A 144,179-nucleotide genomic window follows, 5' to 3' on the forward strand; every position below is an offset into this window, starting at 1 on the left:
CTAAGAAGATGTGGAAGAAATTATAGGACCAGACTCATTTTCAGATACTCAAAACAAACGATCAGTTGCCAACTAATCAAGTACCTTTTTTACATTCTCTTACCTCACCCATTCTTTATACATTTAATTATGTGTGTATGTGCTTTTTAGATCCCATACCTGTATAATTATCTTTAATTTTTAGTTTAATTTGCATAGGAAATGAAGAACTGGATACATTAAAATTTTTTTGTTTTGAATATGAATTTATACTGCTGTGTTAACAAAGACTGCAGCCGTGACTGGGTGTGGTGGCTCACGCCTGTAATCCCAGCACTTTGGGAGGCCGAGGCGGGCAGATCACGAGGTCAGAAGATCGAGACCATCCTGGCTAACACGGTGAAACCTCGTCACTACTAAAAAATTCAAAAAATTAGCCTGGCATGGTGGCGGTTGCCTGTAGTCCCAGCTACTTGGGAGGCTGAGGCAGGAGAATGGCATGAACCCGGGAGACAGAGCTTGCAGTGAGCCTATATAGCACCACTGCACTCCAGCCTGGGCAAAAGAGAGAAACTCCATCTCAAAAAAAAAAAAAAAAAAAAAAAGAGAAAAGATTTAAACCAAAACAGTTGTCCCCTGACTTCAGCCCAGAGCCAATCAACTTCCACTCTTTTAATGGTTTCTTCTTTCTGCTTTGTTTTCTGCTACCTCTAGATAATTTAATATGTTGCTTTTTAACTCTTTGGATAAAATATTTAGCCAACTTTTGACAGCTCTGTAAAGCTTCTCTCAACACTTTTCCATCGTTAAACCTGTCAGATAACCCAATTGTCACTTTTCGAGTCACCTTCCTGGGGCCTGCCATTCTCCCCAGTTCACCAGAATGGTTTGCTCTCTGGGTCTGATAAACTTTCCCTTCACCATTAATCTGAGATTTCTACTTGTCTCTCCTCTTCATTGTTGATTACCTATTTCCTCGATATCAGGTCTTCCTCTCAATCTATTTCTTCGTTTAGTGGAGTACATTCTCCAGCAGCCTCTAAGAAAGGGTATATGGTAGGTTTATTAGAGACTTTGTTTATTTGAAAATGCCTTTATTCTATCTTTATACCGAATAGAGAGCTCTGTGGCCGGGAGCAGTGGCTGACGCCTGTAATCCTCGAACTTCGGGAGGCTGAGGTGGGTGGAGTTCGAGACCAGCCTGGCCAACATGGCGAAACCCTGTCTTTACTAAAAATATACAAAAAATTAGCCGGGTGTGGTGGTGGGCACCTGTAATTCCAGCTACTTGGGAGGCTGAGGCAGGAGAATTGCTTGAACCCAGGAGGCGGAGGTTGCAGTAAGCCGAGGTCGCGCCACTACACTCCATCCAGCCTGAAGACAGAGTGAGGCTCTGTCTCAAAAAAAGAAAAAAAGAAATCCTACTGCACGTTAAATTGTGCCTCAAAGTCTACTAAAAAGGAGAAAGGTATATTATCTCCAAATCTTTCTTTCACCTTTTCATATGAAGGTGAAGGGATTGGAAATTCCCTTAATTTTTTCAGTCTTTTAAAAGGGTATTATGGATATGTGCTATCTCAAATGCCTTTTGTTTTAAAAGGAGTATATTTATCAGATTTTATCTTTTAGGGGCTCCAAATACATCCTAAGTTGAGCACCACAGCTAAAGTACATTGTAAGTATTTTGAAAAATACTTGCAGTATAAATTCATAATCAAAACAGAAAATTTTTAATGTATCCAGTTATTCATTTCCTATGCAAATTAAACTAAAAATTAAAGATAATTATACAGGCATGGGATCTAAAAAGCACATACACACATAATTAAATGTATAAAGAATGGATGAGGTGAAAGAATGTAAAAAAGGTACTTGATTACTTGGCAATTGATCGTTTGTTTTGAGTATCTGAAAATGAGTCTGGCCCTATAATTTCTTCCACATCTTCTTAGTCTGAGCCATTTAATTTTTATTTTCTAACAGACCATGTAGCTGGAAAAACTTTTGTTTTCTTCACAGAAGTTACAAATAATTAAAACTAGTGAACTCTAGGGCACCCAAAGACATCTCAAAATCTTTTTAAGCTGTACTAAATATTTGAGATTTTAATAGTAAGCAACTTACAAACATCTCCCTCTCACTATCAATTAATGAAAAGCCTCCCATTCCTAATAAACAAAATTTAAGGCTTTTAAGTTTGTATAGCAAATGTTTTCCACTCTTTTCCAGTTACCAACCCTTGCTATGCAACAGAAAATATTTCTAGACTATCGAGCCTGTGCATATCTTCCCTTCTCTTTCGCCTCAAAATACCTACTTTAGCACGCATCCGAATCACCTGGAGGGCTTGTTAAAACAGATTGCCGGGCACCCCTTCCTGTTTCCAATTCAGTAGAGGCAAAGCCCATGAATTTGTATTATCACATGTTCCCAGTGATGTTGATGTTGCTACTCTAGGAATCAATAAAATTATCCTCAATTTCTTTCCCTCAGTTTAAGAAAATTAAGTAGCACTTCTTTCCTTTCCAACAAGTTTAAATTTGTACTCTTGGTTTTATCTTCCTTCTCATTCTACCGTTATTTCTGTATTTCCAGCATCTGAGTCTCTTTCTATATGCATTGCCTCCTCTCTGCCTTCTAGATGCACAGACCTCCTTTTTTAAAAATATATATAAAACAAATACACTGTCTATTTAAAAGTTACCATCTATATCTCTCATAAGTCTGTTCACTGCCAAATTTCTAGGTAAAATATCCTCGAACCAAAACCTCTACATTCGGCCAGGCGCGGTGGCTCACCCTGTAATCCCAGCGCTTTGGGAGGCTGAGGCAGGCGGATCACTTGAGGCCAGGAGTTCGAGACCAGCCTGGTCAACACGGTGAAACCCCGTCTCTACTGAAAAAAAAAAAAAAAAACACACAAAAAATTAACCAGGTGTGCTGGCACATGCTTGTAATCCCAGCTACTTGGGAGGCTGAGGCAGGAGAATCCTTGAACCCAGGAGGCAAAGGTTGCAGTGAGCTGACATCGCGCCACTGCACTCCAGCCTGGGCGACAAGAGCGAAACTCCATCTCAAAAAACAAGCAAAATCTCTACATTCTATTACTTCTCTCCATTACTTAGATCATCTTTCAGAGTCCAAGCAGGAAACAGACAGCACTCTCAACTTGGGAGAATTATTATTAAATTATTTATAAAAGTCTGGGTAGGATGTAGGAAAACCACAATGGATACTGCAGTTAGTTGGGCTAGATACAACACAAGATCCTTTGCCATTCTTAGGCCTGAGGGTGTGGGAAAGCAACATCCCCAGAAGCTGGAGAGATTGTCATATGGAGAAAGCTGCCTGACAGGAGCTGTGACCTTCCCCTGATTGTGGCTCATAACAACATCATGAGAGAGGGCAGAAAAAAAAGCTTCATTCTCTTTCTCCTGCCAACACGCCAATATTCTGCTGGTGCTCCAAATGGTTATCAAGCCTATGCATATCTTTCTCTTACAGCTCAAAATACCTACTTTAGTACACATCAGAATCACTTGGAGGGTGATAACTGGATGTCAGAGGGAAAATAAGCTGGTTGGTAAAGTCCTAGAGATTAATTTCACAAGATACAGTAGAGAACAAAGGATGGATCTGCAAACAAGCAATATCCCTTACCATATGGTCCATCTCTTTTGTTCCTCAGATTCTTATCCTTTATTTAGGCAGACACATTTATGTCCTCAACACAGGAAACATACAAACATACAAAGTCCTACAAGCTACTATTTCATAAGATTGATGTCAATTTAGTCATATTCTTCTCCTGTACACATGGAACATTCTCCAAGACAGAACATATACTAGACTATAAAAGATATTTCAACAAACTTAAAAGGACTGAAACAATACAAAATAAGTTCTCCAAACTTAACAAAATTAAATTAGCAATCAATAACAAACACATATTTGGTAAGAATTCCCAAATACTTGAAAATTAAACAATATACTTTTAAGTAATCCATAGTTCAAAGAAGAAATCAAGATGAAATTTAAAAATATTTTGAACTGAATGAAAATAAAAACATGACATATACAAATTTATGAGATGCAGCTAAAGCAGTGGTTAGAGGGAAATCTATAGGTCTACATGCCTGTATTTGAGAAAAAGAGAACTCTCTAAGCCTGAATATATAGAAAAGAACAGCAAATTAAAGCTAAAGGAAGCAGAAAATAATAATAAAGAGAACAGAAACAAAGAAAAAGAAAAGAGAACAGAGAAAAATCAATGAACCCCAAGTTGGTTCTTCGACTTCAGTAACTTCTTTGACAACTTCAATGTTGACTGATATGATTAAAGAAAAAAAAAAAGAGAGAGAGAAAATAAAGATTACCAAAATTACAAAAGTAGGGAGGAACTTGACCACCAAACCTTATGAAATTAAAAGGACTGTAAGGCACTACTATGAACAAACTAGACAACTAAGATGAACCAGATAAATTCCTAGAAAGACACAAATTATTGAAACTGAATAAAGAACATATAGAAAATCTCAACAGGCCTGTAATATGTAAAGAAATAGAAAAAATAATAATAATTTAAAATCTTCCCACAAAGAAAATCCCACACCTGGATGATTCCACTGGTTAATTCTATCAAATATTTAAATAAGAAATAATGCCAATCATTTATGAACACTTCCATAAAAGTGAATCCTTCCCAATTCACTCTATAAGGCTGCTATTACAGTGATACCAGAGTAAAAGATAGGGGAAAAAAAGGAAAAGAAAAAGAAAACCACAGACCGATATCTCTCATGAATACAGATGCAAAAGTCTTCATTGAAATGTTAGCAAATCAAATCCAGGACCTCTTTCTGAAGTGCTGTCATGGTCCACTTCTTGACTTACTGGTAAATTACTTAGCTAAATATTTTTGTCTTGTGCACTTACCTCTTTATGTTATGGTTCAAGATTTTAAAAGATTTAAACATACACATATACAAGAAAGAAAAGAATGCCTAGTCTATGTTCTCAAAGTACAAGTAATTTAGTAAAAGACTAGATTAATAGAAAAACAAAAGTAATGGCAGAATATGACAAGTACCCTAAAAGGTATAGGGTTACAAGGAAATGAGAACATAGCTGATCCATGTATGCTACTGTTTTTATGTTACTTTATGTTTGAGGGTGTATGGAGGGAAACCAGAAAAACTATAAAGGAAAGAGAATTTTGATTGCCTTAATTATGGATAGGTAGAATTTTATCTGAAGAAAAAGAAAAGTTTAGGTAGAGATCAGCATGAGCAAAGCTTGAACCATATTTGGGAGAAACATCAGGTCAAGTTTGGCTCCACCACTATATGTACAATTTTTTTTTGAGATGGGGTCTCACTCTGTCACCCAGGCTGGAGCACAGTGGCATGATGTTGGTTCACTGCAACCTCCGCCTCCCTGACTCACGTGATCCTCCCACCTCAGCCTCCTAAGTAGCTGGGATTACAGGTGCCCACTACCACATTTGGCTAATTTTTGTATTTTTAGTAAAGACGGGGTTTCACCATGTTGGTCAGCCTGGTCTTGAACTCCTGGCCTCAAGTGATCCACCAGCATCGCCCTCCCAGAGTACTGGAATTATAGCATGAGCACCACGCCCGGCCAGCTTTCTTCAATTTATAAAATGAAGAGAATATACATTAAAATTAATCAATAAGGCTTCAGATCTAAAATTTCATGAAAGAGCTATTTACACCTTATCATGAACAAATATATACACCCTGGCCTCCAAAACAGTTAAAGGGAATCAACCCACACATAACTAGCAATGCTTTCTCAAATGACTGGATATTGCTCCTATATAAAGCTAGGTTTTCTTAAATTTATTTTAAAAACCATCTCTTTAGGACTTGAAGAAGAGTCCTGAATCCCAATATTTTGTCAACAAATTTGACTTTACCTGATTAGCAGTCTTCTTGATTTTGCAAGTTTTAAGCATATTCTGCCTCTGACATACCCTTATCCCAATGTCCTACCCAACCATCACTTTTTCAGGCTGAAGAGTTCTGCCAGGAGGCAAAGGTTGCAGGCAGCCAAGATCCTGCCACTGCACTCCAGTCTGAGTGATGGAGTGAGATTGTGCCTCAAGAAAAAAAAAAAAAAAAAGTTCTGTAATTGTTTTCATAAATCTTAAAGATCTCTCTATCCCACTGATATTTTAAATTTGTCATTTCCAGTATTTCTTCAATTCTATCAGGTCTTTTTGAGGTTATGGAATTAGAGATGAATACTGTAGCAGAATAATGTTATTTTGTTGGGGAGAAAGAAAACCCTTATCACTTTCCTTGGCTTTTTGACAGCAATGTGTCAGATAGCTATCTTCGTGGAATTATTTATGAAGAAATACAGTTTATGACAGTGTTTCTCTTTAACTTTACTAGCAAAAGAACTCCTTTTTTCCCAATAAAATTATATATAACACCTCACTACATAAAACAGACCATAAAGTGCAACTGCTCTGGTTGTAGTTTGTAACTGCCTAAAGCCTCACAGATGCAGTTCAGCTCTTGCCCCTCTTTCACACCCCATCCAACAAAGACCCCCAAGAGTGCTTCCCAGGCAGCACGGAGGACAGCAAGAAAATCATCACTTTACAGCATCTGTAAATATTAAAGATGTCAACATATACAGAAGAATCAAAGCTTCAAATGAAATCAATTACTTCAAAAGGCTTCTTCACTGCAACATCAATAAAACATTTATAAAATTCATTTCTCAATTTACTCAAACACACATACAAAAATTCACAAGTTCATATTTAGAAAACTGCCTTTTTAAATCCGTCTTAGAATAAATACAGCATCAACTTAACCATATACTGGCTACTAGTGTAGCACATCAGAAAAAATAATTATTAACTCTTTCCATAATAAATGTCAATATAGTAAAAAATGTCAAGCACACATTAGTGAAATGGATCAAGATCATTTTTTATTGCACATCTGCTTACATGTCTGCTGCTTTTGGGCAGAGTTAAACCTGACATATTGAGTCAGTTTCCGTCATTTTACATCAACTAAATTATAGCAGTGAATTGCTTATGTGTCTCCCAGGCTTACCTTCCAGAAACTAGAACATTAACCTTTCCAATTTATCTAGGTACTGAAGCACAAATTTAACATTTGTTTTTGAAAAATTTAAACACTCAGAAACAAACCAAACAACATCCTATACAGAAAACAATTTTTATGTCTAGATGTACAATTGAGGTTCAGAGAACTTCTGATTATACAGTATTGTAAAGGTAATGATAATCCAACCCTCTTCCAAACTATTTAATTCCTGTATATGTAATTAAACATTTATTTTCAGAAATTTTAACACTTTCAGCAATTGATTCTCTCACAATTAGGCATTTTTAAGATCCTCCATCCCACCAAAAATAACCCACAATGACTCCAAATCTTGTTTTCTTTTCTTTTTTTTTTTTTAAAAAGCTATTCTCTTGGGACTAAACTGTTCAGAATAATCAGTATTCTTATTCCCTTTCTACTGTACTCTACTGCTCAATGCAAAATGGAGAATATGTGGTCCAAATAGAAATATGGCATTTGTGCAGGTCAAGCTTTGAAGAGACATGGACCACATGCCTAGCCTGATTTTTAAAAAGCAACAAGAATGGTGACACAACTATTACACCAAACACAAAATTCTGGCCATTAATGAATCAGAAGTAATAACTGATGCTCCTACTTTAAATTCATCAATGCCATATTTAAGAAGTCAAGCAACAACACATACTTGGCAAAATCTTCTAAATTCTCAAGTTATCAAACAAAAAAGTTATTTTTAATACTTCACCCCCCTTATATCTTATGATTCAATCACTTATATTTTCCTTTGTTAGATTATTCAGAAGAAACAATTCTATTTAACCTTAATAAGTTTTTGTCTCACACATTTTATATAAAGTTACTAAAATCACAATTCTGAGAAATTTATTTTTAATCATACAAACATTATATGATTTAACTGCAGTAAAGAAATTATATCTTTTCTTAATCTATTTAGAATGATATTACAAAATCTCTAAGACTCTTTTCCACAGCTTTTCTTTATATGAACAAACTCATAATTATGAAAAATGCATCTCAACTCCACAGTGAACTAGCATCCATGCTTATTCCACATAGGTACTGCCAGTGGTCCCTGCGGTGTCCTTTCAACAATGACAAACTCTTCAGGGTTGCCAAATGCCTCATAGAAAACCAATAAATCTTGTATGGCATGCTCCTCAATCTGAAAGGAGGAAGGGAAAGAAGACTCTTTACTCTTTTAATTATAAACTAAGCAGGATGTATTTGCCTTCCAATTTCCTTTTGAGGAACTATCACTTTCCATGGATACAATACAGTGAAATTAAATCAGGTATCCTGCATTTTAAATCAGGTATCCTGCTATCTCTGTGGCAAGGAGAAAGCTTGAGGCGTGAGGTAGAATCATGAGATACCCATGCGCTCTTGAATTTGAATCTTGAGCAGAAGGAAAAAGAAACTGAAAATGATTGCTAAAATTCATTCATTCCAATAGCTTTATTCTGTGAGATACTTTCTGTTGTTGTACAAGTCTTCTAAATCTTGCTTCTGAGCTTTCCAGTGCTACTATGCGTCTTTTCTGTTTCCAAGCCTGGCTGTCTGGTCTTTCAGCTAAGTCTATGGAATCTTAATATCCCTCAAATAAATTATCTTTTCCTTAAGTTAGCCAGAGTGGGCTTCTGTTGCTTACAATCTTAGAATTCTTACTGATACAGAAGCCAAGTGTAGCACTAGAGAATACTGCCAAATTCTCTACTGGTCATTTTAAAAAACTAAAATAATCCAAAGTATCACCAAAGCAAAAATATAAGCTTTATCATAATTTATTAGTCATAAATTAATTGCCCTGAACATTGACAACTAATACATACACTGCTAGATGCCTCAGTTTAATTTTACCTGGCATTTACATTTTAATTTCATAGATACAAGCACCTGTCCAAAACAAACAAACATGATTTTCTTAAAACCTAAGTAGGAAATGTAGTTCTTCTCTAAATTAAACCCTACTAAGTATGTTATTTACCTGAATCAGAGCCAACGGTTTTTCTCGACTTCTAATAAGAGCTGCTTCTTGTTGTAGTTCTTCTTCTACAATAGATGCAAAAGTGACTGGGGCTACCATGGATGGAGCAGTCACTGAAGAAGATAGCCAGGGACTGAAAGAATAATAATAATGAGTTTCATTCATCTTCCTAAATTTTTGCATGCAAAATTTTCTCTGAAATACTTTCTAGCAATGCTACAATTCTTTCCAGTGACCTACAATGAACGAACCTGGAAGCTTTCACAGAGATTACAGAACGATGAGTTTCACTCATCTTCCTAAATTTTTGCATGCAAAATTTTCTCTGAAATACTCTTTAGCAATGCTACAATTTTTTCCAGTGACCTACGATGAGCAAACCTGGAAGCTTTCGCAGAGATTACAGAATGATGAGGTGAGAAACAGAAAAACAGAAGAACTAATGTTTTATTTGGACCAGTACTAGAGAGAAAATTTTGGAAAGTACCAGGAAATGGTGAGGGAGCAGAAACAACATAACTGAACAGAAAGGTAACTCAAACTACAGTACAGAGAGGATACAAGTAATACATTCTACTCAACACCATACTATTCCCAATTTCTTAACATTCTCTTATTCTCTTTTTTTTTTTTTTTTTTTTTTTGAGACAGAGTCTCACTGTGTCGCCCAGGCTGGAGTACAGTGGCATGATCGCGGCTCACTGCAATCTCTGCCTCCCAGGTTCAAACGATTCTCCTGCCCTAGCTTCATGAGTAGCTGGCATTACAGGCATGCACCACCATGCCCAGCTAAGTTTTGTATTTTTAGTAAAGACAGGGTTTTGCCATGTTGGCCAGGCTGGTCTTGAACTCCTGACCTCAGATGATCCACCCGCCTCAGTTTCCCAAAGTGCTGGGATTATAGGCATGAGCCACTGCACTCAGCCTTAATGTTTTCAATGCTAAGCAGCAACTTAGCTTTGGAGGCCCATAACTTATCAATTAACCTTACTTGGGACTGTCTAGAAGTGGTAAATCTGAAATATGGTTGCCTTCTGGTCCTGGGGTACCATCGGTAGAGCATCTGCAAAACAAATGCCAAAATTAAAGATTAAAGCTTCTAGTAATATTAGTCAAACTGCTTATTAATAGATACAGAGGAAGAATTGTAAACCCCTGACTCCAGAGGCAAATTAAATGAGTGCAGTCAAGCTTACCTTTAAAATTATAAGTAAACAAAATAATCTATAGATATTTATAAAACCTTCTGTACAAAATATCATAGAGAAAGATATTGCAAGAAATAGCCTATTTCTAATAATATTTTATATATACATATATATATACCAGATAAACCAATAATCTCTAAATCAGATAATTAACAGTCGAATTTTGTGAGGAACTAATATACTCTATGAGCAAAGGATTACAGATAGGACAGAAATATAAAATATGATCTTTACCTTCTAAGAATTCACAAGCTAGTTGAGGAAACAACATACAAAATGACATATAAAATAACAGAACAGAATTTAAGACAGTATAACAAATTGAGTCACACTGGCTATAACAACTATAAAAATCACAATATTTAATCATTTGAGAGGGCCTCATGGATGGAATGAACTTGAGAAGATAATAAAAAAGAGGTATATGATGAAAGCAGTAAGAAGCATTCCAGTAAGGAGAAAAACTTAAAAAGGTACAATACAGATGGACCTAATTATGGAATTTTACAGCTAGAAAGGTCCCTAGAGATTATCTAGATTGCTCCAATGCTCTCTTTCAGCAATGAGCAAACTGAGGACTAGACAGGTTTAACAACACAAAGTCAAACAGAGAGTAAATTAACAGGACCTAAAATATTGACTTCGTGATTCATTTATACACATTTATTGAGCATGTCAGGATTATTGTAGGTGCTAAAAATCAGGCTGATTAAAACCCAATCTTCTCCCCTCAAAAAATTCTGATGGGGAAGATTTAAAAATATACTTAAGCAATGATAAAACAATGTATAAAGTACTATGGATGCACAGAAGAAAAAATACAATATGGAAGATGGTATATACTGATGGCTTCACTGAGGAAATGACATTAAAGCTGAGGAGACGTACAATTAGAAAGAATTTTGGTTGTACAAATACATGGACCTAAAAAAGATTTCAGTTATTTAAGTAAAGGCAGGCTGTTCTCTTCAATAAGCAAAGAATGCCTGAATTCAGGGAAAGGAAGAAACTTAAAGAGAAATAAAGTTTAAAAGAAACAACAGAGCCAGAGTACAAAATACACTGAAAGCTAAAATGTTTAGCCCTAATGTGTGGGCAAACAAATTTACTAAAAGCCTAAGTACTTCATGTGTATTATCCCATTTAATCTTTGCAATACCCTGTGAAGAAAGCATATATTAACTATTATAGAGATTAAAAAACAAACTCAAAGAATATTATATAATTTGTCTGATTCACAAGTTAGATAAGTAGCAGAGAGATAACAAAAATCTGGTCTTTTTGATTTAGAGTACAGTGTTTTTTCCATGATCACACAGCTACCTTTATTTTTACTATTCCCCTTATTCTGGAATATATTCCACTTCAAATGTCTTCTCATTCTTTTACAGTTGGCTCAAATGTCACCTTCTCTCTCCTCCTATAAAACTTCAATCATTATGATAAAGCATCACACCCTGTTATTATTGTTTACATGTCAATCTTAACTGCTGGACTAGTCTCTTGGGGAACAGGACTGTGTTTCATTCATCTTTGTATCTCAGTGTCCACCAGAATACTTGGAAATAGTCGTTTATGAAAAATTAATTAGAAAATTAACGACTGAAACAGAAACTCAAAGGGTTATTTTTTTAGTATACGATAATGAAAAGCAGAGGTTTTTAGGTTCTTTATTGCTTTAAATTACTGATAACTTTTCTTAGAGATATAGGTACTGAGTTACAAACTGATACAAGCCTTGTAGTAAACCTGCATGATAGGTATTACTACTCTCATTTCCATATGATGAAACTGAGGTACAGAAAGACTCAGAAAGAGCTGTATAATGTTATACTGAATCTCAAATATGTTTCCTAAGACTACAATTCCATAACTTTTTCCACTCATGATGTTTCAACGGATAATTTCATTAATTACAAATTTATCCAATGTGGAGTCTGTCAAAATTTCTTCTTAAAATGAACCAAATTTGTCAAATAAAATAGAGCTATGATTAAACAAATATCAAAAACATTCTAAACTTTCAAATAATAAATATAGCATTATTGAGTTTTCAACATTAGCAACATAGAAGTAGATATCGCAAGAGACAATCTGTAGAAAATTTAGCCTTCTGAAAATAAACAGCAACATAAAAAGGTTAACTGAAATTTTCCTTAAAAGATTTTTGTTCTGGCCAGGCGCGGTGGCTCACGCCTGTAATCCCAGCACTTTGGGAGGCCGAGGCAGGCGGATCACCTGAGGTCAGGAGTTCGAGACCAGCCTGACCAACATGGAGAAATCCCATCTCTACTAAAAATACAAAATTAGCCAGGCTTGGTGGCACATACCTGTAATCCCAGCTACTAGGGAGGCGGAGGCAGGAGAATCGCTTGAACCCAGGAGGCAGAGGTTGCGGTGAGCTGAGATCAAGCCATTGCACTCCAGCCTGGGCAACAAGAACGAAACTCCATCTCAAAAAAAAAAAAGATTTTTGTTCAAACCAAAAAACATTAATATTGTCACATTTACACTTTGAAGGAACTAAATTATTCTTTGCTCAGTTGGCCTTAAAAAAATTGTACTGGCTTAATTAGAAAGATTTTTATATCAGATTGGAGCTGATATAATCACAGAATAATTTTTTTCTCACAAGTAGTTTTTTCCACTAATTAGAAACACAAGCTCAGCTGGGCACAGTGGCTTACACCTGGAATCCCAGCACTTTGGGAGGCTGTGGGCAGATCACCTGAGGTCAGGAGTTCGAGACTAGCCTGGCCAACATGGCAAAACCCTGTCTGTATTAAAAATATAAAAATCAGCCAGGGATGGTGGCAGGCGCCTGTAGTCCCAGCTACTGGGGAGGCTGAGGCTAGAGAATCACTTGAACCTGGGAGGCAGAGGTTGCAGTGAGCAGAGATCACGCCATTGCACTCCATCCTGGGTGACAAGAGCGAGAGTCCGTCTTAAAAAAAAAAAAAAAAAGAAACACAAGCTTACATTTTCTTTCCAGAATTACATAGGGGACATTTCAGTGAAAGGAAAATGGGAAATAAAAGCACATGAAATAAAAAAGAATACCTAAGTAACAATAAACAAATAAAAATTGTACAAATTGCTCACTTTTAGATGTTAACACCCTCAAACAACATTGTCATTCTTGCCCTAACCTTGGAAAAAACTCACATTTTCTACAACTAAAACAAGAATGTATAATTTGTGGAATTTCCTGAGATGAGTCCCCCACCCCTGGCACCCTAACTCCCCAAAGGACCATAAGCATTCCTATCTTCTTAACTCCCACGATTTCCTCTGTTTATATTGCCCCATCTTCTCTTATTTCTTCTTTTAAAAATCCCATCCTGTATTCAAAAGCTTATGACAATGAAAGGAATCAAGAATTAAGTGATCTCTTTTTTTCTAATGTTTTTCACATGCTTATAAATATAATAATAAAATATTTGGAAATGAATATAGAAAGTGCTTATGAACTGACCCAGCTCAAGCCCTTCTTCTGCAATGAAGTCTTCCTGACAACACCAGCCCATGCTCAGTTTTTCTTCTCAGAACCACTCATTTGGTACTTCATCATATTGTAATCTCTTTAATACTTCCATATTGTATCGTAATTTCTTTTTGTTTTGTTGTTGTTGTTGTTGTTTTTGGAGACAGAGTCTCACTCTGTCGCTCAGGCTGGAGTGCAGTGACGTGATCCTGGCTCACTGCAACTTCCACCTCCTGGGTTCAAGCAATTCTCCTGCCTCAGCCTCCCTAGTAGCTAAATTACAGACATGCACCACTATGCCTGGCTAGCTTATTTATTTATTTACTTATTTATTTATCTTTTTATTTATTTATTTATTTTTTGAGATGGAGTTTCGCTCTTGTTGCCCAGGCTGGAGTGCAATGGCGCAATCTCGGCTCACCACAACCTCCGCCTCCTGGGTTCAAGCAATTTTCCTTCCTTAGCCTCCCAAGCAGCTGGGATTACAGGCATGTGCCACCCCAGACCCGGCTAATTTTATATTTTTAGCAGAGATAGGGTTTCTCCATGTTGGTCAGGCTGGTCTCGAAGTCCCGACCTCAGGTGATCTGCCTGCCTCGGCCTCCCAAAGTGCTGAGATTACAGGCATGAGCCACCACGCCCGGCCTAATTTTTGTATTTTTAGTAGAGATAACGTTTCCCCATGTTGGCCAGGCTTGTCTCAAACTCCTGGCCTCATGTGATCCACCAACATCAGCCCCGCAAAGTGCTGGGATTACACGCATGAGCCACAGCGCCTGGTCCTTGTATCGTAATTTCATTCTTATTCTGTCATTTAACTTCCATGTATGTATATTAATATTTATCAACTAGATTTCAGACACATTAAAGGCTGCACCTATACATTCTACTTTTATATATACCCAACACAGGCCAGTACCAGGTAGCCCATAATTTGCAAATTAATGAATATTTTAGTTTGTCTGTAATGTTTAATATTTCCTTTTTAAAAAAGCATACTTATTATGTTTTCTATAATGGAAAAAAACCCTGAAACTCAAAGCTATCTGTCTTCTTTCTCAGAATCACTAGCAGTGATAGCCAAAGCTATTTAAAACATTAACTCCCATACCAAAAATACTGAAGCTATGGATATGTCATACTGTCATAAACTCCACTGAGTCAAACTTCCAAAGCAGTATAACAGGGCACACTTATAATTAAGAGCCCTGATGTTATAGCACACTCTAGTGATCAACTATGAAACCACAGATCCATATTTTAAGTTCCATGACAAGTCGTTATATATCTAAAGACTTTTTTTAAGTTTCAATGAATATTAATATTTAAAATATAAAAATACAAAACTTATCTTAATTTTCATACCTTTAAATTGATATATCTAAGACATGCAATATAACTCACTACATTAGAAACAAATGTTACTTGAAACAGGGTTGCAATTTTAATTAATTTATTCATTCATTCACCAGATTCAGTGAGCACCTAATACATGCCAGAAGCCATTCTGAACACTGGTAGTAAAATGATGAGCAAAGACAAACATCCTCCTTGCTCTCATTGAACATATAATTAAACATACAAACATGAAAATACTTAGAGTAGACAAATATTAAAGAATCACACTAATAAATATGGAACGTACAATAAAAAAGAAGTACTATGAGAACATACAACAGCAAACTGCCCCAGTAAGTCAGACTTCTCCAAAGAATATAACTGAATAGATATTGAAAGAAGAGTCAGAGTCGGTCTGTCAAAGAGTAAGGAGGTGGAAAGAAGGAAAGTGCATTTGAGAACTAAGAGAAGGCCAAGATGACTAGAATACAGAGATCAGGTTATAAAATCAAGTTAAAGACAGTTGGCAGGAGCCAGACCATGTAGGCCTTGAAGGCCATATTAAGAATGCTATAGCTTTTCTCTTAAAAGCAGTAAACTCCAAATTTTAAAAAAGAACATACTGGCTTAATATATTTGGAGGAAAGAAAGGCAAGACCAGTCAGGAGGGTAACTCTCGTGGCCCAGGTGAAGTATCACACCAGACTGAATCAGAGGTGATAGCACCGGAGATAAAATTTAGTATATGGATTTGAGAAATATTTAAGAGATAAAAGTGGAATGCTCTAACAGTAGACTGAATATTTGTGAAGAAAATGGAAGTGCCAAAGACACAAATTCTTCCTATTTACTGAGGAAAAAGATTCCGAAAAAACAGGCTGTTCTATGTTTTGTCTATATTTTTGTTTGATTTTGGTTTTATGAGATGGGTATGAGGAAAACATTAAGTTTAGTTTTGGACATGAAGTTTGTGGTCTTTCTGAACATCCAGATAGAATGGTAGGGTCAATAAGAGATAATTAAGTCTAAAGCTCAGATGATAGATATGGGCAGGAGATATAAATTTTGAGTCTTTAGTACATGTCTGACGACTGAACATACGCTCATTAAATGGATAGTGTAGAAAGAATATAAAGTGAAATAAGACGACGACCAGTAATTGAACTTCAAGTATGATGAGTCACATAAAAAGTGGATGGTGTTGGCAATATAAAGGTCACTGTTGAACTTAGCCTGTACTGGTACTGTTTCAGTTTAGTAATGGGGCTGGGAGATAGAATGAATTGCGGACTGAGTGGGAGGTGACAACTCTTTTGAGAAATCTGGCTGTGAAGTGGATGGAGAATTGGTAATGATAGGACAACTGATAGAAGAAAGTGTGCCCAGACCACATGAGAGACCTGAGTACATTCAAAACCAGAGGGGAAGAATCTAGTTAAAAGGAAAATGTTGAATCTTACACAAGAAAGGAAAGGGGTAATTAATAGTTTTCAGGCTTCTGAAATGGGAAGCATTAAGATAAAAGCACAGGTATTGGCCTAAGATAGGAGAGATAACTTTTCTATGACAAAACAAGAAAGGAAGATAGTTCTATATAGGCAGGGGCTAATTTGTTCACCACTGCAACTCTAGTACTTAGCATAATGTTTGACACAAAGCTCATAATCAATAAATGTTTGATAGACAATTTTAAGACTATGTACCTAGTTTTATATTTATAAGCCTATCATAATTATAACTGTAACTTATAAATATGCAAAAAGGCTTAATCTATTTCATATGTTAGTATTCCATTTAAGGTTTTTTTATTTTGTTTTGTTTTGTTTTTTGAGACGGGGTCTCCCTCTGTCATTCAGGCTGGAGTGCAGTGGCACAATCATGGCTAACTGCAGCCTTTACCTCCCAGGCTCAAGCAATCCTCCCACCCAGCCTCCTGAATAGCTGGGACTACGTGCACATGCCACCAAGCCGAGCTAATTTATTTTTCTTGCTTTTTTTTGTAGAGACAGGTTTTCATCATGTTGCCAGGCTGGTCTTGAACCCCCGGACTCAAGTGATCTGCCCACCTCGGCCTCCCAAAGTGCTGGGATTACAGGCATTAAGCCACTGAACTCAGCCTAAGATTTTTATTTTAAAATAGTATTTTAATGCTAGAAGTATTAGACAAGTTAGGGAGATGACTTCAGATATTTTTTGCTCTTTGATTTTCTGTATTGCAAGAAAACGGCTCAAGAACTTTCCTCCTAAATCTAAGTATCTGTAAAAAAGAAGACAGTCACAATAGTAACAATAAAAATATGCCTAAACATTTAATCTAAATCAGGAGTTTCCAAACATTGTTGTCAGAAGACTTTGATAGTTCCTCAGGGCAGGTAAAGTGACATTAAACTAGTATAGCTCCCAGTCTCTGTTCCTTGCCTCAGTCAGAAAAGTTTATATTATCTGTTTGATGCACTTGAATTGGACATAACATATCTTACTTATTTTGTTTTGTTTTGTCTGAGACCAGGTCTCACTCTGTCACCCATGCTGGAGTGCAGTGGTTTGATCACGGCTCACTGAAAATACTGCTTTTAAATTATAGATAGATTTTGATGTTTCACGTAGGCATTTAAAACATGAAACTTTTTTTTAAATACATTGGACTTTCTAAAGCAGTATCAAAAATAGCTAGGCCAGGTGTGGCGGCTCATGCCTGTAATCCTAGCACTTTGGGAGGCTGAGGTAGAAGAACTGCTTGAGGCCAGGGGTTTGAGACCAGCCTGCGCAACATAATGAGACCCCCATCTCTACTTTCATGAAAATTAAAATTAAAAAATAGCTAGAGAAAAAAACTGCAAATACCTAAAGGTCCATCAACAGATGCACAGATAAATACATTGTTTGTGGTATACCCATACAATGAAATACTATTCAGTAATGAAACAGAATCAATGGATACCCATAACAGCATGAATAAATCTCAAAATAATTATGCTGAGTAAAAGAAGACAGATTTTACAATGGGTACATACTGCATGACCCTGCTGATATAAAACTCTAAAATGTACAAGCTAGTCTTTATTGGTAGATTAGTAGCTGCTTGGGAGGGGGAAACAGAAGGAAGAGAGGAAGGGATTACAAAGGGACATGACAAAACATCTGAAAATGATGCTTATGTTCACTATTTTGAATGTTGCGTTGGTGTGATAGGTGTATATATACGCTGAAACTACAGAATGTATACTTTAAATATACGCAATTGATTTTAAATCAATTATATCTCAGTAACTGTTTCAATTTTTTTTAAGTGGGGAAGGAATTTAAACATGCTAATTTTAATTCTGAATGTAAAAGAGTGTACAAAAAATCTGCCTCATAAAGTTTTAAAGATTATTTCAGAACATAAAACCACCACAGAATATTTTAAGGTAGAAAATGTATTAGTTTTAAGTTTGTTTTATTACCTGACAATTTTTGGTGCCTGAGAATTTTCAATTCCTTTAAAAGAAACTTTTTTGACATGATCGCCTGAACTATGGCTAGTAACAGACTTTTTTTCTTCTAGTAAGAAATCCCGGAATGACTTGGATGAAACTGAATGCAGAGAAGATGCCCTGCAAAAGAAAGCAAATATCATGTTAAAATATCCATTTTGTAAAAGGGCATTGCTGGAAGTTATAAGAGAACAATAAGAGAACGTATACCAAAAATTTTACAATATACAATTGCAGTTTTCAATGTGATGTTGGATTCTTGCTGCCAATTGTGAAATATCCAAAACTATTCCATAAGAAAAACCAATCAATGAAGACCAAGTCTAGAGATAACTCAGACGTTAAAATTAGCAATATTAAAATAGCTATTACAATTATGCATCAGATAACAACAACAAAAGCTCATTAAAAATAGGTAAGTTCGGCAAAAGAAAAGAAACTATTAAAAAAAGAGCAAAATGAAAATTCAAGAATTTTTAATATATTTTTAAAAATTCACTGTATAGATGGAAGAGTTGGTAAACTTGAAGATAAACCAGAAGAAATTTTTGAATCTGAAAAACAAAAAAGAGAAGTTGAAGAAAATTATCCCATAGTGAGTTATAAGATAAAATCAAAAGGTCTGCCATATGTGTTAACTGAAGTCCCAGAAATAAAGAAGAGATATATGGCAGAGAAAAAGAAACAATGGCCAAAATTTTCCCAAATTTGGTGGAAGATATAAATTTAAAGACTCCAGAATTTTGGCAAACCCCAAAAAAGATAAAACAAAGAAAACCATACTTAGGTTAAACAGCTGAAAACCAAAGCTAAACAGAAAATCTTGAAAGCAGCCATAGAAACACAACACAGAATGAAAATGAGTAGCTTGTTATTTGAAACAATGAAGCCCAAAAGACGATGGAAAGGAATCTTTAATATGATGAAAGAGGTAGAGAATGTCAATCCAGAATTCTATATCTGAGTAATCTTGAAAGTAGGTCCTCTTCAAGTCATGCCTTGAAATGACTGTAGCCCTGGCCAAACCTTGACTGTAGCACTGTGGAAGATCCTGAGTCAGAGGCATTCAGCTGAGATTCCTGACCCAAAGGAATTATGATAATAAATGTTGGTTGTTTTAAGCTGTTGTTCAAGTATAATCTGTTATGAAGCAATAAATAACTAATACAAGATATTACAGAAATTAAAAGGGTAATAAAGAAATCTTATAGAGCCAGGTACAGTGGCTCATGCCTGTAATCCCAACACTTTGGGAGGCCAAGGCAGGTGGATCGCTCGAGCCCAGGAGTTTGAGACCAGCCTGGCCAACACGATGAAACTCCGTCTCTACTAAAAATACAAAAATTAGCTGGGCATGGTGGCACACACCTGTAATCCCAGCTACTCAGGAGGCTGAGGCATGAGAATTGCTTGAACCTAGGAGTCAAGAGGTTGCAGTGAGCCGAGACTGGGCCACTGCATTCCAGGCTGGGTGACAGAGCAGGACTCTGACTCAAAAAATGAAACAAAACAGAGAAAAAAAAAGATAGAAATGTTATAAACAACTTAACACAAATAAATTTGACAATTTACATGGAATAGACAAATATCTTTTTAAAAAAACTAAATTACTGAAAATAACAGAAAATCTATATAGACTATATCTATTTTAAAAATTGAATTAATCTCACCAGGTTTTTTAACTGCAAAAATTGACAAACTGATTCTAAAATTTACATGAGAATAAAAAATCCCAGATTAGCCAAAGCATTCTTTTAAAAAAAAAATAGAAAGTTGGAAGAAGACAAAACCAATTATGGTAATCAGGATAGTATAAGCTAGGTCTGAATGTATTTCCTCCAAAACTCATGTTGAAATGTAAATGTCACTGTGATTGTATTGTGAGATGAGACCTTTAAGAGGTGTTTAAGTTATGAGGGTGCCTCACAAACTGACTAATGCCATTATCACTGAGAATGGTAAACCCTTTTTGCTGTCTCTCACCCTGCTGGCATATGCCTTCCACTATGCTATGAAGCAGGAACAAGGCTCCTGCCAGATGCCAGCACCTTGATATTGGACATCCCAGCCTCTAGAACTGTGAGCCAATAAATATCTGTTCATTATAAATTACCCAGTCTGTGGGACTCTGTTACAGCAGCACAAAATGAACTAAGACTGTGTGATACTGGCATAAGGATTGACAAACAGATTTCTTCAAATATGTTTTACTGTTCTTTCCACTGACTATGCCATAATTGGAAACAGTACCTGATTTCCCACAATTTTATTTTCCTAACTCACAAGCTCCAGCTATTTTCTACCTTAACAGCCACAGAAAATTTATGGAGAAGTATTTTAGACATTTGTACCTGCATAAAAATTAACCAGAATTTTGCTCCTCAGCAAAAGAAGCCCTGTAATTTTACTCTAAATAATATTTTAGCTTTAAAATGTTAAATAATTGAAATTGTTTTATATTGTATGGGTTAGCTCTAAATGGAATTTGAAAGAATTTACATTCAAACATCAAGCCAGGCCACAAAGACCATGTATTCTTCCACTGAAGATGACTGATGAGAAAGGTTCTATTATTTCTCCAAGTAAAACATTTAATTTTGAGAAGTAGCCAAATCCCATACATACTTAGTGTTTTCACATTAAATTTAAAATTTGCCTGGTTGGAACTTCAATCTAATGCAAAAACCCAGTTATCTCTAATACTTTCCATTGCCACACCTAACTGCCAGCAGCAGGAGTACAACTATAAACACTGGGAATTCTACAGACTAGGCGAATGAATGTGTGAACAAACTAGTGAAAATCCTACCACAACCTCAAGTATATTTAGAGTGCTAATTTGTGTTTTGCTAATGAATTGCACATTAACCTTAATATTAATGTAAACATTTTTAAAAATCTTTTGAAGAAGTAAAATCTTATTAGATGATACTTCAGGTAATGATGTACCTTTAAGAAGGATTTTAAAAAACAGTTACATCGGCTGGGTGTGGTGGCTCACACCTGTAATCCCAGCACTTTGGGAGGCCGAGGTGGATGGATCACGACGAGGTCAGGAGTTCGAAACCAGCCTGGCCAACATGATGAAACCCCATCTCTACTAAAAATACAAAAATTAGCCGGGCATGGTGGTGTGCACCTGTAATCCCAGATACTCGGGAGGCTGAGGCAGGAGAAGTGCTTGAACCCAGGAGGCAGAGGCTGCAGTGAGCCGAGATTGCGCCACGGCACTGCAGCCCGGGCGACAGAGCAAAACTCTGTCTCAGGAAAAAAAAAAAAAAAAAAAAACAGATAAATCACCACAGTCATGAATACGTTCTATAAATAACAATCTGTAAATCTTATTAAAATGTTAACTTCAGCCAGGAACAGTGGCTCACGCCTGTAATCCCAACACTTTCGGAGGTGGAGACAAGAGGACTGCTGAGCCTAGGAGTTCAAGACCAGCTGGGGATATACAGGAAGACCCATCTCTACAACAAATAAAAAATTAGCTGAGCATGCTGATGCACACCTGTGATCCCAGCTACTCAGGAGGCTGAGGTGGAAGGATTGCTTCAGCCCAGGAGGTCAAGGATGCAGTGAGCCAAGATTGCACCACTGCACTCGAGCTTGGGCAACAGAGTGAGACTCTGTCTCAAAAACAAAAGTAAAGTTCCAATTTTTTTTTAAAACCAATGCATACGAGATATGTTCTCAGGAAAACAATCTATTCCATTTTTACTTCAAGCATATATTACAAGTATTTACATTATATGTGTATCTGATTAAAAATCAAGTGATATACTGAATTATGTGGCTATCTCATAATTTTATAATCACATGAAAAATTATATCACATTATATTCACTCAATAATTAATGTTTTATCCAGAGTTCAGATTAAAATACTTTGCAGCCTTGTAAGAATTCAAGAAAGAAAATTATTCAACAATTTAGTAACAGTAATTTCAATTTATACTGAAGTGCTTCGCTTTGCTGTGCTTCATAGTTACTGTGTTTTTAAACAGGTTGAAGGTTTGTGGCAACCTTGCATGGAGCAAGTATATCGTGCCATTTTTCTAACAATACATGCTCACTTTGTGTCTCTGTGTCATATTGTGGTATTTCTCCTGGTATTTCAAACTTTTTCATCATTATCGTATCTGTTATGGTGATCTTGATCTTTGATGTTACTATTATAATTGTTTTGGAGCACCATGAACCACATCCATACAAGTTGGCAATCTTAATTGATAAATGTTTGTTTTCTGACTGTTACACCAATTGGCAGGTCTCCCATCTCTCTCCCTCTCCTCCTTAGGCCTCCCTATTTCCTAAGAAACAACAATATTGAAATTAGACCAACTAATAACCCTACAGTGGCCTCTAAGTGTTCAAGTGAAAGAAAAAGTCACATGTCTCTCACTTTAAATCAAAAGCTAGAAATAATTAAGCTTAGTGACGAAAGCACCACCCTGATCAGTCAGCAGTCATCAACATCAAGGCAAGATACTCCACCATAAAAAGATGATTCACTGAAGGTTCAGATGACCATTAGCATTTTTTAGCAATAAAACAGTTTTACATTAAGGTTTTTTTTTGTAGATATTATGCTATTGCACACTTAGCAAACTACGTATAGTATAAACATTATTTTTATAGGCACCAGGAAACCAAAAATTTCTTGTGACTTGCTTTATTGCGATGTTTGCTTTACTAAGGTAGTCTGGAACCGAACCTGCAGTATCTCCAAAGTATGCCTGTATAGTCTTAAAAAGAGCATAAATTACTAATTGTAGACAATTCAGATACCTCTCACCTTGATGATAATAATTCAGAATATCTACAATTCTCAAAAATTCAGAATACCCATAACATCTATAATTATCTAAATTATCTATAATTGGTCAGTTAGATAAATTTTCTTAGTGTACTAAGATACATAAAACTCATTACTCATGTTTGTACTTAAGTTTTCCAATCAAGTTTTCATAAAATAAATGTATAACAAATATCACTTGTATTTGATAATTATCAAATTCTTTTTTTTTTTTTTTTTTTTTTTTGAGAAGGAGTTTTGCTCTGTTGCCCAGGCTGGAGTGTGGTGGCATGATCTCAACTCACTGCAACCTCTGCCTCCCAGGTTCAAGTGATTCTCCTGCCTCAGCCTCCCAAGTAGCTGGGATTACAGGCATGCAACACCATGTTCAGCTAATTTTTGTATTTTTAGTAGAGACGGGGTTTTTCCATGTTGGCCAGGCTGGTCTCAAACTCCTGACCTCAGGTGATCTGCCTGCCTTGGCCTCCCAAAGTGCTTGAATTACAGGCGTGAGCCATCATGCCCAGCCAGATAATTATCAAATTCTTTTCAAAGAAAAATAACCTATGTTTTTGGTCAAAATTTATGGCATCTTTCTTCCCATCTTTCTAGAATTCTCCTTAATATGCCATAATAGACTCCTTTTAAAATTTGGATAGATAGTCCCTTCAATGTGGCACTCTAAGCTCATGTTGCTAATAATTACCAAGGAAAAACTTTTCCTATGTTTGAAAATTAGTCAGAAGTTTCAGATAAATGACCACTTGAATACCTTCCTCTGAAATCCTAAAGTGTACAGCAAAGTAATCAGAAAGGTATAAACCCACAAGGGCAAAAAGAATAAGCTATTAAGACAGTGGCAGTCCAAAAACAGCAACACATTTTTGAAGGATAGCAAAAGAGATGGAATGATAAAACTGATGTCGCCGAGAAAGAAAAACTAGCAGTCATCAGGTGGGTGACAGTAAAGAGGGAAGCTGGGAACTCTGGAAAGGGGCATATACTGGAGACAGAGTATGTATCAAATCCTGAAGTCGACATGAGCATGAAAATTGTTTCAGTTTATTTAAGGAGGGGCTGAGAGTGCCAGATGTACTCCCTATCTCCATATGGTCATATGACTACATCTCCTTTACTCTAGCAGAAGGAAAATTTGATTCAAAGTCACTAGTAATAGAGGATGGCGGGAGTGAACTGTTGTGTACAAAGTCTATACACTAAATGTGAAAACCTATTACAAATGGTGACAAGTTCAGTCCCAGCTCTAACCTCCCTACACTGAGATACACTTCCAGAATGCTAGCAACAAAATGTACACCTTACCAGCAAAAAAAAATTAAAAGGCTGCTCTTTAGAAAAACTGACAGACTAAAGAGACCAAGGAGAAAAGATATGGAGATAACCAACATATGGGGAGATTCAGGGGTCCCTAAGGAATCTGATACGCTACCCTATAGTCACACTTATCAGTCTATTTGTACAACATAGGCACACAGAGCTTCCAATCAGAACTTAAGAGAAAACAATCAATCAATAAATTGACAAAATGAAATAAAATAAAACACATATAGAGTAGAATGAATAAAACATGGATGTAAATCAATGGCTATTTTTAGCTTTCTTTTTTTTTGGTTGATTGGTTTATTTTGTTCAATATCATATTGGTAAGATTCATCCACACTGTTGTATTTACTCATGATTTATTCTTTTTCATTACTCTGTAGTATTCTACTATAAAAATAAATTAATTTATCCATTGACTGCTGATAGACATCTAGATTGTTTTCAGTTTGGGCTATTACAGATAATAAATTATGAACATTCTTATACTTGTTGCGTGGTACATATGTGTGTGTTTCTGTTGGGTATATACTAAAGAGTGAAAATGCCTACAGAGTACAGAGATCTTCAACATTAGAATATTAAAACAATACTATAGAAAAAGGTATCATCAACAAACAAACCAAAAAAACCTCTTGATAAAGATTTTAATGGTAGAAAAAAGTCAGGCAAATGTTCCAGAAAGTAGAATTAGAAGGCATATATGTGGACAATAGAAAACAAAAAGTGTAGTGGCTCACACCTGTAATTCCAGTACTTTGGGAGGCTGAGGCAGGCAGATCACTTGAGGTCAGGAGTTCGAGACCAGCCTTGCCAACATGGTGAAACCATGCTTCTACTAAAAATACAAAAATTAGCCGGGTGTGGTGGTAGGCATCTGTAATCCCAGCTATTCAGGAGGCTGAGACAGAAGAATCGCTTGAACCTGGGAGGAGGAGGTTGCAGTGAACCAAGATCGCACCACTGCACTCCAACCTGAACAACAGAGTGAGACTCCATCTCAAAAAAAAAAAAAAAAGAAAAAGTAAGAAATTTAGAGAAGCCTAGGAGGACCAATATCTGACTAATGTGATTTGTAGAGAAAACAGTGAGGAGGAAAAGTATCAAAGTAATATTAATATTACATAAAATTTCCCTAGAACTTAAAGACATGCTGTTGCCAATTAAAAGAGCCCAAGTATCCAGGATGTATCAAAAAAGACCTACATTATGATACAATACTGTAAAATTTCAGAACATTAGAGATAAAGAAAAGATCCTGTAAACTTTCAGGGAAAAAAAAGTGGAGAAGAAAACAGGAGGTAACATAAGAAGATTTAGGAATTAAATGGCATTGAATAAATTCTCCAAATGATTTCCAATTTAGAATCCCGTTCCCATCTACCAGTCAAGAAGAATGAAGGCTAGAATAAAAACATTTTCATGAATATACGAGCTCCAAAAATATATGTCTTACACATCCTTTATCACAAACCTACTGGAGTTGTGCTACATCAAAACAAGGAGTGTATCAAGAAATAGAAAGCCACAGAATCAAGAAAACTGGGGATCAAACACTGGAGAGAAGGGAAGACCTGCAAGACAACAGTTAAAGAAAATCTCAAGATGACAGACATTCAGCATGCATGGAAAAGACCCGGTTCAGATCACAAAAGAACACAGGACTCTAAGGAATATGCCGCCAAAAAAATAAGTGAAACAACTTTCACTCATTCACTTTTTGCTTAAGGAAAATGATTGATGGCATGCTTACAGCTATATTACCAAGTCCAAAGCTTCATCATGAGCTTAGTTAATTCTCTCAAACTGCAATTTAGTACTTGACAGTGGTTCCAATAACTTTTCCCCCTTTTTGGATTTTCCATGCCTTTGTTTAAAGAAAGCACAACTCAGTATTGCAGCAGTCATATCATAAACCCTACAAGGGTAACAGTCAAATCTGTCTTGTTCATTGCCTTATCATCAGAAACTAGCACAGTCCCTTACATTTAGAAGGTGCTTAACAAATACTGATAAATTTTAAAATTCTGCTAAGCTCATCCTCTCCAGTTTTACCCTCTTTTCTCTTTTCCTTGGGTGTTCTTACCTCTTATTTTACTTTCTTTTTCAGTAACCATGCTTTGGACCTACTAATAGCCCTAACAGGCACTGATTTAGCTCCATTGGTAACATTTAGAATAAAATTATTTGCCACTTTCTTCAAAATAATTAACATTTTAATTGAGAAAAATATTCCTTCTTACAAACAGAATAATGTGGCCTTGGAAACATTGAAGGGATTCCCCTAAACCATGGGTAGCTGCCAAGATCCTCCCCAGTCCTTGTTAGAGAAAGAGAGTTCTACTGATTTCTTCGTAAGGCTTCACATTCTCCATGTAGTTCTCCAGTATTGGTTTCCAGATATTTTAAGTTACAAAGAAAAGGAAGGATGGAACGGAAGCTGGAGTACAACCTATTTTACATATCTCAAAATTATATCTGACCTCTTTGGAGGTTATTCCAGTGCTGCCACTATGTGTAAATTCCAATGGAGAAAATGTAAACACAACATTAAGTAAGGAGCAGTGTTTTAAAAAGTGAAAAATAACAAGCTATGATTATAACCATGTAAAGATATTTATGGAGCATGCAGAAGGACAAAGAAATTAGCGTAGTATAAATAAAGTTTTCTTTTTATATGTGTCTGATGTATTTAATTTCTTATAAAAAATAAAAATAAATTTTAAATCACTTTAGCAAGAAAATCTAATTAGAATATCAAGAAGAAATTATATCTATATATGAAAAATATATCCACATTTTGATGTGTATGATGATGTGTGTCATCATGACGTGTATGTCAAAACACCCCAAATTAAAAGAAAATAAACAACAACAAAAAAAGTGTTTGTTTCCCAAGTTCCAATTTTTAACTTGAAAACAGAATGGGACATAAAATACTTGGAAAGACTTTAGAAACACTGGAAGTGGGAAGGAACTCCAAAGTCAAGTACTACCTTAAAAGCAAATGCACAAATCTATATTATTTTTAATAAAAATAAGAGCATACCATGCATTCACTGGTTTGGGGGCTTTTGAAGGAGTGGATAAAACTGTTTCCATGCTATTCATTCCTGAATTGTTTTCCTTGGTAGTCAATGCAATCATTTTTCGTTGCTTCTGAGAAAGTTTAACTCCATGAGAAACTGTTTTGCTACAAATTAAACCAATTAGTTTCAGTGGTTTCTTCTGACAAAGTTTAATTCCATGAGAAATCATTTTGCTAGAAATTATATCAATTAACATTAATTTCTGCTTAATAAAGGTTACTGTTAATAATAATGTTTTCTATTTATTTGATGTTATTTTACCATTATTGGATCAAAATGCTCACAAGTTTCAACAATGAAAATATCAGTTTATACTAACAATGATCAAGTAATAGCTACATATGAGCCCTCCAACATATCACAAATTTCAAAAAGAACTTGCATCACAAGCCTTAACTCTTTGGCTTTTGTAGCCAATAGTCCACAATGATCATTTTAGAGTCAAGTTTCTGGGATGTAATACTGTATTCTACAAGAGCGGGATTATCAACTCAACTCTATCTTTAGCACATATTTAAGAAATAATATTATGGAGGCTAAATTGCCCAGAAAAGGATGTATAATTAACTATAACATCAAATGCAGAAAAATAATAAGAAAGATGCAGTAAGTCTGTCCAATTCTTAGGGCAGAAATACAACATGAAATGATCTTTTGTAATGTTTTCAACCAACCCTAAATGTGACTTTGGTGTAGCTCCACATTTTTGTCTACTTTCTTCTATTTCCATGATAGTTCTGAGATCCACAACAGGAGGGCTGACAGGACTAAAAGACATAAAAGGTTACTTTGCAAAGCATTCATTTACCTATAAAGCCCAACCCCCAACTTCACTGAAATGATAAGTGATATGTGAGATTAATAATCAGAGTATAATTTAGATTTATCAGCTGTGAGCCAGCTTCATAAAGGATATTTTGAATAAAAGCTACTTTTATATACACATATATAAATATTAACTAATATATATCCAAAATGTTAAGTGATATAGCACATATACAAATAACAACTAATATGTATCCAAAGTCATAATGTTGTGATACAACTGAAATTCCTATATTTAAAAAAACATTTTTTAAAAAAAGCGAAGCAATAGAAAGTTTCTTAACTAAATTAGGCAGAAAAACTCACCAAAGTTCTAATTAAATTCTTACCTTTAGGTTAAATGAAGCTTGAAAACTACATTCTTTCCTTTCTATTTTTAACAAACAAAACTCATTCTACTGTTTAATATTAACAAAAACAAACATTTAATAGAAAAACTTGGGGATACCAAACAATATTGGAGACCCACCAGAGGAAGTTATACCATAATGACAAAATTCTACAATCATTAGAAATAGATGATTTCTGGCCAGGTGTGGTGGCTTAAGCCTGTAATCCCAGTACTTTGGGAGGCTGAGGCGGGTGGATCACCTGAGGTCAGGAGTTCGAGACCAGCCTGGCCTACGTGGTGGAATCCCGTCACTACTAAAAATATAAACATTAGTCAGGGGTGGTGGCAGGCACCTGTAATCCCAGCTACTAGGGAGGCTGAGGCAGGAGAACCGCTTGAACCTGGGAGGCAGAGGTTGCAGTGAGCTGAGATCATACCACTGCACTACGGCCTGGGCAATGAGGGCGAAACTCTGTCTCAAAAAAAAAAAAAAAAAAAAAAAGAAATAGATGATTTTCGACCTAAATGAAATCTACACTACAGATAAAAATAAGTCAGTCAGGCACAGTGGCTCACACCTGAAATCCCAGCACTTTGGGAGGCCGAGGTGGGCGGATCACAAGATCAGGAATTCAAGACCAGTCTGGTCAACATGGTGAACCCTCATCTCTACTAAAAATACAAAAATTGGCTGAGCATGGTGGCACGCGCCTGTAGTCCCAGCTACTCGGGAGGTTGAGGCAGGAGAATCGTCTGAACCCAGGAGGCGGAGGTTGCGGTGAGCCGAGATCGTGCCACCGCACTCCAGCCTGGGCAACAGAGCAAGACTGTCTCAAAAAAAAAAAAAAAAGTCATATTATTTCATATTAAAGGGAACCTGTTTCCTGTACTTTTTTTCTTTCATCAAAAACAAATTCTACTTATTATTTACACTAGGCAATACTACAAAATGAATGTAGAAATGTTTGTGTATATGTCAATATTGAGAATGTTTATTGCCTATTGCTATGCATTTTGTCAATGAGCATAGTACTGAAATAGCCTAATCTATCTTGTAGACCAGGGTATTTTTAAAACATGTTTAACAAAATATCCTAACATTAGCAATCAGAAGATGTTTCCAGATGTTCTCACATATTAAATATTTACCAATTTGTGTACTTATGCAAAAAAAAAAAATTGAAACTAATTTCTGAACTAAAGTTTAAACCATGAAGCACATAAAATGGAACATCATAATCTTTGTTCCAACTCTGCAAAATATAGCCTATTTCAAAAGAATTAAATAGTCCAGATGATAATATGTCAATTAACAGTTTTAGACTTTATCAACCATTGTAGGCATATAAACATGAAGCACAAGCTCAATTAACATTTTGAAAGAATACTACATTCTAATTACATCTGCTCCTTCATTTAACTTTTCTTTTTCTTTTTTTTGAGATGGAGTCTTGCTCTGTTGCCCAGGCTGGAGTGCAGTGGTGCGATCTGGGCTCACTGTAACCTCCGCCTCCCAGGTTCAAACGATTCTCCCACCTCAGCCTCCCAAGTAGCTCGGATTACAAGAGCGTACCACCACGCCTGGCTAATTTTTTGTATTTTAGTAGAGATGGGGTTTCACCATGTTGCCCAGGCTAGTGTCAAACTCCTGAGCTCAGGTAATCCACCCACCTCGGCCTCCCAAAGTGCTAGGATTACAGGCATGAGCCACCATGCCCAGCCTTCACTTGACTTTTCTAAATAAAGGAAAAAATATATATATAATATAGGCAAGTTAAAAGGATAGTATAACATTAAATTAATATCCTCTGAAAATTAACTGAATAGTTACACATTTTGTGAAATTTTAAATACCCCTTCACATGCTCTGAGAGATAAAGTCTATGATTGACAAAATTGTCTTCCTGTGCAGCATTTTTAACCAATACATATTATCTAAGAAATAACTGCTGATACTAAGTTTCTCTCTATATACATAAAACATAGTATTTGCTACTATTCACTGATGATAATACAAAGGCAACTAAATTTTGCCTGGGGTTGGTTGCGGGGGAAGCCTATTATAGCTGGTTAGCAATTTGTAGGTATTTAGGCAATTTTCTGTGCATTAGAAATTTATATTAATATTTCTTAAATGTTCATCATTAAAAAATTAAATTGCATTAAAAATGAATGACATTTCTCAAACTAACAGTTATAGAATAAAATAAAAATCCTACCTGAAAGAACCAGCAACCCAACTGGCAGAGCTGGTAGTATCAATTCTGTTACTGGGAATGGGCTGTGGAGCAGATATTTTAAGTATTGGTGACTTTTCCCATGGTTTTAAATCTTCCCTAGAATACACAGGAGATGTACCATTAACATACGGTTTGACTTTCGCCTGGGGAGAGAAAAAAAATAAAAAAAGTTAACAGGCACCTAGAACAGTAACTAACACATAGCTGGTACTTAATAAATATTAGTTACATTATAATGAAGAATAAAATCTTATGACAATAAGCCATCTAGTATTTTCAAATCATGTTCTACAGTTTTGTGCCTTAGCCAACTCTCAAATCACATTATTGACTATAACTGAATTATTATGAGCTTTGAAAATAATTTTTAGGGAAACTAGTTTGCATATTAAATCTCTACACAAATAGTTAACATGCAATATATAAAAGTTGTACAAATAAGACATGAAGCAGTAATTTTAAAATTAATATCCATGGCTTGAATATGAAACAAAATGAACGTTTTGTATAAATGTCATATAATTCACTCTGATGTAAAGTACTGTGAATAAAATTAAAGTCAAATAATACTGACACCTTGAAAGGAACCCTAAAACTATTGCTATTGTAATATGTCAAGGAAGTTATTAAAATGATACGTCTACTTCCAGGATAGATTCTTCTGTTATTGTAAATCACTCACAATATACCCTGAGCCTTCCTTTAAACCTCAATTGTCTTACAGACCAACCTTAGTGTGAAAATATAAATTGCCCCCAAACTTCTATCCTATATTTTAAAAAAAATCAATCCTGGCAGGGCACAGTTGCTCACATCTGTAATGCCAGGACTCTAGGAGGCTGAAGTGGGTGGATTGCTTGAGTCCAGGAGTTCGAGACCAGCCTGAGCAACATGGCAAAAACCCATCTCTACTAAAAATATAAAAAAATTAGCTGGACGTGATGGTGCGTGCCTATAATCCCAGTTACTCTGCCGGCTTAGGTGGGAGAATCACCTAAGCCCGGGAAATCAAAGCTGCAGTGAGCTGATACTATACCACTGCACTCCAGCCTAGGCAACCAGAGTGAGAGACCCTGTCTCAAAAAAAAAAAAAAAAATCAAATCAATCCTTGAGGCCTAAAAGACTCTAAGAAGAAAGGGTAAACTTCTGTTGTCTTTTGAATTCCTAGAAGTTCCGATACGTTTTGTGGATGTGTAGTGGTTACAGAAAAGTGACTCTATCTCTATTCAGTTACACATTTTTCTCTAATAGGTTAACAGCTATGGAATCAAATGTTAAGGAGTGTCTAAGAAATGCCCTCCCCAGAGCTGATTAGGCTAGGAATCCTGCAGCTTAATGTGCTAGATTAGGAGAAGAACTCAAATCATTTCCAAATTGTTTTACTCCAGTTAATACCCTGGAGGAAAGAGACTGCGAACTTTGAAAGTAGGCTTATTTTCGAAATCATTTGCCTTGACAATTTTTAACTGATGTTAATTGACATTTCACAAGATAAATTTCAATAATTTAGCTACAAATATATTTTTTCAACATGTCTACAGTGTTATTATATTTTACATCAACATTATATTTTAGTTGCACAAAGATTAGAAATAACATCATAAAGGGCTCAAAACTGCCATTACAATCTCTAAAACTAGAAATGTTGTGCAAATTTAAGAAAACTAACACTATATTTGTGATTCTTATATACCAACCTGGAAACTGTTTTAAAATTAGGGCAAAAATAAGGAAATATTAAAGATAAACCATCTATAAATCTAAAATCTGAAGGTAAGGAGGTAGTGCTTCAAAAAACAAACCTCAATCTTATCTGAATGAAATCCTGTTGTGAAATCAGGGGACTGTAAATCTCTAGGACTACCCACTCCTGCATAGCTTCCTTCAGAGTCTGATGTCAACAGTTCTGGAAGAGATTCCACAGAATTGGTCTTACCAGATTTTAATAATCCTAAAACATGAAATTAAAAAAAATTAAACACATATGCATTAAACATATATGCATTACATTCCATGAACCAGAGAGCTAAAAGCTTTCATTTATCCAGATTTAGTAACATTCAAATTATATTTATGGTATAAAAATCTTAACAATTCAAGTTAACTGGAGAAAGAAATCAGTTTAAGTGAAAAACTGAAATGGAAGAGATTCTAAAACAATAATTTTATTCATTACAATCACACACCAATTGTGTAATGAACCTGAGGAAGATAGTTCTTTGGGATCTGCTCTAAAAAGTGATTGAAAATATTTTTGTCCGCATAAGAGACAAAGGAGAAAGGGAAAATAATTAAAATCCAGACCTCTTTTCCCTTTCTCATCTGTCTCTTGATACAGTGGTCTCCGCACCCAAGCAAGGGGGTATGTGGGAGGAACCCTGTGGCCTTTTTGCCTCTCACTTAGCCAGCTGACTGACCCCATAGCAGAGGCTCCCGCAGAAGACGACTGTGGCCTGTTTGAAGTGTGTTTTTCCCTGAAATCTCTGGCTATTGAGAGCTCGCTTGAAGCAAGAGGGTTGTTGTGAAATGTATATATCATTTCTTCTCTTAGGCAAGCTAAATGCCTGGCCTCATGCCACACCTGGTATCCAGGTTCAAACTTTTGCTTAGATTCACATGTCCATTTCCACACATTTCAAATTTCTTAGAATCTAAATGAAGTACCAAAATAAGCTATAAAATAAAGATGTTATCTAACTTGTAACTAAAAGCTGTATAATTGATTTAAAAATAAAACCTACCATCTCTTATACATTGTTCTCTTTAAAGTAAATCACCTTAACAAGCTAAATGTTTCTTTTATTGTTATCACTACAATTTGGAAAGAACATTTAAACATTTTTTTTGCCACACAATCTTTTTGAATTTTTTTTTTTTTTTTTTTTTTTTTTGAGATGGAGTCTTACTCTATCGCCCAGGCTGGAGTGCAGTGGCGTGATCTCAGCTCACTGCAACCTCCACCTCCAGGTTCAAGTGTTTCTCCTGCCTCAGCCTTCCAAGTAGCTAGGATTACAGGCATGCACCACCATGCCCGGCTAATTTTTTTTGTATTTTTACTAGAGACAGGGTTTCACCATATTGGCCAGGCTGGTCTGGAACTCCTGATTTTGTGGTCCGCCCGCCTTGGCCTCCCAAAGTGCTGGGATTACAGGCGGGAGCCACTGCGTCTTGCCTCTTTTTGAATATTTTTAAGGCTGGCAAATCTTCATCGAAGAGAATACATCTAATATTAGAACACTCTCAAAAGTCAGTTAGAAATAAATCCAGAAAAAAAGAGGACAATTAATGTGGCCAACAATTACTTCTGGTCAAAAACAGTTTTGCTGAATGCCGTTTGTCTAACTTTAAGATCGACACAGATGTTAAGCTTTTACGCAACTGTCTTTGATGAAATTGGCCTCATACTCAAATTTTCTTCCTTAACAGGTCTTTTTGGCCTCCAGTTAAATCTGACCTTTTAGTTATCTTTGACTACAGATATCTTGGCCACAGAAAGAACAGTACACCAGTAAAATACGGACCTGGAATCAAGAGAACAAATTTTATTTCTTTTGGTCACTACTTCAAATCACTTATGTTTTTTGAGCTTCTTTCCTTAGGTTTAAAGTAAGGGACATAAATTATTTCATTACTAATGTCTCTTCTAGCTCTGAAATTCTAAGATTCTAACACATATGGTAACAATAACATTATTTAAAACAAACCAAATATCTGCTTTTCCATAAGTCATTTAGGTGACTGGAAAGTCATTACTTTCAAGACTGTCTATCCATTATTCATCCTTCCATCAATCCACCCCTGCCTCCTTCTAAACACTAATGGTAATTCATACAACACAGAGAACACAGAGTCACAGAATTTTAAATTTAGAAAAGTCCTAAGATAATAGCTTTCCCATTTACTAGGTCTCCTGATTCCTATTTTCATTGCTTCATAAATAAATTTTAGGCATATTATCTATCCTTTTTTTATCTTTATGTTATCTAAAACTATTCTTGACATTATTCCTTTGAGCTTTAGTGAACATATCAAGCACCTAATTTGAAGCATCTCAGTAAACATAAAAAAAAAAAATCCTTCTTCTTTGCCCTGCCTAACAAGCTTTTTTTTCCAAAGGGACACAAAACAATGTACTCTTCTATTTTTCAAAGTTGTTTGTATACAGCTGATTGACTATGAAGTACTGTTAGTAGAAACTGTACTAGGTTATGCCTTAGTGCTATAGACAAGAGTAACCTACCATTTCTGAAAGCCATAGTGTAGTCTCATTATTTTATAGTCACAATTCATGTTTTATCTAAAGAAACTACTAAAACGTATATAGTTTAATCTAGATCAGATGAATCTAGAATGTGAGACAGTCTATAACACAATTGGACTGACCTTTTGGAAAAGAGAAAACAAAAAACAAAAAAGTACAGCAGTGCTACACTAGTTAGAAGAGACTAAAGAGATACTAATAAGCAAAGATAATATGAACCTTGATAGAATACTAGTTTTTTTGTTAATGTTAAAAAAAAAAGACTATAAAAACATTTGTCAACAATTAGGAAAATGTGGATATGAAGTATAATACTAATTAACACTAATTAATCTCAATTGTCTCAGGTATGATAATGGTATTGTGGTTGTGTAGAAGAGTATTCCCATCTTAAAGGATTCATATTCAAGTATTCGGGGGAAAAGTATCATGTCTACAACTTATTCCAAGTGGAACAATTTTTTTTTAAGTCTCTGTATTGTGTGTGTGTGTGTGTGTGTGTGTGTGTGTTTGTGTGTGTGTGTGTAACACATGGAGGAAAGAGGAGACAGTAAGCAACAGAGTCTGCAAGAAAATGCAAATGTGACGATAAGTTAACAATAAATCTGGATAAAATGTACATAGGTGTTCACGGTATTTTTCTTTCATCTTTTCAGTAAGTTAAATATTCTCAAAAGAAAAAACTGGGGAAAAATATTTTAGAAAAACTACATAACCTGACCTTTACTTTCAAACAGGCTCACATAATGCCTAAATACATTTTATATTCTACTACCAGATTACAACCCCCTTATGCATACGAATGGCATCTTACTTGGAGTACTGACATATTTAAATTGAATCGACATGATAATAGTTATCTCTGTCATGTTTTGCCAACCTCTAAACCCCTATGCCACTGGAAAGAGTAGTCTTTCTAAAAACAAATCTCATCCAGTCACATCCTGTTTCAAATCATCAACAGCCACCCATAGCCTTTAGAATAAAACACAAATTCCTTAGTTTGGCATATAAGAGCCTCCAAAATCTGACCCTATCCAACCTATCTCCTATACTGAACTACATGCACAAGAAATGTGCAACTCTTTCTCTTGCTGCTAAGCTTGGGAACACATTGCCCCCTTTGCTTAATATACCTATCTGCCTCCTTTTCTTAGATAACTTCATTCTTCAAGACTCAGCTCAGCATTGCTTTCCTCTAAGAGGACTTCCCTGATCTCAGATTAGTTTGAGTACCTCTTTTGTGCTCCCAGAGCAAACTTCAACTGGAGTACTTACAATAAACTATCACTTTTGGTACCTCCACAAGGACTGTTTATTTCAGTAGCCCCGGCAGATGACATACGTGAATAGAGACATAGAAGATTAGAACTGGAAATACATGCTCACTTTCCACGAACCTGTAGATGATGGACTCTGAATAATATCTGAAAGGTTATAACCTCCAGAACTATCTGAACGTTTACGTGGCTTCTTTTTAGCTTTTGTTTTTGCTTTCTTGAACATAGTTTCCCTAGGAAAAAGCAAACATAATTTCAGCAGTGTTTAGGGAGGCAACTAAGATAAATGCACTTATTTAACCCAACATGTTTAACCTGAAGGCTACTTTTTTAAATATTTACACTTTCAATTTGTTATACCTACAGATAGTAATTATGTATTTACTTTGTATTATACCAAGGTTAAGAATGAGCATAACTACCTATTTCTTTTGTCAGAATTTCTCAATTTCATCTTCCAATACCAACACAAAAGTGTCATATGTCCAAGATGAGAGTGAAGGGACACAGTGGAGAAAAGAAGGAAGAAAAGGAGGAAAAGAAAAAAAAAAAAGAAAACAGCTTACGAATGATTTTGTTCCATATTTATTTCTTCTTTCAAGAAGATATCTCCATCTTCTACTTCCAAATAGCTAATATCTGGTCCATCTTGATATGGTGTAATGACTCTTCTATCCATTGCTGGAATCTGCAGAATTGAAGATATCACTTTTCAAATACAAAATCTGTGAAGTTTTTTTTTTTTTTTTTTTTTTTGTGCACACGTGGCTCTTGCCATGTTGGCCAGGCTGTTTGGAACACCTGGCCCCAAGCAAACCTCCCATCTTGGCCTCCCAAAATGCTAGGATTATAGGCATAAGCCACCACACCCAGCCTAAAGATGTTTTTTAAATTATGTAAGATATTCCATTTTTAATATGTGGTGACATTAACTAGAACAGCCTTGAATACTCAATAACTTCCTAAATTTACAAGAGGGGGTTAAATTTTGATTCAATTCAATAAAAACTTTATTCCATAAACCTGCCAAAAAAAGAAACTTGAGAAAAAGCTCCGCTTTATTATTAAAGACAGATTTATTCATTTCTTAGGGATCATATGAATTCATGTTTTTGCACTGTCCTGACCTCTGGTAAATAACAAAAGACTTACTCTGAAGCTTTCAGTAACTTTCATTTATAAAGAAATTAATAAATATTAACTTTATTATTAAGTATCTTGAATTTTGACTATCATATGTATCTGTGAGATCTGTAAAGGAATCCTATATCATCAGTTTTAAAAGATCCTAATGTACTAGAAGTCATTAGGAAACTATTCCATTAATAAGTCTGATCTAATATACTGCTTAAGCTGGTAATATTATAGCCGCGAAAATCTTAAAACATAAACCTTACCATTTTCCGGTAAAACTCAGAAAGATCCTTCAAAACACCATCGCTTAAAACATCAAGAGACCTAAAATATAGGAACAAAATTCTATCTTAAGATTCAAGTGACTTGACAACTGTCAAGTTGCTCACATACGTAGATATTTCATATTGCTAGATAAGTAACAAAGTTATTTTTTAAGCATTATATATAGCAGTTGCTACAAATTCCTTTTGGAAATAGATGTGGTTGTATATTACATATTTCAAATAAACAGCAAAGCAAACATATTACACAAATATCTTGAATAAAACTCAAGCAACTCTTTTTTTTTTCTTTTTTTGAGATGGAGTCTCACTCTGTCACCCAGGCTGGAGTGCAGTGGTGCAATCTCAGCTCACTGCAACTGCTGCCTCCTGGGTTCAAGTGATTCTCCTGCCTCACACCCTCCCAAGTGGCTGAGACTACCAGGCACACACAACCACGCCCGGCTAATTTTTGTATTTTTATTAGAGATAGGGTTTCACCATCTTGGCCAGGCCGGTCTTGAACTCCTGACCTCAGGCGATCCACCTGCCTTAGCCTCCCAAAGTGCTGGGATTACAAGCATGAGCCACCACACCCAGCCTCAAGCAACTATTATAAATAAATGTACAAAGAATCTTCTCTACTTCATAAGAGTTTCATAAAAATTAACTAAATGAATCTATGTAATGCTTTTAGAACACCGTCTAGCACATAGTTAATAGTCATTACTACTGAAGTAAAATATAAAAATAAACTAAATAATGAAGCTTTAAAATAAAAACTGACACCAGGAACTCTAATCTCAAATTTCTGTGTTCTCATATTCTCACCAATGACTTTATAGGAAGTAAAATATTTTGACCTTATATTTTTAAAAAAGTATACATTTATTTCATTTCAAAAAGATCACTGTTAAAAACATTCAAAAGTTTTCAAGAGCTCTCTAATTCTAAAATGTACATAACTTCTAAATCATCAGCATTGATCAAATTCTTTCCATCCAGGTAAACATCATTATTCACATTTAAATCACTAATAATATCTGCTATTATATATAAATATCTCCTTTTGCAACAATCATACAACATATGCACCTCACCTACCTTGCTTCAAGTAAAGCTGCCATATTCAATCCTATAAACTGTAAACAAGACAGTTTCAACTGTTTTGCACTATACATTGCTGCAAATTCCAGTAGCATAGCAGCATTCTTCAGGGTAACTACAAAGAAAGAAAAGATTTGCAAAATTAGATAAAAGGCACATTACCACAGCAAAATAAAATACATTTATGTCTAAAGCTGTACGATTTGAACATTTGGAATAAAGAAAAAAAAATTTCTTGCCAAAAATAAGTTAATACTGGGGCAAATATGTAACTCTTCCATCCCAATATGCCAAAGTAATTTCAAAAGATTGGCTATGAGGAAAAATAAGCTCACACACAAGCATATTCTAAGCAAAACAGAATACAGAAGGGGCATAGTGCCACCCAAAAGCAAACACATAAGAACTGACAATCTTCCACCTAACATTTTCTGAATATTTTTAAAAAGCTTTCATTAATGAACAACTTTCCTTTCCATTTACATAGCAGTTATTCCCTCTTCCATAAAACTAAAAAAGATATAAAACTAAGAAAAACTGATGAAATAATTCTATTAAATATATTGAGTTATCTATCAGAATTCATGTGGCTGTATATATATACATGTAAGTATATAAATATATACATATTTTGAAAATATGTACATCACAATCTTACCATAATATTCTTCACACCAGTGAAAAATCTGGTATACTGCGCAAAAGATTCTGGATTTAGTTACAATTGTAGTAACATTATATATAAAGTACCCATTTTCCTAGAGACTCTCCCAGAATATTCTACCTACATAACAGGTAACTTTCAGCTTCCTGTTCCCTCCACTATTTTTCTTAATTACTCTATCAGTACCAGCCAATAGGGAAACACAGTTGTTTCCTACATCTGGCTTCTTGCATTTATTTTTCTTTCTCACCTGTAATTCTATCAAAAGTTGCAACTGCAGTCAATAATGGTCTCTGTCTCACTCCTGACTAATCTACATTTTCAACTAATGATGAACAGAGAAATGGAAGAAATGATAAAATTAGATCATATAAAAACTTCTTTAGAGTTGTTCACATGGGAACAAGTATCCACATATTCCTAATAATCAGAGACCAAAGGGGGTGGTAGCCTCCTTTTCCTAGGTTCTAGGAACATCAAGGAATTAATAAAGGCAACTGTGCAGCCAGAGCCATGAAAGAACACTGAGGAAGAAGACCAGCAAAGGCAACTGTACAAGTGTAAAATATCACTTATATGTATGTCTTATACCTGTTGTATGCTGTGTCCTTTATTTTAGAATATTTTTCTTTTCTTGCTTAAAAGGAGATCAGGGCTGTTGTTCTCTATTTAATAACCAAGGAGTAGACAGTCTACAGTGCTCAAGAAAAGTGAGAACTAAAATGCCAAAGCCAAGACAAACTCCTAGCAAGTATGAACTAGAAAAAATGGACAGGAATTCCCTTCACACTTCTTGAAGTAGCAATAAAGCAGAACAGATATAAGATTAGAAAGTCAAAAAGGCTGTCAGATGGAAGCTAAGGAAAGTTAACCTTTATTCTAGAGTAAGCAATTATAAATATGTAAACGGGGGAAGATGTAACTACTTCCTACAGAAAGCTTAAAGAAACAGAAGTAGACAGGAGAAAGAGCATTTAAAACACTACTGTGACACTACCCAGAAGGAACAGATAACAGTGGCCTCAACTGCATAGTAACAGTGAGAACCCAAAGGTAGGTGAAATGTGACCAACATAGTTAAAAGGAATAAGTTTTGACAGCTGAATGAATTTGAGTGTCAGGGCCAAAATAATAAAGAAAAACTCATTTTGGATTTCAAAGTACAGTGTTCAGGAGGATAGCCATGAAATTAACTAAGATAATGAAGAGAGCAAAAAAGAAGAGTTCGAGAAAAAAAGAGATGTGCTTTGTTCAGATATATAATGGGAAAGTTAAATTTTTAAAATTGCTGCAAATAGTAGAAAATGGGTAGCTAAAAACACCTAAAGCCAACATCAGGGCAAGAGTACAAAAATTTCACTTTTAAACTCTCACCCATGAAATTAGCAAATAAATCTGACACCATCTTTATTCTTCAAGGTTTTATGACATTTCAATAAAAAATATTACATTTCATTTCTAAGTCATATATATTTTCACATATTTCTAAAACAAGAATTCACTTACAAATGATGGCATGTAATAATTTACATATTTTGGCAGGTTTTCATGGTACCAAAGAAAGGTCTATTTTACCATAAGTGGAATCATAAAGTCAATAAAGTACAGTAATCCTTGATGAACCTGAAAACATATTAATACTCAAACTCAAAATTACTCACGTTTTTCAGTTAATGCTACTTCACAAATCTCTTTCAACCGGGTTATGAGAAGCTGATCAGCCACCACAAGAACACTACAAATAAAATCTACATTTTGAGATTCTAAAAAAAGAAAGAAAACAAGCATCACTTTTTCTTTGTATACATTATACCTAGAAAAAAAATTTTGAAGTAATTAGTACACTAGAAAAGAGATTTAAGATTATTTTCTAAATGTTGAAAGGGTAACCATAATAAAAAGTAAGTACATCAAAATATATTTCTATTTTTTAGGTAGAAAGCTGACAAAATTACACCAAAATGTCTTGATCTCACACTAGGACCATAAAATGGCCAACTTAAATTGATCACTTCAGTCTAGAAGGCTACTAGAATGCCTGACTTGTTTATAATCTGCCATGTTGTTAGAAAAACACTTCTCAAGCTAATACAAAGAGGGAAAAGTCAAATCTCAGCATCACACTTAATATATACAGGGTGGAGAAATAATGCTCTTATGCTTTCTTATTTAAACCAAAATTTGTCATCTAAGAGTGCTTTTTTGTAACTATTGGACTTCCTTAATTTAAAACAACTTTCTTGGGCCAGGTGTGGTGGCTCACGCCTGTAATCCCAGCACTATGGGAGGTGGAGGCAGACGGACCACTTAAGACCAGGAGTTTGAGACCAGCCTGGCCAACATGGTGAACATATCTCTACTAAAAATACACACATTAGCAGGGCGTGGTGGCACATGCCTGTAGTCCCAGTTACTGGGGAGGCTGAGGCACGAGAATTGCTTGAACATGGGAGGCAGAGGTTGCAATGAGACGAGATCACGCCACTGCACTCCAGCCTGGGCAACAGAGTGAGACTCCACCTCAAAAAAATAAAAAATAAAACAACTTTCTTGGACCTAAGTACTACTAATGGCTTTTTGCCCCTGAGCCACTGCCAAAATAACAACATAAATTGAAAGAAAAAAATAACAGAGGAAGAGAGGAAAGGGAAAAAAAGATTAAGAAGAAAAAAACACGACATAGAAAACAGCTTTAAAATACGAGACAAAGATGAAGTCACTAGGAATGACAGACTAAGAGCTTCTAATCCTCTCCCCTAAAAAAAAACAGACAACTGTGGAAAATTGTCATAATCAACTTTTCCAGAATTCTGGAAATCAGCCAAAAGCTTATAATAATCTAGGAAGTGTTTACTTAAGAAAAGCAGTTTAATCTTGTTAAGAACAGTGGGATTCAGGACACTGCAGCCTTTCCTGTTCAGATCTTCCTCTCCCCTCCTCCACAGTAGTACTGAAAACCAACAGCTCCATAATCATAGGGAATCACACTGACAGCCTAGTAGCCACAGAAGGAGACAGAACAGTTGTAGAGCAATAGTATCCTTATTTGACCTGTCTGCTAGTTCTCTGAAAATCCCACTAGAATGCTTATCTTTATTTGACCTGACATAAAGCTTGCCCAGTGACAACAGCCTTTTATATGGGGGCAAACAATTAGCAATAAGTAAAGTAAAGATATTGAATTAGTGATCAAAAAACTTCCTACAAAGAAGAGTCCAGGACCAGATGGCTTAATTGGTTAATCTGACTGAATATTTAAAGATGAATAATACAATTGATGAATTAATACAAGATAAATTAATACAATTCTCCACAAACTCTTCAAAAAGTAGAAGATGAAGAACACTTCCCAACTCAGACAAGGAGGCCAATATTATGCTGATTCTAAAAACAGACAGGGACATCACAGGAAAACTAAACCAATATCCCTTACAATTAAAGATGCAAAAATCCTCAAAAAACGCTAAGAAACTAAATCCAGTAACATATAAAAAGGAATTATACAACATGACCTAACAGAATAAATCCAAAACGAAAGGATGATTCAACATATGAAAAATCAATCAATATAATACACACAAATAAAGTATAATAAACACACGGCCATCTTAAGAAACAGAAAAACATTTGACAAAAATCCCACACCCTTTCATGATAAAAACACTCAATAAACCAGGAATAGAAATAATCTTCCTCAACCTGATAAATGGCAACTACAAAAAACCCACAAGTAACATCCTAATTAATGGTAAAAAGGCTGAATGCTTTTTCCTAACATCAGAAACAAGACAAGGATGACCACTGTTGCCACTTCTATTCAACAGAGTACTAGAGATTCATCTAATCAGGGCAATTAAGCAAGAAAAAGAAATAAAGCACACCCAAATTGGAAAGGCATAAGTAAAACCATCTCTATTTGCAGATGACATGATCTTGCATATGGAAAATCCTAAGGAATCCACTAAAAAAACTACTAGAATTAGTGAACAAGTTCAGCAAGGTTGCAGGATATAAGATCAATATACAAAAATCAATTGTAATGCTAAACACTAGCAAAGGACAATCCAAAAATAAAATTTAAAAAATTTCCATTTAAAATAGCACTAAAAATTCTTAATAATTTTTAACTAAGAAAGAGCAAGGCTTGTACACTGAAAACTACAAAAATCATTGAAAGAAATTAAAGACTTAAATATATAGACTTAAATAAATGGAAAGACAGCTGGTGTTAATGGATTACAAGATTTAAATATTAAAATGACAATAATCCTCAAGCTGATCTACAAATTAAATGTGATTTGTATTAAAATCCCAGCTGCCTTTATTGCAGAAATTGGCAAACTAATCCTAAAATTCACAGGAAAATGCAAGAAACCCAAAATAGCCAATACAGTCTTGAAATAGCAGAACACAGTAGGAAAACTCACATTTCCCAATTTCACAACTTACAACAAAGCAATGGTAATCAAGACACTGCTGTACTGGCATAAAGAGAGTTCAGTGAAATAGAACTGAAGAGTACAGAAATAAAACTTTAAATTTATTGTCAGTTGATTTTTGACAAAGGTGCTAAAACAATTCAATGGGAAAACAAATGTCTTTTCAACAAATGGTACTCAAAAAATAGGACATACAGATGTAAAAGAATAAACGTGGACCCATACCTCACAACAAATACAAAAAAATAACTTAATAAGAATGGTGGTTACTAGAGGTTAGGGAATTAGGGTAATGGGGAGATATTGGTCAGAGAGTACAAAATTACAGTTATAAGATGAATGAATAAGATCTAGAGACCTTATATACAGCATGGCCACTACACTGATAATAATGTACTGCATACTTGAGATTTGCTGAAGGACTAGATCTCAAGTACTCTCACCACAAAAAAAAAAAGGTAATTATGTGAGGTGATGGATATGTTAATTAGCTTGATTGTGGTAATTATCTCTCTCTATATATATAAATATAGATATTATATATATATATCTCAAAGCATCATGTTATACACTATGACTACATATAATTTTTACTTGTTAATTACACCTTAATAAGACTGGGGGGGAAATTAATTCAAAATGGATCAAAGACCTACAAGTGAGAGACAGAACTATAAAACTCTTAGAAGAAAACATATAGGGTAATCATCATGACCTTGGATTTGACAAACGAATTCCCAGATATGACACCAAAAACACAAGTAACAAGTCAACATAGACAATTTGGACATCATGAAATGCCTGTAATCCCAGCACTTTGGGAGGCTGAGGCAGGAGGATCACTTGAGCCCAGGAGTTCCAGACCAGCCTGGGCAATATAGGGAGGCTCTGTCTCTAAAAAAATTTTTACAAATTAACCAGGCATGGTGGTGCACAGCTGTAGTCCCAGTTACTTGGGAGGCTGAGGTGGGAAGGATCACTTGAGCTCAGGACGCCGAGGCTGCAGTGAGCCATGACCATGCCACTGCACTCCAGCTTGCCCAATGGAACAAGACCCTGTCTCAAAAATAAAAAAAAAATTAAAAGTTTTTGTTTTAAAGGACACTTCATCAAGGAAGTGAAAACAACTCAGAGAAGGAGAGAAAATACTTGCAAATCATATATCCCATAAGGGACTAATATCCAGAATATATAAAGAACTCTTGCAACATCATAAAAAAACAAATAATTGAGAAAAAAAGTGTCCAAAGGATTTGAGTATGTATTCAAAGAAGATATACAAATGACCAAAAAGCATATGAAAAGACATTCAACATCATTAGTCATTAGTGAAATACAAATCAAAACCACAATGTTGCATAACTTCACACCCGTTAGGATGGCTATAATAAAAAAGGTTGATATTAGTAAGTGCTTGCAAGGATGTGGAGAAACTGGAACCCTCACACTGTTAGTGGTAAAGTTAAATGGTACAGCTAGCCACTGTGCAGTTTGGCAGTTCCTAAAAAATTAAACAGATGACCCAGCATTTCCGCTTCTAGGTATATGCCCAAGAAAAATGAAAACATAGGCCCACGCAAAAACTTAGGCATCAGTGTTCACAGCAGCATGATTCCTAATAGACAAGAGGTAAAAACAACCCCAACATCCATCAACTGATGAATAAATGTGTTATATCCATACAATAAATATTATTTGGCAATAAAAAAGAATGAAGTGTTGGTACCTGCTACAACACGGATAAATTTTTAAAACATCGTACTTAAGTAAAATAAGTTAAATATAAAAGGTCACATGTTGTTTGATTGTATTTATACAAAATGTCCAGAAGAGGCAAATCCATAGAGACAGAAAACATAATAGGGGTTTTCCAGGGACTGGGGATAAGAGAGAGTGGGAAGTGTCTGCTAATGGGTACAAGGTATCTTTCTGGGGTGATGAAAATGTTCTAGAATTATACAGTGATGATAGTTGCACAAATTCATACACATACTAAAAACTACTTATTGTATGCTTTAAAAGTATAAGTTTTATCATGCAAATAATTTCTCGATTTTTAAAAAGAATGAAAGTAGAGAAAAACATACCATGTCTCAGTTATCTTACTCTCAAGTATACAAATCTTCAGAAATCTTGTCCTCAGTTAAACTCTATCTCCTTACAAGACCACCCAGATTTCCTAGGCAGACTCAGAGGCTAGCTTCTTAAAAATGCATCTGCTTTTTAGAGAATTACTCTGTTGGATTATATTTGTTTTCTTATACATTTGTCTTCTCCACTAGATTGAGTTTCTTGAATATAGAAAAAGGTCTATTCACTTTTTTTTATCCCCAGTATACAGCTGGGGTTAAAAAAAACTAATGGAATATGACAGAACATCCAGTACCATTCCAATGAGTAAACATATCTTGTAACTAAAAGTTACTGTTTTGCCTAACAAAGTACATAAATGACCTCTCTTCATAAATTTTGGTACAATTTTTAATCTGTTTCTTTCAAGATGTGTAACCACAAAGGGGAAAAACAGGTAAGAAAGAACTTATGTAAGTATTTGTCAAAACTATCCCTGTTGTCAACTCATTCATCTCCATCATAGAAGTAGCTGGAAATTGAACTGCTGAATCTAATTTCAACCATTACCTACAATTCCTTTTTTTTTTTTAATGAAACGCTTCACAAATTTGCATGTCATCCTTGTACAGGGGCCATGTAATCTCTGTATCATTCCAGTTTTAGTATACTTGCTGCCGAAGCAAGCACTAATTCTCAAAGAGTTCATTTTCACATGGGTAATGAAAACCTTTTTCTGCTCCTTTACTATTAGCAATCATTCCTATTGCTTATTCTAAATTAAGCCTTTATTGGCCAGGCATAGTGGCTCACGCTATAATCCTAGCACTTTGGAAGGCCGAGGTGGAATAATCCCTTGAGCCTAGGAGTTTGAGACCAGCCTGGGCAACATAGTAAGACCCCGGTCTCCATAAATAATAAAAAATAAATTAAATATTTTAAAAATAAAATAAATATTTTAAAAATAAAATAAATTAAGCCTTTATTGATGGTTTTTTTCTATTAGAAATTAAGATTCATGTTGATTTTACCATTATTCCATTATATGTGAAGTATCTACAACGTCCTAACTCTTATTAATACCTTTTATCACCACAGCTTCATCAGTATAGAGGTAGTCCAAAATAACTTTTAATATATCAGAATGTATTGGCATTTCCAGAGCTGCACAACTGGAAGCCTAAATAAAATAAGACAAAATAAAGTAAAATAATTCATTCTAAACAATAAAATATTACATTCTAATTTGGGTTATTGGTACAAAACACTCTGAACAGGAAATCACATCAAATGCAAAACATAAAATTTACAAAACACATGGCTAAAATAATATTAAATTTAATTTTAAAACATAACATGAAAAAGGAACAAAAAAATTCAGAAAACAAGAAACACGGTGGTGTTCCTAATACATTTCTAAATAATAGCGGGGAAATTTTTATTTAAGTAGCTTCTTGGCAATAATTTTAAATTCTAAGTGTTGCTATTTTCCAGCAGCCTCAAGCATAAAGTTTAATATAAATGAAAAACTGAGCTAAAATATCGAGTTCTGATTTTGAATTTCTTTACTACATACTTTGCACAAAATATAAAGAAACATAGTTACCAACCTAGGCGCTTTTTACTTAAATCTTACCTCAATCCATGAGCTACTCAGCATACTACGAAAATATTCTAAAAGAAAAAAAAGTTCAATGCAATAAGAATAGTGAAACAATACTACAGCAAATAAATCAGCAGCTTTAAAAAGTGCACCTACCAAGTCTAGCACAAAGAACACATTTATGACAAGGAAATTCCTTTCCATCCACTGATTTCATGGTCACGTCACACAGAAATGAACTGCAAGAAAATGTTTAATTGAAGCAAGAGCAATTTCTTTACATATTTAATGAAAAAGATTATAGGATTTGGCTTAACTTTCAATTTCCTCTTAAAGGTGGCAGAGAATAAATAACTTGCAGGAATACATACAATAAAATACTTCATCTTCTTCCACCACAGGGAAGATAAGGGCCTTAGAGTAAAGACAATATTTGAAAAGGGAGCCGAATACAAATATTCAAAAAGTATTTTTCTGATTTTCCTTTTTTTTATTCTAGACAAACTGTTAATAATATAATACTAAGTGATATCATATTTAAGTCTCTGTAATTCACTTATTTGTAGTAGCTAATCTGGGCCAAGCACAGTTGAAACAACTCCACAGTTTATCCTTCTCCAAAACCTTTTCACTTACAGAGGAAGTATGAATAGCTAAAAACAAAACTTTTTTTTTCTTTGAAACGGGGTCTCGTTCTGCCACCCAGGCTGGAGTGCAATGGTGCAATCTTGTCTCACTGCAACCTCCGCCTCCCGAGTACAAGTGATTCTCCTGCCTCAGCCTCCCAAGTAGCTGGGATCACAGGCACCCGCCACTATGCCCGGCTAATTTTTGTATTTTCTTCGTAGAGACAGGATTTCACCATGTTAATCAGGCTCTTGACCTCAGGTGATCCACCCGCCTCGGCCCCCCAAAGTGCTGAGATTACAGGCGTGAGTCACCACACCAGGCCCTAAAAACAAAACTTCTTAACAATATATTTAGAATAGTATATTTATTATTAAGAATTTTTTATACTAAAGGCAATAATCATAACAATGATAAAGAGGTATAATTAATTGGTTTGGGGGTTAATAACATTTCCTAATTATAACAAGGCACAAAATTCAGGCCAGAAAAAATAAAAATTAAAAGTTCCACTCTCTATTAGAAAGTCATCGGAAAGAAAAAACTCCTTTGATGTCTTCAGCAGTTAATATTTTATCAATTTACTTCAACAGCTCCCCAACATTTCCAGAAATGCAGAATACTAGAAAAGGTAAGAGGGTATCTACCTATACATTTTGCTTCATATGTGGGTAAGCAGAGATCTATTTCCACACTTAAGTGCCAAAATCTAGACATGAAATGTTAATCTTCCTTTCCTTACTTACCATTTTTTCTGACTTAGCTTCAGTTTATTACCAGTGTTCTTGGCAATAACATTAATTTTTTCATTTTCAAATATGACTCCATCTAACCTATCAAGGATAGATAAAAATTAACAATTGATATTCCCCTACAAAAATAAACATACAACAAAAAATCCAACAAATTAGCTTACATCTAAATATAATACTGTATCCTAGAAAAGTATCTCAACAAACTCCTACTCTGAGATAAAGAAATATCATACTTTTTCTTCCATTTTAGTTAGAATTCAAAATAGATTAAACATTACTGACAAAAGACAAATCAAAGCCATAGCGCAAAGTTTTTCCTTTTTTTTTTGAGACGAAGTCTCGCTCTGTCGCCCAGGCTAGAGTGTGGTGGCATGATCTTAGTTCACTGCAACCTCCACCTCCCAGGTTCACATGAATCTCCTGCCTCAGCCAACCCAGTAACTGGGACTACAGGCATTCACCACCATTCCCGGCTAATTTTTGTAATTTTTTGTAGAGACAGGGTTTCGCCATGTTGGCCAGGTTGGTCTCAAACTCCTGACCTCAGGAGATCTGCCCACCTCAGCCTCCCAAAGTGCTGGGATTACAGGCGTGAGCCACTGTGCCCGGCCCCTTCATTATTTTTAAACAGGAAACACGATACACACCCCTCCTCTCTTCCCACCCTACAACGAAGGTTTAACTGACACAAGCAACATTAACACCTTAAAAAAAGAAAGAATTTCAAATAATCTGATTCGTAATATGATACTATGGTGTTAGGCAATTTACATATGACAAAACCATACCAACAATATGAGGCAAATATTATCTTTCCCATTTCTTATATTGAGAAACTGAGGTAAGAAGGATCGCTTGAGCCCAGGAGTTCGAGAAACTGAGGTAAAAGAAAGAAAATTGTCCCAGCCAGGAATAGTAAAGCTAAGAGATATGTATGTCTTTCTAACTTGAAAGACCTTTCCAGCATACCACATTGCCTGCCACTCCAGATCCCTGTTACATACACAAACCAGAGTTCAAACCCACCAACAGCTTTCCTATCCATTAATGTAATCCAAGAAGTCCCAGAGATAGCTCTGTCCGCAAATGGAGGAAAGACATATCCATGTACCTCCCCAAAAAAAGGATGGGTAGGGAGAAAGGGCGACAGAGGAAGAGGAGGGGAAGGAGAAAGAGAAGGGGATGGAACAAGTGGGAGGAGACTTGGGGAGGGGAAAGAAAAGCAAAGCAAGGCAAAAAGGGTGGGAATTTTTTTTTTTTTTTTTTTTTTTTTTTTTTGTGACACAGTCTCGCTCTGTCGCCCAGGCTGGAATGCAGTGGTGCAATCTCGGCTCACTGTGAGCTCCGCCTCCCGGGTTCACGCCATTCTCCTGCCTCAGCCTCCTGAGTAGCTGGGACTACAGGCGCCCGCCACCACACCCGGCTAATTTTTTGTATTTTTAGTAGAGATGGGGTTTCACAGTAAGGTTGGGAAATTTTTTAAAGGAGGACTGAATGAGGTACAGGAACAGATATAAAAGAGAAATCATACCTACTACTCAAATTACTGAAGCCGAATTTCTTTGCAACAGTTTGCAACATTCTTACAGGATCATCTTCCCTAATATTTTTTCCTTTTTTACAAGATTTAGGTTTGCTCTTCTGCCTCTCACTAACTGTTTGAGCTTGATTACTTTTGTAAACTTCAAATGCAGACTTCTGGTTATCATCTTCATGGAAATTCACTTTATTCAAATGAGAATTCAGAGTTCCCTGATATTCTTCTGGGTTTTTGTTTAAGTGTATTCTTGGTTTGAAGCCATGAGTTAAAAAGTCACAAGTATCTGTGTATATAAATTGTAAAAGGTATTCAAACATGTCAGGATGAACCTTCTCTACCACAAAGAGATGGCACCCTGCAGAATCTTCATCTTTCTGGTAAATATCTGTAAATTCTGAAGTATTACCATCTGAAAGAAACAATTTCTGAAAAAAATCAGAATGCACTGCCAAAATATATTTATGTGCAGGGAAGAGTCTATTGCCAACTTGAAATGTCACATCATGAATGCTGTCCATTTCATCTGCTTCCCTCAACAGTTTGCCAAACTCTTCAAAAAAGGATGATGAGGACACAGCTGGAATTTCATAAAGGCTAGAAAGAAGACAAAAACAAATTATGCTTCAAAAAATATGAAGGAAATCCTTTTTCATACCTAGCCAATTTTCCTTTAAAATGCAATTTTTTAAACAGTATTTAGAAAATTTTAAATTTGGCATTTCCTAAAATACAAGAATATTGCACAAAGTCCTAGATGCTATATCATCCTTTAATTTTTTTCTATTCCTTTTTATATTTATATTCTATTCTTCTCTCAAATTAAAATGATAAGAACTAAGTTGTCCATATCCCTGGTTCTTACAGTACTGTGGGAATGTAATTACACCTTCCCAACCAACATTTCACCCTTCTCAGTAGGAAGACCAACCCTCCTGTGGTTTGTCTTGGATTGATGAGTTTCTCAGATGAGACTTTCAATGTTAAAACTGGGGCAGGCCTGGGCAAACCAGGATGGATGATGACCCTACTTGCAGAATTTCCTCCCTCTTCAGCAGTACCCTTGATGTTTATCTTAATCTGATACCTCTCTGCTAATGTGACTTAGGAGATTTGCATTGGGATTTACAGATGGCGCCACAACACTTATTTTGCCAATTCTCATCATATTCAAGGGTCAGAAATCTTTGCAAACTGCCTAAGAAATATTTATAATACATTTTTCAGAATCTGAGAACCCAGGGTACATCATAAAGTATGAAAGACAAATAAGGCAGGGTGCGGTGGCTCATGCCTGTAATCCTAGCACTTTGGGAGGCCGAGGCTGGCGGATCACCTGAGGTCAGGTGGTCAAGACCAGCCTGGCCAACAGGGCAAAACCCCATCTCTACTAAAAATACAAAAATTAGCTGGGTGTGGTGGCAGGCACCTGTAATCCCAACTACTTGGGAGGCTGAGGCAAGAGAATCGCTTCAACCTGGGAGGTGGAGGTTAGAGTGAGCCGAGATTTTGCCACTTAGCCTGGGCAATAGAGCAATCTCAAAAAAAAAAAAAAAAAAAGAAGAAAGACAATAAACTTTGTGAGTGCATGTATAGATATTTTCAATATTTTCAATAAATGTCAGTTTACAAACCAAAGGAAACATTCATCACTCCAAGTATAACAAATTCTACCTCTGGATTATCCTGTAAACATGATTATGTCTAAGGTCTCTATAGGTCTTGACAACAGCTCTTCAATTAAATTTGCACCAGCAGCTACTGAAAACAAGAAAATCCAGTGATTGTTCCTTCTAAAAAATGAAATTTAATATATACAAGTATACCTTGTTTTAGGATCTGACTGCAGGATTGCAAAGTTGCATCCACTTGGATCTGTGCTGACACTAACAGCTCTATGTGCAAAGGTAAGTTTCTCAAGTCGAATTCTTTCATACACACTATTTATATCAGAGACATAAGACACATCTGATGAGGAATTGTGAAGGTTTGATAAAATCTCTGTTAAAAAAAAAATAAACTACCATTAATCAAGGCTTTACTGAAACTACTAAAATGATTGAGAAGTAAATGGAATAGAAAAGGAGTTAGAAAAATATGGAAATCTTTTTCACATATATTCAGTGTTTTTGAAGAACTACATCCTCTCTTCAACACATTTTCCACTGAATATATTGGCTGTATTATACAGGAAATTTTTGGTGGATGGATTCTCAATTATCCATGATTCCATCTCTTTCAACAAACACATCCTCCATACTGCAACCAAAGTTCCCTTTCTAAAAAGCAAATCTAGTGTCATACTAGCTTTTAAAACTTTTCAACTTATACTTCCTGTTGCCCAAAGGGAAAAAAATTCTTCAACTTGGATTAAAAATATATAAATCTACTGTCTTCATAATCTGCTTGTTTATTTGCTTCCTCCCTTTCTCTTCCCCCTTTCTTGCATGTATTCAGAAAATATGTGAGTAACCAAACTGGGCTACTATGATATCATCAGTCTGGTGATACAGTAGTGAAGAAGACAGACATGTGCCTGCTCTCCTCGAGTACACAATCTAGCAGGGAAGACAGACATTACACAAATGATTATATCATTACAAGTAAAATCAAGGCTATGAAGGTAAAGGATATAGTGCTTCCACAAAGATATGAAATTTACATGAATGAAATGATTCTGGCTGTAGTGTGAAGAATGTTTAAGGTAAACAAAGAATAGATAAAAAGAGGCCATTTAAGGAATTACTGTAAATCCAGGAAAAGAATTAAAAGATGATATCGACTAGGTTGTAGCAATGAATCTGGAAAAAAGTGGAAAGATATAAGAAACATTTGAGAAAGAGAACAAAACTTGATGACTGATTAATTCTAGTGTAAGGGAATCTGAGTGTCAAAGATAATAATTTACAGAAATAGAAAACACTGAGAAGCAGAAGTTGGAGCATGAAATCATGAATTCAGTTTCAGATCACTAAATATGACTAAGACACACTTCTAAAGACTTCCATAAGTTGAACCTATGTTCTAGTTACTCCCACAAATTAACTCTATTTTAGTCTTATGAGGCTTTACTAATCTTCTCTGACACTCAGTCATTCCAATTTCTATGCTCTCAAGAAACTTATTATGTGGATATTAACATTAGTCTCAGTGAACTGCAAATATTTACATACATGTCTATTGCCCCTACAAGCCTATGAGTGCCTCAGTATAGAGGCCCATTTTATATATTCTTGCATCTTTAAAACTTTCCCCTATATCTGGCACATAGTAAATATATATTAAATGTTTACAGACTTGAATAATCTATAAAGAAATAAAAGAAATACAAGTAAATCATTAAATTTTACAAAAGTCATTTATCTGTGGCTTTATGATTTTGAAGAATACGTTTATAATTTTCTGAGTAATTATAAACATTCTTGATTTTGTTCTGGCACACAATAACTGAGTTATTCATACAACAGGTGATTTAATGAGTGACTACAATGTGCCAGGAAATATGCCAAAGGCTAAGGATATAGACGAATATTCATGGCCCTTGCCATCACTAACCTTACACTCTAATAGGAAACAGGCATTAAAAAACTAATCACAAAGATAAATACATAAAAGTAAAACCTAATAATACTTGTCAGTTGAACCTAATACTTGTCAAATTAAAGGATAATTGAAAGGTACTTTTACGTATCGTTCAATATATGAACTGACCTTTCTTTTCAGAACTCTTTCTTTTCTCTTCAAACCATCTCCCTCTAAATCCTTCTCCATCTTGCGTAACAAATAGAATTTCATTTCTATTTAAAGCAATATCAGAAATGAAGACCTGACGTGGATAGGCCCATCGACACTGCTTCAGAGAACTGTTGACTGATCTCCAGCAAAACACCTAAAACAAAACCAAATCACGCTGAAATATAAAGCAAGTAGCATTTGAACAACCAAAACCTTAAATCAAGATATCAAGAGACAATGCTGTTAAAATAAAAGCTCTCATTAGTATGTTTCAATGTTCATTCTTCCACAGAAAAAGATAGATACTATAATAAAAATCAAGATGATTTTAAAGAAGTATCTTTCAGAAAAGAATATTAAGCAAGCCTGAAGCATTAGAAATTATTTCAAAGGCACTCCTCTTAAGAAGTAGCAATTTCCAGTATTACCTGTTTAGGGCAAACAGATCTGCTACAATGCTAAAGAAAAACAAAATCTTAAAGCTACAACTTACAAGTCAGGCTTCTTGTAATACTATCTCTTTACAAGAAGAATGATCCCCCTATGAAAATCCAAACTTTACTCTCAAGAAAAAAGTAAATGTATGCATAACTCAATTATATAACTAAAACAAAATCTTAGAAAAGTCATTACAGAATTCAATGGTTGTAAATGGTTCTGCAAACCTCAGAGTCCCTGAAAAGTAGCTCCAGGGGACCTTGCTAAGGGATGGAGAATGATGAGAGATGGGGTGTCAGGCTTCCCAATCCACAGCAGCAATTGTTTTATCTGTTTCATATACCAGTATTCCAAGCACAATTTCATTTGAAAAACTGGCTGATTTTTAAAAGTCCAATTCCCTCATAACCAAGTTAAGAAAACTAGAACACAAAATGGTTATCTGACAAGGTCGCTAAAAAGTTATTCACACAAAAAGACTATACTGATTGAGACTGACTGATGCTTTCAGAGCTTGGTTTTCTTAATGAGACTCTATTTTGCAGGAAGTAAATATCCAGAAGTATAAGCTATATCCATTTCAATGTAAGTGATACACATCCCAAAATCAAATATAAGTTTTTATACTCAACTCTTTTATGTAACCCCATTTGTTTCCTTCCACTAGTACAAACTGGAGCTCTAATTCTTTTTTTTTCCTTCAACTTTTAAGTTCAGGGGTACATGTGCAGGATGTGTAGGTTTGTTACACAGGTAAACGTGTGCCATGGTGGTTTGCTGCACAGAGCATCACATCACCCAAGTATTACACCCACCATCCAACAGCTATTCTTCCTGATGTAGAGCTCTAATATTTAAACCTAGTTACTACTATTAAAATCATCTTCATTCTCCATCCCTACAATGTATGCCTATAATGACCCAGTATGTGGAGCTTTATGAATAATTCCTCAATTTCTGAAATGTCAAACTTTACAGAACATTATAAACCTCGGAAAACATTATTTTAATTTTATAAGTAAAACCAGAAAGTTATCTGTGTTCTTCTACCCATACTGTGTGTTTTTCAGTATCATTAGTGTATGATATATACTTTTAAATATAATTTTTAAAATCTAAATATATTATTTAGAGATGGCTCCCACCCTCCCACCCTTCAAAAAACAATTTAGAGATGTATTTTATATAATATATAAATACATTAATTGAAGCATATATTTCAGAAAATAATCTTTTTAAATATTTTAAATTAATAATTTTATTAGAGAAATGTACTGATATGTTTGCATAAGGAACTAAAATTAGAACTTTTTATTTAAGAGATAAGAAATTCCTTACACACTAGTGATCCGGAAATCTTTCATATATAATGTGGATAGTTATAATGTATACATATATTATAATGCATACATTTGTATAAAACTAAATATGGAAAAAAATTTCCAACTATGCACCAAATTTATCATATTGCCTGATCTTTACTTTTTTAACAGTTACATGAGGCCAGGCGCAGTGGCTCACGCCTGTAATCCCAGTACTTTGTGGGGCTGAGGAGGGCAGATCACTTGAGGCCAGGAGTTTGAGACCAGCCTGGCTAACATGGCGAAACCCCGTCTCTACTAAAAATACAAAAATAAGCCAGGCATAGTGGCACACGCTTGTAATCCCTGCTACTCAGGAGGCTGAGACATGAGAATCGCCTGAACCCAGGAGGTGGAGGTTGCAATGAGCCGACATCATGACACTGCACTCTAGCCTGGCCAATAGAGCGAGACTGTCTCAAAAAAAATAAATAAATAAAATTATAGTTACATTACATATCTTATATTTACGCAATTCAGTGTCATTTATCAGTATTCAGTGTATACACCAAATAACATCAAAATCTCTTTTCATTTTAAGCACAATAAAATTTTTGATTACAGTTTAACAAATCAGTATTGTGCAACATTAGATTAAAAGCTGTCTGTCATACTTTCTCTAAATCCCACCTCCATACTAATTAGTAATGGATGTCTAAAACATACTTATTTTGGCACCCAATACTAATCATCAAAGATAATAGGAATTGTCACTAACATAGCAATACATTTTCATGTTACCAGGTCTGCTACAGCTATCAACTGAGAGTAAGATTACACTTTTACATAAATATATACTTACCCTTCCAGCTCCATCCATTGCAAGAATGCAAATTTTTTGACCCCCATTTTCTTTCAAATGTTCAGGATCAACCTTGTATTCCATATGACCCCCAGACACAAGAACTTTTTTCAAGTTCAATTGTCTAGATGAAAAAAAAAAAAATCCTAGATTAATATGTTCTCTAAACTACACATGCCTAAACTTCAAAGAAGTTAGTATTCAAACAACAATCTATAGGGAATTATTGTGAAAGGTGAAGTAAAATGATTTGGTCTTTGGTATCTCTAGCCTTCCATTCTGTAAATTTCCCCTACAAGGGGGCTGTTCCTTTCTATATCAAGTCTTTTTCTCTTAAATGCCTTTACCCCCTCCCACACACACACATTAAATGCCTGAAGTTCCACCTGCTAATTCAAACATTCACTCTGGAGTTAAAATAACTGGTATGGGCTGGGTGCAGTGGCTCACACCTGTAATCCCAGCACTTTGGAAGGCCAAGGCCGGTGGATCATTTGAGGCCAGAAGTTCGAGACCAGCCTGGCCAAAATAGCAAAACCCTAGCTCTACTAAGACAAAAATCAGCCGGGCATGGTGATGTGCGCCTGTAGTCCCAGCTACTCGGGAGGGTGAGGCAGAAGAATCACTTGAACCTAGGAGGCAGAGGTTGCAGTGAGCAGAGATCGCACCAGTGCACTCCAGCCTGGGTGATAGAGAGAGACTCTGTCTTAAAAAAGTAAATAAATAATAAATAAATAACTGGTATGGCTATAAGCTCCTAAGTGCATCTCTATTTTAACAGAAAAGACAAATTTTAAACCTCAAAATTAAATAGAAATGCTTAATTTAAAAAATAGCTAATCCTAAACAGATATTGCTACCATGAAAATCATCTGTACTGCTATTCAGTAACTCATTCATTAGCTACACATTTCATTATATCTGCACATTTGATGTGCATAGCATTATGTGAAATCTGCCTGCTGCTACTCCAATGACTGTCCTCCCTTTTAAATTAAAGGAAAAAAAATTTTTCAAAATTACTATATTGTATAACTTAATCTGTAACAAAATAATTTCCTTAATGTACTCTTGGATATAACATATTTATGTGATTTAATGTTATATAGGCAAGTTTTATAAATGTTAACTAAAAATACAACTCAACATCTTACATATCACCTCAAACTCAGGAAAAAACCTAGTCAGTTTTAAGAAACATATTCACATTTTTATGTTTCTATCACTAAAATATAACCTAAAATTGAAGTCAAAAGTAACTTTCTGCCAGGTGCAGTGGCTCACGCCTGTAATCCAAGCATTTTGGGAGGCCAAGGTGGGCGAATCACCTGAGGTCAGGAGTTCGAGACCAACCTGGCCAAAATGGAGAAACCCCATCTCTACTAAAAATACAAAAAAATTAGCTGGGCATGATGGCAGATGCCTGTAATTCCAGCTAATCGGGAGGCTGAGGCAGAAGAATTGCTTGAACCTGGGAGGCGGGGGTTGCAGTGAGCATAGGTCACATCACTGTACTCCAGCCTGGGCAACAGAGCAAGACAATGTCTCAAAAAAAAAAAAAAAAAAAAGTAATTGTTACTCAAAGAAGGTAAGTTTTTACAAATTGATAGACATTTTCTGCTCATGAGTAACTTCATGGATGGTACCTGTTTTACATTATCAAAAGCATTTTGTTGCATTTAAATTTAAATCCCCAATTGTTTTAAAAGTTAGATAGCTATTCTCTAGAATTCCTGTACACAACTGCTCCCACTAGTTGAGCTATCCACTTTCAAGAATCATTTATATTTGTACAAAGACCTATTTAAGTACTTGTATTTATTTAAACTAATAATGTATATATTTATAATGAATTTATCACAGTAAAATACTATATAAATGGTAACATATTAGTCTGAAACCTGTCTATAAAAGTTGAATACTTTGGAATGGCACAATAAATATGAGCAGCAAGAAACTGTCAAATTAATTAATCAATTATAAAAGATTCAAAATGTATTAAAAATGTACAATTCTGCACTTACATTACTTCACAATTGTTTTTAAGCACTGGTTCCTTAAATCATTCAAAATGAAATGACAGGTGACACATTATGAGTATGGTTTATATGAAAAGACAGGGAATTCCAATTGGTGCACCCACCCATACTTAAAACTTTATGAGGCTGGGCGCAGTGGCTCATATCTGTAATCCCAGCACTTTGGGAGGCTGAGACAGGAGGGACGCTTGAACCCAGGAGTTCAAGACTAGCCTGGGCTACAGAGCAAGAACCTGTCTCAATTAAAAAAAAAAAAAAACAAAAACTTTATGATTCTTTGCTTTGACTTGACTAGTTAACCAACTGCTACTTTACTGCATTCTATAATAACATGTTTTTTTAAAAAATATACTTATCAGTTATAAACACTAAGCCTGGTTAGAGGACTCATATGATTATATTCTAAAGATAAATAAATGTATAATGTAAACAAGGCTATACAGGAACCAATGATGAGAGTGTCACGAATCAAGAATTATGATTAATCTATTTCTGTGCACCTAAAATACAAAAAAAGAAAAAATATATAGCTCATATTTAACTACATATTAAACATAATTCAGAAATACCACTTTACAATTTACACAGAAATTTTATATATATTCACTGGATCCATGCCAAAAGACAAAAATCAAAGACAAAAATTCCTGATGTTTTTCCTCATTCAATTTTTTCCATTTGACATTTATAGAACATAGCATAAAGCTAACACTCAGATATTTGCTGGAAGAGTTGAATTATTATTAAAATTATGTTTCTTTCACAGAAATACACATACTTAGAAGCCATCTTCTTGCACTGATAGTCTGCAAGTAAGTAAATATCTCCCCTTGTGGTAACACAGACTGTAGCTCCATCACTTGCAGCAACCAAAGACAGAGCAATGTCTTTATGGTGAAGGGCAGAGACCTGACGAGGAGCAGTTACACACTTTTCTCCATTGGGATCTAGCAAACAACCTAAAAAATGATACAAATAAGCAAATCACAAAATAGCTCTTTTAAGAGTCCTATTTAGCCAAGCACAGTGTCTCATGCCTATAATCCCAGCACTTGGGGAGGCCAAGGTTGGCACATCCCTTGAGCCCTGGAGCTCAAGACCAGCCTGTGCAACATGGTGAAACCCCATCTCTACAAAAAATAGCCCAGCATGGTGGTAGGGGCCTCTGGTCCCAGCTACTCGGGGGGCTGAGATGGGAGGATGGTTTGAGCCCAGGAGGTCAAGGTTTCAGTGAGCCGTGATCGCACCCTGAACTCCAGCTAGGATGACAGAGTGAGACTTTGTCTCAAACAAACAAACAAAAAATCACTCATAATCTCATTCTAATCAATAAAAATTAAAAAGAAAAGATAATTTTTTAAAGAGTCCAATTTAATTTCCAGATATTGTCATTAAGGATTTCTTACCCAGTTGTCCACCATTTAGTCCCATAGTGTAAACAGCTTCTCTAGTCCATAGGACTGTATGAAACCTGCCTGCTGCAACGCCAATGATTGTCCTTCCTTTCAGATATTTTGCCTGTATCTATTTAAAGACAAATAAAACTGCAATTTACTATATATTTACGACCTAGTACAATTTTTTAAAGATCCAGCAGACCAGCAAATATATGGTATACTTGCTGTTAGTGGTCCACTCAAGTGCAATTGGCAGTTGTCACTAACAGATCTCAGCACTCATACTAAGACCTGAATCCTTCTCGGAACACAAAACATTGTGGTGCAGCCACTTTCAGTCAGCAGTTTTAATATATAGAAAATTGACATGGTGTAAGTATCAAATTATTAAACTTTTAGCTATTTTTCTTTTTCTAACAAGCAATATGCAAAGCAGCAGCCAGTCTCATTCTTAATAGAAAACACAGTGCTTCTAAATTAGATATTTCCATGGTCTCTCAATAGTGGCATTATTGACATTTTGGGCTAGATGTTTTTTTGTCGTGCGATTGTCCTGTGCACTACTGTGCACCTTCTGGAGATGGCTGTGCACATGAGAGTAAAAAAGTAGAATAAAGAATACTGGTTTTTGGACCCATGTCCCCTAACATCAACTTGTCACGTGTGATATCTGTGCAGAGGCAGATTTACTGAAGCAAATAAAACTTAAGTCTCTGAGTTCCTCACTTGCATGAACCCAGTTGGTATCGATAAATTTCATATTTTTTCTTAAGGAGGGCCTAAAAAGTGTTTAAGTTTCAAATCCAAAATATCTGGACCTCCCTTTGCTTATGAATACTTAAAAGATGCAGTTTGGTGGCTAATCTCCCAAGTGCAGAATTTCCCAAGTGCTTTCTTTCTTACTCCAAACAAATGCTAATACGTACTATGCTTAATTTCTCCTGTTAAAAATAAAGACAACAGGCTGGGTGCAGTGGCTCACACCTGTAATCCCAGCACTTTGGGAGGCCGAGGTGGGCAGATCACCTGAGGTCAGGAGTTTGAGACCAGCCTGGTCAACATGACAAAACCCTCTCTACTAAAAAATACTCAAAAAAAAAAAAAAAATTAGCCAGGCATGGTGGTGTGTGCCTGTAATCCCAGCTCCTCAGAAGGCTGAGGCAAGACAATCGCTTGAACCCGAGGGGCAGAGGTTGCAGTCAGCTGAGATCGCACCACTGCACTCCAGCCTGGGTGACAGAGGAAGACTCTGTCTCAAAAAATAATAATAATAATAATAATAAATAATAAAGACAGTATATATCACTGAAGATAAAGTTAAATAACAGAAATAAAATAAGTTGCTCTGTCAATAACTTACATTTTTTTGTTCATACAGGTTTTATTGCAAATGTAAAACCTTATTATTTAAAAGAGTAAAGCTTACCTGTCTGGGTACATTACAACTGGAAGGCGGTGGAATAATTCCTAATTGATGAAAAATGTTTAGACCAAATGTATAAACACATCCATCTTCAGTTAATACAACAGTATGATCCTTAGCAGCTGCCACTTGGGAACAATTATGACCATTCAGTCCTTCCACAAGCCGAGGGACCTACAAAATAAAATTAACTTTAGTATACTACATTAACCATTTATACAGATATGCAAATAGAATTTGATGATACTACATCTAAAATGACATGAAATGACATGACCGATACATGGCTGTATCTATCATAGGTAAATTCTACATTTCAGCAAAGGGTAGATGAGTTTAAAAGGATATGGTTGTAAGTTTATGAGCAAAATACATAAGCCCAGTAAGACATTCCAGTGAAATAATTCAATTCAACAAATGATTTTTGAGCCCTTACCAAGTGCAAATTTGTTTGGTATGAATAAAGGGAACTCATCAAAGTGTACACTGGTACATTGAAAAAGAAACAAAAATACAGAATCAATGTTTCCCTTCAGGGAGTAGCCAAACATATAGTATCATATTCCTTTGGAGTCATTTATCTGTCCTGGGTTCAAATCTTACTTCTGTCACTACCTATTTGATCTCAATCAAATTTCTTAACCTCTCTGTACCTCATTTTCTTCATCTGAAAACAGTAATCAGTCAATAAATGATTGCTATTATTAGTGTCATCATCATGCATAAAATGAAGATAATACCTGTGCCTCACAGGGCTGTTGTGAGGCTTAAGGTAATAATTATATATGAAAAGCATAAACAATGCTTGGAACAAAATAAACCCTCAAAAATGGAAGTTATTATCATTATAGCTTTCCCTCTTTTTAAAAGCACCATTTAATAGATAAGTATACCAGAAGTCCCCACAAAAAACATCTTAAAATAACCTAGTGAACCAATTTTCTGATAGGTAATATACTAGGTCTCTTCTAATTAGCACTAAGTTTCAGTAGCACAAATATAAATTTTGTGACTATATAATGAAAATACTGGCTCAATTTTTAGACCACAGAAATCTTAATGAGAAGTTAAAAACAAAAACCAGAACTACTTCAGGAAAAGTGTTTTACAATTAGTGTGCCTTCTTTTATGTTTTTTTTTTTCTTTTTGAGACGGAGTTTCACTCTTGTTGCCCAGGCTGGAGTGCAATGGCACAATCTCGGCTCACCACAACCTCCGCCTCCCAGGTTCAAGCAATTCTCCTGCCTCAGTCTCCCAAGTAGCTGGGATTACAGGCATGTGCCACCATGCCCAGCTAATTTTGTATTTTTAATAGAGACAGGGTTTCTCCATGTTGGCCTGGCCGGTCTCGAACTCCCAACCTCAGGTGATCCGCCTGCTTCAGCCTCCTAAAGTGCTGGGATTGCGTGAGCCACTGCGCCCGGCCTAGTCTGCCTTCTTTTATTTCAACTCTAGAAACATTTTAAAGCTTATGTAACGCTCCTGACTCAGTATTTGCTATAAGCAAAGTATTACTTTTTTAAATCCTTTTGCATTGTATGTAAATCCTTAATTTGAACATGATATATCAGGAAACAGATTTTTTAAAATCTATTATCAATTGATGTATTATTTCGTCCTTACAGTTGAAAAAAAAATTTAGTTAATTAAATCTTTCAGCTTATCAGCATTTTTCTAAAGTTACCTAAATAGTGTAATGACATTTCAATTACCAAGCATGTCTGTTCATCTCCATGTCCTAATCGCCCTCCAGGACCATGACCACAGGTATAAACCTGCCCTTTCTGAGACAGAAACACGGAGTGAAATTTACAAAGCACCACCTAAGGGAAAACAAGAGAATATTATTAAACTTCTCTGAATAAAATATCCTTTATTTTATGAAAAAGAAATAGAATATTGTTAATTGTTTAAACAGGATAATGGATACAAGGGGAATTTATAAGACTTTAATTTCCACATTTTAAGTTTTCTGTAATAAAAATAAAAGATACATATGCTTTGTTTTAAAATTATGTCTAAAAACATTGACACGAAAAAAAAGAACAAAGAAAGAATTAAGCATGTGTTACCCACAGAAGAGATTACCCAAAGGAAAATATAATTTTAAACCTTCAATTCCAAAAATTAGTAACCAGTTGTTTTCCAGTTTCATGAAATATCAAACAGTAACAAATGAGCAAAGTGCAACAGGAAGCATAAAGATTGCCAAATAGTGATATATGGTACTAATAAAAATAATAGAAACATCTTCAGAGTGTTTTTAAAAAACAATAAAGCTATTTATACATGGCGTGGGGGGCAGTATGTCCTTTTCTTTATCTCTGGTTTTATCAACATGTCTTTAATATATGTTTATAATTATTTTAATAAATAATTTTATATTTATTTTCAAGTTTTTCTCTTTCCTTTCCCACTTCCTTTTTCCTTATCTGCTCAATCTCAGTACCCTCCCTTGCCCCTGATACACAGACTTACTATTCACATACTACAGAAGACAAAGATGCTGAAACAGTTGAATTGCCTCAGCAGAACACAATAACAGGAAACCATCAGCAGTTTCAAATATATATATATTTACATATCTAACCCTGGGCCACATTTTGCTATTTTCCAAGCTCTGATATTCATTATACTCACTTTACCTTAATAATATTTTTAAAATCTTCTCATTTTTAAAGATTGTTTGCATTTATATTTCTTACAACATCTGCAAATATTTCTAACTTAGGATATAAAAAGATGAGTAAGAAATAAAGAAACCCTAAAATCATTTCCAGAAAGTCAAGGTCCTTTGGAAAACAAAAAAATTATAAGCTAGACAAGCTCTAAATATTTACACATACCCTAGACCGCTCGGAATTTTGTAAGCACAATATAGCTATCAAATAAAAAAAGTAATGCAAAGATTATTATCTCATTTAGCTGTACCACAAATACCTAAAAAGTTTAAAAATAAAATCCAAATTTGTATTTTAAATTTACAAGTTGTCAGTGAAATTCATTTTATGAAATAAGAATACATTTCATTCAATTTTATATTAAATATTAGAATGCCATCCTACAACTGCTGACTTCTACTACTAAACAACAGTTGCAATACTAGACAGTTTTAAGTTATCCAACTTTAAAAACCCCAGACTTTTTTTTTTTTTTGAGACAGAGTCTCGCTCTGTCGCCCAGGCTGGAGTGCAGTGGCGCAATCTCGGTTCACTGCAAGCTCTGCCTCCCGGGTTCACGCTATTCTCCTGCCTCAGCCTCCCGAGTAGCTGGGACTACAGGTGCCCGCCACCAAGCCTGGCTAATTTTTTATATTTTTGGTAGAGATGGGGTTTCACTGTGTTAGCCAGGATGGTCTCGATCTCCTGACCTCATGATCTGCCCGCCTCAGCCTCCCAAAGTGCTGGGATTACAGGTATGAGCCACTGCGCCCAGCCTAAAACCCTTGAATTTTTAAATGAGAACTGAGCATGGATTTTCACTTTTAATTATCTGGAATACATAATACTAACATTAATAATCTCTGTCTCATGGTAGTTAATTAATTTGGTACTGTATAATATAGAATCAGCCCCTTTTCAATAACAAATGGGGCTCTCTATATAACTGGTACTCAGTTAATATTCCCATACTTGCTTTCTCTTCCCTGACTGAAATTTATACTGATTTCTTTCCTTCAAACCTACCCACTGTGCTTGCTTCACCCTCATTCTGTGGTAAATAAAATCCCTTAGATCCTTAATACCCTCACAAAACATGCCCACTGCCTTGCCTTACCTGAAATGTGGCTTTCTCTTTCAGTACACTAGTTCACTCACAACCCTGGCAAATGGAATATGCTCAAATATTCCAAACTATATATTTCTTTGGATCAGACATTTCAATCACCCTCTGATTTCCTAATGCCATCATGATTCCCTCACTCTTGTCTTTAAAATCCCTGCTCCGTAACAGCTCATGAAATAAAGGTATATCATGTACTACTTCAGAAAAGGAAAAACAGGTGTCTTTCTTGTGCCACAATTCCAATCAATCATTAGTGGCTGCTAATGGTTGGATTATCATTTTAAGGAGGAGTCTGAGGACCCACTCAAGCTCAGCATGAGAAAAAAAAAAATTGACTAGCATGTCTGCAAAAAGCTCTAGACTAGGTGTGAGCAGCTTGTACACTTGCTGCCCCTGCTCTGATTTCTCACCATCTTGCTCACCCCTCTCACATTCACTAAAGACTTGGACACCAAGCTTGATTCTCGCCCATCACAAGTCCTTTCATTATCCTAAGTTCCCTCCACATCTACAGAGAAGACCCACAAGAATATTAGCTTTCATGATACCATTCTACTCTCTACTTCTCTAGCCACTTTTCATTCCTATATGGGCTTCTATTCCTGTTCTCTCAAAATTTAATATTCTCTAGAGTTTAAGGATTCTATTGCTTTTTTTGCTCAATTGCTGGTTGTGATGCATTAGGTTGTGACTTTTAGTTTAAAAAATAGTGTTCTACGGAGCCCTAAATATAGTGGTCATATTATTTATCATGCAAACATTTTTGAGAATGAAAGGGGATACTAACAATTACACTAGGAAAATAATCATAAACCAGAACTGTCCTGGGCAAACTAGGGATATGCTGTCAAAGTAGCTCTAAAAACTGTCTAAGAATTCAACCTCAGGATATAAACTAAGTGTTGTTATGTATGTCATATATAAATATAAGGTGAAAGTTGGAAAGAGCCAGTACTATAATGATAAAAACACTCCAAGCTCATATTCTGGATCAAAGAAGTTTTATGAACTTCAAAATGCAGAAAGAATATAACTAGGAAGTTGTAGGAAATGTAAGTTGAAATGGCAATTTAGGAAGACTGAAAAAGTTCTTACATTCCAAGTCACAGGGTTTGGACTTTATCCAAAGGTGACTTAGTAGATAAACACATAATTAGCTCTTTTTTAAGACAAATAATTCTGGAGAAGAATATTATTGGGGTTGAAATGAATGGAGCCAAAAAGTCAAATTAGGACACTGTTGTCACTGTCCAAAAAAAGAGCTTGAAAAGGACATGGCACCTAGGTTCATGAGACAGAAAAGAACTAAATAGACATGCTCTGAGGTATCATCTTCAGGATTTAGAAATTGAGATTTATAACATTAAAAATTGAATAGGGTAGTTTAGGAGTGGCAAAAATAACACTTTAGACATTCTAAATTTAAATATCTTGAAAGAATACCCACAGTACAACTGAAATAAAGTTCAAGAGAAAGACTGGGGCTAGAGATACACATACATACACACATATACACAATGTAATACAGAAAGATTTGTCAACAGTAGCTGTATCTGGGGAAGTAGAAGATATCATGCATTATAAGGATATAAGACCACAGACCAAATCTTTACAATTGTATCTATTAAAATTTTACAATTACTTACATTTAAGAACTCAGGTTCACAAAAAGCATCACTCGTGCCTAAGCATCTAAGGGCAAATTTTTGAACCCCACACTTCCAAAACATTGCTTATCTCTCTCCATAAGTGATGAAATTTTAGTTCTATCTACTATCCAAACTGAGAACTGAGACTTAGACATTTAATTATTTATTGCTTGTGTGAATACAAATAATCAAGTAGAATGACTGGCAGTTTACCAGACCCTCAGTTAAAAAACTCTATAGCCTTTCCAGACTGCTGTCATCCAACTTCACATCAGATTAAACATATTCTCTTCATGATAAATAGCTTGGAACCTAAAAACATTATTTCATTACAAAAAATTGCAAGAAGTGTGTTGTTTTCTAAATTGAAATTATTTTATGTTTTAATGCCACCAAAAAAAAAAAGAACTGTTGTTCACTTATCAAAAATAACACTGAGCTTCAACAACAAATTCACTTGAGAAACAGCTTACAGAATTGTAATGTTTGTTAAATAGAAAAGCTAGAAAATCAAGAGAAGCTCTACCCTCTTAAATTAAACTACTATCTGTATAACATTTTCTAATTTCTAACACTAATTGCACAAATATCTTATATTTTAGGGTATTTTACAAAGTCTAAATATAATTAAGGCTAACAATATCTAAAATAAAATTAGCAAAGTTCTATTGATTGATTTCCTCATTAAAATGTTACTGTACCTCAAACAAAGTTATGTAATCCACATGAAAAGCTGAACAATCAAATACAAAAGTTCTTTCTCATCTCTAAAAGTATATAGATTGTACTTGAAAATACCTGCTTGATATAAATCCCACTCCTGGAGAACAGATCCACCAACTCTGGATGATGTTTGCTATTCTGGCTTCCATGACCCAGGGTAAAATTTGTATTATCGCCCCAAGTATAAACATCTGTAGGATCTAAAATAAAAATTAGTTTTTATACTTTTTTATATTTTAAAACACATATAAGAACTAATTTAACTACAATATTTAGAAAGATGCCAATGCTCTTCTGTGAATGAATATATTAATATGATATTAGGTAATTCTAGAAATAGAAAATCCAAATCATAGTACAGGCCTGTCTCAATGCAAGCAATCAAACATTTGTTCCTTGCTTCTTTTCTTTTTTCTTTTTTTTTTTTTTTTCAATAATTGAGACAAGGTCTCACTATGTTGCCCAGGCTGGTCTTCACCTCACGGGCTCAAGTGATCCTCCCACCTCGGCCCCCCAAAGTGCTAGGATTACAGGCATGAGCCACTCTGCCCAGGGTGTTTCTTGTTTCTTTAGCAGCTAAAGTTTAACTGCCAAATGAGTAAAACACCATCGGCCATATCTACTTAGTTTCCATGAAAATAATATACAGAACTGTATCAAATGTAAGATATTATTAATCCACACATACAAAGGTTCTAAATGTTGCAAATGTGATATTACTCTTTGTACAGGAACACTAACTTTCAATACTTTGTTTTTCATAGACACAAAATCACACTAGTGATTAGGGTAAAGCCCATTAAACTGGAATACAAATCACAGCTAAGTTCATGATATAAATCTTCATTTTTATTTTAGAAGACGAATAAAGTCTTAGAATGGAATTATCACTGTTACCTGCAATGCAGTATCCAGGGTAGAAACAGAAATACAGAATGTGTCCTTACTCAGCTTGCTTACTAGTTAAATGCAAACTATACAGTGCCCCAATTAAATCTTTTCTTTTCTGCCAATTCCCACTTCCAAATCTCAAAGAGCAAACAAACTGGAGGGATAAGTGAAACTGAGAATGTGCGAATAAAAAAATAATTGGAGCCAGGCACAGTGGCTCACGCCTGTAATCCCAGCACTTTGAGAGGCCGAGGAGGATGACTGGAGTCCAGGAGTTCCAGATTACCCTGGTCAACATGGCAAAACCTCATCTCTATAAAAAAGTATAAAAATTGGCCGCACGCAGTGGTTCATGCCTGTAATCCCAGCACTTTGGGAGACCGAGGCAGACGGATCACCTGAGGTCAGGAGTTCGAGACCAACCTGACCAACATGAAGAAACTGCATCTCTACTAAAAATACAAAATTAGCTGGGCATGGTGGCTCATGCCTGTAATCCCAGCTACTCAGGAGGCTGAGAGAAGAGAGCCTCTCAGCTTGAACCCGGGAGGCGGAGGTTGCGGTGAGCCAAGATCGCGCCATTGCACGCCAGCCTGGGAAACAAGAGCGAAACTGTCTCAAAAAAAAAAAAAAAAAAAAAAATTAATTGGGCATGGTGGCATGGGTCTATATTCCCAGCTACTTGGAGGGCTGAAGTGAGAGGATGGCTTAAGCTCAGAAGGTTGAAGCTGCAATGAGCCGTGTTCTTGCCACTGCACTCCAGCCTGACTGACAAAGCGAGACCCTATCTCAACAACAACCACAAAAATAATGATAATTTCCAGAGACCCTATCTCAAAAATAACAAAAGGAATAAAAATTTCCATTCCTTTTTCCTTCTACCTCAATGCTGATGTTACTTTCTGAGTATATATCAATTACTTTACAGTAGCTACAATTATAACAGTCCTCCCATTTTAGATTGTACTTTTATATAGACATAAATATGGATTGAAATTTTAAAATGCAAAATAAAATTGTTCTGAATATGAAACAAAAAATATCCAACATATACCAAAGTAAAATTTCTTTGCAGATAGCCACACACAAATAAATTTCCCCACTACTTTAAGAAGAATAAAATTTCATTAAAATTTTCTAAGCTAAGCTGCACCTTAATGGAATACATTTGTAAAGTTTTTTTTTTTTTTTTTTTTTGAGACGAAGTCTGGCTCTATCATCCAGCCTGGAGTGCAGTGGCAAGATCTCAACTCACTGCAACCTCCACCTCCCAGGTTCAAGCAATACTCCTGCCTCAGCCTCTAAGATTGCCTAGAGGAGCTAGGATTGCATGTAACTAGGATTGCCTGCCACCATGCCCAGCTAATTTTTGTATTTTTAGTAGAGACGGGGTTGTACCATGTTGGTCAGGCTCGAACTCCTGACCTCAAGTGATCCGCCTGCCTCGGTCTACCAAACTGCTGGGATTACAGGTGTGAGCCGCAGCGCCCAGCCCATTTGTGAAATTTTCTTACCAGTATTCTCGAACTCCTGACCTGAAGTGATCCGCCTGCCTCAGCCTACCAAATTGCTGGGATTACAGGTGTGAGCCGCAGCGCCCAGCCCATTTGTGAAATTTTCTTACCAGTATTCTTGAATACTACATGAGTTGGTCTATCCTTCATTACAAGATCCAAAGCTGACAAGCCTTCTTTATCTTGAATATACAGACTAACACCATGCTAAAACAAACAAACAAACAAATACATAAATATATATATATTATTAATTACCTATAATCAGTAACTTCCTATTTTATTTATTTTTTTTTTTTGAGACAGAATTTCGCTCTTGTTGCCCAGGCTGGAGTGGTGCAATGGCACAATCTCGGCTCACCGCAACCTCCACCTCCCAGGTTCAAGCAATTCTCTTGCCTCAGCCTCCCAAGTAGCTGGGATTACAGGCATCCACCACCACGCCCAGCTAATTTTGTATTTTTAGTAGAGACGGGCTTTCTCCATGTTGGTCAGGATGGTCTCAACCTCTGACCTCAGGTGATCCACCTGCTTTGGCCTCCCAAAGTGCTGGGATTACAGGCTGAGCCACCACACCTGGCCGACTTCCTATTCTTACGTATCAAAAAGTCAGATAATCAACCCCATAAATACACTGAAAAAAAAATTTAATACCGATTATCTCTCATATTCACACACATTTTTCTCTCACATACTGCAGAGAATAATTAAGAAAAATCACATATCCGACTCTTGCTGGAATAAGGAAGAATCAGAAAATGTGAAGAAATAAAAAATTAACATTTTAAATAAAAATTAACTACATGTGAACCTTTTTTTTTGCAGGGGGGACGGAATCTCGCCTTTGTCGCCCAGGCTGGAGTGCAAAGGCACAATCTCAGTTCACAGTAACCTCTGCCTCCCAGGTTCAAACAATTCTCCTGACTCAGCCTCCCGAGTAGCTGGGATTACAGGTGCCCACCACCATACCCGGCTAATTTTTGTATTTTTAGTAGAGATGGGGTTTCACCATGTTGGCCAGGCTGGCCTCGAACTCCTGACCTTGTGATCAGCCCGCCTCAGTCTCCCAAAGTGCTGGGATTACAGGTGTGAGCCACCGTTCCCGGCCATGTGAACATTTTTGATGATAAAGCATTTCTGATACCCCTTTAATACCCCATAAATACACTGTCCCTACAAGTCCCTAGCTCTGGGTTTGTGTCTGTGTGGGAGTGCATGTGAACATAAACATTTAACTCTTTTCGCATTTGAGGAGCCACACTCTGCCGGGCGCAGTGGCTCATGACTATAATCCCAGCACTTTGGGAGGTGGGCGGATGAATCACCTGAGGTCAGGAGTTCAACGTCAGCCTGGCCAACACGGTGAAACCCCATGTGTAGTAAAAATACAAAAATTAGTCAGGTGTGGTGGTGCATGCCTATAATCCCAGCTACCTGGGAGGCTGAGGCAGGAGAATCACTTGAACCTGGGACACAGAGGTTGCAGTGAGCCGAGATCACGCCACTGCACTCCAGCCTGGGCAACAAGAGCGAAACTCCGTCTCAAAAAAACAAAAAAAAATTATCTGGGGAAGGAGAGACATAAAATTTCAAATCAGTTTATTTAGTTTATACTCACTCTATTTTAGTTTGAGGAATTTTTTCTTATTTATAATTTGACAGTTAATTGTTGATGACCTGTTTATTCTGCGAGGTATCTGATATCCCTTCAGTATATTTTGTTTATGTTACCATAGTTGGTTCCAGTTGCATGCAAAAAGAACTCTAATACATCAATATTTATCAAGCATGTTCCTATTTGCTCATTAATTTTTGTTGTTTTTTTTTTTTGGTGTTTTTGAGACGGAGTCTTGCTCTGTCACCCAGGCTGGAGTGCAGTGGCGTGACCTTGGCTCACTGCAACCTCCATCTCCTGGGTTCAAGCGATTCTCCTGCCGCAGCCTCCCCAGTAGCTGGGATTACAGGCATGTGCCACCACGCCCAGCTACTTTTTGTATTTTTAGTAGAGATGAGGTTTTGCCATGTTGCCCAGGCTGGTTTCGAACTCCTGACCTCAGGTGATCTGCCCACCTTGGCCTCCCAAAGTGCTGCAATTACAGTTGTGAGCCACCATGCCCGGCCATTGTTCATTAATTTAATTGCTTGGTTTTGGTTTTGGTCTGTCTCCCCCTAGTAGAATAAAAACTTAAACAAAGAAGGGATTCTGTCTTGTTCACTGCAATATCCCTAGCACCTGGATTAGTGCCTGGCACATATCAGGCACTCAAAAAATATTTGTTCCAAATACCTCACAGACAGTATATTATTTAATCCATATAACCTATGATTCTGTGAAGTCTTCTGTTTACAAATGGGAAAAATTAAAGCAAGTTCTTCCAGAATAGTAAGTAAACCACCAGTATAAAAGAGCAATGGTTTAGCAACAATAGATACAGCAGGACTCCACAAGCATAAACAGTCTTTACCAGCCATGCATCCTGTCATGGAATCAAGAAGCCCCAAAAAAGCTGCATAAGATAATCTGTCTCTATTCCAGCTTTTTGTAGGCAACAAGTTTCTGCTAAGGTTTTATATCTTTGGCAATAAGAAACTGACAATTTACTGTGCAATTTACAAATGTTATAGCTGTGAAGTTTTATTAAATGTAAATTCATTAAAATGTGTGTGGTTTCTTCCTGATAATCCATAATACCTGAAGTGCTACAGCTGACATCAGAGACAGAACTGACATGAAGACACCTATCAGTGCACCCCTTCCAATTAAAGAAGTGTTGGAAGGTCAAAGTAAAAAAATATGCTGAACAAAAGCAGACAACCTACCAACATGAGAATGCTGAATGGTTAATACAGGATTTAGGGGAAAACCATCAGTGGAATACATCCACTGTTATATATCTATCACTGATCAGCAGGGCTCTGATGCCAATAAGACAGTCAAGCTAAGGGCAAGGTGACAACGGCACAATTTCCTGGCTTCTATTAGCCAAGGTGGTTAGAGTGACTGAGGATTTCAATGGGGCAATAAAATCTCACAGGGAGGAAAGGACCAAAATTCAGTCCAGACCATAACTATTTCAAACTGTAGCCCTAAATGCTAACACCTAAATGGCAACCCCTAGGATGGCAGGAAACCCAAACGCAGGGACCTTCTCAAACTCAACAGGGTTGGCAGTCATCCAACTTTCCAGCAGAAACTGAAAAAAAAAAAAAGCCAAGGTTTTACAGATGGAAAAGGGTAAGAATGGAGCTGACAGATGCTTTAACTCTTACTAACCTAGCTTTCCCTATAATGACAATAAGGGAATTAAACAGATACCCCAAGGTTTCAGATATAAGAGGAATCTGCTCTACCATTAACAAACTTAAAAATGCTTTACTTCATGGATAGTCCCTGGGGAAAAAAAAAAAAAGGAAAGTGCTATTATTACTCTCTTTTTATAGATAAAACTGAAGTTCAAGATTTAATAATTTGTCCACGATGATTCAGTAAGTAGTAGTAGTAGCAGCAGCAGCAGCAGCAGTAGTAGTAGTAGTAGTGGTGGTGGTAGTAGTACTAGAAGATAGTAGTAGTAGTAGCAGTAGTAGTAGTAGCAGTAGTAGTAGTAGTAGAAGATAGTAGTAGTAGTAGTAGTAGTAGTAGTAGTAGTAGTAGTAGTAGTAGTAGTGGCGGCAGTAATAGTAGAAGATCAGTAGGGAGTTTAACTCCACAAAACAATATTTTACTATTACTATATAATAAAAATCATTCTTATCAGTAAATGTTACTACATAAAAGCCACTACAGAAATATTTTTTAAGTCAAAATTAAATGAAAACACTGAAGGTACGCTTCTGAATTTGACCAGAAGTTCCTTAAGGACCAGAACTGTTTTTTTCTTTTCCAGGTCCTCCACAAACATGACAAAATCCCTATACAAAAAAAATTGTTAAATTTAAGGCCAGACATGGTGGCTCACGCCTGTAATCCCTGCACTTTGGGAGGCTGAGGCAGGTGGATCGCTTGAGATCAGGAGTTCAAGACTAGCCTGGCCAACATGGGGAAACCCCGTCTCTACTAAAAATACAAAAATAAGCCGGGCACGGTGGCACATGCCTGTAATCTCAGGTATTGGGAAGGCTGGGGCAGGAGAATCACTTGAACCTGGGAGGTGGAGGTTGCAGTGAGCGGAGATCACACCACTGCACTCCAGCCTGGGTAACAAAGCAAGACTCCGTCGCAAAAAAAAATAATAAAAAATAAAATAAAATAAAATTGTTAAATTTAAAACTCATGACTTCTGACAGTGAGTTTCTAATTTGCATTCATTAGTGAAATGACATTGGGGTGTATCTCAAAACGCTTTATTATTTGCCTATTCAATACAACACACCTAATCTACTAGAAAGAAAATTTTATATAAATTAAACAATTTTAATGATTTTTTTTTTTGAGATGGAGTCATCCTCGGTTGCCCAGGCTGAAGTACAATGGTGTGATCTCAGCTTACAGCAACCGCCGCCTCCCGGGTTCAAGTGATTCTCCTGCCTCAGCCTCCCAAGTAGCTAGGATTACAGGCATGTGCCACCACACCCAGGTAATAATTTTTATATTTTTAGAAGAGACAGGGCTTCACCATGTTGGCCAGGCTAGTCTTGAACTCCTGATCTCAGGTGATCCACCTGCCTTTGCCTCCAAGAGTGCTGAGATTACAGGCGTGAGCCACTGCGCCTGGCCATCAATTTCTTTTTTTGAGACAGAGTCTCACTCTGTCGCCTAGGCTGGAGTGCAGTGACACAATCTTGGCAAACTGCAACCTCTGCCTCCTGGGCTTAGCTGATTCTCATGCCTCAGTCTCCCAAGTAGCTAAGACTACAAGCACACGCCACTACACCCGGCTAATTTTTGTATTTTTAGTAGAGATGGCATTTTACTATGTTGGCCAGGCTTGTCTCGAACTCATAACCTCAAGTGATCGGCCCACCTCGGCCTCCAAAGTGCTAGGATTACAGCATGAGCCACCACACCTGGCCTCATCAGTTTCTTTAGAGCTTATAAACACCGTATGCTAACTAAACAAGAAATGAAACATACTACTCAAAAACACAATTCCTAAATAATGTTCAACAACTAGTGCCCTTTTAAAGTTAATAATAGGCTGGGCATGGTGGCTCACGCCTGTAATCCCAGCACTTTGGGAGGCCGAGGTGGGTGGATCATGAGGTCAGGAGATCGAGACCATCCTGGCTAACACGGTGAAACCCCATCTCTACTAAAAAAATACAAAAAATTAGCCGGGCGTGGTGGTGGGTGCCTGAGTCCCAGCTACTTGGGAGGCTGAGGCAGGAGAATGGTGTGAACCCGGGAGGCGGAGCTTGCCATGAGCCGAGATCAGGGGCCACAGCACTCCAGCCTCAGCGACAGAGCGAAACTCCATCTCAAAAAAATAAATAAATAAAATAAAGTTAATAATATAGTGATTTAAGAATAAATCATTTTAAAATACTAAAAGATATTGTTACAAAAATACTAATTGAGATGCCATTAGACTGGGGCAACTCTAGCACTTTAAGTTTATCCGTAAGTAAACACACAGCCAGTAAACAGTAAAATGAAACTAGAGTCTTTACCAATCAGAAACCACCAACTAACCTCTAACTACGGTCTTTCCACTCTAACCAATTAAATATATTTTCTTTGTCTTTATTCTGCATCGGCCTATAAAAGCTCACTGCTCAGGCTGCAGCACAGCTCTCTGAGCCTCTTCTGGTTCTGAATGCTGCCCGATTCATAAATCATTCTTTGTGCAAATAAATTGTGCTTACTTAATGTAAAGTATTTCTTTTAATAATGTATAACACTCATTAAATGATGTATGGGATTTAGTTCAAAATATTATGAGATGTACAAATAACACAAAATTGGCCAACAGTTCATTATATATAGTAAGCTTTCATAAATGTTTAAAATTTTACATCACAAAAAAGTTAAGTAAAAGGATATATGGAGTTTTAATTCCAAAGATCAGTTACAGCAGTAAGAGATAGCAAACAAGCAAGAAAAAATGCAAATATTTTCCAAAAAGCATGTAGGATGTATGAAAATGATTAAGAAAAACATATTCTGGACTAAATACATTTAAAATAAACAAATGACAATTACCTTCAATAGAGACCAAACACAATCAATATGTCCATAAAAAATGCTTCTGTGCAATGCTGTCCATCCAGACTCTTTGTCTTTCACCAACAGATCCACTCCTTTCTGAATAAGCCAATCTAACACTCCTTTCTTTCCACAGGAGGAAACAAGGTGGAGGGCATTCCTGCCAAAAACATCCTTGATAGTTGCAGCATTGTAACAATGACTGGAGAGAAAGGCCTTAATCTGGTTTTCGCTCCCCTTTGTTACCACAGAAAGGACATCCAAAGCATGCTTCAGGGATCGACACTTTGATGTGCAGTCAGGCATGGGTGAATTCATCCTAATTGTTTTTATACCACTTACTTCGGAATCGTGAAAACTAATTTTAAAAAATGAAAAAGCCAGGACACAAAGGTGCTATTGAGGAAGTTACAGAGAATAAATTACCTTTTTAGGATAATTTAAATCCTCCTGACAATAGTATAAAACTATATATCTTTATACAATTTTTTGGCACTTAAATCAAAAAAATTATAAATAGCTCTATAAAGTTCATATCAAATACAAGTTCTTCATTTAAAAAAATTCCACAGTTTATAAATTATTCCTGGAGTCAAGCACCAAGGGGGAGTGAGGAGGGGAACTCCCCCTCCACACTGTCTGACCCTTTTAAATATCCATAATTGCAAGGGTGACCTATAAGAGAAAGAGAAGAGAAAATAAAAATTCAAAATCTGTCTCTCGCTCTCCTTGAGTACTTTAGAACACAACTACCTCCACATTTAGATGCCCTTAACCCATTTATGCTTAGTGTTCCATTACTGGAACACTAAGCTTGCGGGAGTTATTTATATCCTAATGCTCAAGGTCATCGCCAAGATCTGATTTTTCACAAAAAACATTTGCAACCTCTGGCATAAACGGGTTAATTCCTTTTTTTTCTTAAATCTATCGACCTTTCATATTTATGGTACCTATATTTTTATCAGTCATCCTTACTCCATTTTTCCACTCTCATGTTTAAAGTTAACCCACATTGGTTGTACTCTGGAGTTTCTCTCTTTCTTTCCAGTCCTTCATTCCTTCCATGCTGTATTTTTACACTCTACTAGTTATGTCCCCACAAGCTATGAATATGCTTAAATCTACCATCTTTCTAAGAATCCCATCCCAAACCTATACCCCCTAAAACTGTATCATCACCACCAACACAACAATAACCAACAATCTCATCAGTTATTCCGTTTTTACTAAGTACCCAGGCACTGTGTTAATATTGTTACCTCTGCCTGAAAAGTCCTTCATCACATGAAGAGATAATTAAACAAAGGTATTAAAACAACTGGATAGCTATCTTTAAAAAACAACTTTAGATACTGTACTTACTTTATATCTTATACCAATATAAATTCTAGATGGTTCAAAGGCAAACAAAAAAACGAAACTACAAAAGCACTGGATGAAAATACAAAAGACTCTTTTTATAATCACAAAGTACAAAACACCTTTCTAAGCAGGATCTGAAATCCGAAAGTCATAAAAGATTAATTCAATAGTTTAAAAATTACATTAAAAAGTTTAAAGACAAAAGGAGAAAAATTTGCCTCAATATATATGGTCTTTTAGATCTTCCTTAATGTGTAGTCTTTGGGAGCAGAGAAAATTGGCTATAAGAAGACTATTTAGAAGGACATACATGAGTTTACTATATGTATAGGGAAAACTTCTATGCATCAGAGAGAAGTATGAAATATTCTAAATCTGTATTTTTCCACTCCCACTTCATACCACACCAAAGAGTCAGAAATCTGAGATCTAACTAGTTTTCTGATCTTAACTACTTTGATTTCTCCACCTGGAAACTAGATGATTATAATCCTCTCTATTAGGTTGGTACAAAAGTAGTTGCAGATTTTGCTAGTAAAAGTAATGGCAATGGCCAGGCACAGTGGCTCACGCCTGTAATCCCAGCACTTTGGGAGGCCGAGGCGGGCAGATCACCTGAGGTCGGGAGTTTGAGACCAGCCTGACCAACATGGAGAAACCCTATCTCTATTAAAAATACAAAATTAGCCAGGCGTGGTGGCACATGCCTGTAATCTCAGCTACTCGAGAAGCTGAGGCAGGAGAATCGCTTGAACCCGGGAGGCAGAGTTTGTGGTGAACCAAGATCACACCATTGCACTCCAGCCTGGGCAACAAGAGCAAAACTCTGTATCAAAAAAAAAAAAAAAAAAAATTAATGGCAATTACTTTTAAGAATCCAATCCCAAACCTATACCCCCTAAAACTATATCACCACCACCAACACAACAACCAACCCTCTAAAAGTAATGGCGATTATTTTTAATGGCAAAACCCGCAATTACTTTTGCACCAACTTAATAGCTCCAGATCTGTTCTACTAATCTATACATTCTGTAATTTGATATAGTCCTCATAAAAATCATCTCCCCCTTAAAACACTAATTTGAACAACAACAACAAAAAGAACAAGATAAAACAAATAAAAATGTGTTTGGGGGCCGAGCACGGTGGCTCACGTCTGTAATCCCAGCACTTTGGGAGGCCGGGGTGGGCGGACCATGAAGTCAAGAGATCAAGACAATCCTGGCCAAGACGGTGAAACCCCATCTCTACTAAAAATACAAAAATTAGCTGGCCACACTCCTGTAATCCCAGCTACTTGGGAGGCTGAGGCAGGAGAAATGCTTGAACCCAGGAGGTGGAGGCTGCAGTGAGCCGAGATCCCGCCACCGCACTCCAGTCTGGTGACAAAGCGAGACTCTGTCTCAAAAACAAAACAAAACAAAAGACGGGCACGGTGGCTCATGCCTGTAAACCCAGCACTTTGGGAGGCCAAGGCAGGCGGATCACGAGGTCAGGAGATCGAGACCATCCTGGCTAACACGGTGAAACCCCGTCTCTACTAAAAATACAAAAAATTAGCTGGGTGTGGTGGCGGGCGCCTGTAGTCCCAGCTACTCGGGAGGCTGAGGCAGGAGAACGGCATGAACCTGGGAGGCAGAGCTTGCAGTGAGCCGAGATCGTGCCACTGCACTCCAGCCTGGGCGACAGAGAGACTCTGTCTCAAAAAAAAAAAAAAAAGTGTTTGGTAGCAAAGAGAAAAAAAGGTACCAATCGTCAAGTACTTTAAAAGGTTAAAAATGGAAAGCATGACACAGTAGTTCTCCATTATCCATTTGCTTTCTATGGTTTCTATTACCCACAATCAACCATAGTCCAAAAATATTAAATGAAAATTTTGGAAATAAACAATTTATGTTTTAAATTGCATACTATTCTGAGCAGTATGATGAAATCTCATAGTGTCCCACTCCAAACCACTCCACCTCACCTGAGACATGAATCATACATTTGTCCAGCGTTGCCATACTGTACATGCTACCAACTCGATAGTCACTGAGTAGCCCTCTTGGTTAGCAAATTGTAAAAACATAGCATATATAGGGTTCAGTACTCTCTGCAGTTTCAGGCATCCACTGGGGGTTTTAGAATGTGTCCTTGGATAAGTAGGGACTATTTATTGTATGTGGCAAAATAGTTCATCCAGTTAATTTCATTCTTTTAAAGCTCTAAAATCCCACCATGTTTGTATTTTCACTGTATGCATAATACCTGGAAGGAACTACTTATTGGTGAATCACTCAAACCTTACATTAAAGAATTAAGATACAACAGAAAAGAATTCCCTAATTCATTAGTATATATAATGTAAACATTTAAAGGGGGAAAAAAGAATGTTAAAAAGTCATTCCATACTATCATATAGAGAAAGCGGCACCTACAGAATACTATGAACATAAACGTGGAAGCGATTAAGAGCTAGGATTTCTTAGAGTTTTACATACATAGATTCAAATATAGCAATGTCAGCTGTTATCAGTTATATAACTAAAAAATGACATAATCTCTCCAAGTCGTTTCTTCATCTGAAAATAGAAACAATCCATGGACTTCACATGGTTACTATAATGATAAATGAAACTACCTAACATGGTACCTGGCACTAAATATGCATTTGACAAATAATAGTTTTCATTACTATTGTTTCTTCAGTCATAAAAAGGTAATAAATTTTAACTCCAAAATTCATGTTTGAGCTTCATTATCACTTGTTACCACTTCTCCAAAGAAACCATTATTGCTAAAGTTACTAATGACTTCCAAATTACCAAACACTTTTAGATATTTTCAATTCTTACTTGCCTTTCCTGCTTTTATGTCTTTAAAACCTCATTCCCTTAAGGAGTCTAAAAGAGATCCAGGAAGGGCAGGAAGTCGCAGAAACATTTAAGCATGGGCTCTCTCTCTTAACCACTTCTTCCTAGGGCATTATCGCTTCCCCTGTCCTTCAAACTGGGCTTCTCTGAAATAATCCTCAGTCCTCTACTTCATATTGTCCCTGATAGTTTCAATCCTTTTCATGCTTTTAACTCTACCGTACACATGATTATAAATCCCCAAATCTGTCTCTTGCTCATATATTTGCCCTAAACTCCAGGCCCATATTTCCAATGCCTATTGTACTTCTTATCTATGCATTCAAAAACTGCTTAAAGAAGGGGAAGATAGCAAAGGAAATAAGCATTTAAAGACCTAATACATACGGAATGCTTTACATCAGACCAGTCAAGTAAACCACCTAAATCATACCACCAAGAAAAGAGGGAGTCAGACTTCAAATACAGATCTGTTTAATGATGAGGTCCATGCTATTTCTGCTACGCTACACTGTCTTCTTCAGCGCATCCATAGTAGGTCACAAGGCATTGGGAATACAAAAATAATTAGGACCTAAATATTTTAGATAAAATAAAATACAGGTTCATGGATAATACTCAGGTGGATGCATAGCTAGTTTAACATATGTACTGACTGAACAAAACTTACGATCTATTACACAGTTCCTATTATCAAAGGGTCACAGTTTGGTAGAAGAGAGTAATTTTATTTAGGTTAATAACTAAAACATATCATAATTATAAACCTATGGTCAAGATAAAACAAGTGACACGTAGGAACGGGGAGTGCAGAAGAGGGGTCCAGGTAAGACTTTCTACAGGAGATATATAAACTACGTATAAACTAAGACTTAAAATTTGAGTACTGGCCAGGCACAGTGGCTCATGCCTGTAGTCCCAACACTTTGTTAGGCTGAGGCAGGCAAATCACTTGAGCCCAAGACTTTGAAATCAGCCTGGGCAACATGGTGAAAGCCATTGCTACAAAAAAAAATACAAAAATTAGGCGTAGTGGCACATCCCTGTAGTCCCAACTACTCTGGAGGCTGAGGTGGGAGGATCACTTAAAACTGGTCAGTCAAGGCTGCAGAGAGCCAAGATCATGCAACTGCACTCCAGCCTGAGCGACTGAGCGAGACTCCTTCTAAAAAAAAAAAAGAGTACCATATGCGTTGGCCTGATAAATTCTGGGTGAGAGCACATTTGAAGCAGAAGGGATAATAAATATAAAAGAACTAGAATCATCTTGGTCCATTCCAAAATTTCTAAATAATTCAGAAGACAGAAAGAAGTGAGGCCTAACATACACACAAGGATAGACAGGATTTTGAACAGCCTTATGTGCCTTTTCTTAGAGATTAAAAAAAAAAAGGGCAGGCAATCCAAAGACATACTTAGGATCTTGAATTGACAAGATGTGGTGGTAATTCCCAGGTTTCTGGCTTGGAGAACAGATAGGGAAACTAGAAAGAAGAGTAAGGGGTCAATACTTTGGAAGTGAGTAAAGCAAAACAAAATTAAACAACGGAAAAAACACACAAAAATTATAGGTGAAATTTTGTTTTATACATTATACATAGTGCTCTACATAAATATAATCCTTATTATTGCCCCTGTAAATATGATCACTTTCATTTTCTGATGAGGAAATTCATGTGAAAGTTTAAAAGGCCTACCTAAAATAATACCGACAGAAAAGTACTCTTGATCCCACCTATTCTATGCTACCAAACTGCTCTCCCAAAAGGCAGTTAGAAAAATTTCAATGAAAGTAGTATAGTGTAGTAGAAAAAAGTACCATGGAATTCAATTCAAAATAATTGAATTCAAAAGCAGTTTGGTAGGGCAGCTGGAGACTCAAGCGATTCTGCCTCAGCCTCCCGAGTAGCTGGGATTACAGGCACACATCACCATGCCTGGCTGATTTTTTTGTATTTTTGGTAGAGACGGGGTTTCACCAAGTTGGCCTTGAACTCCTGACCTCAAGTGATCCGCCCACCTTGGCTTCCCAGACTGCTGGGATTACAGGCATCTTTTTTTTTTTTTTTTTTTTTTTTTTTTTTTGAGATGGTGCCACACTCAGTCGCCCAGGATGGAGTGCAGTGGCGCGATCTCGGCTTACTGCAACCTCCACCTCCCGGGTTCAAGCAATTCTCAGCCTCCCCAGTAGCTGGGATTACAGGTGTGAGCCACCGCGCCCGGCCTAAAAAATTTCTTGAAGTAAACTCTGGTTTGACTAAAGTTCTGCAAATATTTGCAAATGTAATTATTTTTAGAAACCAGTTTTGTCCTCATCTACCTTGCCTCAATTTCTAAAACAAATAAAAGTTAAGGAATTCAAAATACAAAAAGAGAAATGATCAAGAGGGGGCTAGCAAGCCTGTGAATTTACACCACTTTATGGGCACTGAAACACTACTACTCATAAAAGTCATATCCTTTCAGTATTTCTGATAAATTTCAAATGGCCTACTTCGAGGCATAAGTTAAAAGGTGCTACATGAATCTCTGGCTAACACAGTCAAGTTTTATGAACTACGTTGGAAAACAGGAGTCAAGGACGGCCTATGTTACCTAATTCGCAGCTGAACTAAAACTCTTTCAGCCAGACAGCTCTGCCTGTTACAAAAACAAAGGGCCTGTCTTCTCTGTCTCTCTCAACCCCCCACCCTCCAAAAAGAATCAGTTCCTTTTTACATAGCAATCAATGTCCACTTATCAGATTTCACGACCTGCTTCCCGAGAGTCAGTATCCCCAGGGTGGACTCAAACTTGTGACTCCAGGAAGGGGATAAGGAACATGAGCGCCCACAGGAATGGCTTCAAATCCAAGACTCGAAGGAAAGTGACACTACACAACTATCACAACTAGGAATGCAATGTCGCTGGAGGGCGTGTCCGGCAGGACGGGAGCGTAGCGCATCGCCGGGACAGGCCATTCATTAGCCGAGGGGGGCGGTAGGGACCCCGGCCACTCGGCCCTCTCCGCGCCGCCTCGCGCGAAGCCCGGCAGCCTCGGGGCCACACAGTCCCCTCCCCACGGTCCCCCCGCGCCGCCGTCCGCAGCCACCCGCACCCTCCAGAAGGCGAATGCTCTCCCCCTGCCCCCGGGCTGAAGGGAAGCCGCACCGCACGGTCGAGCAGCGCCAAGCCCTCCCTCACCAGTCGCTAGATGAAACTGCGCCGGTGGATTCCGCAGGGTCCACATAGAGCCACAAAGGGACTCATCCTCAGTGAAGGCAATAAGAGAAACCGAACGGCGCCAGAGGGGCCAGTCCCCAGACCCGGGTCAGTTCGGCAGGCGGCTGCAATACAGCCGCTACTACAGGAATCGTGAACGGGGATGTAGAGGAAGGGCCCGAGCGGGCGGTTCCCAGTAATAAGGCGGGCGCTGGTTGGCTGGGGCTCCTGTATGTCTCTTGATGATTGGCTGGTGCCTGCCCAGAAGGTTTCGCGTGGCAGCACCTCTGCCATGGCCTTTTCCCTGGCGCCCCAAAGGAGCTTGACCTCGCCGGCCTTGGGGCCGCTGACTCAGGCCAGGGGCGGGGAAAAGAAAAAGGCCGCAGCGGGGAACTCTAGGCCAACAACGGTGATGGGAGTGTCCCTTTCAGGCCAGCCATCTCCTAGTTAGAAACGTCTCTCTAGGCAGCTGGAGACTCGGGGGGGAGGCTAAACCCGAGTGGAGAAGGAGACCTGGCAGGATGCCTTGGACACCCGGTCGCTACGCAGCAGAAGCCAAGTGCATAGGCGTCCTGCACAGAAGAGTTTCCTCCCATGGCCTTAGCAGTGGGGTTACTGCAAAGCCAAAGGTGTAGTCTCCGTAAACCCAGCCTCACCCCTCTCTGGATCTCCATACACCCGGATTATCTGGCAGTCACTCCCTTGGTCAGAAGGCGTCACTGCCCTCTTAGATCACCACCGTAGGACTAGCTGCCGACCCGGGTCACGCCACTCACTGCCTGACACCAGGCTTACACTAGGCTTTTTCCACTTGAACTCTGAATCTAAAGGCCATTTAGAAAGTGGTCGAGTGAAAAATGCTAGGAGGGACAGTAGCCAATAATCAATACTAGGTTACTGAATGGGAAACACACAGCTGCTGAATGCCTAATACGGTAAGCACTCAGTAAATGATTGTTCAAGGAGGGGTAGTGTGACTCAAAACAAACGACACTAGGAATCATGAGTTGGCTGTACAGCTCTGCCACGTTGAGTTTTACAAGCCACTGAGTCGACCTCATCTAATCTCTAAAAGAAAGGAGTTGCGCATGTCTTAATGCCCACTGAGCTCTGCTTGCTCTCTTTTGAAGCTTTTTTTGTGGGAGGGTAGGTTACTAGCCCAAAGCCACAAAGCTGCTTAGCGAAAGAGAAAGGGAGACTAGGACCCAGCCCTCCTACTGCCCTTCCCAGCACATAATTGTTTCTTTGCTCTTTATTCTGAATGCCCTTCTACAAAACAAAAACCAGTTTGTAATGTCAAAATTGAGTGGTTTTGAAAATAAGCTTAAGTTGGCCGGGCGCTGTGGCTCACGCCTGTAATCCCAGCAATTTGGGAGGCCGAGGCGGGCGGATCACGAGGTCAGGAGATCGAGACCATCCTGGCTAACACGGTAAAACCCCACCTCTACTAAAAAAATGCAAAAAATTAGCTGGGCGTGGTGGCAAGCGCCTGTAGTCCCAGCTGCTGGGGAGGCTGAGGCAGGAGAATGGCGTGAACCCGGGAGGCGGAGCTTGCAGTGAGCCCAGATCGCGCCACTGCACTCCAGCCTGCGTGACAGTGAGACTCCGTCTCAAAAAAAAAAAAAACAAAATAAGCTTAAGTTGTATCTCCAGATGTTTAAAAAAAGAAGCTACATATAATGACTTTCATATTCATGAACAAAGAAGCCAATAATGGCAAATAAAGCTGCTAGTGTAAATAAATGCATTGACCTGAGTTCGTAACTTCTCTCTCTTGTATCTGGGCAAGTTAATTCACTTTTCTGAAGCCTCAGTTTCCTCATTTGCAAAATGGGAGAAATAATGTATTTTGGGGTTGTGAAAATGTAATGATAGAGACATATAGCACTTAGCAAAGAGCCTTAGTCACACACAATAATACTTCATAAATAGTGCTAATAAATAAAGTATTTCCTTAGTGGCTGAATTAGTCCAAGCAGGCATTCATTAATCTAAAAGTTACGGCCAGGCAAGGTGAGTCACACCTGTAATACCAGCACTTTGGGAGGCAGAGGCAGGTGGATCATTTGAGCCCAGGAGTTCAAGACCAGCCTGGGCAACATGGTGAAACCCCGCCTTTACTAAAAATTAAAAAAAAAATTAGGCATGGTGGTGCACGCCTGTGATTCCAGCTACTCAGGAAGCTGAAGTGGGAGAATACCCTGAGCCCTGGGAGATCAAGGCTGCAGTGAGTCAAGATCACGCCGCTGCAATGAGTCAAGATAACGCCACTGCACTCCAGCCTAGGCAACCGGAGTGAGACCCTGTCTCAAAAAATAGTAATAAATAAAAGTTAAAATTACCAGGTCTCGGACAATTTGTGGTAAGCATTGGGGATCCAACAGTGAACAAAAATACATGTAGACCCAGATATTCCCAAGCATAATAAATTGCAACGTTTATAAGTATTAATCTGACAGATTTATCTGACTTCCAAAAGATGTGACACATGAACTAAAGAATGAGCAGAAGATAACTCAGATAACTAGATAACGAGGAGATAAGTAGATGAAGCAGGAAAGAAATAACATTCCAGTCAAAGGGATGTAGAATTGCTCCCCTTTTCCCAGGAAAGTTAGATGCTTTCAAAAGTACTTACTGGTTATTTGCAAGACAAAATATTAAAATAATTAGGAAATAGTACAAATGAAATACAATTCAATGAAAAATATATTGTAGATGTGGTTAAGGGAGGAAGAAATCAAAATGAGCCATTTTGTTTGATTTTTAAAAAAATTTTGTGTTTACACATGAAAGAATAGGTCAAAATATATCTGCAATGATTGTTTCTATGGTGGGATTATGGGTGATTCTTAATTTCTATCATTTTGACTTTTGTAATTTTCATTGCAATAATTTAAATATTACTTGAATGATTAAAAAAATCAAAGTTTGGAAAAATAATTGACTAGAGTTTCTAAAGTAGTTTTATTTTTTAAAGTAAAAAATAAAAAAACCAGAGATGGCTTTAAAAGATTGCAGTGATGGGCCAGGCGCAGTGGCTCATGCCTGTAATCCCAGGAGGCCGAGGCAGGCAGATCACGAGGTCAGCAGATCGAGACCATCCTGGCTAACACGGTGAAACCCCATCTCTACTAAAGAATACAAAAAAAATTAGCCGGGGGCAGTGGCGGGCACCTGTAGTCCCAGCTACTCGGGAGGCTGAGGCAGGAGAATGGCGTGAACCTGGGAGGTGGAGATTGCAGTGGGCCAAGATAGCGCCACTGCACTCCGGCCTGGGCGAAAGAGAGAGACTCTGTCTCAAAAAATAAATAAATAAATAAAAAGATTGCAGTGATGGGCGGAAGGAGTAGAAAAAGAATAGTACAGGCATCAAGAGTGGAGCACTGCAGAAATATTTCTAAGCCACATGGCATCTATAATAAACTCCCTAAATACCATTTTTCCAAAATAAATTGGTAGTACTATCCCTTATAATTAAAAGTACTGACATCATTATGTGTATTTTGCTGTCTTTCAAGTTGTATAGGAGTAGGAAATGACAGTGCAGGTGGCAGAAGAGAAAACACTAGAATTTGATTAGAAACCCAAACCTGATTAGGTTCTACAAGAATGATTTTTAGAGGAAGATCAATAGTGCAGCTGGCCTAGAGATGACTGGAACCTTATTGTTTAGCCTCATTCTCTTCTACTCCACACCATCTTCTACAGGACATCACTGGTTGACTACAACTTTCTGGCACATAAATTAAGTACCTCACATAAATCACATATCTCACCTCAGGTTTGCCATTAGGGAAGATAGCACTGAGCCTATTATTTCAAGCACAAAAGTTCTAGGCACCTGACAGACTCATGTCGGCTTGGATTAGGTGAGGAATCAAGGATAACATGATTGACATCCTCTATTAGAGTCATGGTTAAAGCAGAGTGAAGAGTAGTTCCCCAAAAGAAAGCAGGGTGAGGCAGACAAAACAATAGGCCACATAGGGTGTTTGTGTTCTTCTGGATTCAGGTGTATGGTCCCAGCTGCGTTCTTCCTATAGAATCATTATCTCTCCAATCCTTACTTACAGAGGGCCACCTCCCCACATATCTGTGAAGACTTTCCGGATGGCCTTTCCTAGCAATTATTCCCTTTATACTGCTTCTATCACTTAGTTATATAATGTATCACACTGTTTTATTTTTAGATTTGTTAGTTTTACTCCTGGAGACAAGGGTTCTAGAGGCAAGGTGCCCAGATATAAAGTTTTACTCCTATGCTTACTATCTGTGAGATGTCAGGCAAGTCACATAAACCCTCTAAGCCTAGTTTCCTCATCTCTGAAACAGGGTTAATAGTATTGCTTTCATAAAGTTCTTAAGAAGTTTAAATGAGATTTTATATATATATATAATATAATGTATATATTATATATATGAAGCTCTTAGTACAACTCTTAGCAACTTAATTGACATAACCTGAAGTGAACTGCCCGGATCAATCTGTTTCCACCAAATTAAAGGGTGGGATGGGGAAACAAAGAATAACCCACAAGGTGGCAGTATTTGAATGTAACTTTAGAATCTTATGTTTAAAAGCATAGTCCACCAAAAAAATCTCTGAAATTCAAGGCAAATACTGGAGAAATTCAAGGTAAATTCAAAGCCTAGATGAAATAAGCAGAACTTTGAGATAAGTCAAACTTATAAACTTAGCAGGCTTAGCATTCTATTACAATCAGAACACTGAACTCCTAAAATTCTTCCCTTTACGACGACTGAAAAATGTATCATTTTCCTTTCTCAGCCCATCTTACTGAGAATTGCTCCTATTCCTTTTCTACTTAGCTAAATAATTAAATCTGTGTTGTCACTATTAGAAAGAGAGAGAGAGAAGAAAGAAAAAGAGTGAGTTTCATACATAGTGGGTGGAGCCTTCTCTTCATGCCATAAATCCCTAGGACTGATAGAAAAGACATACTTAGGCCGGGTGTGGGGGCTCACACCTGTAATCCTAGCATTTTGGGAGGCCAAGGCAGGCAGATCACCTAAGGTCAGGAGTTTGAGACCAGCCTGGCCAACATGGTACAACCCCATCTCTACTAAAAATACAAAAATTAGCCGGGCATGGTGGCAGGCGCCTATAATCCAGCTACTCAGGAGGTTGAGGCAGGAGAATCACTTCAACCAGGGAGATGGAGGTTGCAATGAGCCAAGATCACACCACTGTACTCCAGCCTGGGCGACAAGAGCAAAACTCTGTCTCAAAAAAAAAAAAAAGAAAAGAAAACATACTTAACATACTTAAACTTATCAGTGCATTGGAAAACAAGAACCTTGGCCATTGAAGGTCCAGAACTTATGAAGAGTCCTTGAAAAGTGGATAAGAGGCTAGATTGGAAAAAGTAACAGCCTGTGGTGTTGTGATATATATATAGGTTTTCATCCACAGCTCTTGGCTCATAACTCCCATAGCCCTTGTTACAGTCATTTGTTATAAAGTTGGGTATGTTAGACCTCAGGAACGGGCCTCTGACCTTCTCCTGCCCTTCTTCCATAGTTTCCCCACCTTTCTGACTCTGGGTCTTAAGACCCTCCCACGAGAGAGTCCCACCCTATACCCTGCGGGAAGGAATGCTGATGTCCTAAAGCTTCCATAAAAATCCAAGAGGACAGAGTTCATGAGCTTCCAGATAGGTGAACACATGGAAATTCCTGGAGGGTGGCACACACAGGGAGGGCATGGAAACTCCACGTCCCTTCCCTCATACCTCACCCTACGCGTCTCTTCATCTGTATCCTTTGCAATATCCTTTTTAATAAACCAATAGGCCAGGCGCAGTGGCTCACGTCTGTAATCCCAGCACTTTGGGAGGCCGATGCAGGCGGATCACCTGATGTCGGGAGTTCGAGACCAGCCTCACCACCATGGAGAAACTCCGTCTCTACTAAAAATACAAAATTAGCCAGGCATGGTGGCAAAAGCCTGTAATCCCAGCTACTTGGGAGGCTGAGGCAGGAGAATCGCTTGAATCCAGGAGGCAGAGGTTGCAATGAGCAGAGATCATGCCATTGCACTCCAGCCTGGGCAACAAGAGCAAAACTCTGTCTCAAAACAAACAAACAAACAAACAAACAAAAAACAGTAAATATAACTATTTCCTGAGTTCTTTGAGCCACTCCAGCAAATTAATAGAACTCAAAGAGGGAGTCATGGGAACCCAACTTGAAGCCAATCAGTCAGGAGTTCCAGAGGTCTGAACTTCTGACTGGTGTAGGGAGATGTCAAAGGTATTTGAAGCATAGTGACTCCATCTTGAATAGGGGCTGGGTAAAATGAGGCTGAGATCTGTTGGGCTGCATCCCCAGAAGGTTAGGCAAGAATAGTCACAGGATGAGATAGGAGACTGGCACAAGATACAGGAAGAACCTGCTGATAAAAGAGGATGCAGAGTCGGGGAAAAGCAGCTCATGCTTGTAATCCCAGGGATGGGAGGCGGAGGCAGGCAGATCAACTGAGGTCAGGAGGTCAAGACCATCCCAGCCAACATGGTGAAACCCCGTTGCTACTAAAAATACAAAAAAATTAGCCTGGCATGGTGGCAGGTGCCTGTAATTCAGCTACTTAGGAGGCAGAGGCCCACGGAGGTTGTAGTGAGCCAAGATTGTGCCATTGCACTCCATCTCAAAAAAATAAAATAAAATAAAATAAAATACAAAAAATTAGCTGGGTGTGGTGGTGCGCTCCATCTCAAAAAATAAAATAAAATAAAACAAAATACAAAAAATTAGCTGGGTGTGGCGACACACTCCTATAATCCCAGCTACTCAGGAGGCTGAAGCATGAGAATTGCTTGAGCCTGGGAGGTGGAGGTTGCAGTGAGCCAAGACCGCACTCCAGCTTGGACAACAGAGCAAGATTCCGTCTCAAAAAAAGAATAGAAAAGAAATGCATGGAAAAAGATATAAGCACAATAAAGCTGGAGTGGCTATTATAATAGCAGAAAAGCAGATTTGAGACAAAAATTGTTGCCAGTAGCTGGGCGTGGTGGCTCACGCCTGTAATCCCAGCACTTTGGGAGGCTGAGGTGGGTGGATCACCTGAGGTTGGGAGTTCAAGACCAGCCTGACCAACATGGAGAAACCCTGCCTCTACTAAAAATTCAAAATTAGCTAGGCATGGTGGTGCATGTCTATAATCTCAGCTACTCAGGAGGCTGAGGCAGAAGAATCACTTGAACCCGGGAGGCGGAGGTTGTGGTGAGCCAAGATTGTGCCATTGCACTCCAGCCTGGGCAACAAGAGCAAAACTCTGTCTCAAAATAAATAAATAAATAAATAAATAAAGATAAGTAAATAAATTAATTAATTAAATAAAATTTTAAAATTGTTGCCAGAGATAGAGGGCTATTTGATAATAATAAAAGGGTCAGTTCTCAGCAGGGTGCAGTGGCTCATGCCTGTAATCCCAGCACTTTGGGAAGCTGAGGCAGGCAGATCACAAGGTCAGGAGATTGAGACCATCCTGGCCAACATGGTGAAACCCTGTCTCTACTAAAAATACAAAAATTAGCTGGGCGTGGTAGCACGTGCCTGTAGTCTCAGCTACTCGGGAAGCTGAGGCAGGAGAATCGCTTGAACCCAGGAAGCGGAGTTGCAGTAAACCGAGATGGTGCCACTGCACTCCAGCCTGGGTGGCAGAGCCAGACTCTGTCTCAAAAAAAAAAAAAAAAAAAAAAAAGAAGGGTCAATTCTTCAGAAGAAATAATGTGTATGCAGTTTTGCTACAGATGTAGTAAAAGAAAAAAAAAGAATAATTTGTATATACCTAATCATAAAGATTTACATTCCTGATAACAGAACTTCCAAATACATGAAGTGAAAATCAACTGAGCTAAAAGGAGAAATAGACAATTTCATGATCTCAGCAGGAGATTTAAACACTCTGCTCTCAGCAATAGATAGAACAGTTAAACAAAAAAAAATCAAGAAATTCGTAGGTGTTTTGAACAATACTATAAACCACCTTGACTTCTGTGATGGTTAATGTTATGTGTCAACTTGACTAGGCCACAGAGTGTCCAGACATTTGGTCAAATATTATTCTGTGTGTGTCTGTGAGGGTATTTCTGGGTTCAAGTAACATTTGCATTGGTAGGCTGAGTAAAACAGACTGCCTTCTTTAATGTGAATGAGCCCCATCCAATCAGTAGAAGACCTGAATAGAACAAAAGGGAACTCCTCCTACTTGATTGCTTTAGAGCTGCGACATCAGGTTTTTTCCTGCTTTTAGGCTTAGACTTAAACATGGGCTTTTCTTGGGTCTTGAGCCTGCTGGCTTTCATTCTGATACTACAACATCAGCTCTTCTACTTCTTGGGCCTTTGGACCAGGACTGGAACTATGCCATTTGCTCTCCTAGATCTCCAGCCTGCTGACTGCAGATCTCAGACTTATCAGCCTCCACAATTACATGCCCCAATTATTTATAATAAACCTCTCGCTCTCTCTTTCTCTCTCTCTCTCTCCCTCCCTCTCTCTCATCTACACATCCTACTGGTTCTGTTTCTCTGGTGATCTCTGACTGATACAACCTCATTGATGTTTATAAAGCACCACATCCAACAACTCCAGAATACATTTTGTTTTCAAGTGCATGTGGTATGTTCAGCAAGATAGACCATATAGTGGATCTTAAAATGTCTTAATAAATTTTTAAAAATTGGAATCATACAGAGTATGTTCTCTGATCACAATGGAACTACATTAGAAATCAATAAAACTAAGATCTAGGGAAACTTCGAATATGTGTAAATAAACAAGATATTTAAAATAATCCATTGGTCAAAGAAGAAATCACATAGGAAGTTAGATAGTATTTCACACTGAATGAATAAAAATACAACATATCAAAATTTGTATGACACATCCAAAGCAATGCCTATTCAGAAATATATAGCTTTAAATGCTTATGTTGGTGAAGAAGAGATGTCTAAAAATCAATGACCAAAAGTTCCACATAAATAAGCTAGGGAAAAAAAGAGCAAAGTAAATCCCAAAGTAAGTGGGAGGAAATAAAGATAACAACAGAAATCAATTAACTAAAACATAGGAAAGTAATAGAAAAAATTAGAAAAGCTGAAAATTGTTCTTTGAAAAGATCAGCAAAATTGATAAACTCCTTGCTAGAATTAGTTATTTAAAAAAAAAAAAAAAAAAAAAAAAAAAGGCTGAGCGCAGTGGCTCATGCCTGTAATCCCAACAGGGGATTACAAAGAGGCTGAGGTGGGCGGATCACCTGAGGTCAGGAGTTCGAGACAAGCCTGGCCAACACGGTGAAACCCCGTCTCTACTAAAAATACAAAAAAATTACCCGCGCATGGTGGCAGGTGCCTGTAATCTCAGCTACTTGGGAGGCTAAGGCAGAAGAATCACTGCTTGTACCTGGGAGGTGGAGGCTGCAGTGAGCCGAGACCGCACCATTGCATTCCAGCCTAGGCAACAAGAGTGAAACTCCATCTAGAAGGAAAGAAAAAGAAAGAGAGAGAGAGAGAAGGAAGAAAGGAAGGAAGACAAACATCAAGAATTTCAAGAGTCTGAGATTGTACCCTCCTGTTAAAGCTAACAAGTTAATCTGCCAGAGTTTCACGGAATCTGGCCTGCTAAATGAGATTCCTAAGCCAGAGACTAGCACTTTACCACTCACAGCCAGCAAGCAGCATGAGCTTCACATTTGCATTAGTTCTTTTAGACCCTCAAGTCCTATGAGAAAGACACAGAGTGGCCCAGGTAGGTGTTATAGGTGTTATAAATGTAGTGGGTTGGCATCTCAGTTAAGGAAACCCAGGCTTAGTAACTCAATCCTTTATAGTAGACTGCAAGCAAACCTGCCTGACTTTTACCCCTGAGGTAGAAATTATCTTTATTGTACCAGAGACTTAAAAAAAAAAAACAAACCTGTCCCTGCTCTAGAGGGCTCCACTGTCACTATTTACCAAGTGATTTGCAATACAAACATCTTTAAAAGATAACCCAGAACAAAGGCTGTCAGTGCCTCTACTCACAGGACCTGCAGAAACGTGAAGGAACCCATAGGAAATTTGTTCCCAACAAGAGCACCAATTGCCAATATCAGGAATGAAAAAGTAGTTATCACCACAGATACCACAGACATTAGAACAAAAAACAAAATAAAATAAAGTAAGAGAACACTGTGAACAACATTAGGTTAAAAAAAAGTTGCCTTTGAGAAGTTGAGGGTAGGGATTGACTGAAAAGGAGAATGAGGAAACTCTCTGAGGTTGTAGAAATATTCCATATCTTGATGGAGGTGTAGGTTACATAGGGTACATGCATTTATCGTAACTCCACAAATATACACTTAAAATTTGTGCATTTCGTTGTTGCAAATTTTACCTCAAAAGGAAAAAGTGGGCCGGGCGCAGTGGCTCATGCCGGTAATCCCAGCATTTTGAAAGGCCGAGGCGGGCAGATCACGAGGTCAGAAGATGGAGACCATCCTGGCTAACGCGGTGAAACCCCGTCTCTACTAAAAATACAAAAAATTACAAAAAAAAAAAAGAAAAAAATACAAAAAATTAGCCGGGCGTGGTGGCACACACCTGTAGTCGCAGCTACTCGGGAAGCTGAGGCAGGAGAATCACTTGAACCCAGGAGGTGGAGGTTGCAGAGATCATGCCACTGCACTCCAGCCTGGGTGACGGAGTGAGACTCCGTCTCAAAAAAAAAAATAAATAAAAAATATAAACCTTAGTAATGATTTTTATACTAAAGTGTTTCAGGGTAAAAGTATTTAGGGATAAATGATCAATATGCAATTTACTCTGAAATGCATAAAGAAATATAAAATGTATAAAGGGATGAACAAATGGGTAGATACGTGATAAGGCAAATATATTTAAAATGTTAATGGTTTAATCTCGATAAACATATATTTGTTCACAATAATATTCTTCTAAGTTTGTTGTATGCTTCAAAATTTCTAAATAAAAAAATGGAAAGAAAAAGAGACTTAAAAAACATGTACAGTCATGCATCACTTAACAATGGAGACACATTCTGAGAAATGTGTTGTTAGACAATTTTGTCATTGTGCCACATAATAGAGTATCCTTACACAAACCTAGATGGTATAGCCTACTACACACCTAGGCCATGTGGGATAGCCTATTGTTCCTTGATTACAAACTTGTACAGTATGTTACTGTACTGAATATTGTCAGCAGTTGTAACCCAGTGGTAAGTATTTGTGTGAGGAAACATAACTAAACATAGAAAAAGTACAGTAAAAATATGGATTATAATCTTTTGGGACCACTGTTGTATTATGTGCTGTCTTTGACCAAAATGTTGTTTTACAGCATGTGATGGTAAATCAGTTACAATAAATGGACCTTATTTGGATAATGATTTGGACACATAAGCTGTAAAATCAAATAGTATGACATACTAGGGATAATTTGAACACTGGCTTGTTACTTGTTTATTGTTTTTATTTTATTTTATTTTATTTTTTTAGACAGAGTCTTGCTCTGTTGCCCAGGTTGGAGTGCAATAGTGCCATCACAGCTCACTGCAACCTCTGCCTCCAGGGTTCAAGCAATTATCCTATCTCAGCCTCCCAAGTAGCTGGGATTACAGGCACACACCACCACACCCGGCTAATTTTTTGTATTTTTAGTAGACATGGGTTTTCACCATGTTGGCCAGGGTGGTCTCGAACTCCTGACCTCACGTGATCCACCCACCTTGGCCTCCCAAAGTACTGGGATTACAGTTGTGAGCCACTGCGCCCAGGCTGTTTATTGTTTTTAAGCCTGTGTAAGAGAAGCTGTTGGCCCTGGGCTCCACAGTCTCTCACCCTTACCACTTCAGGGCATGCTACCCTGAATTTAGCAGCCAACAACTGCATTTCTTTGCCTGAAGACTTTGCCTCCTGAAGTCTTGTTGGCCTGCCCCTGTGGCTTTCTGCAAGTGCTGAGGAGGTAATGCTTGCCCAACTCAGATTCAGCCATCTGCGAAAGTCTTACTTAGAACCTTCCTTTTTCTGTCTCACTCCCTCCACTTCCCCACTGGTGTTTCCCTCTCTCAGATGACTTGCACTTAAATTTTTGTCTTTGTTTCAGCTTCTGGAGGAACCCAAAGTGTGACATTGGGATAATGGCATTTCAGTTATTTAAAAACAAACAAACAAACAAACAAAAAGACTTTTTAAGTTTGGGAGATATTTACTGAAATATTACAGATAAAATTATATTACTTGGGATTTGTTTCAAAACACAAGTATTAGTGGGGAGAGTGGATAAAAATATAGATGAAAAAAATGTTGGCCAGGCTTAGTGGCTTACGCCTGTAATCCCAGCACTTTGGGAGGCCAAGGTGGGTGGATCACCTGAGGTCAGGAGTTTGAAACCAGCCTGGCAAGCATGGTGAAACCCCATCTCTACTAAAAATACAAAAATTAGCCAGCTGTGGTGGCGGGCACCTGTAATCCCAGCTATTCGGGAAGCTGAGGCAGGAGTATTGCTTGAACCCGGGAGGCAGAGGTTGCAGTGAGCCGAGATCATGCCATTGCACTCTAGCCTGGGCAACAGAACAAGATTCCATCTCAAAAAAAAAAAAAAAAGAAAGAAAGAAACAGAAAAAAATGTCAGGATGATAATTATTGAAATGCAGTGCTAAACATGGTTGTTCATTATACACTTCTGTCTACTTTTTGTATATGTTAGACATTGTATTGCAAATGATCTGTAGGAGCTAAAAAAAAAGGAGATATGTTTGGAGGCTTGGGCACAAATTGTTGCCTGGGCTCTGCCAAGCAGCCTCACCTGAGGAAGACATTAGTTTAAAAGCTGACCAAAGAATCCACGCGGGAATATTCAGAACTACGTCATATTTGTAATAGCCCTAAACTGGAAACTGCTGGAATGTCCTTCAATGGGTGAATGATTAAATAAGCTACGGCATATCTGCACCATGGAATGCTACTTAACAATAAAAAGGAACTAATTATTGATACACCAACCTGGATGGACCTCAAGAGCAACATACTGAGTGAAAAAAAAAAAAACTAATCTCAAAAGATCATGTGATTCCATTTATATATATACATATATGTATAAATATTTTTATATTTTATATTTTTATATTTAATATAAATTTGTATATATTTTTATATTTTATATATATTATATATGTATATGTATATATACATATATGTAATATATATGTATATGTATATATACATATATGTAATATATATGTATAAATATATATACATATATAATATATACGTATACATATATATACATATATATATAATATATACGTATATATATTTTTTTAGATGGAGTTTTGCTCTTGTTGCCCAGGCTGGAGTGCAATGGTGCAGTCTTGTCTCACTGCAACCTCCGCCTCCTGGGTTCAAGCAATTCTCCTGCCTCAGTCTCGCTAGTAGCTGGGAATACAGGCAGATGCCATGACGCCCAGCTAATTTTTCTAGAGACGAGGTTTCACCATGTTGGTCAAGGCTGGTTTTGAACTCCTGATCACAGGTGAACCACTCACCTTGGCTTCCCAAAGTGCTGAATTAAAGGCGTGAGCCACAACACCTGGCCCATTTATATCTTCTTGAAATGACATGACAAAGTATACAGATGGAGATAGATTCATGGTTGCCAGGGGTTCGGGAAGCAAGAGGCATATATGACTGTATACGGGTAGCATGAAGGAGATAATTTGTGGTAAGGATCTTGTGCAGTATTTTTTTTTTTTTTTTTTTTGAGATGGAGTCTCACTTTGTCACCCAGGCTGGAGTGCAGTGGCAGGATCTTGGCTCACTGCAACCTCCACCTCCTGGGTTCAAGCAATCCTCCATCTTCAGCCTCCCAAGTAGCTGGAATTGCAGGCATGAGTCACCATACCTAGCTACTTTTTTGTATTTTTAGTAGAGACAGGGTTTCACCATGTTGGCCAGCTGGTCATGAACTCCTGCCTCAAGTGATTCACCTGCCTTGGCCTCCCAAAGTGCTGGGATTATAGGCATGAGCCACTGCACCTGGCCAAGGACTACTGCTTGTGCATTTTCTTGATTATGGTGGTGGTTATATGATTCTACACAATTGCATAGAACTGTACACACACACAAACACACACACACACACAATGAGTGCCTATAGAGGAAAATCTGAATGAAGTCAATAGATTGTACCAATATAAATTTATGTGTTTAGGCTGGGCCCAGTGGCTCATGCCTGTAATCCCAACACTTTGGTAGGCTGAGGTGGGTGGATCCCTTGAGCCCAGGAGTACAAGAACAGTCTGGGCAACATAAAGAGACCCCATCGCTACTAAAAATACAAAATTAATCAAGTGTGGTGGCACACACCTATAGTCCCAGCTACTGGAGAGACTGAGTTGGTGAGAGGATCACCTGAGCCTGGTGAGTTCGAGGCTGTGGTGAGCAGCGATCGTGCCACTGCATTCCAGCCTGGGCAACAGTGAGACCTTGTCTCAAAAAAAAAAAAAAAAAATTCTGTGTTTTTAATTTATACTATATGTAAGATGTAACCATTGAGGGAATGTGGGTGCACGGTACAAGGGACCTCTGTAAACGATTTTTTGCAACTTTCTAAGAATCTACAATTATTTCAAAACTAAACATCTTTTTAAAAGTAAAGAAATGGAAATAAAATTTTTTTTCTGATGAAAATATGTATATATATTTAGGATTCATCCTCTAGACTCAATTTAGATAGTCTCAATCTTGTTGGCAACACCCAAAGCATGGTAATCAGGAACCAGTCAAACATATGCCTTCTTCTCTCCATCAGGCCTAATCAGGGTGTTCACCTTGACCTCATCAGTGTCATAGAGCTTCTTCACAGCCTGTTTGATCTGGTGCTTGTTGGCTTTAACATCTTCAATGAACACGAGTGTGTTGCTGTAACTGCCCAATGGGTTCATCTTGCCTGCTGCCTAGACAAAGCCAATTTACCAATACAGGGGAATTGCAATAGAGAAAGAGTAATTCATGCAGAGCTGGCTGTGCAGGAGACCAGAGTTTATTATTGCTCAAATCAGTCTCCCTGAGCATTTGGGGATGAGAGTTTTTAAGGATTACTTGGTGGGTGGGGGGCAGCCAGTGAGTCAGGAGTGTGGATTGGTCAGGTCGGAGATGAAATCATGGGAAGTTGAAGCTGTCCTCTTGGGCTGAGTCAGTTCCTGGGTGGGGGTCACAAGATCAGATGAACCCGTTTATCTGGGTAGTATCAGCTGATCCATCAAGTGCAGGGTCTACAAAATATCTCAAGCTCTGATCTTAGGCTTTACAACAATGATGTTATACACAGGAGCAAATTTAGGAAGGGTCAGAATCTCGTAGCCTCCAGCTGCACGACTCCTAGACTATAATTTCTAATATTTTGGCTAATTTGTTAGTCCCACAAAGGCAGTCTAGTCCCCAGGCAAGAAGGGGTTTGCCTTGGGAGAGGCCTGTTATCACTTTGTTTTTTCTTTCTTCTGTTTCTTTTTTTTTTTTTGAGATGGAGTTTCGTTCTTGTTGCCCAGGCTGGAGTGCAATGTCGCGATCTCCGCTCACCTCAACCTCTGCCTCCCGGGTTCAAGAGACTCTCCTGTCTCAGCCTCCTGAGTAGCTGGGTTTACAGGCATGTGCCATCATGCCCGGCTAATTTTGAATTTTAGTGGAGAACAGGGTTTCTCCATGTTGGTCAGGCTGGTCTCGAACTCTTGACCTCAGGTGATCTGCCTGCCTCTGCCTCCCAGAGTGCTGGGATTACAGGCGTGAACCACTGTGCCTGGCTTCATCTTTGTTTTAAACTATCAACTAAGTTCCTCCCAAAGTTAGTTCAGCCTATGCCCAGGAATGAACAAGGAGAGCTTGGAGGTTAGAAGCCAGCTAGAGCTGGTTAGGTCAGATCTCTTTCACTATCTCAGTTATAATTTGGTAATGGTGGTTTCATTGTTGTCTTCTATCTTCTTCATGGCGGACTCAGTGGTCAGAGGAAACTTGATGATAGCATAGTGGTCAAGCTTGTTTCTCCTGGGGGTGCTCTTCGAGAGATATTTGGTCAGTTTCCCGAGTTGCAGTGTCTTGAGCCGCCAGAAGGTGGGTGACGTGCGGATCTTCTTTTTTTTTTTTTTGTGGTTGTGGACACCTCTCAGCACTACCTCTGGGCCTTCAAAGGCTTCGCTTTGGCTTCAGCTTTAGGAGGGGCAGGAGCTTCCTTTTCGCCTTCGGTGCCATCTTGTGAAAAAGCAAAAATAAAGTTTTTTAAAAGGGCATCCAAATTTAGTGAAGTCCTATATCCATTGTTGACAGTGCGAAAGTGCAAGCTTCCTTTTCTCTATCCAGGAGCAGGAGCAGTACAGTCTTCACTTGAAGTCCAGTAGCCTAATTATTATAGGCTATGTACCCTCTAAACCTGATTATAAGGCTCTCTTGGACATTTGAGAAGCTGCTCAACATCTTAATAAATTCCTTTTCAAGTTAAACTAGACATTGTGTGTTCTGTTGTTTGCAGCTTTCAATACTGGCCACTTTTTATTGTAATAGTTTCAATCGCCTGTCTTTGTCTCCTGAGGGATATGGGAGAGTGATAAGTAAAGCTAAAATGTATCTCTACACACTGAAGCCACTGAAGAAATTGGTATAAAGATAGAAATTAATAAATGGATATTCAATCTACTTCAAGAATGTCTTTGTTAATGCCACTGACTATAGCCTCTTGGGCACTTCTAGAAGCAGAGAGACGGGTCTATGCTGCTTTATGATTATTAATGCTCCTCACTTTCTTTCTTTCTTTTTTTTTAGATGGAGTTTTGCTCCTGTTGCTCAGGCTGGAGTGCAGTGACAGGCTCGCAGCTCACTGTATTCTTTTGTGTCTAGAACACAAATTCTGCTTCTATACCTCGTTAATGTAATGATGATGCACTGCCCTCCCTCAAGACCCCTAATCACGGCCCATACTGGTTCTCAGATGAAAGGACTACTGCGTGCAAATCCCTCCTGATGTTAAGTGTGGTTTATATAAGGTCCCTGAAAGAGGGCTGTTGAAGAAAGCTTTATAACTATCCTATGTTATAGGAAGATTAGGGGTAGACAAGAGGACAAGCAAGGGACTGGGAAGAAAGCAAGAGAAAATAATAAAACATATAGTTCAAATAACAGAAATAAGATTTATAGAAATTATTTTGGCCTAAGAAAAGAAGGAGAAAGAGATCCAGGGCAGGATCTTTAAGGATCTCACAGGCAATATTTCCCCTATTACCCTTATTATGACTTTGTATTAAATGTATATGTGGGTGGGGATCCTTGCTGGTATTGGGACTTTATACTTAATTTATTCAAGTTATACTATGAAGAAATTAATTTACAAAGCTTACAAAAGCAGAACTACATGAACAACTTCAATTGAATGAAATTTTACCTTAGTCCAAAATAGAAATGGCCAGTTTTATTATACATCTTTCTCTTGATCCCAGTTTTATATTTGAGATAAAAATGTATCTACAAAAGCACTTTAAAACAATTAAGATGATAGAGGGAATTGTTAGAGGTACACATGAAACCGCCTTTGCAAAATTATGACTGAGACAGGGAAAGAGATTTAACTTAAGCGACTCCATCTCACTTTTAACCTCCAAACTGTCCTTGTTCATTCCTGGGCGTAGGCTGAACTAACTTTGGGAGAAACTTAGTTTGTAGTTTATCGTTTAAACAAAGACGGTAACAGCCCTTTCCCAAAGCAGATCTCCTTGCCTGGGGACTAGATCACCTTTGTAGGACCAACATTAGCCACAAGATCAGAAATTATGGTTTAGGAGTCATGCAGCTGGAGGCTACAAGATTCTGACCCTCCCTAGACTGCTCCTAAGATCAATGCTTGACTATTTTGCAGACCCTGCACTTGATGGATCAGCTGGCACCACCCGGATTAATAAACTGGCTCATCTGATCATGTGGCCCCCACCCGGGAACTGACTCAGCACAAAACAGCTTCAACTCCCTATGATTTCATCTCTGTCAAATCAGCACTGCTGGCTCGCTGGCTTCCCCCACCCACCAAGTTATCCTTAAAAACTATGCTCTGGAATGCCCAGGGAGACTGATTTGAGTAACAATAAAACTCCCATCTCCCGCACAGCCAGCTCTGCGTGAATTATTCTTTCTCTATTGCAAATCCCCTGTCTTGAATTGGCTCTGTCTAGGCAGCCAGCAAGGGAAACCCCTGGGCTGTTACACACATGCTATGACTTGCATAATGGTTTCTCCTTCAAAATTTTGTCATTGTTTCTGGTCTATCTTCTAAAATTTTCACCATCAGAAATTAAGACTTTTGAGAAAAACAAAAAACAAAACCAAAACTCCCAGGGAAGTTGGAGTAGCTCTGGGTATGCCAAAGACCACCATTAATCATCATTCCCTACTCTTCTTTCATATTTTCCAGTTTGGAATCTACTATAACATCCGTTGTTTCTCATTATGATTTTGATTTGTTACAACCTTGAGAAAGAGGTAGAGACTTAAATTATTATCAAAAATGTTTTAATGAAAAAGATGAAGCTCAAAGAGGTTAAGTGAGTTGCTCAAGGTCACAGAGCAGTAAAAAAATCTCATCTCCCACATCAGAAACAGAGTAAGCCTGCTGTCCTCTCTAATACTAACACATCAACTGAGAGAAAAGAGAGCCCTGGGGAATTTTCTCTAATCACCCCACATTAGCTGCGTAGCACAGATTGCTTTCCACTTCTCAAATCCCATTGCACTTGCCATCTGCAAAATTCACTTGAGTTCTTCCTCATATTTTGCCTTGTCTTGCTTTTAAGTGCTTAGTAAGTTAATAGGTAAATGGTGTGTGTGTGTGTGTGTGTGTGTGCATGTGCGTGTGCATCCGCACTCGTAACCTCCAATTATATAGTCCAAGTATTAGAAACACAAATTAGACTTGTATTCTCACAAAATTTAGCACAGTATCATCCTTATGAAAAAATTAATTTGTATATTAATTTAATTAATCTAATTAAATTATTCTCTAATCTAGAGAATAGCATGGAAAATACAGACTTTGACCCTAAGAAGGTATAGAGAAAAGGACAATCTTAGTAGAATTGGGTCAGGCACTTTCTTGCCTATTGAGTCTACCACTATTATTTTAACCGTTCTTTTGCCAACACACTTCGCACACCTTGTTCTTCCTGTTGCACATGCCCACCTCAACCATAACCCTGGATCAACCTTAAAGTCAGCCTCCTTCTCTCCTTACATTTGTTAGTCTAGAGACAAGATTACAGGCAAGTCTGGGCGTGGTGGCTCACGCCTGTAATCCTAGCACTTTGGGAGGCCAAGACGGGTGGATCACTTGAGGTCAGGAGTTCGTGACCATCCTGACCAACATGGTGAAACCTCATCTCTATTAAAAATACAAAAAATTAGCTGGGGATGGTGGTGGGCACCTGTAATCCCAGCTACTGGGGAGGCTGAGCCAGGAGAATTGCTTGAACCCGGGAGGTGGAGGTTGCAGTGAGCCGCAATAACGCCACTTTACTCCAGCCTGGGCAACAGCAGTGAAACTCCGTCAAAAAGAAAGCAAGAAAGCAGGCAAGAAGGAAGGAAGGAAGGAAGGAAGGAAGGGAGGGAGGGAGGGACAAGGTTACAAGCAATGGAACTTACACTTGCTTAAATAATAAAGTATATTTGGACTGAAAAGTCCAAAGGTAAAACTGACTTCAAATGAAGCTTGATCTTGCAGCTCAAATGATGTAAAAGCAAGTTTCTTTTTGTCTTTCCACTCTGCTTTTTTCAGGCTTGGCTTCATTCCCAGGCCAAGCCCTGACTATCATAAGAAGCCTGCTACCCAATCCTTTTGCTTTCATTTTCAGCAGGGAAAAGCAAAAATGTGACCCAGTGTTCACAGTAAAAACCCTAAGTCATGTGCCCACCATTTACCTAATTCCTCAGGCCAGGTAAATGGGATAAACTGATAAGCTTAAACTCAGTTCTGTGTCTCACATTAAAGCTGGAAATTGAATCAATTTCCCTAAAATCACATGGATCTTCAAATGGAAATTAGTAGCTACTGGAAAGGAGGAAATAGATTTAATTAACACATGTCCTCCATTTTTATTTATCTTGGCTAGTAGGTGTCAACAGAAGAAATCAAACAACTCTGTGGAATTCACCAATGAAAATTTATGATTTCCCACGTCTGCAGAATTATTACACTAATTACTCTCCCCTCACTCACCTCACTCCCTTTTCACACTATGCAAGGTATTTTTCCTCAGTTTATTAACTTGATCAAGCATCTCTCTTCATAAAAATGAAAAATAAAGGTCACTGAAACCAACGTCTTTTTGGCCAGGCTGGTCTCCAACTTTTGACCTCAGGTGATCCACCCACCTCAGCCTCCCAAAGTGCTGGGATTACAGGTATGAGCCACTGTGCCTGGTCACCAATGCCATTTAACTGCTATCCTGTTTACCTCCCCTCACAGCCAAGCCCTTGCATTCTATATACAATGTAAACCATGTTAAAGTGAGACAAAAATAAGATCACTGTGCAACCCACAAAACATTGAACAACCTTCTCTCCCAGCCAATGTAAGTGACTGGTATTTCCTTACTAATCCTTCCTGTAGTCTCCCCTTTCTATAGATAAGATTTATTGAGATACTTAATCATAGAATTGCCTTCACTTTTTGATAGTGAGTAACTCTGTTTCCTCAGACTCTCCTCAAAATTATCCAATGGAAGGTCAAACCCTTTAAATAGGTTCTAACATCTTCTAACTGAAATGCGTCTCACTTCCCCATGACGAGAGCTCTCCCCATTTACGACAGTAATAAAACCAACTTGTTCAACTAAAGGTGTGTTCCTGGTGGTCTTTGGCTAGAGGGCGTTTGCAGTCCTCACTGTATTAGTTGCAGTATCCATTGAAATCCATTGAAGTATCCTTCGTTTCTCTTTGAGTTATTCCAACATCTTCCAAATGGTTTTCCCTGTCACCAGTCTTATTTTCTCCAATTGATTCCCAGACTCCTTGCTAAAGTGATCTTTTCAAAACTCAGATCTGATTATGTCACTCATCGCCCCCATATTCCTAAGAATAAAGTCCAGATACAATAGCCTGGCCTGTGACATTCTCCTTGATCTGGTTCCCTAACCACACCAGCTTTATCAGTCACCACCACCTCCCTAACTCCAGTTCCATGCACCAGCCTTGATGAACTTGCTTGCAGCCCTTCCAAAACATTTGTCTGAACTCTAGAATGTCCTTTGGACCTCTCCTGATGCCTAGAATCTTCATCTAGCTAACTTTTACTTGTTCTTAAAGACTTACCTCAAGCATTTCTCATTCAAGCATTGAGAAGCCTTCTAGAATATTCCCAGAAGTCACTAGTTTGTATGTGATACTCACATTGCACTGTATTATTGTTTTCCTTATGAGATTATCAACTTCTTGAGGTCTAGAATTTTGTTATTCATCCTGATGTTCTCTGGCTGTGGACTCTACTCAAGGTTCTTCTCCTGCAATGTTTGAGAACAGAAATTGTGGTGTGAGACATTCTTCTGCTATTCCTGGAAATCGAAGTGGGGGTTGGGAGTTAGGATGCTCAGATATTGGGGACTGCTTTGTGGGTGAAGCCCAGAAATAATAAATGTCTTGCAATATACTGGACAGCTCTGCACAAAGAACTATCTCACCCAAAATGCCAATAGCACATCCATTAAGAAACACCATAGTTTCTCAATAAGTGTCTGCTTAGGAATGAACAAATGAACATAAATGAATAAGTAAAATAAAGTAAAAATGAAAGAATACATTAATGAATAACTGAAGGGGAAAAAGCAGCCTGACCATTTAGAGATGAAAGTGTACCCTAAGGAGAGACACCGATGGGAAATTCATGACTTGACAACTTAAAATTTTGTCTTTGTTATATTCTTAGCCCTTTTCCCCTAGAGCTGTGACTGCAAGGTGCAATCTGAATTGAAAGAACTAATTAAAGTGAGGCTGGGCATGGTGGCTCACGCCTGTAATCCCAGCACTTGGGGAGACCAAGGTGGGCAAATCACTTGAGGTCAGGAGTTCGAGACCAGCCTGGCCAACATGGTGCAACTCTGTCTGTACTAAAAATACACAAATTAGCTAGGCATGGTTGTGGACACCTGTAATCCCAGCTGCTCAGGAGGCTGAGGCATGAGAATCACTTGAACCCAGGGGTGGAGGTTGCAGTGAACTGAGATTGCACCACTGCACTCCAACCTGGGCAACAGAGCAAGACTCCGTCTCAAAAAAAAAAAGAACTAATTAAAGTGAAAAGACTCACATGACAATATCTGGGGTGGAGGAAAAATCAAGCTATCTCAATGTGAGAGGGGAGGCATTTCTACAAGGCCTCTGAGACCATTTGGCCTATGACATTTACCTCACCTTTTTTAAGACAAGACCTTCTAGTTGTGACTTGAATTTGATATTCAACCACTTAACCTAAGACCCATTACTTGAAGTTCATTGTTGCTGCAAATTAAAATCCACAGGGAGCAGACATGCACTATGGTTTTATTTGCCAATGTAAGTGCAGTGTGACTCACATCCTCCCTTCAGGGGGATCTTAGCTAGATAAAACTTTTCCAGGGCTCAACTTTTCCTGGAATAGCTTTGTCATTAAAGACATACGCACTGAATCAAAAGCTAATTGAATCAAAACTGCGGACAATTTAATCTGGAATTCTAGACCCATTTAGTGCATAAGTAATTGACATCGAGTGTCTTTTATGCAAGGATGCCAACTGTTTCTGGGTCCCACAGCAATCATTGCCAGTTTTAAAGACAGTGTTTTAAACTTCTCCAATCTGTTTCCACATCCAGTAACATAAATATTTCAATGTAATGCCAACCCATAAATATTAGCTGATGATCACGATCTAAACTGTATTTCAAAAAATAAGAGGCATCCATTAAAAGGGTTTTAAAATATTTTATTCACACTTTTCATGGAAATCTTTTTCTAAACTTCTAATTGCACTAGAGAAAATACCAGTAAAATCTTCTCATAAGGATGACCATGAAGGACTTCTGTTTATCTTTATTAAATGTAGACCCAACACATCCCCAACTACAAGTGTTCTACTTCCTCATTTCCTATTTAAAGGAAAGGAAAAAAACTCACTTCCTTTTCTTTACCATTCTTTTGAGACCTATCAAACTGGTAAACTACTCCATACTGATCTATTAATAGCAGCTAATGGGCAGTGAGGCACCATAATTGCCTTTTAGTGATGATGCCTTAATTCACTAAATTCATTGGTAAATCTAGTACTGGAAATGTTTTCAGGCACTCATAGTTCAAGAGAAAGAGATTTGGGAACAGGCCAGATCTAAAACAAGCATTGTCTGGAGTTCTTTGATTTGTATTAATGCTGTGGACTATGAGTCTGTGAAAGGAAAATAAATTTTGGGACACCCTCCGCCCCCACCCCCTCCTCGCCAAATCACTAAGCCAAAGGGAAAAGTCAAGCTGGGAACTGCTTAGGGCAAACCTGCCTCCCATTCTATACCTAAAAAAGATAGCTACTAAGATAAAAAGCTACATACCTCTCTCACAAGAAATTTCCTTGTAGAGAAAGGACAGAGAGGACTCAGTCATCTCTCTGCTCACTGAGATAAATGCATATCTGATTGCCTCCATTGGAAAGGCTAATCAGAAACTCAAAAGAATGCAACCCTTTGTCTCTTTCCTACCTATGACCTGGAAGCCCCCTCCCCGCTTTGAGTTATCCTGCCTTTCCACACAGAACCAATGTACATCTTACATATATTAATTGATGTCTCGTGTCTCTGTAAAATGTACAAAACCAAGCTGTGCCCCGACAACCTTGGGCACATGTCATCAGGACCTCCTGAAGCTGTGTCATGGGCCTGTGTTCTTAACTTTGGTAAAATAAGCTTCCTAAATTGACTAAGACCTGTTTCAGATAAAGATCTCTCCTCAGATCTTTCTTTGCAGGAGGGTGCTATCTCTACCTATAATAAGCAAAGCTGATTAAGACTAGTTGAATGCATATAAGAATTACATTAAATGCAATTACACATATCTATTGAGCATATTATATATGTAGACACTGTTAGCTAATGCAGAGGATTCAAGAAAAGCAATTTAAAATCTAGTATGGAGAATAAGGTAGATACATAAGTATCACTGATGGTAAAGTGAGACACTGTCATAAAAGAGACAATGGGATTGTGGAGCTAAAAAAAGAGAGAGATTACAATCAGTTGAAAGGATCAGGGAAAGCTCCTTCTTTTTTTTTTTTTTTTTTTTGAGACGGAGTTTCCCTCTTGTTGCCCAGGCTGGAGTGCAACGGTGCAACCTCGGCTCACTGGAACGTCTGCCTCCTGAGTTCAAGGGATTCTCCTGCCTCAAACTTCCAAGTAGCTGGGATTACAGGCGCCTGCCACCACACCCGGCTAATTGAAAGCTTCTAGTGGAGTTATTTGTGAAAGAACTGAGGGATAAATAGGAGCATCTGAAAGGAATGTATTTTTTCCATGATTGCTAATGTAGAGAAAAACTATAAAAGACTTTGAAATGCATCAAAAAGATTACTGATGACTTCAATAGAAAATTAGGTGGTTTAGCTGGGATCATTGCACCTTTCATTGTCTTTGAGATATTTTACAACTCTGCAAATTGTAGATAATGGAGAGCAGTGCAAACAAGCTCTTATTCACAAACATGCAAATTAATTTTGTCAGGTGGAAACACAACTGATTTCTTTATTTCCATTTCTGTAATAAGCAAGTTTTGTATTTATTTACTTTTTTTAATATAAACTCTCAACTAAATGATTTTATTCCTGTCCATGATTGCAGACACTTACAAAAACATAACATCTGAGTTCACCTTAAGAAATAACTTACAGCTGGGCGTGGTGGCCCATGCCTGTAGTCCCAGCTACTTGGGAGGTTGAGGAAAGAGAATCACTTGAACCCAGGAGGTGAAGATTGTAGTGTGCCCAGATTGTCCCACTGCACTTCAGCCTAGGTGACAGAGTGAGACTCTGTCGAAAAAAAAAAGAAGGAAGGAAGGAAGAAAGAAAAAGAAAGAAAGAGAGAGAAAGAAAGAAAGAAAGACAGAAAGAAAGAAAGACAGAAAGAAAGAAAGAAAGAAAGAAAGAAAGAAAGAAAGAAAGAAAGAAAGAAAGAAGAAAGAATGGATGAACGAACTTGCATAAAGCAGGGATATAGATAGCACACAATAGTTCAGGGAGGATGCAGAAGCAACTTTTAGTAATTAAAATGTTAATGTGAATAAAGGATGGAATAAATATCCCTACTTATTTCCGCCTAAGATGTTATGTGATAATATTTTACAATGTCCTGAGGGTCAATGTATGTTTGTGTATATGTCCATATAACACACACAGATACAGTACATTCTTCTTCCCACACATATACATACAAACATAATTATTTGCAGTTCAGTTTAAGTCAACTTTAATATGCCACTTTGTACCTTTTCTTTTCTTTTGGGGTGGGGGACAGAGTGTCACTCTGTCACCAAGGCTGGAGTGCAGTGGTGTGATCTTGGCTCGTTGCAATCTCCGCCTTCCAGTTCAAGCAATTTTTGTTCCTCAGCCTCCTGACTAGCTGGTAGTAGACACGATCTCACTTTGTTGCCCAGGCTGGTCCTGAACTCCTAGACTCAAGTAATCCTCCCACCTCAGCCTCCCAGGTTCAAGCGATTCTCCTGCCTCAGCCTCCCGAGTAGCTGGGATTACAGGCATGTTCCACAATGCCTGGCTAATTTTTATATTTTTAGTAGAGACAGGATTTTGCCATGTTGGCCAGGCTGGTATCAAACTCCTGACCTCAAGTGATTCACCCACCTTGGCCTCCCAAAGTGCTGGGATTACAGGTGTAAGCCACCATGCCCGGACAGATTCCTTTGTTTAAATGTACGCTGTGATAAATAATTTTCCTTTATGATAGTTCTGTGATGGGCTAGTTCACTGTGGTTTACATGAGGGGACTTGGTAATGGATCACACACTCACTGTTATGCGAGAGGAGTAACTTCCTGAAAAGGATTTTAAAAATTTCCCCCAGTTTTGCAATTATCCCTGAGCCCAGTTGATTACTCAGGCTCATTTTATCAGGAGAATTCTTAGAAATGCTGTCCATATCTCCTGAGCCTAAAAGCCATTCATGTGATGTGACTCCATTCCTCCTCCTACTCCATCCATGGTACCATCTGACCCAGATTCCACTGGAAAATTAGGTCTGTTAGGTCTATGACATACTGCATTCATTCATATCTCCAGGGTTGATTAAATCTGCTAGACTAGACATGACGGGTGTTCCTATGGACCTCACCTCCTGGAGGGCCTATGTAATTCCCAGGAGATGTTGAGGAGTATGGTACTGAATTGGCATTTGTTGGGTTTGGCCAAGATCTGCCACCCTCCAGACCCATGTTCATTCTAGGCATTCCAGAGCCACCTAAAGCATTCACTGGGCATCTCACTGCACCTTCATCATTCTGTACTGACAACCAAGGGTCAGACTGTGGCCCTCAGGGCACCATTCCTCTTGGAGAAATTGGCCCACCCATACTTAAATGTCCTTGTTGTCAAGTTGGATTCCACTGGGGAGTAATGGCTGACTTCCTAGGATACTTCCAAGTGCCTGTTTAGGTATCCTCAATGGGAACCTTGGACCTCCAGGGTACCAAGGTGACATAAAAAGATAATCATGGAAGTTTTTTGTTACACTTGAGTGTTCACATGTTTCCCTTGGCTCTGGAGCTGCCGAGTAGAGATCCCAAAATACACAACACCAGGAATGTAAGAATCCTGGTGGTTCTCCCAATTTTTTCCCCCATCTTATCTCTGATAAAAATGTTCGGGATGATCTCTGAACTCCTACATGGAGCAGATATTCATATATGTAAAGTGCTAACTTCACCAAGGTGTGGCTGTCACATGGGTTAATGCTGCTGTTACTCTTGCCTTTGCTGTACATTCTTTGCTGAGGGTAACTCCCATTGTCATGCACTTGTTACCCCATCACAGCCTCCCTGGAAACAGCCCTGTCCCCATGGCAACCCACGTAGCCACCTTCACTATTGGCTGCCTCACACCAACGGCTTTTGCATTTGTTTATAGATTTGTTTCCTCATTGCTTATTATATATGTGATATTTTTAATTCTCCTATCTATGAATCAGTTGTAGCATGTTACTGCTTCCCTCATTAATTACAAAGCTATATAAAATCTTTGACATGTGTTAATTTTATATACGTATAAAAGCTCTGATTGCATCCTACTTTAAAAATTATTCTTTTTTTCTTCTTTTTTTTGAGATGGAGTCTTGCTGTGTCATCCAGGCTAGAGTGCAGTGGCGTGATCTCAGCTCACTGGAACCTCCGCCTCCCGGGTTCAAGCAATTATCCTGCTTCAGCCTCCTGAGTAGCTAGGATTACAAGCGCCCACAACCGCGCCTGGCTAATTTTTCTATTTTTAGTAGAGACGGGGTTTCACCATCTTCGCCAAGCTGGCCTAGAACTCCTGACCTCATGATCCACCCACCCAGGCCTCCCAAAGTGTTGGAATTACAGGCGTGAGCCACCATGCCTGGCCAAAAACTATTTTTTAAGACTAACACATTTCATCTAACATGATTTTGAGTAACTCTTTATTAATATACCTTTTTCATTTTTCCCTTTCTTTGACCACTTTATTTATTTTATTTATTTATTTTTGAGACGGAGTCTCACTCTGTCACCCAGGCTGGAATGTAGTGGCGCGATCTGGGCTCACCGCAACCTCCACCTCCCAGGTTCAAGTGATTCTCCTGCCTGAGCCTCCTGAGTAGCTGGGATTACAGGTGCCCACCACAGTGACTGGCTAATTTTTGTATTTTTAGTAGAGATAAGGTTTGATCATGTTGGCCAAGCTGGTCTTGAACCCCTGACTTCAGGTGATCCCCCCTCCTCGGCCTTCCAAAGTGCTGGGATTACAGGTGTAAGCCATTGCGCCCAGGCTTATTTATTTATTTATTTATTTTATTTATTTATTTTTTGAGACAGAGTCTGGCTCTGTGGGCCTGGCTGGAGTGCAGCGGCATGATCTCGGCTCACTGCAACCTCTGCCTCCTGGATTTAAGCAATTCTCCTGCCTTAGCCTCCTGAGTAGCTGGGATTACAGGCACACGTCACCATGCCTGGCTAATTTTTATATTTTTAGTAGAGAAGGGGTTTCACATGTTGGTCAGGCAGGTGTCGAACTCCTGACCTTAGGTGATCCACCTGCCTCAGCCTCCCAAAGTGCTGGGAATACAGACATGAACCACTGGGCCCGTCCTCTTTGAACAGTTTAATATAGACCTAAAACTGTATATAGTATGTATGGGATTATGAAGGTGGAAGTAAAGGATGATATTAAGAATTTTTCTTGTAAAGATCTAGCACTCCTAGAATCTTTCCTACCTAACATGCAAACCAAGGATTACTGAAACAGAAGTTTTGAATCTGGAAGCTGTTCTGTAGTCCTCGGTTTCTATATGAAAATAAAGCCTTTACTTGAAAAATATATATGAAATGTAGAATGTATAAATATTTTATATTTTCTTTTCTTTTTTTCTTTTTTTTTTGAGATGGAGTCTCACTCTATCACCCAGGCCGGAGAGCAGTGGTACAATCTTGGCTCACTGCAACCTCCGCCTCCTGGGTTCAAGGGATTCTCCTCCCTCAGCCTCTTGAATACATGGGATTACAGGCACATGCCACCATGCCTGTCTAATTTTTGTATTTTTGGTAGAGATGGCATTTCACCATGTTGGCCAGGCTGGTCTGGAACTCCTTTTTTCTTTTTCTTTTTCTTTTTTTTTTTTTTTTTTTTTTTTTTTGAGACAGAGTCTTGCTCTGTTGCCCAAGCTGGAGTGCAGTGGTGCAATATCGACTCACTGCAACCTCCACCTCCTGGGTTCAAGTGATTCTCCTGCCTCAGCCTCCCTAGTAGCTGAGAGGCTACCATGTGCCACCATGCCTGGCTAATTTTCGTAGTTTTAGTAGAGATGGCTTTTCATCATGTTGACCACGCTGGTCTTGAACTTCTGACCTAAGGTGATCCTCCCGCCTCGGCCTCCCAAAGTGCTGGGATTACAGATGTGAGCCACCGTGCCTGGCCATATTTTAAATTTTCTATAACTAAGTATTTTCTATGTATAAATGTCTTTATACATAAATATAAAAAGATAAATATATATGTATAGAACTAGCTATATACTTCTCTATTTATTTATATATATCCCATTAGAGTACAAGTCTTATTTATCATTGAAATACTTCCTCCACTATACCAGGACCCTCAGTGCTGAGGGTGGCTACATTCTAAGTAGAGAACATCTTTGATTTTTTAGTCTACAGTTACAGCTGCTGCATTTTTCTTTGATGTCTTGTGACCCATTTGTCACTGCTAGTCCTCTGCTGTTCTGCCATTGACACTATATAAGGTTATGGAATCTTCTGGTCCAGCTCCTATTCAAGCCTTTACATACATCTTCCCTCAGAGGACTATCTGCTACTATCTGCTAGCAGTCTAGTTTCTCCCCACTACCTATGTTAAGCTCAGACAGTTCAATCAGATTCCCCATACCACAGCCCTAGTGCCCAGTTTGTCAGCAGCACTAACATTTCCACACTGAGTTTTCTCCTTGTAGAGGTGTGATGTCCAAGCAGGCTCATGTCTCTTTCCTGATGGAACCCATAGTATCTGTCCTTCCCAGTTCCTGTCAATGTACCTCTCACCCCTGTCCCTAACACACAGGAATTATTCTGCCCCTATTTTTGAACATATAGTTATATTGCTTCTACAGACCTGAATTCTAAACCATAAAGATACAAATATCTATTTATGCTCATCCCTATTAGTCACTGTCTCTTTAGTACCTGAAGCATAAAAAATTTCTTTAAAAATAAGAAGAACTCTAATATGAGAGGTCATTAGTCCCTTAGAGCTCTCGGCAACATTTGAGTTTATCTTATAAGATGGAATGTCCTTTCGTCTCTTAATTATATCCATAAAACTAATGAAACTTTAATAAGAAATCTAGATTCCATTAATAGGTTTTGGACATCACAGACATATTTGCTTGTTTTTAAGTGGGGCAGAGAATAAAGCCCAACCTCCAACATCTATGCCTGCTCTATCTGCACGACATTGACAACAGCAGAGGCCAAACGTGAGTGGACAGTTTCCAAGAGGAGGGTCCTCTCATGTACAGCTACTCTCGTGTCTTACTGTTGGGTCTTATTATGCTACTTAAGAGCAACACAAAATAGTCTTACAGGTTACTAGAAAGCCAGAATAAATAAAAGGAAGGCTTATTAAAAAAACCATATTCCCAGGAAAACTCTGGGTTAATGCCTACTCAGAAAGGAAAGAGAGATGCCAAAACAGATTATGTATTACTTTAATTGAATCTCTGTATATGATTTAATTAAGGTTTTTTGCCATACTTAAGACAAGACAGTGTATTCATCATGACTTTACATCATATTATGTTCTGGTTATGTAATTATAAAATAATTAAATTGCCTTCATAAAATTATATGAAAATTCAATGATTACATTTTAGAAACGGGCCACTTAAGCCTGTTCAGTTTCTAACCCATAATAAACTTGGCACCCCTAGAGAGCACTGGAAGTGAGACATAAAGTGAGCATTACTTGGCATTCTTCCACAAAAATTCCTGCTGTGGAAGATTGCCCCTTTCAAATAACATCAAGTACTAAACTAGTATTTAATTTAAAACTCTTTAATCAACAAAGATCCCAACAACCGCTAAAACTTCACTGCATGCCAATTTTAACTACCAATTATGAAATCACTGCTAATGCGGTCAATAAAATAGGAGACTTTGAATTGGGGATGAGGGAAGGGTACTGAAACATAGAGATTAGGAGATCACTATCTCGTTTCTTAAAGAAACATTCTGCAGTAATTTAGCTGAAATTAAGATCAGAGGTGTTGGCCGGGCGCGGTGGCTCACACCTGTAATCCCAACACTTTGCGAGGCTGAGGCAGGTGGATCACAAGGTCAGGAGTTCCAGACCAGCCTGACCAACATGGTGAAACTCCATCTCTACTAAACATACAAAAATTAGCCAGGTGTGGGGCGGGCACCTGTAATCCCAGCTACTCGGGAGGGTGAGGCAGGAGAATCGCTTGAACTCGGGAGGTGGTGATTGCAGAGAGCTGAGATTGCGCCACTGAACTCCAGCTTGGGCAATAGAACAAGACTCTGTCTCAAAAAAGAAAAAAAAAAAAAAAAAGAGGTGTGAGTTCTTTTTAACTAAAACTGCTTTAGGCAGGTACATCTCACTCAGTTACTCTTATTTTAATTAACATGGTGAAAGTATAGTGTCCTAAAATCTACCATCCTGAAAAATTAAGTTTATTTTTGTTTCTTTCTCTTTTTTTTTTTTTGAGACCAAATCTTGCTCTGTCGCCCAGGCTGGAGTGCAGTGGCGCAATCTCAGCTCACTGCAACCTCCGCCTCCCGATTTCAACTCTCAGGCCTCAGCCTCTGGAGTAGCTGGGACTACAGGTGCCTACCACCACATCTGGCTAACTTTTTGTATTTTTAGTAGAGACAGGGGTTTCACCATGTTGGCCAGGCTGCCCTCAAACTCCTGACCTCAAGTGATCCACCTGCCTTGGCCTCCCAAAGTGCTAGGATTACAGGCATGAGCCACCGTGCCCAGCCTTTCCTATCTTTATGGTGAAAAGATCAAGACAAAAGAAACCCTTTCATAACTAAGCATCAGGCAACCATGAGAAGATCAATGTATTGAAGAGAAACTTCCAAGTGATGGGTGGTATTGGGAAATTAGAGATTTGGCCCTTGAATCAGTAGATATAGGATATCTCAGCAGGCATCAAGTGAGGTTTGAAAGTCATTCATTTAGTTACCTCCTATCATTCAAAGCATTTTAGACTTGCCCAGCATGTTTTACATTTCAATTCACTTTCACATCTATTAGTTTAGCCGCAAGATCATGACAATGCACAACAGGAAGAGGTCCTGAGAAAGTCGAGTCCTCCGAGTAAATTTGGTAGGAATCACCTCTATCACCAGCTGGGAAGTAGGCAATGATTGACACATGCAGATGTGATCAGTCTGTCAGTGCCTGTACAGGAGGAGACCCCCCTAGGGAAGGCAGAAGTACTTTGGAAACAGAGCAGCCGGTGAGTGGGATCAGAATGGAGACCTGATCTTAGAAGTATCTCACAGTCAAAGCAAAGCCAGTCTCAAGTTAGAGATCAGCCTTTAAAAGGACAAGCTGATTCTGGGAAACATGAATCACTTAAGTTAGACAGCAGTTTCTGATTTGGTGATGGTTTTTTAAATTTTTGTTTCTTTCCATATATATAGGGGTTGTTTATTCATTCTGAACTTTGCTAACAGTGGGCCAACTTCTAAAACTTGGTTATGGTTCTCATAGGTGTATATTTTTAATATGCATAATTGAAGACATCTTTGTTTTTTCATGTCCATATATTTAAAATTTGAGAAATATAAATTTAAGTGAGAAGAGTTGGAAGAGGGGAGCAATATTATGGTTTAGATGACGTGATCATTTTCATTTTCTTAGCTTATTAACATATTTTCCTATACCTAGCAGAATCAAGGTTTTATTTTAGTGTGACAGACAGAACCGGGATAGCAAGAAAAAGTCCATAGTTAAAATACCACTGAAGCAGTTCCTCTGGATACTGAAAGAGTTTTCATGTTTTTGGCTCTCCACAAAGCAGATTAAAGCTTAAAACTTTCAGTGAAAACAAAAGAGACCCCAGGATTGAATTATCCCCATAGAAGGTTAAACAAAAAAACCCAAAAGCCCAAAAACTAGAATTAAACCTGGAGATTCCAAAGCAGACCCCAGTAGAAGGATTTTGTTTTCTCTGGTTAAGTGCAATCAATAAATGATACAGAGCTTTTTTAGGTATCTGTCGCTAGATGGCACTATAAAAACACCTTCATTTTCACTTTTCACATCTTCCCGAAGTAGTCAGAAAGGAGGCAAAATATCAGGTAAGGCAATCCTTTTAGTCTTCTTGAAATTGCTGCTGTTTATTAATTTAACTAAATCTTTAATTATAAACCTAAACACCTTGTAACAGATTTGCCAATACCTTAATCCTCTATCAGCAAGTACGGTTCCATTGACAGGAGATTGGCTCGAAGGCAGCTTTGGGTTTGTTATTTGACAGATAGGAAACTGAATAATAAGTAGGCAAGAAAATTGATAATATGTGAAAGAGAAGACAGGAAAAAGAAATACATTTATGAGAAAATGTATAATCTTGAATTTTCTTTGGTTTCCATTAAACTGCCGGTGCCTCAGAAGATTGTCAGTTTAACGTTCTATCAGTAGTACCATAATTTATTCTTTTGTTATACCATGAGGATTGAAGACGAAAAGGCCCATGCTAGCAGGAGGCACAAGAAGAGATTATATATGCAAATAATTCTGTAGCTCTTGTACCAGGAAAGGGTTTGTCTTGTAATATTTCTTTGAAGTCACACATAGAAATCTTTGATTGGTCTACAAAAAGCAAAATTGTGAGGTTAAAAAGAAGAGGGAGAAAGAGAAAGAATATTTGAAAAGAGTATGCAAAACTATGATAAAAAGTCAGAAGATGGATGATAACTGCAGCATCTTTTTTTTTTTTTTTTTTTTTTTTTGAGAGCTAAGAATAGTGGGGATGAGGGGGTGGGTAAGGCATGCAAAGCAATTTGGAGAAGCAAGGGTAAGTGTGTTCAAGCCTGGGGAATTGAGGACATCTGGTCATATCCAGACAAAATGTTTAATCTGTGTAACTGGCAGTGGGCAGGGGTAACCCAGCTAGCCTGCCTTCCAAGTCAGGTCGGCTGCTCTTTGACTCTGCTTCTCAGGAGTGGTGGGCTGTGCTCCATGGATCTGAGGTGCCATGTGCTGCTTTCTGCCCCCAGGAAAGAAGCAGACACTAAGGGAGAATTTTAAAGACTTCAAAGAGCCTGAGTGGACTACCACATCCCTGTAGCTGGCAGTCCTATAGCTGGCGGTCCTACTTGTCCAGTAAGATTAGGGAGGAATGGAGAGGCGGAGGAGTTGGAATATGTGGGTGGGGGTGGGGTTGGGAATGAGTGAAGTGGAAGAGGGCTGGCGAAATGAGCTCTCCTCTTCCAGCACACATTCAGTAAACTTTCTCCCTTCCTCTGTATTTCAGCTTACAAACATTGGCTCCTCTCTGAAAAGGTCACCCTGCTTTTCAGACAGAATTTGTGACTCTCGGCAGCTGGGAATACTTTGGAACTGAAGAGAACCTATTAGGAGAGAGAAAAAACAGAGTCATTATTAAGCCAAAAAAAAAATGGAGAAAAGATTCACCTCTAAATTTTATTTAATGACAACAAAAACACACAACATTTCCCTTTGATTCATAACGTTAATAAATTCTACTTATGATTTGCAATAATTCCAAGGTGTTCTAAAGACACCTTTATATTAGAAAAGAGTTCCATATTAGTTTGAATTACTTCAGGAAAGAAATGCCCTATTCCACCACTACAAGTTATGGGGAAATCTATAGCAGAACATTTTGTACTCTCACTAATGAAGAAAGAACCCAATAAGGATTGCTGTATTTTGGAGATTAGGGAATTGTGTTTACACTCACAATAAAATGTTAAGCTACTACGTCAGAGAAGGCTTGGTTCATTTATTTTGACACCAGTATTTGAAATAATTTAGTTTCCTTGGTAAATGATCTGTAGACTTTTCCAAGTGTTGTTAGCTAAAATATTATTAATGTGAATTCATTCAACACACTTCATAATTTTGCTGAGAAATGAGACGTGAAAACTGCATGTTATGGTCCCAAGAGCTGAAGGAGGGGAGCAGAGAGAGAAGCAAGGATGAACAGTGTAAGTGAATTTATGGGAGTTTGGAATGAGAGACTGGGAGGCACCAGCAATAGAAAAACGAGATCATGAAATTTGAATTTTGCTATTGTAGGAGTGGAAAGGTGTGATACCTTTCCTCGCTCATCATAAAGGTCACAGCCGACACTTAATACTCCTAACAAAAAGGCAGGTTAACAAAAGAAAAGCATAACATATTTTTTAAAATCAAAGTTTTACATGACACAAGAGTCTTCAGAAGTGAAGACCCAAAGACCAAGGGAAAACTGCTTAGGTTCTATAAAGAATGAACAGCTGTACAGATAGGTAACTGGACAAAGGGGTATAACCCAATGGTAACAGATGAAGGTGGAAAGCTCAGCAAGGCCTGTCCAGCTTCATCTTGGCCTCACTGTGTAGTGAAACTTCCTCCCTGCCAACGGGGCAGGACCCCTTCTGAAATGAGGATCTTCAAGGAAGAAAGGAGAAGAGAGACAGTAACCTTTCTAGGTGTTATGGCTTGCTCTGAGGGAGAAGGGTTCTAGTTTTTATGACTTACCTTGAAGAAGAAGAATTCTGGTTTCTATGACTTGCTTCAGGGGAGAGACAAGGACAAGAGAAAGGAGGGTAGGAGACAGTCAGAGAGAGGCTTTTCTTCTGAGGCTACTTCTGAAGCCTTGCAATCTCCTTTAGTTTTATGTACTCAGCATGCCAAAGCACCATACTTTGGAGTATTGTGTTCTGAGCCCCAACACTATCAATTATCATTCAGTTTCAGCTTGAAAAATGAACTCTGTGGTGAATAAGCACAATGGAGTAGTCACTGAAGTGTCTACATTCTGCTCAACTAAACTGTTAGCACTGTGAAGAAGGCTTTTGGAAAACAAAATTTTGATATATTGACTCTAATTAAAAAAATGTATAGCCACAGTCCAACTAACTCCAAATGAGCACATTATTGCAGAGTCCCTGGGAAATATTTTGTGGAAGTAAAATTTTGAGGGAGAGGCCTGGTGCGGTAGCTCATGCCTGTAATCCCAGCACTTTGGGAGGCTGAGGCAGGTGGATCGTGAGGTCAGGCATTCGAGACCAGCCTGGCCAACATAGTGAAGCCCTGTCTCTACTAAAAATACAAAAAATTAGCTGGGTGTGGGTGTGGGCACCTGTAATCCCAGCTACTTGGGAGGTTGAGGCAGGAGAATCACTTGAATCTGGGAGGTGGAGGTTGCAGTGAGCCGAGATTGTGCCACTGCACTCCAGCCTGGGCGACAGTGCAAGACTCTGTCTCAAAAAAAAAAAAATAAAAAATTCAGGGAGAAAAAGTCAAGAAAGCTTGGAATGAGTCACTCTATCCCACAATTTCAACAATTCTATCCAGAGCCCGAGGTGCCAGGTGTTTTTTTGGCTTTGCTTCTGTGCAGGAGCTCTTGCTTCTCCATCTGAGCACCTTCTTTCTCATCCTTTCTGTAATTCTCCTTTGTTCACATACATTGTTATTCCATGAAGTCATCCCTGGACCCTCTAAGACACCCCTGCTTCCAGGCCAGAATAATAACATCCTCTGAATCCCACTGTCCTTTATCTGAATTGCTTTCAGTTTGTTCTATAACTTACTTCATAATAATTTGTATATATAGTTTAATCTTCATTGAAATATAAGCTCCTCGCAGGCAGTGACTTTGTCAGAATTATCTTTTCAGGTAACAGACACCCAAATATATTTAAATCACTTAATCTTCATACAGCTCTAGGAGTAATGTTCCACGTGAACTGTGGGCACATTACTAGGATTTTCCCCATCACCCAATGTAATCTAGTTCACATGTGCTAAAAGCATTCACTTGATGAATGTTTCCAATGTCTTCATCCATCAGTATTTTATTAAATTTATGCTGGGAATCATTTCTAACATGATTATACTCTTGCCCCCATGCCAGGCTGCATTAGGAGAGCCTGCTCTGTGATGACCTGAGCTGTGATGACCAATTGTCCCAGTTTGTGCAGAACTAAGGAGTTTTCCAGGATGTGGGATTTTCAGTGCTAAATTGGAGACAGTACCAGGTAAACAGGGTTGGTTGGTCACCCTAACACTGCTCCCCAGCCCCGTGAATATTCTAATATTCTTCTGTTAGAGCTCTCATAAATGCAGAGTAATCTTTGATTTTCTTGTTTGTGTCTCTCACTAGACTAAGTTTCTTATCTCTCTGTATCTCTAGCATCTAGCACAGTGCCTAGTACTTAACTGGTACTCTATAAATGGTTGTGGAGTGGTTAAAGAATGAAAGAATATATGCATGAAGAAGAAGTAGAAAGGCTGCAGTGAGCCATAACTGGGCCAGTACACTCCACACTCCAGCCTGGGTGACAAGATGAGGCCCTGTCTCAAAAAAAAAAAAAGAAAAGAAAAAAGCAACAACAATTTTTCCTCTTTATTTCCCCACAAGGACAAGAAATGTATCCTTTCTGTGTCTCAATCCTATTGTAGAGGGTTTTCAGAAAAATAGGGCAATGTGAAGAAAGCAGAGTTCCAAACTAAAGACCAGAGGTTCATGGAAAACCTTGGCATCCTCTTCATAAGGACTCTTCCTTATGAAGACATACCATGAGCAGCCTGCTCCCTCCTCTCTTGTGCAGCTCAAATGTTTTCTCTTTTAAGAAGTCTTCTTTCACCCTCCTCCCACTCTGGACAGAGTCAGTTGCTGCCCACTCTGGGCTTCTATAGCATCTGTCTTCTCTGCTACTCTGAGGGCATAGTGAACCATCTGTACCTTATTCATTTTTGGATCACCAGAAGCTGGCATTATATCTGGTCTATAGTAGGTGCTTGTTAAATGAATAAAAGAAAATGTTGAAAGCACAGGGAAATTTATTCACAAGTGTTCCATAAGACAGAGGTAGAAATGAGAGGAGCTTCACTGAACTGAGTTGGGGAAAAAATAAAACGAGAGGCCAGGCACCTGTGACTCACATCTGTAATCCCAGCACTCTGGGAGGCAGAGGCCAGTGGATCGCTTGAACTCAGGAATTTGAGACCAGCCTGGGCAACATTGTGAAATCCTTTCTCTACCAAAAATACTAAAAATGAGCCAGGCATGGTGGCACGTGCACCTGTGGCCTCAGCTATTGGGGAGGTGAGGTAGGAGAACCTCTTAATCCCGGGACGTGGAAGTTGCAGTGGGCGGAGATCAGCCACTGCACTCCAGCCTGAATGGACGGAGTGAAACCCTGTCTCAAAAAACAAAACAAAACAAAAAAGAAAGATAAGAAATGAAAGGGGCTAAATTTAAGAAGATATTCATCACAGCAACTTAGATTGAGTAAGTGGTTTGCATTCTTTATTTCATTTAATTCTAACAACAAACCTCTAAACGTTTAAGTTATCCCTATTTTATAAAGGAGAACATTAAAGGTCAGAGAGCTTCAATAATTGTCACAGGTCACATATTCATAAGTGGCACAGACCAAGCTAGTTTCATATTCCATTTCATTTGATTTGGTTTAAGGAGTTTTGGAAAGCAGCTCCAAGCATACATTAGAGATAGAGAAGGGATGGGCAGGAAATACTGAGGAGAATATTACTAACATTATTTTAAAAGAGCGGTAGAATGACCCACTCCCAAAATTCCCTTTGGAATATGATAAGAACACATGACTTCCTCAAAGCTCTCACTTCCTCAAGTACTATAGATTTTGAGATTTGGAGGAGGACAAGTTAATGTGCAGGGCTTGTAATTTTATATTTATGAGTAAGATGTGACTGAATATGATTATGTGATCTTTAGGGGAAGAAAAATCCAGTCTTAGATCCCATCTGAAACTCAAAACCCTGGAGGAATTCCACTTATGAGAAGGAGAATCCTTAAAAGAAAGGAAAGTTTGAAAAGGATTCTGGGGCTGAAAGTCATAAATTTTAACAGAAAGGGTGTGTGTGTGTGTGTGTGTGTGTGTGTGTAGGCGGGGAGGTGTTCAAGATTACATTTAGTTATATTATATTAGATGTGCAAAAAAAAAAAACCTTCAAAACCTTTTTTACTTCCTATACCAGCAGTGGTGTTAGAGGAAAGTGAAGAAACAAAAGAGACTTATTTTTTAAAATTTTGCTAAAATATATGTAACACCTTAACCATCTTTAAGTGTATACAGTTCAATGACAGAACAACAAAGACTTTAACTGGCCAATTAAAGTAACTTCTGGATGAAACAATTGTGTTCTGATAAATATTTCATCAATTCCAGGGTCATCACTTGTATTAGTCCATTTTCACACTGCTGTGAAGATACTACCTGAGACTGGGCAATTTATGAACAAAAGAGGTTTAATTGACTCACAGTTCCACATGGCTGGGGAGGCCTTAGGAAACTCACAATCATGGCAGAAGGTGAAGGAGAAGCAAAACCTTCTTCACAAGGTGGCAGGTGAGAGAGAGGGAGAATGAGTGCAGTGGAAACTGCCACTTTTAAACCATCAGATCTTGTGAGGACTCCTTCACTATCAGGAGAACAAAACGGGGAAACTGCCCCCATGATTCAATTGCCTCCCACCAGGTCCCTCCCTCCACACTTGGGGATTACAATTCGAGATGGGATTTGGGTGGGGACACAGAGCCAAACCATATAAGCTCCATACTAGGGATGTTCCTCCCCTCTTTGTTTATCTACTCAAGATAGCATTTGTAGGGGAAAGTTCTCTCAGCAGTGCAGGCACTGAGCATTCATAAATGATTTTCTATTGGTCTTTGTGACCTGGTGGATAGTCAGAAGGGGTCTCTAGACTAGTATCCACTGAAGTGTAACTGGAAAGTCCATTTTGCCTCTCTGGCTGTTTCTACCGGCATCCTTCCTCAATGCTCCACCCTAAGAGTTGCACATCCAACTTCTGACTATATTTTTCTGGAAGGGGAGAGACTTTGTTTTCTTTCTCTCTGGAAAATACTTCCTTGATATCATATCCTTCTTTTTCCTGGTAGCACTAAGCACAATGACTCAGCCTTAATTGTGGATGAGCTATCTTCTCCACATGTTGAAAGAAACTGATTTGCACTTGCCAGGTATGGCTCTTGATAAGGGAGCATTGTCATAACTTAAAAAGAGGAATTACTGTGGACCAAACACAATATTGCTCTTATCACATATATAAATAAAACTTTGAAATTGATAACCTTAGATCAATGAATGTAAAACATCCTTACTAGATTTTATCTAAATTCAATCTTTTTGTTTTTATATTATTATACTTTAAGTTCTGGGACACATGTGCAGAATGTGCCATTTTGTTACATAGTTATACAAGTGCCATAGTGGTTGGCTGCGCCCATCAACACATCACCTACTGTCCTTCCCGTAGCCCCCTACCCCCAAACAGGCCCCGGTGTGTAATGTTCCCCTTCCTGTGTCCATGTGTTCTCATTGTTCAACTCCCATTTATGAGTGAGAACATGTGGTGTTTGGTTTTCTGTTCTTGTGTTAGTTTGCTGAGAATGATGGTTTCCAGCTTCATCCATGTCCCTGCAAAGGACATGAACTCATCATTTTTTATGGCTGCATAGTATTTAATGGTGTATATGTGCCACATTTTCTTTATCCAGTCTATCATTGATGGACATTTGAGTTGGTTCCAAGTCTTTGCTATTGTGAATAGTGCTGCAATAAGCATACGTGTGCATGTGTCTTTATAGTAGAATGATTTATAATGCTTTGGGTGTATACCCAGTAATGGGATTGGTGGGTCAAATGGTATTTCCAGTTCTAGATCCTTGAGGAATCGCCACACTGTCTTCAACAATGGTTGAACTAATTTACACTCTCATGAACAGTGTAAAAGCATTCCTATTTCCCCACAACCTCTCCAGCATCTGTTGTTTCCTGGCTTTTTTTTTTTTTTTTTTTTGAGATGGAGTCTCGCTCTGTCGCCTAGGCTGGAGTGCAGTGGCATGATCTCGGCTCACTGCAAGCTCCGCCTCCCAGGTTCATGCCATTCTTCTGCCTCAGCCTCCCAAGTAGCTGGGACTACAGGCACGCCCGCCACCATGCCAGGCTAATTTTTGTATTTTTAGTAGAGACGTGGTTTCACCGTGTTAGCCAGGATGGTCTTGGTCTCTTGACCTGGTGATCCGCCCACCTTGGGCTCCCAAAGTGCTGGGATTACAGTCATGAGCCACTGTGCCCAGCCTGTTTCCTGGCTTTTTAATGGTTGCCATTCTAACTGGTGTGAGATGGTATCTCATTGTGGTTTTGATTTGCATTTCTCTAATGACCAGTGATAATGAGCATTTTTTCATATGTTTGTTGGCCACATAAATGTCTTCTTTTGAGAAGTGTCTGTTCATATCCTTTGCACACTTTTTAATGGGGTTGTTTGTTTTTTTTCTTGTAAATTTGTTTAAGTTCCTTGTAAATTCTGGATATTAGCCCTTTGTCAGATAGATAGATGGCAAAAATTTCCTCCCATTCTGTAGGTTGCCTGTTCGCTCTGATGATAGTTTCTTTTGCGGTGCAGAAGCTCTTTAGTATAATTAGATCCCATTTGTCAATTTTGGCTTTTGTTGCCACTGCTTTTGGTGTTTTAGACATGAAGTCTTTGCCCATGCCTATGTCCTGAATGGTATTGCCTAGGTTTTCTTCTAGGATTCTTTTGGTTTTAGGTCTTACATTTAAGTCTTTAATCCATCTTGAGTTAATTTTTGAATAAGTTGTAAGGAAAGGGTCCAGTTTCAGTTTTCTGCATATAGCTAGCCACTTTTCCAATCACCTTTTATTAAATAGGGAATCCTTTCCCCATTCCTTGTTTTTGTCAGGTTTGCCAAAGATCAGATGGTTGCAGATGTGTGATGTTATTTCTGAGGCCTCTGTTCTGTTCCATTGGTTTGTATATCTGATTTGGTACCAGTACCATGTTGTTTTGATTACTGTAGCCTTGTAGTATAGTTTGAAGTCAGGTAGCGTGTTGCCTCCAGCTTTGCTCTTTTTGCTTAGGATTGTCTTGGCTATGCAGGCTCTTTTGTGGTTCCACGTGAAGTTTAAAGTAGTTTTTTTTCCAGTTGTGTGAAGAAAGTCAATGGTAGCTTGATGGGGGTAACATTGAATCTATAAATTACTTTGGGCAGTATGGCCATTTTCATGATATTGATTCTTCCTATCCATGAGCATGGAACGTTTTGCCATTTGTTTGTGTCCTCTCTTATTTCCTTGAGCAGTGGTTTGTAGTTCTCCTTGAAGAGGTCCTTCACATCCCTTGTAAGTTGGATTCCTAGGTATTTTATTCTCTTAGTAGCAATTGTGAATGGGAGTTCACTCATGATCTGGCTCTCTGTCTATTATTGGTGTATAGGAATGCCTGTGATTTTTGCACATTGATTTTGTATCCTGAGACTTTGCTGAAGTTGCTTATCAGCTTAAGGAGATTTAGGGATGAGACGATGGGGTTTTCTAAATATATAATCATGTCATCTGCAAACAGAGACGATTTGACTTCCTCTTTTCCTATTTGAATACCCTTTATTTCTTTCTCTTGCCTGATTGCCCTGGCCAGAACTTCCAATACTATGTTGAATAGGAGTGGTGAGAGAGGGCATCCTTGTCTTGTGCCAGTTTTCAAAGGGAATGCTTCCAGTTTTTGCCCATTCAGTATAACATTGGCTGTGGGTTTGTCATAAATAGCTCTTATTATTTTGAGATAAGTCCCGTCAGTACCTAGTTTATTGAGAGTTTTTAGCATGAAGCAGTGCTGAATTTTTTTGAAGGCCTTTTCTTCATCTATTGAGATAATCATGTGGTTATTGTCATTGATTCTGTTTATGTGATGGATTAAGTTTATTGATTTGCGTATGTTGAACCAGCTTTGCATCCCAGGGATGAAGCTGATTTGATCGTGGCAGATAAGCTTTTTGATGTGCTGCTGGATTTGGTTTGCCAGTATTTTATTGAGGATTTTTGCATCAATGTTCATCAGAGATATTGGCATGAAATTTTCTTTTTTTGTTGTGTCTCTGCCAGGTTTTGGTATCAGGATGATGCTGGCCTCATAAAATGAGTTAGGGAGGATTCCCTCTTTTTCTGTTGATTGGAATAGTTTCAGAAAGAATGATGCAAGCTCCTCTTTGTACCTCTGGTAGAATTTGGCTGTGAATCTCTCTAGTCCTGGACTTTTTTTGGTTGGTAGACTATTAATTACCGCAATTTCAGATCTTGTTATTGGTCTATTCAGGGATTCAACTTCTTCCTGGTTTAGTCTTGGGAGGGTGTATGTGTCCAGGAATGTATCCATTTCTTCTAGATTTTCTAGTTTATTTGCATAGAGGTGTTTATCGTATTCTCTGATAGTAGTTTGTATTTCTGTGGGATCAGTGGTGATCTCTTCTTTATCACTTTTTCTTGCATCTGTTGGATTCTTCTCTCTTTTCTTCTTTATTAGTCTTGCTAGCAGTCTATCAATTTTGTTGACGTTTCAAAAAACCACCTCCTGGATTCATTGATTTTTTGAGGGTTTTTTGTGTCTCTATCTCCTTCAGTTCTGCTCTGATCTTAGTTATTTCTTGTCTTCTGCTAACTTTTGAATTTGTTTGCTCTTCCTTCTCTAGTTCTTTTAATTTTGTGGTTAGGACGTCAATTTTAGATCTTTTCTGCTTTCTCTTGTGGGCATTTAGTGCTATAAATTTCTCTGTACACACTGATTTAAATGTGTCCCAGAGATCCTGGTATGTTGTGCCTTTGTTCTCACTGGTTTCAAGGAACATCTTTATTTCTGCCTTAATTTCGTTATTTACCACATAGTCATTCAGGAGCAGGTTGTTCAGTTTTCATGTAATTGTGCGGTTTTGAGTGACTTTCTTAATCATGAATTCTAATTTCATTGAACTGTGGTCGGAGAGACTGTTATGATTTCCGTTCTTTTGCATTTGCTGAGGAGTGTTTTACTTCCAATTTTACTTTCAATTTTAGAATAAGTGCAATGAGGTGCTGAGAAGAACACATATTCTGTTGATTTGGGGTGGAGAGTTCTGTAGATGTCTTTTAGGTCTGCTTGATCCAGAGCTGAGTTCAAGTCCTGAATATCTTTGTTAATTTTCTGTCTTGTTGATCTGTCTAATGTTGACAGTGGGGTGTTAAAGTCTCCCAATATTATTGTGTGGTAGTCTAAGTCTCTTTGTAGCTCTCTAAGGACTTGCTTTATAAATCTGGGTGCTCCTGTAATGGGTGCATGTATATTTAGGATAGTTAGCTCTTCTTGATGCATCGATCCCTTACCATTATGTAATACCCTTCTTTGTCTGTTTTGATCTTTGTTGGTTTAAAATCTATTTTATCAGAGATTAGGATTGCAACTCCTGCTTTATTTTGCTTTCCATTGCTTGGTAAATATTCCTCCATCCCTTTGTTTTGAGTCTATGTGTGTCTTTGCATAAGAGATAGGTCTCCTGAATTTAGCACACTAATGGGTCTTGACTCTTAATCCAATTTGCCAGTCTGTGTCTTTTAATTGGGGCATTTAGCCTGTTTACATTTAAGGTTAATATTGTTATGTGTGAATTTGATCCTGTGATTATGTTGCTAGCTGGTTATTTTGCCCATTAGTTGATGTAGTTTCTTCATGGTGTCGATGGTCTATACAATTTGGTATGTTTTTACAGTGGCTGGTACCAGTCGTTCCTTTCCATGTTTAGTGCTCCCTTCAGGAGCTCCTGTAAGGCAGGTGGTGGTGACAATATCTCTCAGTATTTGCTTGTCTGTAGAGGATTTTATTTCTCCTTCACTTATGAAGCTCAGTCTGGGTTGAAAATTCTTTTCTTTAAGAATGTTGAATATTGGCCCCATTCTCTTCTGGCTTATAGGGTTTCTGCAGAGTGGTCTGCTCTTAGTCTGATGGGCTTCCATTTGTGGGTAACCCGACCTTCCTCTCTGGCTGCCCTTAACATTTTTTCCTTCATTTCAACCTTGGTGAATCTGAGGATTATTTGTCTTGGGGTTGCTTTTCTCGAGGAGTATCTTTGTGGTGTTCTCTGTATTTCCTGAATTTGAATGTTGGCCTGTCTTGCTAGGTTGGGAAAGTTCTCCTGGATAATCACCTGAAGAGTGATTTCCAACTTGGTTCCATTCTACCTGTCACTTTCAGGTACACCAATCAAACGTAGATTTCGTCTTTTTCACATAGTCCCATATTTCTTGGAGGCTTTGTTCGTTCCTTGTTATTCTTTTTTTTTCTCTAATCTTGTCTTCTTTTTTTATTTTTATTTCATTAAGTTGATCTTCAATCTCTGACATCCTTTATTCTGCTTGATCAATTCAGCTATTGATACTTGTGAATGCTTCACGAAGTTCTTGTGCTGTGTTTTTCAGCACCATCAGGTCATTTATGTTCTTCTTTAAACTGGTTATTTTAGTTAGCAATTTGTCTAACCTTTTTTCAAGTTTCTTAGCTTCCTTGCATTGGGTTAGAACATGATCCTTTAGCTCGGAGGACTTTGTTATTATCCACATTCTGAAGCCTACTCTGTCAATTTGTTAAACCATTCTCCATCCAGTTTTATTCCCTTGCTGGCGAGGAACTGTCATCCTTTGGAGAAGAGGGGTTGTGATTTTTGGAATGTTCAGCTTTTTTGTGCTGGTTTCTCCCCATCTTTGTGGTTTTATCTACCTTTAGTCTTTGATGTTCGTGACCTTCGGATGGGGTCTCTAAGTGGATGTGCTATTTTTTTCTGTTTGTTAGTTTTCCTTCTAACAATCAAGCCCGTCTGCTGCAGGTCTGCTGGAGTTTGCTGGAGGTCTACTCCAGACCCTGTTTGCCTGGGTATCACCAGCAGAGGCTGCAGAACAGCAAAGATTGCTGCCTGTTCTTTCCTCTGGAAGCTTCGTCCCAGAGGGGCACCCATCAGATGCCAGCCAGAGCTCTCCTGTATGAGGTGTCTGTTGGCCCTTACTGGGAGGTGTCTCCCAGTCAGGATACATGGGGGTCAGGGACCCACATGAGGAGGCAGTCTGACCCTTAGCAGAGCTTGACCACTGTGCTGGGAGGTCCGCTGCGGTCTTCAGAGCTGTCAGGCAGGGACGTTTAAGTCTGCTGAAGCTGCGCCCACAACCGCCCCTTTCCCGAGATGCTCTGTCCCAGCGAGATGGGGGTTCTATATCTAAGTCCCTGACTTGGTCTGCTGCCTTTTTTTCAGAGATGCCCTGCCCAGAGAGGAGAAATCTGGCAGTCTGTCCACAGCAGCCTTGCTGAGCTCCAGTGGGCTCTGCTCAGTTTGAAGTTCCCAGAGGCTTTGCTTACACTGTGAGGATAAAACTGCTTACTCAAGCCTCAGTAGTGGCGGATGCCCCTCCCCCCACCAAGCTGGAGCATCCCAGGTCTATCTCAGACTGCTGCTGTGTTGTCAGAGAGAATTTCAAGCCAGTGGGTCTTATCTTGCTGGGCTCCATGGATGTGGGACCGGCTGAGCCAGGCACCGGAGGGTATCGCCTGTTCTGCCGATTGTGAAGGCCCTGGGAAAAATGCAGTATCTGGGCCAGAGTTCACCATTCCTCCGGGTACAGTTTCTCATGGCTTCCCTCGGCTAGGGAAATGAAATCCGTGACCCCTTGTGCTTCCCGGGTGAGGTGATGCCCCACCCTGGTTCGGCTCGCCCTCGGTGGGCTGGCTGTACCCACTGTCCAACCAGTTCCAATGAGATGAACTGGGTATCTCAGTTGGAAATGCAGAAATCACCTGCTTTCTGCGTCGATTTCACTGGGAGCTGCAGACCGGAGCTGTTCCTATTTGGCCATTTTGGCCAACCCCCTAAATTCAATCTTAAAAGAAAAAAGAGTAGGAACCCATTCTGTTTTTCAGAAAATGAACGGAAGAAAAACAATTCATTTATGTAAATATTTAATGAGTCTCTTCCATGTGCTTGCTATGCAGCTTGTTGGCTATATGTCCAAGAATTGGATTTAGGAAATGGGGGAAAACCCAAAAGTGGATAATGACTCCACCAACACACACACACAATTTGACTTTAAATAATGTGCGATGCTACTACTTTTGACTTTGTTTTAATCAGAGAAGCAATGGAAGGCTATAAGTAAGCCTGTAGGTTTTGATTCAGAGCCATAGATTACATGTTCTTTACTTCTGTAAGAAAAACTTTTGAAAGGCAAGGGAAACATTTTACCTCGCTAGTCTATAGAATAATTATGGAAGTTTTGTTCATTTCAAAAAGAATATTCAATTATATTTTGAGTCTTTGCCTTTAGAAATTTCCATGAGAGTTTTCGTTGACAATGAATTCATTATGTTCTAAGGTTTTAAAAAATTATTAGCCTTCTATATTTGATAATTACATACTGATATATACTGTATTAAGTATATTAAGAATAAAATATTTCTTAATGTTTAATATCCACTTTTGACATTTTTGTCTTTTCTGGAATGAAATCATGTGAACAAAAGATAGCTATCAATTTAATTAAAACTGCACAATGACTGAGTTTTTAATATTGAGATTGGTTGGACATTGATATCTCAGGCATAGCTGTTTAATTTTCATTAATACCAGGACAAGAAAAATTTTTATAAACAACATTTATATTTCTGGTTTTCCAGAAGTCTTTTAATATGGAAAAGGAAAAAGATCAAAATGTGATAGAAAGAACATAAGTTCTAACAGAAAGAATTCATCTGAAAAGAACTGAAAATACAAAGACATAGCTAATCCCAGCTACACCAAACCAAATTGAATGAAACAAATGTTAACTCTAACATTGTCTTAACCTTATGCATTTTCTCCTGGTTTGCTCTGATTTATTCTGCTGCTGGTATGGTTACTATTTCATTTTTCTTTAACTTGTTTGTTTTATCCTTATTCAAGTAGAGTACCAATCAGGTAAGGAATTGCGCAGTGCAACTTTCTAAGAACTAGATGAATTTTTATGGTAGTTGCCTGTCAATTTCAAATTAATCTGTATCAAAGAGCTTTAGTTTTCCTCTACTTCCTTACATTCTCTGCCTGACCTTAGTCACTTTACAATAGACCACAGAAAAGGGGGCAAAGTCCCTCATCCTTTTCAAATCTATTTTAGGCTCATGGATCAATATATACTGAACACAAACTTTGAGAAATTACAGAGACCTTTACTTTCTTTTATATTTTTCTAAATATTGATCTTTATTTCCTATAGTCAAGGAAGGTGTGGAATGGGCAGAAGGCAGCAAGATAAATGGTCATATGGAGTTGGGATAAAATAAAAAATAAACCCCCTGGGTGTTGTAACATGAATGGAGTGTGCATATTACAGGTAAGCGTAAATAGTGTTGGCATCTAGAATTGAGATCTTTTGGGACCTAAGATTGTGTTGTACATGCCCTAGTAAAATTGTAAAAGAAGAAATTTTAGGCAATGATAATAGCTAAGCTAAGATTCATTGAGTATTTCCATGTATCAGGCACTTTCTAACAAGTTTTATTGAATCTTCACAATCCCATCCTGAGGGAAGTACTATCATTATTCTTGTTTTACAGGTCTAAAAAAATGAGACACAGCATGGTAAATTGTTAAAAATCACAAAACTAGTGAGGATGGTGTGGTACTTATATTCACTGAACTAATATCCCATTATACCTATAATCCACATATACCTATATATGCAGATGTGTACACACACATATGCATCCACACACCACACATATATATGTAAGAATATTCTCAAATAATAAAACTAAATCTGATGGAAGAAATGTACTCTTGAAGGAAGTGCCTTGTTAGAAAGTGGGACAGGAAGGAAGTGGGTTTTTGTCCCTACAATCATTGAATGGCTTCTCTTTCAACAAAAAATATAGTTATCCCTTGGTATGCACAGGCAGTTGGTTCCAGGACCCTTTTGGAGACCAACATCTAAGGATGCTCAAGTCTATTATAGAAAATGGCATAGTATTTGCATATTGCCTGTGTACATCTTCCCATATGCTTCATTATCTCTACGTTATTTATATGATAATATCTAATACAATGTAAATCCTATGAAAATGGTTGTTATTCAGTATTGTTTTTATTGTTGTGTTATTATTGTTTTATTTTTATTTATTTTTTTGAGATGGAGTCTCACACTGTCACCTGGGCTGGAGTGCAGTGGCGCGATCTTAGCTCACTGCAACCTCCGCCTCCCAGGTTCAAGCGATTCTCCTTGCCTCCGTCTCCGAAGTAGCTGGTATTACAGGTGCCCGCCACCATGCCTGGCTAATTTTTTTGTATTTTTAGTAGAGACAGAGTTTCACTATGTTGGTCAGGCTGGTCTCAAACTCCTGATTTCATGATCAGCTTGCCTCGGCCTCCCAAAGTGCTGGGATTACAGGTGTGAGCCACCGCACCTGGCCTATTTTATTTATTTATTTATTTACTTATACTTATTTTTTTGAGGCGGAGTCTCGCTCTGTTGCTCAGGCTGGGGTGCAAAGGCACGATCTTGGCTCACTCAACCACTGCCTCCCAGATTCAAGTGATTCTCCTGCCTCAGCCTCCAGAGTAGCTGGGGTTACAGGCACCTGCCACCATATCCAGCTAATTTTTGTATTTTTGTAGAGATGGGGTTTCACCATGTTGGCCAGGCTGGTCTTGAACTCCTGACCTCAGGTGATTTGCTCACCTTGGCCTCCCAAAGTGTTGGGATTTCAGGTGTGAGCCACCGCGCCCAGCCCATATTGTCATTATTTATGTATTTATTTGTCTTTATATGTTTTCTGTCTCCAGTTGATTGAATCCAGGGATATGGAATCCACAGATAAGAACTGATTATATTAGGCCGGTGAAGTAAAATGGCTGCCTGAAAGGTAGGAAAACAAATGAGGATTCAATCAAAACAGCAAAGACAGAAATCTCCCCAGGAAAGCTGAGAACAGAGATTGGTTGTTGGTCAATTCATTTGTGCCCCATTGATATTCAACATTGACTGGATTGTATAACTTTCTTTCTTCACTAACATCAGGTTATTATTATTGGCGCTAGGTTTTTTCTTCCCATTTGTGCGTGGTTTAACACATCTCCCAAAATGAGACTGTCATGCAGGGATATATTGTAAAAAAGCATTGGAAGAATGAGAAAAGTGGTAGTAGTAAGTCCACTGGATGATACAGTAGAGAGGAAACATTATTCTGCCCAAGATAAGAAAATTATAATAGAAATAAGATGGTGATCATTAGCAAAGAATTTAAGTTCTCTCCTCCTACAAACAGCAGAGAGTTCTCATGACTCTCCAGGTTTTTCTTGTTCAATGGCTTCCCAGAAGGTGATAAGTGAATAATAGATAACACTCAGTGAAGTTAAGCAAGGGCTTCTAGAGAGTAGAGAAGATGATTCCATAGGCTAAGAGCTAAAGGGAAAGTCTTGGTTACTTTCAAAATTCATTACATGAAGAAGAGTTCCAAAAAGTCCTAGAAACTTGAATATAAAAGTGATTGCAACATTTATGTGGCCAACAAATATACAAAAAAAAGCTCAACATCACTGATCATTAGAGAAATGCAAATCAACACCACAATGAGATACCATCTCATGCCAGTCAGAATGGCAATTATTAAAAAGTCAAGAAACAATAGATGCTGGAGGGGCTGTGGAGAAATAGGAACACTTTTACACTGTTGGTGAGAATGTAAATTAGTTCAACCATTGTGGAAGACAGTGTGGCCATTCCTCAAGGATCTAGAACCAGAAATACCATTTGACCCAGCAATCCCATTACTGGGTATATAGTTAAAGGAATATAAATCATTCTACTATAAAGACACATGCACACATATGTTTACTGCACCACTATTTACAATAGCAAAGACATGGAACCAACCAAATGCCCGTCAATGGCAGACTGGATAAAGAAAATGTGGCACATATACACCATGGAATACCATACTATGCAGCCATAAAAAGGATTGAGATCATGTCCTTTGCAGGGACATGGATGAAGCTGGAAACATCATCTTCAGAAAACTAACACAGAAACAGAAAACCAACCACCACATGTTCTCACTCATAAGTGGAAGTTGAATAATGAGGACACATGGACAGAGGGAGGGAAAAAACACACACCAGGGCCAGTCAGGGGGTGGGGGGTGAGGGGAAGGAGAGCATTAGGACAAATAGCTAATGCATGAGGGGCTTAAAACCTAGATGATGGGTTGATAGGTGCAGCAAACCACCATGGTACCCGTATATGTATGTAACAAACCTACACGTTCTGCACTTGTATCCCAGAACTTAAAGTAAAATTAAAAAAAAAAAGTGAATGCAAACTAAAGTCTGTCACAGCTTCTCAGCAAGACAATGTGTCAGTGATTCTGATTCAAGTGAGTGGACTCTACAGACAGAGGTTGCTCAGGAATCCCTGAGATCTTGATGGAGAACAATCTCTGTGTTTGATTGTATTTGGTGCAGGATTTTCTGTTAATTAAACCTTTTAATATAAGTCTATAGCAAGAATCCTTGTATTGAATTCAAATATTTCTTAGTTCTAAGGAAGGGGAAGAGCAAGGAGGGGATTACAGCAGTGAATAATATTACATGAAATTAATCACCCACTGAGTTTTTTTTTTTTTTTTTTTTTTTTTTTTTTGAGAAAAAGTTTGGCTCTTGTTGCCCAGGCTGAAGTGCAATGGCATGATCTCGGCTAACTGCAACCTCCACCTCCCTGGTTCAAGCAATTCTCCTGCCTCTGCCTCTTGAGTAGCTGGGATTACAGGTGCCCAGCACCACACCTGGCTAATTTTTTGTATTTTTAGTAGAGACGGTGTTTCACCTTGTTGGCCAGGCTGGTCTCAAACTCCTGATGTTGGGTGATCCACCTGCCTCAGCCTCCCAAAGAGCTGGGATTACAGGTGTGAACCACCATGCCCAGCCTACTCACAGGGTATTTATAAAAGACTGATTACAGGATGATTGCATCACCCATGTTAATGATTTTCCTATTCTTTATTAATTGTGATTCTAGCTATTGAATCAATGTGATACTTCAGCACAGGGTCTGATAGTCTTCAAAGTTCTTGCTTTTGTGTTAAATGAAGATAAACTATATCAATCTCTCTCCTGGAAATTTTTAACCTAATACAAAGTCATATTATTCAATGACTAACAGATTTTTTTTTTTCCTGGTAAACTTTTTTTTCTTTTATCCCTTTGACAGAATAGCAATGTGGTATGTTATTAGCCTGATAAATAGATATACATTCATACATATGGAGACTACTTTGCAGTTATAAACAAGTAAGTTGGGTTTCAAAAGTTCAAATTTCAATCAGCTGATTGGAACTTAGAATGATTGTATGTATACAAATATTGTTAGAATGTGGTGTTTTAAAAATATGCTCCCATGGGACACTAGTGTCCCACAAGGGGAATTCTTACAGAAAAATATAAGAGAGAGTAATGCTGTTTCTCCAATATTCAGGGTAATGTAATTCATGGATGTCATTTTCTTGGTTTTAACAGTTTTCCGCACGTAGTTTCTCCCAGTAATAAAAGACCATTTGTTGGTGGCTCACACCTGTAATCCCAGCACTTTGGGAGGCCGAGGCGGGCGGATCACCAAGTCAGGAGTTCAAGACCAGCCTGACCAACAAGCTGAAACCTCGTCTTTACTAAAAACAAAAAAAATTAGCTGGGCATGGTGGCATGTGCCTGTAATCCCAGCTACTCAGGAGGCTGAGGCAGGAGAATTGCTTGAACCCGAGAGGCGGAGGTTGCAGTGAGCAGAGATGGAGCCATTGCACTCCAGCCTGGGTGACAGAGGGAGACGCCTTCTTAAAAAAAAAAAAAAAAAAAAAGACCATTTGTATTAGTCTGTTTTCAAGCTGCTGATATAGACATACCCAAGACAGGGAAGAAAAAGTTTAATTGGACTTACAGTTCCCCATGGCTGGGGAGGCCTCAGAATCATGGTAGGAGGTGAAAGGCACTTATTTGTGGTGGCAGCAAGAGAAAATGAGGAAGAAGCAAAAGTGGAAACCCCTGATGAACCCATTAGATCTCTTGAGACTTATTCATTATTACGAGAATAGCATGGGAAAGACAGACCCCCATGATTCAATCACCTCCCTCTGGGTCCCTCCCACAACACGTTGGAATTCTGGGAGATACAATTCAAGTTGAGATTTGGGTGGGGACACAGCCAACCCATATCGCCATTTGAGAGCTTATTGTGAGCTAAATTCTTTACATACATCATTTCATTTGATCTTCACAAGGATCACATTTTATAGATAGAAAAACTCTAATTTTCTACTGGCTACTCAAATACTAGGTGGTAGAGCCAGTGTGATAAATTTAAAACATGTCCACAGGCCGGGTGCGGTGGCTCACGCCTGTAATCCCAGCACTTTGGGAGGCTGAGGCGGGCGGGTCATGAGGTCAGGAGATCGAGATCATCCTGGCTAACATGGTGAAACCCCATCTCTACTAAAAATACAAAAAAAAAAAAAAAATTAGCCAGGCGTGGTGGCTGGCGCCTGTAGTCCCAGCCACTCAGGAGCCTGAGGCAGGAGAATGGCATGAACCCAGGAGGCACAGCTTGCAGTGAGCCAAGATCGTGCCACTGCACTCCAGCCTGGGCGACAGAGCGAGACTCCATCTCAAAAAAAAAAAAAAAAATGTCCACAAACACTTTCACATTTCTCCTATTGACAGTCTGTGTCCCTTTCCCTTAAATGTGGGCTGGCCTTAGGGACTCACTTGTAACCAATAGAATCCATCGGAAATGACACTGTGTGACTTCTGAGGCTAGGTTAGAAAAGATCAACAGCTTTCAAATGGCTCTTTTGTGATGCTTTTCTAGTAGAAACCAACTGGCATGTGAGAAATCTGACCATCCTGAAACCTTCATGCTAGAGAGACCACATGTAAGTTCTTTGCTTTATAGCCCACTATCAACTATGAGCCATGTAAGTGAGCCATTTAAACGTCCAGCACAATTGAGCCTTCAGATGCCTGCAGCTCCGTGTCTGACTTGAACTGTATGAGACACTGCAGGTGAGAACAACCTAGTTGTTTTGTTGTGGTTGCTGTTTTTGAGACGGTGTCTTGCTCTGTTGCCCAGGCTGGATTGCAGTGGCGTGATATCAGCCCACTGTAACCTCTGCCTCCCAGGTTCAACAGATTCTCATGCCTCAGCCTCCCAAGTAGCTGGAATTACAGATGCACACCACCACGCCTGGCTAATTTTTTTATTTTTGGTAGAGAAGGGGTTTTGCCATGTTGCCCAGGCTGATCTTGAGCGCCTAGACTCAAATGTTCTGCCCACCTTGGCCTCCCAAAGTGTTTGGATTACAGGCATGAGCCACCATGCCCTGCCCTTGTTGTTGTTTTATATCACTAATTATTGGGGCAATTAATTATGCAGTAATAATAATCAGAACAGCCAGTAATAGAACTTGGGTCTTTGGGACTCTAAATTTCATCTTAAGGTACACATTTTACTGCTTCTTTAAACTTCTGATACTGTTATTATTTTTTTAATAATAAAATCTAGTATGAGACTCAATTTAGTATACAATTATATACCTAGCTATTTAAGTTTAGTATATCCATAGTTCTTTGGGTTGTACAAAATTTTCCCTGAATTCTATTCTCTTGCCTGTTTACAAACTAGGGAATCACTATTTTACAATTAACGGTAAAGTTCTCATTCACTCAGCTAACATTCACTGAGTACCTATGATCTGTTAGGCAGTGTAAAAACTATGCACCCAAGTATGAATAAACATAAGCTTCATCACCTCGTCAATGATAGAAGGCTTAGAGAAAATGGGGAAAGATGCACATACGAACAAATAAGACAACAAAATAAGAAGAGTTCTATAACAAAGGAGAATACAAAGAGATGATGGTTAAGCAAAGCTGAAAAGTTTAATTTTGGCTGGGTGCAGTGGCTCACACCTGTAATCCCAACACTTTGAGAGGCCAAGGTGGGTGGATCACCTGAGGCCAGGAGTTCGAGGCTAGCCTGGCCAACATGGCGAAATCCTGTCTCTACTAAAAGTACAAAAAATTAGCTGGGCGTGGTGGCGGGCACCTGTAATCCCAGCTACTTGGGAGGCTGAGGCAGGAGAATTGTTTGAACCTGCGAGGCCGAGGCTGCAGTGAGCCGAGATCTCACCATTGCACTCTAGCCTGGGCAACAAGAGTGAAACTCTGTCTCAAAAAATAATAATAATAAATAAATAAATGAAAGAAAGAAAAGTTTAATTTCTCAGGTAACTGCAGGAAGGAGGAGAGGAGAATGGAGAAGAAAAAAAAAGACTCCCTGGGTTGGTTACCCTATAGTACTAACCTCAAGTTCTTAGTCTAGAACCTTCAAGAAGGAAATGGGTGGAGGGAAGAATCCAAAGGACAAAAGCTAAGATAGCCCTTCTGGAAAAAACAGCTCTGGAAGGATTTTGGGTTTAAGAGAATCCAGAGGTAGGCATTCAGGTGTTATTCTGCCAGGAGAGTTTCTAAGTTAAAGAATGCCTAAATTCAATCCACCAGATGTTGACTTTGGATAAAGACATTTTCTGTCTTTTTTCCCTCTATAAAATAATGATAATCAGCAGGGCCTGGTGGCTCATTTCTGTAATCCCAGCACTTTGGGAGGCTGGGGTGGGTGGATCAAAAGGTCCAGAGTTCAAGACCAGCCTGGCCAAGATGGTGAAACCCCACCTCTACTGAAAAAAAAAATACAAAAATTAGCCAGGTGCAGTGGCAGGTGCCTGTAACCCCAGCTACTCGGGAGGCTGAGGCAGGAGAATCGCTTGAACCCGGTGGGTGGAGGTTGCAGTAAGCCAAGATCACGCCACTGCACTCCAGCCTGGGCGACAGGGTGAGACTATGTCTCAAATAATCATCATCATCATCATCATCATTCTTATTACTAAACAAATTTGTGTTTTCAGAATAATGAATGAGGTAATGTCTAGAAAGATCCCTGATTTCCTTGCTAAAAAAAGCAATGCTACAGGGATAGAAGTTATCATTATTCCAGCAGTTTTGGTGTACAGTTTAAGAATGAGGAAAACATCTATCTTTATTCAAGCAGTGTGGCCTACTCAAGGGAGCTATTTTTTAACATATTGTATTTCTTGCTTGATTAGGTAGCAAGCAATGTTTCTCATAATGCTTGTCCCTTGCTCACATCACATCCTTCATTCAGCCACCCAAGAGACAGCCCTGTGTGTTTATTTAGTTAGTGAGTTGGTAATTTTGTACCCACTTTTATTTTCTTACTTTTTTTTTTTTTGGTTTGCCCAGTCTTCTTTTGTTTCGGAAACTGTGTTTTTGGGAACAGTTAGGGCTGTCAATCTCATGGCATCATCAGTTCTGCTAAAGGTGAACTTACGACTCAGGTTGGCCAATAAGAGTATTGTATTTCCCTTCAAATACAGTAATTAGTCCAAGGATGGGTATGTGATCCAGGTGGTGCCAGTATTTTTCAAGGATTGATATGGATGATTGTGGAGAGAGGGTAATCTACTCATATGAGTTCCTGAACTACAAAGATTATGTAAGCCTAGTGTTGTCAGGAGTCATTTTCTCCGTGATGTAGACACAGCCAGCCTACAAAACAAAACCAACACCAAACACCCACTATAATTAACAGATGAATACATGTAGACAATGATTCTGAAACTTTCGTTTAAACCCCTAGTTCTATGTTACCAGCCTTTGGACTTTTTAAATGAGCCAATACATTTATTTATTTTTTCTTTCTGGCCTAAGCTAGTTTAAATTAGGATTCTGTCACTTCCAACCAAGAATCCTGGCTAACTAAATTAAAGCTTGTATATGAATTCATAATTTTGGAAACAACTTTCACCATCCATATATCACCTCACTACCCTCCTTCCAAACTCCCCGACATAGTCATTCAATGTATTATGGTTGCTAGGAGCAAAGGCTTGAAAGTCAGACTGAACTGGGTTCTACTATCAGCTCCGCCATGTGCAAGCTGTATGATTCTGAGCAAACCCATGACTTCTTGAAACCTGTTTTCTCTGTAAAATAAGGACATTATACTGTGGATTTTTTTTTTTTTTTTTTCTGAGACAGAGTTTCACTCTTGTTGCCCAGGCTGGAGTGCAATGGTGCAATCTTGGCTCACTGCAACCTCCGCCTTCTGGGTTCAAGCAATTCTCCAGCCTCAGCCTCCTAAGTAGCTGGGATTACAGGTGACAGCCAGCATGCCCTGCTAATTTTTATATTTTTAGTAGAGATGGGGTTTCGCCATGTTGGCCAGGCTAGTCTCAAACTCCTGACCTCAGGTGATCTGCCCACCCCGGCCACCCAGCCTGCTGGGATTACAGGCGTGAGCCACTGTGCCAGACCCTACCCTGTGCATCTGCTATATTTTTAAGTGATTCGTGTAAAGTGTTCAGCTCAATTCCTAACGGATTTTACGATCTAATTGAATGTTAGTCATTTTACCACCTCCTCTACAGGCTATCCTGGGCACAAAGAATGTAAAAGAAGGACTTGGCCAACATGTATGTCCAAGGATACTTTTATATTTAATTCCTCAAATTACATCAGAGTTAACTTTACAGAGGACAGAATTCTCCCTTTAGAAATTTCATGACATTCTGTCTTGAACATCTCAGTGTAATCAAGCACATGAAGGTCAGAGCTATATCCTCTGCTCCAAACTGCTCCCAGGAGTTAAGGTGTCACTGACTCATCTGGGGAGTTAAGTTAAATAGAAGCCTCTTTGAGAAATTCTTCCATCATTCCCTTGGCAACTGTAGACCCAACAAGGGAAGGAGCCCTGGCAGCAGCCAAACTGGCTGGAAATAATGAAGGGTTTATATTGCAGCACCCATTTTGTGCAAAAAAACAAACCAGAAAAAAAAGACATCCTCTCAAATTAGTATTCAGCTCTGATATGGTTTGGCTCTGTGTCCCCACACAAATTTTTTTTTTTTTTTTTTTTTTTTTGAGACAGAGTCTCGCTTTGTTGCCCAGGCTGGAGTGCAGTGGCGCGATCTCGGCTCACTGCAAGCTCCGCCTCCCAGGTTCACGCCATTCTCCTGCCTCAGCCTCCTGAGTAGCTGGGACTACAGGTGCCTGCCACCATGCCTGGCTAATTTTTTTGTATTTTCAGTAGAGACGGGGTTTCACTGTGTTAGCCAGGATGGTCTCGATCTCCTGACCTCGTGATCCGCCCGCCTCGGCCTCCCAAAGTGCTAGGATTACAGGAGTGAGCCACCACGTCAGGCTTCTCACACAAATCTTATCTTGAATTGTAATAATTCCCACGCGTGGAGGGAGAGACCTGGTGAGAGGTTATTCGATCATGGAGGCAGGTTTCCCCCTTGCTGTTCTCATGATAGTGCATGAGTTCTCACGAGATCTAGTTGTTTGATAAGTTTCTGGCGCTTCCCCCTTCTCTCTCTCTCTCTCCTGATGCCTTGTGAAGAAGCTATTTGCTTCTCCTTTGCCTTCTGCCATGATTGTGAGTTTCCTGAGGTCTCCCCAGCCATGCAGAACTGTGAGTCAATTAAACTTCTTTTCTTTATAAATTATCCAGTCTCAGGTAGTATCTTTATAACAGTGTGAAACAGACTAATAGACACATTTTCATGAATAGCTAATCTTAATGTTATTGTTCTTGTTTGTTCTGACTGATTCATGTAAGATTCATATGACCCTATTTCTACATTCTAACTTAACAGTGAAAGTTCATCACAGTGGGTGTCAGTATTAATTAAACAATGCAACTGAAACCCAACTATTCCAGTTAAGACATCCCTAACCTCTCTAGCCATCTTGGACTATTTTATTTTATATTCCTCAAAATGACTAAAGTCCTGCCTCCATTCCCCAACATCTCACTGGCAGACTAGGTGTCTGGTAGAGGTCTATTTCCTGATTCATAGATGGCACCTTCTCCATGTGTCCTCACATGGTGGAAGGGGCTAGCTAGCTCTCTATGGTCTTTAAGAAGGGCATGATTCCTAATAGTGAGGGATATGCTCTTACAATATAATCACCTCCCAAAGGCCTTACCTCGTAATACTGTCACCTTGAGGATTAGGATTTCAGCATATGAATTTGGAAGGGGACAGACATTGAGACCATAGCAAGTGAGGCACAAACAGATTCCAAAAGCCAGAGAAAAGATACAAGGTTGATTCTTCCTGAAGGCTTGTATTAGTCCATTCCCACACTGCTATGAAGAAATACCTGAGATTGGGTAATTTATAAAGGAAAGAGGTTTAATTGATTCACAGTTCTGCAAGGCTGGGAAAGCCTCAGGTAGCTTATAGTCATGGCGAAAGGGGAAGCAAACACGTCGTTCTTCACAGGGCGGCAGGAGAGACAAGTGAGAAGCAAACGGGGAAAAGCCCTTTAAAAAACCATCAGATCGCGTGAGAACTCACTCACTATCACAAGAACTGCATGGGGAAAACCACCCCCATGATTCAATTATCTCCACCTGGTCCCACCCTTCACATGTGGGGATTATTACAATTCAAGGTGAGATTTGGGTGGGTACAAAGAGCCAAACCATATCAGGGCTGAATACTAATTTGTGGGGATGTCTTTGTTTTCTGGTTTGATTTTTGCACAAAATGGGTTCTTCAATATAAACCCTTCAGTACTTCCAGCCAGTTTGGCTGCACGTGGGGATCACAGTTTGAGATGAGATTTGGGTGAGGACACAGAGCCAAACCATGTCAGTGTGTTTCTGAATGTAATTTTTTTTTTTTTTTTAAGATGGAGTCTTGCTCTTGTCGCCCGGGCTGGAGTGCAGTGATGCGATCTGGGCTCACCACAACCTCTGCCTCCCGGACTCAAGCAATTCTCCTGCCTCAGCCTCCTGGGTAGCTGGGATTACAGGCGCCCACCATCATACCCAGCTAATTTTTTTTTTTAGTGGAGACAGAGTTTCACCATGTTGGCCACGCTGGTCTCAAACTCCTGACCTCAGGTGATCCGCCCACCTCGGCC

General features: G+C 38.2%; 1 protein-coding gene and 3 pseudogenes across 4 annotated transcripts; all 4 read right to left on the bottom strand.

Annotated features, from left to right (window-relative positions):
* Window positions 1-6,926: 6,926 nt before the first annotated feature.
* IBTK (inhibitor of Bruton tyrosine kinase) lies at window positions 6,927-84,932 on the bottom strand. 4 transcript variants are annotated; one of them, XM_019029972.4, is made up of 29 exons: window positions 84,258-84,932; window positions 76,849-77,526; window positions 70,820-70,916; window positions 68,380-68,504; window positions 63,859-63,969; window positions 62,150-62,320; window positions 60,733-60,850; window positions 60,105-60,285; window positions 57,288-57,411; window positions 54,663-54,840; window positions 52,778-52,952; window positions 50,946-51,548; window positions 49,406-49,492; window positions 48,189-48,271; window positions 48,066-48,103; window positions 47,513-47,609; window positions 41,582-41,683; window positions 39,254-39,371; window positions 38,150-38,210; window positions 37,319-37,440; window positions 36,873-36,985; window positions 33,014-33,162; window positions 31,190-31,353; window positions 28,489-28,581; window positions 27,775-27,918; window positions 18,555-18,704; window positions 10,070-10,141; window positions 9,079-9,211; window positions 6,927-8,256 (listed from the first exon to the last, which is right to left on the bottom strand). In XM_019029972.4, the coding sequence occupies exons 2-29, from the start codon at window positions 77,167-77,169 to the stop codon at window positions 8,125-8,127; spliced, it is 4,062 nt and encodes a 1,353-aa protein (XP_018885517.2). In that variant the 5' UTR covers window positions 77,170-77,526; window positions 84,258-84,932; the 3' UTR covers window positions 6,927-8,124. The 4 variants fall into 4 exon arrangements, with proteins under 4 accessions (XP_018885517.2, XP_018885518.2, XP_055247998.1 ...); XM_019029973.4 differs by having other exon boundaries at window positions 33,014-33,117; window positions 84,258-84,623; XM_055392023.2 differs by lacking the exon at window positions 84,258-84,932 and adding an exon at window positions 83,828-83,978.
* LOC115935113 (uncharacterized) lies at window positions 47,017-47,115 on the bottom strand (annotated as a pseudogene).
* Window positions 84,933-99,029: 14,097 nt separating the features above from the next.
* On the bottom strand, window positions 99,030-100,545 carry LOC129534557 (large ribosomal subunit protein uL23-like; annotated as a pseudogene).
* A 9,700-nt stretch (window positions 100,546-110,245) lies between these two features.
* Window positions 110,246-111,326, bottom strand: LOC101135899 (single-stranded DNA-binding protein 2-like; annotated as a pseudogene).
* Window positions 111,327-144,179: the final 32,853 nt, after the last annotated feature.

Source organism: Gorilla gorilla, chromosome 5, assembly GCF_029281585.2.
Source record: "Gorilla gorilla gorilla isolate KB3781 chromosome 5, NHGRI_mGorGor1-v2.1_pri, whole genome shotgun sequence".
NCBI lineage: Eukaryota > Metazoa > Chordata > Mammalia > Primates > Hominidae > Gorilla > Gorilla gorilla.

Excerpts from the sequence above, each read along its gene's own strand:
- IBTK (XM_019029972.4), bottom strand. The coding sequence starts at position 77,169 with ATGAATTCACCCATGCCTGACTGCACATCAAAGTGTCGATCCCTGAAG. Across the intron at positions 9,212-10,069 it reads CCACTTCTAGACAGTCCCAA|TCCCTGGCTATCTTCTTCAG; the intron begins GTAAGGTTAATT and ends TTATTCTTTCAG. Across the intron at positions 8,257-9,078 it reads AACCGTTGGCTCTGATTCAG|ATTGAGGAGCATGCCATACA; the intron begins GTAAATAACATA and ends TCCTCCTTTCAG.